General features: G+C 41.5%; 4 protein-coding genes across 17 annotated transcripts; 2 read left to right on the top strand and 2 right to left on the bottom strand.

Annotated features, from left to right (window-relative positions):
- Positions 1-14,846: 14,846 nt before the first annotated feature.
- Positions 14,847-46,065, bottom strand: LOC133499529 (DNA repair protein XRCC4-like). 8 transcript variants are annotated; one of them, XR_009794682.1, is made up of 9 exons: positions 45,174-45,292; positions 41,998-42,163; positions 38,997-39,199; positions 24,501-24,667; positions 23,400-23,552; positions 21,911-22,011; positions 17,959-18,094; positions 17,613-17,674; positions 14,849-17,330 (listed from the first exon to the last, which is right to left on the bottom strand). XR_009794682.1 is itself a non-coding variant. In XM_061817663.1 (9 exons), exons 3-8 carry the CDS (start codon positions 42,134-42,136, stop codon positions 17,967-17,969), a joined length of 891 nt encoding a protein of 296 aa, XP_061673647.1. In that variant the 5' UTR covers positions 42,137-42,163; positions 44,481-44,546; positions 45,174-45,294; the 3' UTR covers positions 14,850-17,330; positions 17,959-17,966. The 8 variants fall into 8 exon arrangements, 7 of the variants coding, with proteins under 7 accessions (XP_061673652.1, XP_061673653.1, XP_061673647.1 ...); XM_061817663.1 differs by lacking the exon at positions 17,613-17,674 and adding an exon at positions 44,481-44,546 and having other exon boundaries at positions 14,850-17,330; positions 45,174-45,294; XM_061817664.1 differs by lacking the exon at positions 17,613-17,674 and adding an exon at positions 44,481-44,510 and having other exon boundaries at positions 14,850-17,330; positions 45,188-45,276.
- tmem167a (transmembrane protein 167A) lies at positions 45,242-49,623 on the top strand. Of its 2 annotated transcripts, none has more exons than XM_061817671.1 (4): positions 45,242-45,376; positions 46,634-46,743; positions 48,656-48,690; positions 48,784-49,623. In XM_061817671.1, exons 1-4 carry the CDS (start codon positions 45,374-45,376, stop codon positions 48,852-48,854), a joined length of 219 nt encoding a protein of 72 aa, XP_061673655.1. In that variant the 5' UTR covers positions 45,242-45,373; the 3' UTR covers positions 48,855-49,623. The 2 variants fall into 2 exon arrangements, with proteins under 2 accessions (XP_061673655.1, XP_061673654.1); XM_061817670.1 differs by lacking the exon at positions 45,242-45,376 and adding an exon at positions 45,383-45,485.
- A 4,576-nt stretch (positions 49,624-54,199) lies between these two features.
- On the top strand, positions 54,200-79,287 carry LOC133499222 (beta-1,3-galactosyl-O-glycosyl-glycoprotein beta-1,6-N-acetylglucosaminyltransferase-like). Of its 6 annotated transcripts, XM_061816955.1 has the most exons (9): positions 54,200-54,290; positions 55,972-56,010; positions 56,117-56,259; positions 63,002-67,075; positions 67,410-67,452; positions 68,570-68,903; positions 72,635-72,728; positions 73,685-74,089; positions 75,497-79,287. In XM_061816955.1, the coding sequence occupies exons 6-9, from the start codon at positions 68,584-68,586 to the stop codon at positions 75,980-75,982; spliced, it is 1,305 nt and encodes a 434-aa protein (XP_061672939.1). In that variant the 5' UTR covers positions 54,200-54,290; positions 55,972-56,010; positions 56,117-56,259; positions 63,002-67,075; positions 67,410-67,452; positions 68,570-68,583; the 3' UTR covers positions 75,983-79,287. The 6 variants fall into 6 exon arrangements, with proteins under 6 accessions (XP_061672939.1, XP_061672944.1, XP_061672940.1 ...); XM_061816960.1 differs by having other exon boundaries at positions 63,002-66,684; positions 66,981-68,903; XM_061816956.1 differs by having other exon boundaries at positions 55,977-56,010; positions 63,002-68,903.
- Positions 78,415-116,771, bottom strand: LOC133498840 (uncharacterized). Its single transcript, XM_061816031.1, has 19 exons — positions 116,558-116,771; positions 110,899-110,997; positions 109,769-109,974; positions 109,517-109,683; positions 106,780-106,896; positions 105,526-105,614; positions 92,898-93,047; positions 92,145-92,479; positions 89,052-92,069; positions 87,833-87,972; positions 87,652-87,760; positions 87,054-87,160; positions 85,062-85,406; positions 84,893-84,992; positions 83,952-84,083; positions 83,305-83,391; positions 82,758-82,856; positions 79,384-79,416; positions 78,415-78,606 (listed from the first exon to the last, which is right to left on the bottom strand). Exons 1-19 carry the CDS (start codon positions 116,594-116,596, stop codon positions 78,576-78,578), a joined length of 5,403 nt encoding a protein of 1,800 aa, XP_061672015.1. The 5' UTR covers positions 116,597-116,771; the 3' UTR covers positions 78,415-78,575.
- Between the last annotated feature and the right edge of the window lie 897 nt (positions 116,772-117,668).

Genomic DNA, 117,668 nt, shown 5'->3' with positions numbered 1-117,668 from the left:
TATTGCAAGATGCTCTTGAGATTCCGACATTTGAATTAATTGTGTGCTTAAATATTGGGGTGGGGGGGAGTACTTAACTAATCATTCAGTTAACGTACTACAGAAAAAAGACAAACTATTTTACCTGAATGATTGTTCAAAAACAGTTCTTAAAATATTATTCCCATGTATTAAAAAGTTAAATACAATTGAACTCGACTTGGGACGTTATTATTTCGTGTACCACTAGAGGGTGCTTGCGTACCACCAGGGGTACAAGTACCTGTACTCTGAAATTCACTGATCGAGAGCAGTGGGATTTTTTTTTGCACCGCCCCCCTTTTTGACTTCCACCCTCACGCTTTCAAATTATCAGCCAAGACCCCCCAACACCCCCCACTCCCACTGACAAACACTATTCTTTGGAAATCAACAAAAACATTAACAACAGCTGGGTGTAACTTCATAATGAAGTGTTCATGGTCGCCCCCCCCCCACACATACACACACCCAGGGGATACACCCCCCAGTTTGAAGACCACTGATCTACAGAAGAAAATGAACGTCATAAAACTAACTGCTCTCACCACGTGTAGTTGCATAGGTACGTCGTCACCTCAATTTGACATCTTTTTCAATCTTTTCATTTGTAATGAGATATGTTGCTTCAACCAATGCAAATAATGGCAATATTTCAGAATAATGCAGTATTTCTATCCATCCATTTTCTGAGCTGCTCATCCTAACAAGGGTCGCGGGCGAGGTGGAGCCTATCCCAGCTGTCATCGGGCAGGAGGTGGGGTACACTCTGAACTGGTTGCAAGCCAATCGGAGGGCACACGGAGACAGTCACACTCACAATCAAACCTAGGGGCAATTCAGAGTCTCCAATTAATGTTGCATGTTTTTGGGATGTGGGAGGAAAGCGGAGTGCCCGGAGAAAACCCACGCAGGCATGGGGAAAATATGCAAACTCCACTAAGGTGTGAGCGGGATTGAACCCCAGTCCTCAGAACTGCGAGGCCAACGTTCTAACCAACAGTGACAGCGTGTCGCCACTTTAAATACAGTAATACTATTTTTTTTTCATGTGCCAGAGTAGTTACTATCGCTAACGTTACAGCACCAAAGAGCAAAATATTTATGCCAAATAAAAGTCTCATAAAAAGTACAGTACAATGTAAACAGTTGAACTGGATGGACTAAGAGATGTAGGTTTATTATCTGTTTTTCTCCAAAACATAAAAAAAAAAACCATCTCATACAGTCTGTTTATTGAAGTGGATGCTGGTTTGATGAGGACGCAAATCCAAGTCATTCTTCTTTTCAGTGTCCCATGTGTGCACCACTTGCTTATTGGCGCCCAATGGAAACAGGGTGGTACTCTCATGTCTTTTCTTCAAACTGAGTCACAAATCATTGTTATTGCCAGCAGCACAATTTTGTCAGTACCGAAAGGCGGGATGGTGTTCGTCTCAGATAGGCCTCCATCAGTTTTGAGCAGGGGATGAAGTACCGTAACCAAGTACCGTAATTCCCTGCCTACAGAGTACACCTGGTCACAAGCCTCACCCAGTACATTTGTAAAGGAAATACCATTTGGTAGATACATACGCCGGAGCTGTTTAAAAGCCGCAAGTGCCAATATTGAAACCCACATTGAAACAAGATATTTACAAAGAAAGATGGTACACAGAGAGGTTAACGCTAGCACCGTAGCGGTAACGCTAGCTTGTTAAAAAAAAAAAAAAAAAGCATACAAAAATCACAGAGACACGGCAGTAACACGCTAGCGCAGCGCTAACAGGGCTGGACTGGTAAAAGTCACTTCCTCAGCACATATATTCCACCAGTCTCACTCTTACCTTTTTCGCTCAAGTAACCTCCTTGCGGCCGTTAGAAAAAAACCCACATATTAGCCATATCACCGCATAAACTGCAGGTTTGAAAGCGTGTGAAAAAAGTCGTAAATTACGGTACTTCATCCATTTTCTTAACCGCTTATCCTAACAAGGGTCGCGGGGATTGCTGGAGCCTATCTCGTAGCTGTCAACGGGCAGGAGGCGGGGTACACCCTGAACTGGATGGCAGCCAGTCGCAGGGCACATAGAGATAAACAGCCGCACTTACAATCACACCTGGGGGCAATTTAGAGTGTCCAATTAATGTTGCATGTTTTTGGGATGTGGGAGGAAACCGGAGTGCCCAGAGAAAACTCGGGCATTCACGGGGAGAACATGCGAACTCCACACAGGGAGGGCTGAGATTGAACTCGGGTCCTCAGAACTGTGACGCCAACACTGTCCAGCTGATCCACTGTGCCAGCCTAATTACTTTGTTAATCTATTCGACCACAAGATTTTTCTAGCATCTGTCAGTTGAGTAGACCTTTTACTTTTTACTTTTACAGAGTAGCACTTTCGATTCCTTATTTTTGTTGAAATGTCATGCATTTATTGTATGTACAAATATGTTCAATCTCCATTGATGACGGCATAGGGGCAGAGGTCAAATCAATCATGGTTGAGTTCTTTATTGATCGAAATCCTTTAAGCCTGTAAAAAAAGGGCAAAGAACACCAGCGACATGAAAGAATATGAACATTAACGATGATACAACAGATTGAGAGAAGGAAGATTCACATACATCCAATGAAAAAAAAAATATAAAATGACAGAAACACATTTGATCACCATGATCATTTTACTGTGGAATGTTTGTAAATGTTTAGTGACTTAGAATTACATTTTTTATCAGTGCAATTTCATTTTGACTGAATGAGAGCGATGACGACACCAAAAACATTTCACTAATAGAAGTTAACATACAGTGGAGACCTTCTGGTGCTCGAGGATGTTGACACAGCACTAAAACTCCCATGGATTCTGGATGGAATTTACCACCTGACCCGGACGTTAATAAACAGCCACTTAGCTCGGGGTTACGTACAGGAATCATTTAATCATTTTACGGGTTTACCTTTTTTAACAAGTCACCGCCACGAGGTTGCAAGTCGCTGACTGCCGTGTAAATCGTCTCTGCTGCGTGCGCAAAGCAGAACCTCCTGTTGCTTCTCAGTCTCCATAAATCGTGGCATTAAAGACCCAATCAAAAAGTGTTTGATCCTAGGGATGCGCTGCGTGGGCCCTGTGATGACCCACATATCACATGACCCATAAAGGTGGTCTATCTCCGGGCCCATGCGACCTCAGACAGCATTAAAGGGGCATTACATTTCTTTCTGAGCCCGCAGGGATTTGTCTTATTGAAACAGGCAAAGCTGCAGTTTGCAATGTTGTCGAGACCAAGGAACCCTCCAATACAATAAACTAAAGTCACATGACAACTGTGGAAAACATTGCCCAAGTAAGAATAAACTCCTGGGTTTCCTTTGGCCGAATGTCGAAAGTAATGTTTCAAATGTAAGCCAGCCTTAGCTTTTCTCAGCACATTTTCCTTCATAGATCAAATAGAAACATCCTGAAAAAAAAAGCAGAAGATGAATGGAGAAAACGTTTCAATGATAAAAATACACATTGTGAAAGAGACTTAAGCTTAGATTGGAAGGCATCCAGGGCTTTTATGCCAAATGTGGACAGTACAGTGGATGACGATAGCTTAAATAAGCATTCATAACTGAGTTCTCTTCGGGATTTAAGAACTATTAGCAGGGAAGCGTTGTGGGTGGTAACTCTGACTTACAGTTCTGAGGTTAGGGATTTGAATGTGTCTCCAGCCTTCCCGTGTGGAATTTGCATTTTCTACCCATGCATGTATGGGTTTTTTCTGGCTACCATGGATTCCTCCCTTATTATACAGATCAGCAAGTCTCTAAAGAAGTACAGTTCAGTTTAAGGAACTTTCAAGTTCATTCAATTTGCAAAGATATATTTTTAAACACTTGTTCAGGTTCAACTATTTAACTTTTACTTGCAATACATTTGACATTAATTATTAATCAATCATTTGGTAATTTCCTATGCTCAGAACGGTATCTTAAATTCTGCCTTTACTATGATAATAATGCTCAGTGTCATGATCCTGCCAGTCCAGCCTGGCTGCGCGGGTGCCCGCGCAGTCGCGCTGATTGGGAGGCACACACCTGCGCCTCATGCTGGTTGATTGGCCCCGGTGTATATAGGACCATGGGGACGACTGCTCCAGCGCCAGATCGTTGCGGTTCATGCCCTGTTCCGGCACTCCCGGATCTCTGATCGTTTTCCCGTGTGTACCGACCTCCGCCTGTTCTCCGACTGACCCCGTAAGCCTGACTCCTTTGATATTCCTGCCTGCTTTGATCGATCTCCCGTGTACCGACTCCTGCCTGCCTGCTGACCTCCTCTCTATGCCCGACATCCTGACTACCACTGCTCCACCTGACTGCCTGCCCGATCCCCGACCGTGGAACAATAAACGTTTTTCCCGAATTACCTTTGCGTCTCCCGTGGACTGCTGCATTTGGATCCTACCTCCTTTCCGATGGGTCGTGACACTCAGTTTTGATTTACACAGTGTTCTAGATTACTTAGTGTCGATATGATCATTATTTGAAGATGTCAAATTCCAGAGACATGCCTTCCTATGAGGAAGTAAAGTCTGGCGACTCTGAGGTGGCCTGTCCTATTGTGGGGGTTGAGGTTATTGAAGTGTTTGAAAAGCTCCTCAGTGGTTGGCCAACTCGGAATTCCGAAAGGGTCTGGTTGTTGTGGGGCTCCCCTGGTTGATAGCCCTCTGCAATATTGTGTGGATGTTAGGGACAGTACCTCTGGACAAGGAGATGGGTGGTGGTCCATGGGTATCAGACAATGTGTTCTAAACTCAGGGGAATCACATTCCACAACCTCATTGGTAATGTCTAATCAGCGGATCTGGAGAGGAGGGTCCGTCAGAAAATCAAATGTTAAGATTCAGGAGAAGCAGTGTGGTGTTTGTCTGGGCCACTGAGATGTAGACGAGAACACAGCCTCAGCAGAGTTCTGGAGGGTGCATCGAAGTTCGCTCAACCAGCCTACATGTGCTTTGAGGACTGAGAGACTGGGTTCAATTGTGTCCCTCGAGGACTGTTAGATGCGTTGGGACTATGGGATACTGGACCCCTTAATAATACACTGTTCGCTCCCTCTATGACTGGTGTCGGGCTGCTTTGCCTCCAGTAAGTCAAATTTGTTTCCAGTGAGGGTTTGACTCCAAGGATGCCCTTTGTCATAGATTCTGTTCATGACCTCTATGGAGAGAATTGGAAAGATATTGAAGGGGTCCAGTTTGGTGGCTTCAGAATTCCGTACCTACTTTTTGCAGATGATTTGGTTCTGATGGCTTTATCAAGCCAGAATCTTCAATATTCGCTGGAGTGGCTGGGATGAAACTTAGCACCTCCACATTTGAAGGAATATTCCTCTGTAGGAAAAGGGTAAACTCCTCTCTCCAGGTCAGAGATGGGATTCTGACCCAAGTGGAGGAGTTCTTATTCACAAGTGAGGGAAGAATGAAGTGGGAGGTCGGCAGGTACAACGGTCCAGTGTCTGCAGTGATGCGGGCTCTCTATTGGTCTGTCTTGGTGAAAAAACGTTGAGGCAAAATGCAAAACCCTCGATTTACCAGTCAATTTAGGTTCGTACACTCACGTATGGTCAAGGTATATGGGTTGTGACTGAAAGAACAGGATCACGGGTACAAGTGGCCGAAATGAGCTTCCCTCTGTAGGATGTACAAGCTCCTCTCTAGAAATAGACTGAGAAGCTCAGTTATCTGAGAGATGCTCAGAGTTGAACCGCTGCTCATCTGCATCGAACGGAGCCAGATAAGGATAGGGGAGCTGGTTAAAATGCCCCCTGGATGCTTCCCTAGTGAAGCGTTTCGAGCACGTCCCACAGGGAGAAGGCGCTGGGGACAACCCAGGACACACTGGAGGGACTATGTCTCCCGGCTGGCCTGGGAATGATTTGGTATCCCCCCAAAAGAGCTGGATGAAGGAGCTGGAGAGAGGGAAGTCTGGGCTTCTGTGCTTAAGCTGCTGCCTCCGCGATCCGACTCTGGATAAGCAAAAGAAAATGGATGACTGCGTGGATACTTTACAATATGATGCAGCGCACTTCTCCCTGCAAACTAAAACCACCATTGGGGATGAAAGTCAAATTTATACCTGTCTCACAATGTCACTCAAAACTGACAATTATTATTGTCTGTATCTCTACATAATGAATCGTAAAGCATAACCTCCAGCTACAAGAAAAACAAGTTGGTGTTTTTTTTACGGGTGAGCCATCTATTCTGTGGGAAAATTAAGTTGCCTCTGGACAGATGTGAACCTTGATCCTTTGGAGCCAAGCATAGAGGCCCAGACCACTGAGGATGATCCCTCAAGCTTTATTTGAAGGCCAAAAAAAGGTAAGCAGCATAAGAACTAATTTTGATTGTGTTCTCACAAATGAAAATCAGGTCAATATATGTTTTCCTTTTCTTTGTGTTTTTTACTAGTACTTGGTTTCACGAAATACAGAACCAATAATGGGCAGTGTAATAGGAACTGCTTTTTGTTTCTGTTTGCAATGTATGTGCATACAAATTACGTACCTTTTCAAAATGAACTGAACTACATTAAAAAGTTTTACATCTTCGTGATGATAATTGTACTTGTGACTAAATAATGTACTCTATACAAACACAGCATGTTCCACCCATTCACTGGTCCCAGTGACTGTGACTCAGACAACTAACTACAACGACCCTGCCTCAGCTTAAAGTCTTCTGGTGATTATTTGAAAAGGCCAGCATGCTGAATCACTGTGACCACCACCGTCTTGCAAACCGCTTCTTCTGAAAGCATGGCAAAGGAACAAACAGAGAGGAAGTGAGGGAGAAGGACCCAAGAAAATTGGTCGATAACGAGAAACAGACCGTTCCCACGTCATGGAGCTGTCCCATGTGCCGCTAGAATAAAACAGCATTGTGCAAACTGAGTGAACCTCGAGCCGTTTACACGACATTCAAAGATTTAAAATTGCATTTGGGCAATTATCATAATTTATACTACCGCCACAGTTTTGTGTCATGTGCAGATATGGCGATCCTATGGTTCTCTTGGTATTCCGTTACACAGCCCGTCACTTTCCAGTAATAATGCACTATATAATGAGATTTGCTTCAGTTAAAATTGGAGTTTCAGAGTATTTAGTTTACTTCATTTCTCAAGAAGATTGGGTGACGTGAAAACTGTAGTGGAACTTGAAGATACTAGTTGATTTGTTACATGAATACGCTTGCAACTTGAAACACACGTAGCACAAATTATCAAACCACACTGAAATCAATGGAAATGTCTGCTTTCTAATCAGAAAGACAGCAGCCTATAATATTGTACTCTATAAAAACGTAGAACCCCTTCTGGCGTGCACGATTTGGCAACCGGCTGCTAGGATAATACAGTCACGCAGATGCAAACGAAAAAGCCTTTACTTTACCTTACTCCGTAATCTACTATAATTTGTCATTATTTGCAGGGGATAAACAAAAGATGGCTGTAAGTATTTTTATATTGTCTGTCTACATGAGTTGATGCATCATTTATGTTTAAAGTACATCGCTAAAAACAACATCACACAGATGGTCTTTGTTGGCACGTCTATGTTGTTTCCATTTATGTATTAGCTTTAAGCTCCCAGACTTGAAGGCAAAGTTATGTGGTTGTTTCAAAGGTCCCGTATTTTGCCAAACCAACTTTTTGGGTATATGGTGCCTCAGTAAACATGTGAAATATGAATTAAAATCATCTGTGCATTCCTGTGATCAGAATTTTTTCTGCCAAGAGGCTTCACATCAGGTAATTTGAATTTTCCAAGCATATCTACATCACTGCCGAAGCGTTCTACCTCGCCTTTCTGTTTCTGAGCCAGCGCTGTCAACGTAACAAATACATTTGCTTTCAGTATTGGGTCTTCTGCATGGACGAAACCTATCACAGGAAAAAAAGGATGGTCTTAACCAAATATGGCCAAATTCAGATACAAAACTGGGTCAAACAGAAGTACCCGTGAGAGGGGACTTTTCTGAACATTCTTTTGACAAAACAAAACTGTTTTTGCAAATGAAACTGACTCTTTTATACCATGTTAAAAAGTCATTCAATGGAGTTCTAAATCGCTCAAATATGGGACCTTTGAATAAATAATGTGTATTCATTGTTTTATGTTTAGTTTGACAGTAAACTTTAACTCCAGTCCTAAGACAGAATCACTGAAGACATTTACCCTGTGGTTCTTTTCCTCTTTAAATGGACACTAATGTCATTCCATTCCATTTTTTAAGCCACTTATCCCCACAAGGGTCATGGGAGTGCTTGAACCTATCCTTCTTAATAAAAAAAAAATGTACAGCACCGGACTGTAAATATTGTGAATCAAACTTTGTTTTAATTTTGTACAAATGTGACATGCTTGTGATGGTCATCTCGTTACATCTGTGTAGTCTCCCCATCCTGCGAGGCAGTAGCCAATCATGTTACAGTGGGCTGTGTCCTGCCTCGAGACTAAGTGAGAATCCTAATAACGCAGCTGCAATGTGCTTGCTATGAATGGTGGCTATGGCCACACTGAATCAGTGGCCAAATAATCTGCTGACATATGAAGACTCGTAAATAGTATATTCATATGGATTTTGTTCTCCTTAATAAAACCTGGCACTCTTGAATGAAAATGAACTTGTACTTTGACACCAGAATGGGAGTGTTCTCAACTGCAACCACTAAACAGAAATGAACTAAATCCGGTTCACATTCTCCAAAAAATATGATCGATTTGTTGAAGTTTTGTTGATTGAACTTGTTCAGTACAGTCCCTTCTCAAGGTTTCTCTTCACCCCAAATAGGGGTCAAATACCGACAGGGGCATTTAGATTAGATAATTGTGGATCTATGAAGCCCTTTGAAATGTTGTAATTAAGTGCTATGCAAATAAAGTTGATGATTTAAATTGGGAATGGATATTATGGCTTGAGGACTTTTTGGAAATTAGTTCACTACGCTAATCAATGCAGCCCTATGGGGGCACAAAACAGTGCAATCTGTAGACCGGTCCCAAGCTCGGATAAATGCAGAGGGTTGCATAAAAAAATGGTATCCGGCGTAAAAAATGCGCCAAAAAAATATGAGCGTTCATCTAATGAATCCCATACCGAATCGGTCATGGCCCGGGTTAAGAACACCCACCCCGACACTGCTAACCTCCAGGGTGTCAGTGGGAATTCTGCTACTGGGGGTCCAAGACAAAGAGCAGGAGGAAACCGACTTTGTCATCACAAGAAAATGAGGAATGCACAGAGCCTACAACTGAGTGTAGGGACTTTGAATGTTGGGACTATGACAGGAAAAGCTCAGCAGTTGATTGACATGATGATGAGGAGAAAGGTTGATATATCGTGCATCCAAGAAGCAGGTGGAAAGGTAGTAAGGCTAGAAGTTTAGGAGCAGGGTTTAAATTATTCTACCACGGACTTGATGGGAAGAGAAATGGAGGAGTGGTTATCTTAAAGGAAGAGCTGGCTAAGAATGTCTTGGAGGTGAAAAAAGTATCAGACTGAGTGATGAGACTAAAATTTGAAATTGTGTAATGTGGTTAGCGGCTACGCCCCACAGGTACGATGTGACCTAGAGTTGAGAGAGAAATTCTGGAAGGAACTCGATAAAGTAGCTCTGAGCATCCCAGACAGAGAGAGAGTTGTGATTGGTGCAGATTGTAATAGACATATTGGTGAAGGAAACAGGGGCGATGAAGAAGTGATGGGTAAGTACGGCATCCAGGAAAGGAACTTTGAGGGACAGATGGTGAAGGACTTTGGAAAAAGAATGGAGATGGCTCTAGTGAACACTTTTTTCCAAAAGAGGGAGGAACATATGGTGACCTACAAGAGCGAAGGTAGAAGCACACAGGTGGATTATATTTTGTGCAGACGATGTAATCTGAAGGAGGTTACTGACTGTAAAGTAGTGGTAGGGGAGAGTGTAGCTCGACAGCATAGGATGGTAGTGTGTAGGATGACTCTGGTGGTGGGTAGGAAGATTAAGAAGACAAAGGTAGAGCAGAGAACCATGTGGTGGAAGCTGAGAAAGGAAGAATGTTGTGCGGCCTTTCGGAAAGAGGTGAGACAGGCTCTCCATGGACAGCAGAAGCTCCCGGAAGACTGGACAACGACAGCCAAGGTAATCAGAGAGACGGGCAGGAGAGTACTTGGTGTGTCTTCTGGGAGGAAAGGCGAGAAGGAGGATTGGTGGTGGAACCCCAAAATACAGGAAGTCAAAGGTAGAGGTGGCCAAGGCTAAACAAGAGGCATATGATGACATGTACTCCAGGTTGGATACGAAAGAAGGACAAAAGGAGCTCGACAAGTTGGCCAGACAGAGGGACAGAGATGGGAAAGATGTGGATCAGGTAAGGGTGCTTAAAGATAGAGATGGAAATCTGCTGACTGGTGCCAGTAGTGTGCTAAATAGATGGAAAGAATACTTCGAGAAGTTGATGAATGAAGAAAATGAGAGAGAAGGAAGAGTAGAGAGGCAAGTGTGAAGGACCAAAAAGTGGCAATGATTAGTAAGGAGGAAGTTAGAAAGGCACTGCAAAGGATGAAAAATGGAAAGGCAGTTGGTCCTGATGACATATCGGTGGAGGTAAGGAAACAGTTTGGAGAGATGGCTGTGGAGTTTTTGACCAACTTATTCAACAGAATACTAGCGGGCGAAAACATACCTGAAGAACAGTGGAAAAGTGTACTAGTTCCCATTTTTGAGAAAAAAGGTTATGTTCAGAGCTGTGGGAATTATAAAGGAATAAAGTTGATGAGCCACACAATGAAGTTATGGGAAAGAGTAGTGGAGGCTAGACTCAGGACAGAAGTAAGTATCTGCGAGCATCAGTATGGTTTCATGCCTAGAAAGAGTACCGCAGATACATTATTTGCCTTGAGGATGCTCGTGGAAAAGTACACAGAAGGTCAGAAGGAGCTATATTGTGTCTTTGTGGATCTAGAGAAAGCCTATGACAGAGAACCAAGAGAGGAACTGTGGTACTGCATGCGTAAGTCTGGTGTGGCAGAGAAATATGTTAGGATAGTACAGGACATGTATGATGGCAGCAGAACAATGGTGAGGTGTGCCTTAGGTGTGACAGAGGAATTTAAGGTGGAGGTGGGACTGCATCAGGGATCAGCTCTGAGCCCCTTCCTGTTTGCAGTGGTACAGGATAGGCTAACAGATAAGGTCAGACTGGAATCCCCTTGGACCATGATGTTCGCAGATGATATTGTGATATGCAGTGAAAGCTGGGAGCATGCAGAGGAACAATTAAAAAGATGGAGACATGCACTGGAAAGGAGAGGAATGAAGATTAGCCGAAGTAAAACAGAATATATGTGCGTGAATGAGAAAGGTGGAGGGGGAAGAGTGAGGCTACAGGGAGAAGAGATAGTGAAGGTGGAGGACTTCAAATATTTAGGGTCAACAATCCAGAGTAATGGTGAGTGTGGTAAGGAAGTGAAGAAATGGATCCAAGCAGGTTGGAACAGCTGGCGGAAGGTGGCTGGTGTGTTATGTGACAGAAAAGTCTCTGCTAGGATGAAGGGGAAAGTTTATAAAGCAGTGGTGAGGTCGGCTATGATGTACGGATTAGAGACGGTGGCACTGAAGAAACAACAGGAAGCAGAACTGGAGGTAGCAGAAATGAAGATGTTGAGGTTCTCGCTCGGAGTGAGAAGGTTGGATAGGATTAGAAATGAGCTGAGTAGAGGGACAGCCAAAGTTGGATGTTTTGGAGACAAGGTTCGAGAGAGCAGACTTCGATGGTTTGGACATGTTCAGAGGCGAGACAGTGAGTATATTGGTAGAAGGGTGGTGAGGATGGAGCTGCCGGGCAAAAGAGCGAGAGGAAGACCAAAGAGAAGGTTTATGAATGTGGTGAGGGAAGACATGAGGGCAATTGGGGTTGGAGAGGAAGATGCACGAGATAGGCTAAGATGGAAAAAGATGACACGCTGTGGCGACCCCTGACGGGACAAGCCGAAAGAAAAAGAAAAAGAAGAGTCCACTACGCCAATCAGCTGCTCATTGTGAAGTGAGGTGAGGTGAGTTCACTGTCACCATACAGCGATCGGAGAAAAAAAAAAGTTTCCAAACGACCGCTGGTATCTCAAAAACTCGTAACTCACATCACTCACATCCCAAGCCACCACTGTATTTAAGTATGTGGCAGTGGTCATTATCCTGTATCCTGTATGGATTATAATGATAACTTGTAGTTCAGAGTTTTTGTGAAATTGTACCTTTTGATGTGATTTAATGCAGTTGCAGTTCACTGCAAACTTCACTAAATTCCCTAGTTTATATATTACCAGAATGTAATGTGAATATGTAAAAGCAGTATACATGTATTACATTGGCTCTCATTAGTTTAGGTTTTGCATGAAGTGTCTCGTGAGTGTTTATTGTATGTTCCAAACCTGCTGCGAGTAATGCGAATACCATTAAGTAAAACAATGATGGTGACACATGCCAACATCTGCCAGCACTCCCATTACCTTAAAACGGCTAAAAGTGAATTACGTTTAAACTTTTTCATTAAACTCTTTAGCGTTTCGGTAAATCTTAAGATGCCCACACGTTTCCTTGTGTGGAGAAATAGCCACCCATTCCTTTTCCAAGGTGCTTGTGCTCACAAGGGTCACAGGAGTGCTGGAGGTTAGGTGACTTTTTATTTACATTTTGCTGTCTCAGATTTCAGGCAGATGGATTTAGCCTTTTCTCATTGTTTCATGCAAATTAATCCTTGTTCTTTTCAGATTAAGTTGGCAGGAAATCCCACGATTTGTTTTTCATCCACACATCCATTTCTTACCCGCTTATCCTCACGAGGGTCACGTGGAGTGCTGGAGCCTATCCCAGCTGTCAACGGGCAGGAGGTGGGGTACGCCCTGAACTGGTTGCCAGCCAATCGCAGGGCACATGGAGACAAACATCCGCACTCACAATCACACCTAGGGGCTATTTAGGGTCCAATTAATGTTGCATGTTTTTGGGATGTGGAAGGAAACCAGAGTGCCCGGAGAAAACCCACGCAGGCATGGGGAGAGCATGCAAACTCCACACAGGCAGCTCTGGGATTGAACCCGGGACCTCAGAACTGTGAGGCCAACGCTTTCCAGATGAGAAACTGTGCAGCCCCAACTTGTTTTTGTAGTTTAATTCAAATGAGATTTCCTGTGATTTTGACAAAGACAAAAAGAAAAATTTTACTGGATTTCGAGGTTGTAACTCACACACTCATGGAGTTCCACAAGATGAAACAACATGACTGTCATTCATTCTTATTATTCTTGTGTTCTATGAAGCTTGAAGTAATTTTTATTATTTGTGCGGAATGATGGTTCATGCAGAAATGTTGGGGGGAACAAATTTGAAAAGAGAAATCTGAAAATGACCTCTCGACATCATTTTTCAACTGCCCAAATTAGGATAACATATGGGATTTTTACTACCGACGACTCAAGGTTTCAGTCAAATTTTCCAAACCCTAACCCTACAAATATAGCGGAGTAAGAAAATTGGACCAATTTGTGACTCAAAATGCAGCATAACATCCTTAAGCCTGATCCAATTCTTACAAATTAGGGCTAGTTTTTATTCATGTATCACTCCTCTATCCAAAGATATATTATTTTGACATACAAGCACATTGTTGTTAAAAAGTATTGAAACCTTTCTCACAATCTTGTATTTTTGAAAAGTTTTCCCACTTTAATGTTTAAGATAATCAAACAAAAGTAAATGGACAAATATGGTATAACCCAAGTTAGCTTAAAATATTGTTTTCAAATAATTATTTCATTTATTGAGAAAAAAAAATATTCAAAGTTACCTGCCCCTGCGTAAAACAGAATTGCTGCCAAAACGTACTATCTTGTTGGCCCAAACACAGCAGCAACAACTGAAATCAAGCATTTTCTATAACTGGCAATGAGTCTTTCACATCTCTGATTTCTGTTCTCTATTTTGTCCCACTCGTCCGTGCAGAATGGTTTGAACTCAGGAAAAATGGACTTCGGCCTTATCTGTGTGGAGTTTGCATGTTCTACGGGTGCCTGCCTGGGATTTCTCTGTGTACACTGGTTTCCTCTCACAACCCCAAAACATTCATGGCAGGTTGATTGACGACTCTAAATTGGAAATAGGTGCGAGCATGAATGCGACTGGCTGGCGACCAGTTCAGGGTGCAACCCACCTCTCCCCCTAAAATAGCTGGGATAGGGTCCAACACCCCCAGAACCCTAGTGTGGATAAGCAGTATGGAAAATAAACGAATGAATGAATAGTATCTTGGACATTGTAGTAACATGGATACTTAATAACGGTGCTCACCTTTCTAGTTCAGGTTCACTATTAGATTTTAACACAAAAAAGTAGTCCTGCTTGATTTAGAAAAGTTGCTTCGGCAACAAAAACTCTTTCAGACATCTCAGTGAGAGTACACCGGCGCCAGAATGGCACAAAGCTCGCTTTGTCTCTGCATCTCTGTGGCTGGAAAGCAGGAAGAAGGTTGTCATTTCTCAAGATCATGGCAATCTGACAGGTGCACACCGTAAGTAAATGACAAAGAAAAGCAAAATAAAAAATGGCTATATCCAAACAGTTAACGGTATTTGAACTGTTAACCCACTGACAAAGCGGTTGCGTCCACTAGGAACAAATATTTGCTGCATGCATATTAATGAGGATTCATAAGCAATTACTTCCGAGATCTTGATGTGGCAATTTATAATTAAATGTGGTAAGAATATTACATAATTTCCACTGTTAGATGAAGATCGCATGGATATTGTCATCCAACATACAAAAGATAATCTGTTTATTAAAGTAAATAAAGATCATGTATTTTTTGTTTTTGTTTTTAAACAGGAGTCAAATCAAATGACAAAATTTTTCCAATGGACCATAAAATGGTGTGATGAATACATACCACAGATATATCATACAGATTTCATGTTACATATACAGTTTTATACTTTTGTGAACAAACACATACAGTACAACAAAATATACTGGACATAAATATCTATTGGCAAAGTTTATAGCATACAGTACAACAAATTCTGAAAGGAACAAGTGACTGAAATATTCATTGTATTCGTCCAAGGTGTCCCATACTAATCTGTAAACTATTCTTTGACACTACTCTCAATGTAAAATGTTTTATTGACTGCTTTCATAATCCTGAGGGATTATCTCAGTGGCCGTGCAGAATCCCCGGCAAACGTGTTCAATTAGAATTCGAAAGGTAGACGGAGATAACCTCGAATCAATGGTAGGATGCAGGAATCATGAGACGTCTTTGATTCATTACTGTCAGTTGGACGACTGACTGCCGTGACCTCAGGACCTGAACCTGGCAGCTGAGGTTGGGGTTAGAAGAGAGGGAGGAAGTGAAGAGGTGGGGAAAATAACCCGATTCACCTCACTTTAGCAAACCTCAGTTCCTTGAGGACACAAGACAAGTGAACTACGCCGACAAATATAGATGCAATGCTTAAGGCTGGGCTGTCCATACCTTTTCTTCCACAGAACGCAGACAGGGATTTAAAGGATGCAATGGGTACTTGGACATTATTCACTTTTATTTCCCACACTAAAAACAATCTATCAAAGTTGGTATTGTATATATTGTTTTATATACTCAGTGTTGGGAAAATTACTTTGGAAATGTAGATGGTTACAATGGCAAATTACCCGGTTTTGTAACTATTTCTATTACTCTCTCAAATCAATATAACAAATTGCATTTAACAACATTTTGATTAGTTTTCTTAATTTTGAATGAATGCATCAACAAGACTGTTTGATGTCCCCCCCACCCAAAAAAAAGTAGATTCTCAGATCATTATTTTTTACATATTTGCGCTTTACATAAATGATATCCTGTTAACGAAACATGATAGAATGTAAATCCATCCATCGATCCATTTTCTGACCCGCTTATCCTCACAAGCGTCACAGGAGTGCTGGAGCCTATCCCAGCTGTCATTGGGCAGGAGGCGGGGTACACGCTGAACTGGTTGCCAGCCAATCGCAGGGCACATGGAGACAAACAGTCGCACTCACAAACACACACAGGGGCAATTTAGAGTGTCCAATTAATGCATGTTGTATGAGCTTTTGTAATTTCCCAAATGTAGGTAAAATTTTAGGCATGAACATATCCAAAAGCATATGTAATTTAATTACACGAGTTCTCCCTTAACATTGTGTTAATTGTATAGATATTGTAAATTCCCAGTGGCTGGCAACCAGCAACCACCCCACCCCTTGCCCAAGTCAGCTGGGATAGGCTAATGAGGATAAGTGGGAAAGAATAAAAGATGGATGTATATATTTTGCACTTTACTTTTGCATGAGAAAAACAACAGTAACCAAGCAAAATGTCATAGATTTTTCAGGAATTTTGCAACATTCACAACTAAAAAGAGAAATCTTTGCAAAGCTGACCTTAGCATGAAGCAGAACAATGATGATTTATGCCACTTGCTACTGTAACTGAATTATCTTTATTCATTGGCACATTATGAATAAATACATTGTTACGATTTAAATTATGTGCGATTGGTAGAAAGCGAAGTGAGAGATGAGGACAAACTTCTTCTTTTTAAATCCCCTGATAGTTTATACCACAAGCTGCTAAAAAAAATGGGTTTTAGTTTGGATACACCGTTGGCTTCAGGCATAAGCCACATACTGTATTTCTCTTCCATAAAGAGGGAAGGAGAGGCAGTGAAACCTCAGCAAGCCATGACAAATAAACTGCAACGAAGCTACATTGGTTGCCTGGTGATGACACCATGTTTTCAGGGTGTAGCCTCCGCAAGATGTTGCTCTCTCGTCGGGTCTCACCCAGAGTCGAGGTCTCTGAGTCCAAGGCGACGTCCAACAGTTGATAAATTACTTCCATGCTCTTTTTGTCGAGTCTCTATAACGCGTTCTCCAAGTCATTAGCGGCAACGCCATCCATTCCCAAGGGAGCTCAGGGGGAGTATTCAGTTCCTCTTTATCACATGATCAGTGACGCATGTCAGCAAATGCTTCACAGCACCATTGATGTCTCCACGCAAGCTGAGCCACAATTAAAACAATCCAGATGTGAAATTGTTGTTTTTTTTTTTTTTTTAATAAGAGAGGCAACCTTGGATCAAATTCAGGGACTCCCTCGAGGACTAAAAGTGGGGCGTTACCCAGCAAAGAGAAGCTAGCAACATTGCACCACAGGCAGCTACTTTGTCCCAACTGTCTTGGTTCATTGCCATGCTGATTCCCAGATGCGATCACACTGAGGGAAAAGCAAGAGGGCAAAGAAATTGAACCAGTTCACACCAATTTGGTATTCCTTTGGCACAATATTTAAACACTAAAATACAAACATTATAATAACTAATAATAACAAGCTATAGCTCGGTTGACTTTTTTTCTTGCAAGCAGTTTGATGAAATATTTTAACGGACGACTCACAGCTCCTCTTTGATAAGCTCATATAAATATCTTTTGATCATCTCTCGACATACATTTCTGGAAATCACTCAAAACGTGCAGCAAGGTGTGTAAAATGTTTCACCTCCAAGGGGCACAGGATTTAGTACAGCCTCTGGTGCATGTAAGAAGACAAAGTGCTAAAGTCTACGGGAGAATAAGCAAAAAGCTCGATTCAGCAGGGAATGCTCACCTTTTCATATTTCACTCATATGCGCCAAAGTTAGTTAAATGATAGACTTAATGGAACTCTAATTCTCCGAACATTGGCACGCAGTCCATAGTAGCGGACTTAAAAATGGTATTTTCAGAATTTTGCCTCACAGCCTGTGGTACCAGGCAAAAGTAATTTAGAATACAGAACAGTGCTTTTAGGCACAGCGTGGATGAAAATTTAAATCGTTTTTTTCCAAATTGTTTGACTGACAAACCTGTGATTTCATTCCATTTCAGAAGCACCGAGGTTCTGGTCATCAACTGTTCCCGTTGCTTTCCATCTTGGTGGAACGTTCTCATCAAGACACATGTTGTGGTCCAAAGAAAAACCCTGGCTGATCTGATAATGTCCTGCAGACAGAAACACTATTTTAATGGGCATCATCATTCCGCTAAATTCAGCAATTTTTAGTCTGTAATAAATACATACACAAATGGACTTGAGACACTTCAAAATATCCATCAGATTGCTAATGTTGAGCCTCAAATGTCTCCAAACTAATATTTTTAGCACTTTCACACCAATATTTTGCTTTACATTTTGGGAATTAATGACAATTCCGTAGAAAAATTCCAAACTGTTCATTATTCTAACAAAGTCTCCAACAACATGACTTCTGGCACATCTGTGGTAATTTTGTGCATTTTTACCTGATGTAGACATCAAGTAACCTTGCACGACCCCAACCCTGAAGTGGTGTGCCCATTTGATTGCTACTAGAGAAGTGGCATTCCACACAAGGCGTGTCAAAGTAGGATGTTATCACACAGATAGAGCTACAAACCCAACTGTTTGCCTTCTAACACTGATGATAGTCTATTCAAATTCAGATCAGATTGACAGATTGTGCCCTTTTAAATATATCTTTTGTGAGATGATCTATAGATAAATCATCTGAGAAAAAACCACGTGTTTGCGGTGTATCTTCACTAATTGGCACTACGGCACATCTGACTAACAACAATTACTTTGAGTGGATTGTTTCCATTCATCCTGTTGAGTCCCCCACACCCCGAGCCACCCAACCATTATCTTACTTCCATCTTTGTCTCTTTTATCTAGAGGCACCTCACTGCGAGTGATTTGTTTGCCACGACCAGATGCTAAACCCAGAGGGTGTGTTTATTCTTTTGTCCCCAATTCGGCTCTCTCATCATTCTTTTTTTTTTAATCACTCTTCTTGAATATGAACACAGCCTGTGGCAACAAAGGGAATGTCAAAGGGGCAAAATGTAGACCCACTATGTAAAGTTGGAGTAGCAAAAAAAAAAGCAAAGCAAAAAAAAAGTTAACATTATTTTCACTGCTTTTTTTACATTTAAAGTAAAGACGTTTTTCGGATTTTAGATACACTATCCCAACGCTTACTTTGTTGACTGTGGCGATCCTTGAAAATGTGAGCTTACTCACAATTTCCTTTTTCTTGGGATTTTGCGGTGGCTGCATACATCAGAGGTTTTTCAGTGGTCATTTTCAGTTTGATACAATGAGCTTCACAATCAATTAAGCTATAATATTCTGTCTTTTGTTTTTGTGTTTATTGACAAAGATTTGCATTTGTCACAAATGTCATTGTCATTGACACATGCCTGCGAATATTCTCACGCATTCAGGCCGTTCTATTCACAGAGCACTGAATCCATCACAACTGGAATGTTCTGGTTTTCTTTGAAGATGTTTTGCTTCTCATCTGAGCAGACTTAATCAGCGCATGTGCACAGGACAGCTCAAACCTCATTGTCATTAACAGGAGCTTTTTATCTCAAATGATCTCTTTTTTTGTGTACTGTTCCGCCCCCTCATAGTTTTTCACATTGATAGTCTCTGTGCGTGAAAACCTACATTTGTACAAACCCCAGGACACATACAACCATTCATGTTCACATTCACGCGTAAGGGTAATTTAGGGTCTTCCTACCATACACGTACCCGGAGAAAACCCAAATAATGCACGGGAAGAACATGCGAACTCCACAGAGTCGAGGCCAGATTTGAACCTGGAACCTCAGCAGTCAACACAAATCCACACTTTCAAGAATTTAGGGTTAGTGATAATTATTAGTATCATAGTACACTGACAGAACTATGGACAATAGAAGAGGCTTTTTTTTTGCATATTATTATGACTTCATGTCTTATATTTGCTTAAAACTCACTTATGACTAATTAGTGTGTTGAGTATTTAGAATTTTTTGATTGATATTTTGATTGAGGGTTATAGTTGCTGTTCGAAAAAACGAGTGGATGACAAAGTCGAACTTGAGCATCTTCCTGTGATGGGAAAGGACAAAAGAAATCACAGTAGTCCATGTTTAGTGACGATAATGAGACATGACCAAGAAACCGTTGGTCTAATAGCATAATTGCCCAATTCAGCTTTGAACATTTGCAGAAAACAAGAAAAAACACGAGAAACTTAACAAACAAAAGGCCAGCTTCCTCAATTCAAGATGTAAAGATTACCATGGCCTGGATGACTGTAAATCTACATAAACACATAGGGAAAAAAAATTTCAGCAAGCACATGAGAATTTATTCATTGATATTTTTGACAAAGTTAAAAAATGACTTGGACAATTATGCTTATAGGCTAACAGCATGTATAAAAGAGAACCTCTGAGAGTTATTTTTGAAATGACAACAGTGTAAGATAAGATGCTTTTGTTGTATGGTTGTTTCTTTTTGAAGAATACAAAATCATTTTTGACCTTAACCAGGTCACAGAGATTTTCTTTTCAGTCATTCCAAATCTAAAGTAACGTACAGCATCCGTTAGCATAATGTAACTGTAACAAATACACAACTCATTTCCAACACTGTGCATTCGGCCAAGAAAAAAAAAACACCCAGAATCTGTCGCAAAGATGTATACTTGGAAACACACCCATATATGCACGTTCTCCAAAACATCTGTATCGTGACGTGGAATAGCAGGAAAATCTCATTGACACACAAGTGGTGAGTAATTTTCAATGACATGCTTTCAGTGAACAGTAGATTTATAGACTATTGTGCAATTGGCGCTTGGAAAAAAATACGTGGGGTTGGCGGGGGGGTGTATCATTTTGCATCATGTGGGAGTTTGTAAGCCATGGGAGGGTGTTCCATGCACACACTCCAGTGGTTCATTGTGGGGCTTTGACATCATGCCTGCTGTATGACGCAGGAAGTAGGAGGCCACCTCACAGCTGCCAGGCTGCAAGCAATCTTAACAGCTTGACTTATAGTTGTGTACGGATTCCGTAACCTAGCGACCTGAGGGTATTTCCTCCTTGTGCGTGCAGTACTTTTAAATTTACATTTACGCTTACATTACGTTACTCACTTTGAAATGTGAACTTTGTTGGCCAGTAAAATACAATTACTGGAAGACTGCCAAAACTCAAGTTTCACTCAAAGTGTCCATCATTAATTAATGAGTCAGATTTTGGCCTCGGACAACGTAAGGATTATTGTGAGGAAAAAATACAATAAGTCAATCAGGGATCTCATTTAAATGGATGGTTTGAGACCAGCCTTACGTAAGTGTGACGCATGTGTACGTGTGTGTGGGTGTGTAATCAATTTTCTTTGTTGTAATACCCACTGGGCCACTCACAATGCAGCGAGCTGCTGGCTCCGGAGATACACAAAAGTGGGAGACTTTAGGGAAAGTTAACTATTACATTCGCTAGTCTGGGAGTTAACGACCTACCAAGCTAAGGAGCTAAATAGTTGTCTGGACTGTGGCGACATAGTTTAAAACATCAGTGCCCCCAAGTTGTGTGTGTGTTCCTCACATAACACACACACTAACAATTACAGTAGGGAAACCACGTGTGTGCATGTGCGTCTAGTGAGTGACGTCAGGAGCCCCAACTCCAGCTCCAGTTGGCCGCTTTACACGTGACTAACATCTCCTTCAGGCTCCACGCGTGCTCTTCTTTTGGATTTCCGTTGAACGGCCTAAAGTGCCAAGGTGAGTGTTTAAGTTTGAAGTTCATTCGCAAGTCATAATTTAGGTTGCAACACAGCAAAAAGAAACCGTCAACCAAGCCACAGCACCAAAGACAGTTAAGTGACTGGTACATTAAATTTTTATTTTACTCGTGTTTGAACGGGGATCATATTTGCATTCCTTCAAATGTGCTATACTGCAAAGTCATTTTTCCTTTAATAAAACAAACCTGCGGTAAGGAGGGTTGGTTCAAGTGATAGATGGCTGCTCTCCGTTGTCTCTGTTTTGCTGTCAAGGCTGACATCCTCACCTAAAGAGATGTGATCATCTCTTGAAAAAAAAAACAAAAAAAACAAACATCAGTGTGTGTGGTATATAGGATGTTCTTGATACATGTTACAATTAGAGTACCACCACAGTTTGTTGGCCAAGCCTTAAGGCAATCTTTATTTCATTTTACAAACCATTGGAAAAGGTGGGGAAGCCAGGCAGACTAAGGGTAAAGCAATCATTACGCTGCTTTTCAACTCCAAAAAAGCTACATAATTGTACTCCATTGAGGTGTGGCTAATGTTGATCTGACATCATCGTGTTGCTGGAAAATAAAGGGTCCAAGTGGTTCTTATTGGCTCTGAAGTTTCCATAAGAGTTTCCATACATTGCCATGTAAAAATGAATCATCCTCTTGAAATGGAAGTACAGGATGTATGACGTGAAAAAGTATAATCAAAGTGCTGCACATTAATCCACTAGCCAACCAACCTCATCTATTTTACAGGAATACAATTTATAGCTGACAATTTATCTTGGTGTAATGTTTATAAATGTACATTCTTCAGCTTGTTCTTTAATACTTCAAAACACATCACACCATGTGATCATTTACATTTTCACACACACAAAAAAAAACATCTTGCTTTCAGTAAATCCTTAGAGCATGACTTCTAAAAGCAGAAACATGCCTTATCCACAGACTTGTAATCTAACTTGTTGGTACCTCTTAAGTAAACTCATCTGATGTCAGGCAAGAAATTGGTTACACCCTGGACTGGTCACCAGACAATTACTGTGCACATAAAACCATTCACACTCATCATTACCCCTACAGACAATTTAGTCTGTGTCGAACAACCATCGATTTTCCGTTCCACTTGTCCTCATTAGGGTCGTACACCCTGAACTGGTCAGCAGCCAATCACAGGGCACACAAATACAAACGACCATTCACACCTACGGGCAATTTAGAGTTTTCAGTCAATGCACCATTCATGTTTTTGGGGTCAAGGGAGGAAACTGGAGTACCTGGTGAAAACCCCGGATTTGAACCCGGATCCTGAGAACTGTGAGGCGAATGTCCTAACCGGTCACCCACCATGCCGCATTGGTCTGTGCCACAAAATATATATCCAAAACCAAATTACAATCAAGTTTTCCCCTGGAAGCAATCCCCCTGGAATCTAGCGCAATTACACAGCTTTCTTTGCAACACCTTCACGCACGCTGAGAGGATTTTCTTCGTCCACTCGTCTCTCTTCATAAACTAAACAAAGCAAACACAGCAGGATCTTTTTATATACATGCCGGTTAATCGTCTAGCCGATACTGAAGGGGGGAACTCGCTTGTAGTTGGGGGTGTGAAAATGTGAGATCAGTCCTCGAACTTTCCTGACAACCCTCATATGTCAGGAATCTGTTGAAAGGATTTTGCTCCAACCAACCTTTGAGTCCTCTGAAGACGAGTAGTTGGTTGGAGCTGACTGAGAGCATCCTGCAAGCTTCTGATCTTGGCCTTCTTCTCATTGAGCACCATAACAAAATGGGTGTAAAGGTCCCTTGTCGTTGTCTCTTTATCCTGAACCTGACGTTCCAGCCTTGTGACAAAGGTACACAGACAATAGTTTTCACATAAATGCATCCACATACATTACAAATTTGAACAATTTTTTTTTTTTTTTTAACAATTTGCTCAGAAGAATTATCACCACGAGGGGAATTATCCTACAAAAACAAAGGGACCGAAACAATGCCCCGTTTCCCAGAAATCACAAGCGAAGTTTGGAGTACTGGGTGTAACCTTCACCACTCATAGGGGCGGCCAGTGATGTCATTAACGGTTGACTGCTGTGCATAAAAACAGCTGGCAGTGAGGAAGAAAAATTAACAAGAGTAAGCAAACACCTCTAACTTTTAACAAATACTCCACAATTACTAATATAACACAGTAATTTCCCATTTATTTCACTATTTAATACATTCATTCATTCATCCATCCATCCATCTTCTGTTCCACGTATCCTCACTCGGGTCACAGGTATCCTGGAGCCTACAGTATCTTCAGGGGAGAGGTGGAGTACACCCTGAACTGGTCGCCAGCCAATCACAGAGCACATATAAACAAACTATTCAAATAAACAACTATTCACACTCATCCATTCATCCGTCCATCCATTTTCTTAGCCGCTTATCCTCACAAAGGTCACGGAAGTGCTGGAGCCTGTCCCAGCTGTCAACGGCCAGGAGGCGGGGTACACCCTGAACTGGTTGCCAGCCAAACACAGGGCACGTCGAGGCAAAAAGCCACACTCACAATCACACTTGGGGGCAATTTAGAGTATCCAATTAATGTTGCATGGGAGGAAACCGGAGTGCCCGGAGAAATCCCACGCAGGCACAGGGAGAACATGCAAACTCCACACAGGTGAGTCCGGGATTGAACCCGGGACCTCAGAACTGTGAGGCCAATGCTTTAGCAGCTGAACAACCGTGAGACTGTCACACTCATCAGAAAAAAAATCAAATGAAAAAATCCTCATACTTACTCTTGGATTATTTGTACATGATCCTCTTTCAGTTTACGGTTCTCGTCCAATAGCAGTGAGTTTTCTTTCTCCAGGTTTGTGTTACTTTTGAGCGCCTGACCAATCATTTCCCGGGTCAGCGCTAACGGGTGGGCAGCGGGCTGAAGCTTCAAAGAGCCCAAGTGCACCTGAAAAGAGGTGACAAAAGACGCATGGAGCACGGCATCATGGGGAAAAAAATCTAATGGAGGACCCTTTGGCTGCTGCACATTGAGCAAAACTGTCATGCAGTGTGAGGGGATCTCCAAATAGCTCTCATAAGTGACCAACTGTAACAAGTTTTGCTGGGATTCAAAATTTGAGTCACAACTTTGGAGATGTAAGGACCAATTAAAAAATGCCATTTTGTATCACATGAGGTTTCAAATTACATTTCTGGAAATTGGTAGGTCTGCAAGGGTGTTTCGCCAACTGTAAATATGTTTGCAATATTGCAATTCAGTTATCACACACCGTCATCTGGTGTGCGGTAGGCTCATCAATGCTGGAGAACCTAATGCTGAAGCATTGTTCCTCTATGTTGTGATATCTACCTACACTGTATCTACCACAAGTACAAGCCTTCCAGGTGACTGTAGATGCACAAAGCCTGCTAGACAAGATGGATATCGTCAAATTTAAGACTTTGCCACCTGGAAGTTTGCTCTCTTGGCAAAAGTAGAGGAAATAGGTTATCATTCTGAAAAAAATACACCTCAACTCTCATCTCCAGTAGCTTAAAAAAAAATCTGCATTTCGGTTTAGGCAAATATTTGTGCATGTTTGCCATCCCAAGGTGATCAGCAGTATGAAGGTGCAACAAACCATTACATCAGGTTTTCGCTGAAGTGCGAGACTTCATGTGATGATGAGGTGTTTTCGTCCGTCAGGGAGAAATACAGGCGGGATTCATAGCCAACTGGCTGAACTGGAATAGTCAACACACAGTTTCCTCTTTATTCGCTTCTTGTTCAAGATTTCATAAGAGACTTACAGACTGGGTATTATGAAAAAATTTTCATTGGGATTTTTTTCTGTGCTTTTGGCATCAGTGTAAAATGCGACTTTTTGTGAGGCCAGTGAAAAAAAATACCAAACATTTAGGCAAAATCGTGAGATGGCCACTTGAAAATATTTCCTTGATTGAACTTCTCATTTTTATTACACATGGTCAAATATATTTGTTCTGAAGTGTACATTTAACCAATGATGAAGGAGAATCACTTTCTTAGCAAAGCTGTCACTTCAGTTAAAGTGAAGAAAATAAGTATTTGAACACGCTGCTATATTGCAAGTTCTCCCACTTAGAAATCATGGAGGGGTCTGAAATTTTCATTGGTGCATGTCCACTGTGAGAGAGATAATCTAAAAAAAAAAATTAAAAAATCCAATAATGACAATGTATGAGTTTTAATGATTTATTTGTGTGTTAAAGCTGCAAATAAGTATTTGAACACCTGTCTATCACCTAGAATTCTGACCCTCAAAGACCTGTTAATCCACCTTTAAAAGTCCGCCTCCACTCCATGCATTATCCTGAATCAGATGCACTTGTGTGAGGTCGTTAGCTGCATAAAGACACTCGCCCACCCCATACAATCAGTAAGACTCAAACTTGTAACATGGCAAAAACCAAAGAGCTGTCCAAACACACCAGAGGCAAAATTGTACAAGTCCACACGGCTGGAAAGGGCTATGGAGAAATTGCCAGCAGCTTGGTGAAAAAAGGTCCGCTGTAGGAGCAATCATTAGAAAATGAATGAAGCTAAACATGACAGTCAATCTCAATCGGAGTGGAGCCCCATGCAAGATATCACCTCGTGGGGTCTCAATGATCCTTAGAAAGGTACGGAATCAGCCCAGGACTACACGACAGGACATGGTCAATGACCTGAAAAGAGCTGGGACCACCATTTCCAAGGTGACTGTTGGTAATACACTAAGACGTCATGGTTTGAAATCATGCACGGCACGGAAGGTTCCCCTGCTTAAACCAGCACATGTCAAGGCCCATCTTAAGTTTGCCAATGACTATTTGGATGATACAGAGGAGTCATGGGAGAAGGTTTGGTTGTCAGATGAGACCAAAATTGAACTTTTTGGTCATAATTCCACTAACCAAGGAAAAAGAATGATGTGTTCCATCCCAAGAACACCATCGCTACTGTGAAGCATGGGGGTTGTAGCATCATCCTTTGGGGGTGTTTTTCTGCACATGGGACAGGACGACTGCACCGTATTAAGGAGAGGATGTATTGTGAGATTTTGGGGAACAATCTCTTTCCCTCAGTCAGAGCATTGAAGTTGAGTCATGGCTGGGTCTTTCAACATGTTAATGACCCGAAGCACACAGCCAGGAAAACCAAGGAGTAGCTCCGTAAGAAACATATCAAGGTTCTGGCATTGGCCTAACCAGTCTCCAGAGCTAAACCCAATAGGATATCTTTGGAGCAAGCTGAAACTCCATGTTTCTCAGTGACAGCCCAGAAACCTGTCTGATCTAGAGAAGAATTGAGTAGAGAAGTGGGCCAAAATCCATCCTGCAGTGTGTGCAAATGTGGTGAACAACTACATGAAGCATTTGACATCTGTAATATCAAACAAAGGCTACTGTACCAAATATTAACATTGGTTTTCTCAAGTGTTCAAATACTTATTTGCAGCTATATCACACAAAAATATCATAAATTGTGATTTCTGGATTTTTCTTTTTAGATTATCTCTCTCACAATGGACATGCACCTAAAATGACAATTTCAGACCCCTCCAAGATTTCTAAGTGTAAGAACTTGCAAAACAGCAGGGTGTTCAAATACTTATTTTCTTCATTGTAACTGGCTAACTGTTGGTTCATAATTGTCTTTGAGATAGTGTTCTGGATTTTCGCCTTCCTGCAACATCACACTTGGATCACTCCACTCAAAAACACGGAGAGGAGTAGGTTGTGATGCACTGGGAAATAAGAGTGATGAGGTGCTAAATCTTAACTCGGCTGTGTCGAGGTTTCAGTCCCACTGCAGTAAAATTGTCATCTTCAAAAGCACTAATAAAATACTCATAATTTTTTTAGGGGCGATTTTGTCTTGGCAGGCCACACATCTGTTTTCCCTTTCACTGGTGAACATGCTATCACAAACGGACATTTGCTTTGCATCATTTGTGCAGGTTTAAAATTGTGTGCCTCAATCTGTGCAATTTGGCTTTAAAGTTTATTTCCGTCAGCCTCATTACATTACTCCTACGCCCTCTTGATTTGTCTGTTGTCATAAAGATTTTAGAGGAGTGAGTCTCAATTGATGGGTCGGGACCCAAAGGTTTGTCAGACTCATTATGAGTGGGTTGCAGGCAGGAATTACAAAATGATTTGTTTATAGCTGTACCGACATATGATGTTTCGAGGCTACGAACATTCCGCAATGAACTAGTTTGCGCAACGTAAAAATACTGTCGCGCAGGACTACAAGGCACGCTCAGTCACCATTGTATCTATTGTTTCTTATTGGATAGTTTATATTTACACTTAGATGTGTTTTCACAAAAATACATACACATAGGCAACTGGACTCTTGTTGAAAGAAGAATGCAGTTGGGATGTCCATCCTCGGTTTCTTAAGTACGGTGCTCTAAAAGGCATCTTTAATTTGTCACCATGTGTAGTTCTGCTTCAAAATATGATGTACAGTACATGTGTTCTCAAAGGCCATTTTTGAACTATACATTTTCTTCATTGTTCTTCTATAAAAGTGGGTCATGATGACAGTTGAAAACAAGTTCTAAGCTCCCATTTTCACTGGCACCAAGAGAAATTAAAGGTGTGGTGTAACTAGGGCAGCAGTAAGTCATCTGGAGGGATTTGTGCTTTGACACAGGAAGGTCATGAATCACATCTCGAAATTGGATATTTTTCTTCGAAAGATACTAAACTGCGTCTTGACTATGTCAAGGTCTCCCTGAGCAAGGTACAGAAACCCTGAAACTCAGCTCAGGCGTGCAGCCACCATTTGTGTGGAGTCACATTGACATCTTCCCATGCATGACTGAATGTGTGTGGTCTGCTTTCTTCTGTGGTGTGAAAAATGAATAAATAAAAATACAAAGCACAGTATAAACTGAATTGCCTTTAGAATGAATGTAATATTATTGTGGAGCTCTACACAACAACATATTAAAAATTAAAATATAATGAATGTTGGATTGAGTGTTACAAGTGAGTGTGAAGACCAAAGACATATTAGTATTGAAGAAAGTTTTCCATAATTCTAGTCCCATCTAAAATAATTGGAGTCATTGATTGTTAAGAGGCGGCATAGTGGGTCAGCTGTAAATTGTTGGCCTCACAGTACTGAGGTCCAGGGTTCGATCCCAGCCCCGAGTGTGTGGAGTTTCCATGTTCACCGCATGCCTGCGTGGGTTTTCACCAGGCACTCTGGTTTCCTCCCACATCTCAAAAACATGCATGCATGAGGTGTGATTGTGAGTGTGACCGTTTATCTCGATGTGTCCTGCGACTGGCTGGCAACCAGTTTAGGGTGTAACCTGCCTCCTGCTCGTTGACAGCTGGGATAGCTCCAGGACTTCCGTGTGAGTCCTTGTGAGGACAAGCGGCTAAGAAAATGGATGGATGGATGGATGGATGGATGGATGGATGGATGGATGGATGGATGGATGGATGGATGGACGGATGGATGGAGAAGTCCTATATGCAGTCCAAATTCACAATAAATTGAACAAAGGCTGTACAAAATCTCATTAAGTCCTTATATTGTGACGATCTTTCATGGTTTTCATTGCAGTGACTGGCTAGCCTAAACGCAACAAGAACATCAGCTATTTTATTAATTAAATGACAAAATCACTACATTTGAAAAGTATTGTTGGTGGAAATAACTCATGGGGAGACCACCCGAGATCTGAGAAGGAGGATGGTCAGAGTAACTCATAAAAGCTACAGGAGCATCAGACTGTCACACTGATCCAATGCAGACTTTCCAGAAGAAAAGTGTGCGACACTTAGCTGTGATTCAGAGTTTGTGCAAGATGTTCCAGCAATAATACAAAACGATGAGTTTTTAGTTGGTGGTAGCACAGTAAGAGGAATGGCTGTTTTAAATCACCAAGGCTATATTCACATATACTAAATGCTATACAATACTGCAAGCCAACTATCTACCGAAAATAATTGCATCCATAATTTACGAGTTGTTTTTTTTTCCAAGCCCTTTCATCTCTGCTTAAATCTTCCATCGCATTGCTCCGGAACCTGCTGCTGTCTGTCAACTGGTAGAAAAGTAAATCATTTGGCAATAAATCCTGTATGTGATAGGGGATCATGTAAAGTAGTGTGGCACAACTAACAGAGTTCGTGAATTTGGATAGCAGACATTTAATGCCCTCATTTAGAGTTGAGGACTGTGTGTAATTACAAGTTACGATAGAAATAACTCTCAGTATGATGCGGAATAATTTAGCATCACTGAAAATTATAAGCACAGGAGTAAATATATTGTTGAATGAATACAGTAGGAGGAAAAAAGTATGTGAACGTTTTGGAATTTCTTAAATTTCCACATTAATTTCTCCTTAAAGGAAGACTCTCTCCAAAATTCATATGTGCAATAAACCCTCCAATGTGAAGTAATATTATTATTACATATATTTTGGTTATTAATTGGAAAAAAAAGGGAAATAAAGAACATTTTTCAAATTCAAGCAAAATCTGCATATGTGCCAGCTTTCACAGCCAGACCCGGAAGAAACATCCTTGACCCCGCCCCTGACGTCATTGGTCTTTTGCATTACAGACCATTCGTTTTAGCAAAGCCAAGATGCCAATGTGTTCTGCACCAACAAAACTGAGAAAATGCACACAAATGTGTCCTTCTTTAACCTCCCATGGGGTCAACCTGACGGGATAGAGATGTGGCTGTCACAGTTGAGGCTCGTTCATCAGCCGGGGAAATTTGCACGGATCTAATCTTTACTGGTTATTAGCCGCTTAATTATAGCCTCTTGTGCTGGTACTGTATAAGCAACAACATACTTTATGAGGCGGCACAGTGGTGCACCTGTTCAATCCCGGACCTCCGTGTGTGGAGTTTGCATGTTCTCCCCATGTCTGCATGTGTGTAACCTGCCTCCTGCCTCTTGACAACTGGGATAGTCTCCAGCACTCTTGCGACCCTCGTGCGGCTAAACAGCTAAGAAAATGGATGGATGGAAATATACAGTACATGTAACCACTTTAGGGAATTCTTTGGTTTTTTTAGCATTTTATATTTCCACTGGATGTACAAGTGGTCCTTTCATCAAACTTTCATGGATAATGAATAAATTGATATGTAACACGTCTTCGTCCAAACAAACAACTTTGTATCTGTTATCTAGTATGTAGTATCTATGTTATGCAGACAAGTTGATCGTGATCCAAGTTTATTCCGGTACGCTCCATTTTTTGTTCCTTTTCAAACTCACGACAACACTGGCATTCCGCCACAGTTGGCATTAGGTCACAAAGAGAACACCAACACCAGTCTTTCGAAACAAGCCTGTCTGGAACATGTGGAATGCATCTCTATTATGCCCCTCTGTCAGCATCACGCCCCCTCTCCAACACGTCAATTTCTGCCTGTGTGTATTCTGGCTCAAACGCTTGAAAATTGTTATTTTTGTTTTGTTTGGTCAATGGTGGGAGTAGTAATAACACGGAGCATTGACTCGCTGTTGTACTGAGTTTATTGGTTCTTAGCACACAACACTTCTCAGCTCGTATTTATGGCAATGCACGCGTGCACTGTCCCCCCCACCCCATTGCCACCCCCGGTCGATCGCGAGAGGCTAGCTGCTTGAAAAGTAGATCTTGGGATAAAAAAAAAAAAAAAAAATAAATAAATAAAAGTATGGCCACCCCTGCTGTATATTCTCAACATCTAAACCAACTCCTCAGAAAAACATCAAACAAATCTCCGCGGTGCATATAATGAGATTATTGTTCATCGTGAGTGCCACGCCCCCTCTCCAACACGTCAAGTTCCGGCTGTGTTAATTCTGGCTCAAACGCACAGGCTTGAACATTGTACATTATGCTATTTTGGTTTTGTCTGTTTGTAATTATTATTCACAAAAAAATCGGCCACAAAATGCCAGATAGTGGACGTTCTCTGTTCGGTGAAACGTATCCATGAGCAATGGGGGGTCACAACAGGAAGCACTGCAGGCGTGGCAAATGCTGATTGGCTGTTAGTTTTCCAGCCAGGCTCATCGGAATGTCTGAGCGAGAGAGGAATTTCGATAATACTTTTCCAATTTAGAGATGTTTTTACTTGGTGAAATCTGTAGATAACTCTGGCATTAAAAGAAACACTGAACCCTCGTCTACTAACTTTTAATGTGTGCTCCCATTCCTATTAGTTTGGACAAAGTGTTCCTTTAAATGTGATCTGATCTTTATCTAAATCACAAGAACAAACAGTCTCCCTCAACTAAAGGCCTCTTTAGACTCGGACATTCGGCCGACATCACTGCTGCTCTCCCACACGTAGTTTGTCTTTATACTCGAGTGCAACCCAGGAGCACAGTTTGGAAAATGTCCTGCAGTTCTTCTCCAAGTCAGAGGTGTCGCAAGAGCTGGTATGGGCTGGGAGGACACAGCGCAGAGTTTCCTCAACAAATTTTGGTCATTTCCGGTGGTCGTTTTTACTTTCCTTTGCGTAAAAAGGAATAAAGCAATGGCGACCGTGAAAAAGTCTCTGGTTGAAAAACTCGACCTAAATGAACAGTTGATAAGTTTAATTATGCTGCAAAATCAAAATCTGCCTACTGTCCACTTTTTTGTCTTATAAGCACATGTGGTCTAATCACCTTTAATGATGTATGATAGCAAACAGGTCAGTGAACTAAACTATAGGGAATAATGCTGAGAAAGGTTATAAAGGTATCGATAAAAGTATTGATGTTCATCGGTCCTTGGTTAGAGACACTGTTCAGAAATTGAGAAAGTTCAGCACCGTTGCTGTTATTTCTAAGTGTGGCCATCCTGTAAATATGACTACAAGAGCTCAGAATCCTCATTAAGTTAAAAAAAAAAAAAAAAAAAAAAAACAGTGTTTCACCTGAAGACTTACAGGGAGAAAAAACAAGAATTGCTGGCTCATGCCAATATCTCTGTTGACAAATATGCAACACTTATAACATTTAACAAGAATTGCGTTCATGGGAGAGCACCAAGGAAGAAGACATTGCTTTCTCCAAAACAAACAAAAAATATATATATTGCGATACGTTGAAGTTAGCCAATGAACAACCGGATGCTCCATCGTACACCAGGCAAACTATTCTGTCAACAGATAAAACCAAAATGGAATTCTTTTTGTAAGAACACACAACATCAAGTGTGGAGGAAAAAAGACAACAGACCAACACCAAAATCCCATCCCAATTGTGAGGTATGGTGGCAGAAGCATCATGGTATCGGTGTGCCCTGTTATCTCGGGACTGAACAGCTTGCTATGATCCATGAAAATGTGAATGCACAAATTCATCAAGATATATTGCAGAAAAATCTGAGATCATGTGTCAAACTGTTGAAGCGCAAAAGAGGCTGAACGTTGCAGCAACAGGAAAATAATCCAAAACACAAGCAAATCAACAACCAAATGTCTTAAGAAGAAGAACATACATGTTCTGGAGTGACCTAGTCGAAGTCCCAACCTCAGTTTGACCTGTGTTAAAACACATTTATGGGGTTAACTCTCACAACAAAATAAACACTTACTATCTTTCTTTTAGAGGTTCTGCAAAGACTTGGAAACAAGTGAATTAAACGCCACCAAGTTTATCGCTTTTACTGAACTGTAGTGACAGCTTAAAAGAGGAGGAAACAAGGGCAACATCTAAAAGTATAACCACACTCTGTGCTTGAGGAAGATGAAAGTTGTTTGTTATTGGTTCTAGCTCTTTGTGGAAAGAAGAAAGGGAGCCTAGAATGCACCATTTATTTTCTTGAGCATCTGCTTCTCCCTTGAGACAAAGAGATAAACTAAAAGGTCAGCTTGACTCTGCCAAGGTGTGGGAGGTCTAAATGAGCTTGAAAGATCCACAGCTCAGTGCCTCTTCTTTATGTTTTCTATACCGCAACTAAAATAATACAAGATTCTCCGCAATCAGAATGAATTTTTCATCAATACAAGAAAAAAAAAAAGAAAGAAATACCCCTCAAGTCATGTGTTTCATTATCAGCACTGTTTAGTTGAAGATCATTAGGAAATCCCTTTCTTTAAGACATGCATCCACTGGAGACTCCAAAACAATATGCATAACAGTTGGGTTTACTGTATCATACATAAAGGTGTTCCAAATATTTTGACTCTTCAAATGTATCTAAATAACATAAACATCAATCCTCAGCATAAATGGAGGGCAATTCAGCACTACTGAAAACACCACCAGAGCCACAATTAAAACATCCTTAAATTGATAACACCTTACAGTGTTGATGAAAAAAAGAAGGTTGTAATCTTTCAAAGCAACATTCTTCTACAATTATTGTATTGGGTGCCATTATTCCCCAGGTGTACCTAATGTTAGGGGAAGCCCTAAATCTGATATTTGGCAGGATATCTGAAAATAAAGCTCAGTAACTCTACATTATTTGGAATAACAATGTGGTCTGATGTGTGGTCTGCTGTTTGTTTGTGTGTGTCTCCAGACAGCTAAACCAGATCATAAGGTCACAAGAGATCAGAAGGGGCAGAGGAAGGTGCAAAAGACGAGCTCTCATGACCACATCAGGATGTAAGTGATACCAGAACAACACAAGCAGCAACAAAGACACAAAGCATTACTTATCATAAATACCCAATGCATGGGTCAGAGTGCATCAATGTTAATATGATGGATCAACAATATGCAAGTTGAGACGGTGATTAAGCAAGTAAGTGCTTATATAATGTGTGAATTTTCAACTACATGATATGAGAGAGGGAAAAGAATAGAAGAAATATTTCTGTACGATGCAGTTAAGTTGTGATCCAACCTCCTCACATCAACTTTTACAAACTGTTCATACACAGTACTATATGTTCCAGGTCAATTTTGACCAGGACCAAGAATATTTAATGATACAAATTGTCTCATATCTCCATCAAAATATGAACCAATAGACCGATCAAATGTATTAATTGCCTGTCTGCCATTAATAAATGCATGATTAATACAAACTCAATGTTTCAGAGGAAATGTAAGGTATTTTTGAAAATATTTTACACACCACATATTTGTACAAAAAACTTGCATCGAAAATATGTATTAGGTCCATTATAAATAGGTATAAATAGGTCTATTTTACCGAGGACATGGGGAGGGGGGGAAATCATTTAAGTTAAATTTGATCAAGGAAAGTCTTAGTGAACGCAAACTTTGTACAGAAGAATGACAGATTAAAATATTGTTTTACTTAATTTGGGTCACTAGAAAATGGTATGCAAATTCAGGGTGATAATATCAAGTTTAGGGAGTGTTTATTGCTGTCAAATGTCAAAACAGGTCAAATTTCACCAGAACAGGAGCTAAGGGTTAAGGATCATCTCCATCAAGCAGGGGAGTGTGATAATACTGAGTGGCACGATGACAGAATGAAAGTATTAGAAAGTGGGCAAGCGTGCTCAAGACAGGATGTGTGGCTATAGAGCAGAGATCGACGCCTTCAGCCACCACGTAGAGGCGTGGGGGTAGATAAAGAGCAGGAAGTGAGCGGCAGGAGCTGCCAGGACGTGCCTGATAACGTAGGATGTTCCCACAGTCATAGAGGGAGCAAAATGTCCAATTATACATTGGAAAAATCACATTGGAAGTTTGTGTACTGTTCTTGCTTGGAAAAAAAAAACATGAGCTAGTACTCGTCCACTTTGAGAAACAGTTATCATCGACAGATCCTGTAAAACGTAAATGTGAACTTTCAACTTTCAACACATCCATCCATCCATCCACCCATTTTCTGAGCCGCTTATCCTCACGAGGGTCATAGGAGTGCTGGAGACAATCCCAACTGCCATCGGGCAGGATCCGGGGTACACCCTGAACTGGTTGCCAGGCAATTACAGGGCACATGGAGACATAAAACTGTCACACTCATAATCACACCTAGGAGCAATTTAGAGTCTCAAATTAATGCATGTTTTTTGGGATGTGGGAAGAAACCAGAGTGCCCGGAGAGAACCCACGCAGCCACGGGGAGAACATCCAAACTCCACACAAGGGGGGCCGGTATTTGAACCCCGGCCCTCAGAACTGTTAGAACAACGATCTACAGCTGCGCCACCATGCCGCCACTTTCCATCCAAATAAGAACAGCATACAAAGGACAAGGAGAAGGTCTTTATGGGTACATTTCTGAGCACCATTTTGTACATAAGGAGGCACTCTTTCGTCCACGGAATATACTCATAGAGAAGGCCAGGGGTAATTAGACGGGAAGAAGCTTTAATCAACAAGTGCATAACTGAAGGAGATTGGAGTGTCTTGTCGACTAAGCAGGGTTTTATGGTTCTTTACTGTGTTCCTAAGCCCCTGGCTTTCTTCTTCAGGTCACCTGTGCCGAGACATGGGTGACCTGCACCCTAGAGTGACGAGCCCCCGACAAGAATAACACTAAGATCCACTGAAAGCTCACTGCTCAATCCAAACTGCTACTCAATTATCCTCAAGCAGCCAACATGTAAAGGCTCGCTCGGCACACCTCTCAATGGGTACCAAAGCAGCTAGTGTATGCTCAAGTGAGGGACCTTTAAGAATAGATCTGCACCTTGCCATTTAACCAAAATTCAATCAGCAAACCTTTTTGTATAAACATTTACAAGCAGTACCCATTAGAGCACAATCTCCTGGGAACAAACTGAATGATTTCTATCATGTGCCTTTGTCCAAGGCCACCTGGAGGGAACTGGGCTTTCCTATTTCTGCAATAATGTAGACTATAAACCTTATCTTCTTAACAACCCCCTTGTAAAAAGACTTCCTTTCTGTTTGGAGCTAAGCTATTGCATGCATTTCTCCCTGAGGAACAATGCTGGTTTGAGCTAAGGGGCACAGGATGTTGAGGAATGTAAGCGCAAACTAATTAGGAATCTATGACAGCTTTTTAAACATGGTCTCTGTGCTTTCTTGGAACACGTATGTCGGGTTTGTAAGATCTTTTAAAATAAGTAGTGAACACGAGTGCTCACATTTCAGTTAATGTCAGAAGTATAAAACTTTGTCCAAGATGTGCACCGCATTTATCAGTTTTTATCTTCTCATTCCATTAATAAGTCTGTAATTTGAGTTTAAGAGTACATTCGTGGCCAAACCACAGCCAGGAGGGTGGCTTAGTTGGTCTCACACAGGTGTCGGGTGCCTGGCCAGGGAGGCACCCGCACCATCCTCGGCACTGTTGCCGGAGACAATGTGGACCAGGGGAACTGTCTCCCCAAACACCGGCACAACACCGGCGGGGACTCTTCGATTGGGGGGCGGGGGGGGGTCATCAGTGCCAATTGGTCGTGTGGATAATGGAAATGAAAAAAAATGGAAAAAACCTGGAGGTGGACTTGGTGGAGGGACTTTTTCTTGCAGATCTGTATACTTGTCATGATGTGCCTTTAGCAATGTACAGTGCAATTAAAGATATTATTAGATTGTAAACACGATGATGTATGGATTAGTGACGGTGACCCTGAAGACACAACAGGAAGCAGAACTGGAGGTAGCAGAAATGAAGATGTTGAGGTTCTCGCTTGGTGTGAACAGGTTGGATAGGATTAGAAATGAGCTCATTAGAGGGACAGCCAAAGTTGGATGTTTTGGAGACAAGGTCAGAGAGTGAAGATTTCGATGGTTTGGACATGTTCATAGGTGAGAGAGTGAGTATATTGGTAGAAGAGTGCTGAGGATGGAGCTGTCAGGCAAAAGAGCGGGAGGAAGACCAAAGAAAAGGTTGATGGATGTTGTGAGCGAGGACATGAGGACAGTGCGTGTTAGAGAGGAGGATGCACGAGATGGGCTTAAATGGAAAAGATGACACGCAGTGGCGACCCTTAACAAGCCAGAAGAAAAAGAAGATTAGATTCTAAACACTTACTGTCACAAGTATTGGTACCTGCGAGAACACTTGTGATAACTTTGGACACTAGTCCGTCAAATAAATTCACACATATGTCCTTCTTCTTTTAAAACTGTTATGAGTCAACCAGACCCAGACGTTACAATGCAGTTGACAGTATACTCTTAGCTTACATTGCACTTCAGATTTTTATTTAGTTCCTTGTTCTCTATGGTAAAAAAAAATACTGCTAAATAAAAGCATGCATGCATATATTTCTGCAAATTGAAGTTTTTTTTTAAGTTTCTTTTCATGTGGATTAATCCTGGTTATAACCAGCCCAATGGCAGGTGGTCTCTGCCCATCTCGCACCCCACAACATTCCTAATTTACCCCTTCAGGTCACTGTGGAATTAACATGGGATGTCCCGATCCAGCTTTTTCCATTCCATTCTGAAACCGCAGCCTTGAGTTTTGTCCGATAGGGAATGGGAGAAAAGGCTTATCGATATCATTTACAAAGAGAACAACAATCAGCAATAATAGGTATGAGGAAAAACTGGCCAATTTTTTATTAAGAAATTGGTCCCATAAAGTAACTACTGCGCACGTCTTGACCGCTGAGGGGAAGCGTGGTTCATGAAATACAACAAAGGAAGTAGAAGTCACAATCGTATATTGTCAATAAAACACAGTTTGAAGAATATATTGACTAATGCTATATTGTATGCTTATTATGTTCATACCATTATTATTTTTTTTTTTTTACCAATATGCCTTATTTTGAGACACAGTGCAACGAGTTCCATGATAATCTTCGCTAGCTCGTCAATGGTGTTGTTCATTCATGTTGCATTAGCTTTGCAATAGCATTTTTTGGGTACAAACATGGATAAAGAAGCTAAGTCTGTAGTGTATTTGAACATTTATTTGGTGTTATTCATTTGCGGTGTCTGTTTAGTTTTACAGTGAACTTCAACTGAAACAAACAATAATTGTTCTTAATGCTCGCTACGATGGTAGCACTGTAGCAAGTTGGTGTCGCGTTCACGTGGTCTCTGGACACCGTTCGAGAGCAGTTTTGATAAAAGGGCTGGACCGAAGCAGGGAATATACTACTTGTATAATAATAGTGGTAAAATCTGAGATTTTAAATCAAGTCAGATCCAATCATTTTTTTTCCTGAGATCAACTGATTTCTGATCCCAAAGATTTGATTACAACACCCCTATAATTAACCTGCATAAGAATGCTCCTCAAAATCAGAAAGTTGCTCCTCAAATTAAGTTGGCGGTTCGCAAAAGAGCTCCTCAAAGAAAAAAAGCTATTTCAAGCCTTGCAAGTTCTCCACTTGTGTTTCTGTAATTAAACGGGTTCATATTTTACATATCAAAAAGCTGGCTTACCGAAACGCCGTCACACATTTTGTGGTATGAGAGTTGAAGGCGATCCAGACTGAGGTCGAAAGAATATATGTCTCCTTCACTGGCTCTCCTCTCGCCTCCTCTCCCCTGTCCACCTCCCATCAGTGCTTGATGAAGATCCTCGACATATTCCTCCATTGGGGCCTTTATAACCTTGGCCTCCCTCATAACTTCATCTACTGAAACTGGAGAGAAAGAGAACATTTTCGCCATTTTTTGAAGGATTTTCCAAGACGAACACTTGAGAGAAACTCGACAGGAAGCAAAGGAATAATAGCAGGCTGCAAAATGAAACTGTAAATACAAATTACGTGGTACGGCATGAAAGTTTGTGAAAGACAATTTAAACAGAAGCATGAAGGGATCCTGAAGGGAATGTCATCAGCTGTTGCACAGCTGCTCATACGAGGACTGAGTCCCAATTAACACATCAATCGCAGGAACACAGCGAGCGAGGAGCCTGCGCATTCTGTAGCTGTCACAGCCCCATCCTAACCTGTCAGCTCTGCAGATGGACAGGGTTAGAAAATCAAGGAGCACTTATATTTCCAGCTGTCCTTCCACAGAGACACCTCAACACAGGCATGCATGTACAAAGACAGACCTTGTGGAGGGTCATCTACTTTATACACCTGTAAGCTGCAGCAGAGAAAGGAAGGGATGGTGGAAAACAGGTTCACTTGTGTCCTACTCCTGCTTAAAGAGTCACAATATTATTGGACAGGCCCTTACCAGGTGCGAGTGTACAGTTGGCCCAGTCAGTTGACTGACAGAGCAGGTGATCAATCTATCAATCAATCAAGACCAGCGCTTCTCACAGAGGATCCCGGACCCCTGTATTTTGGGAGTCTACTGAATAATTTGCAATAAATGACTGTCGGATTATGTTAACCCTTGGAATGTTTCTTTTTCATGTACACAAATTATGTTCCAGGTCAATTTGGACACAGGCCATATTTATCCACAATTATTAAATTATCTATATCAAATTATCTACTACAGATCTTTTCAAAATAAATTAATAACAGCTCTCTGAGGGAAACCGTAACTACAATGCGGCCCATGGCAAAAATGAGCTTGACAGACTTGCTGTAAAAATTCACTTCCAGAAAAACTTGCCCAAATTTGTCTGAATTTCCATATTTTCAAAATTTTGTCAAGAACGTTTTGTGTGAGTCATAATCATAATCGTTAATAAATTATGAATGTTTTTAATGACTACAATTTTGTTATGGCAGATGCAGTTCTACCTTGAATCATAGTACCCTTATACAAGATGGTCCATCATCAAAAATATCTGTCTCTATCTGACTGGTAAAGGTCAAGTGTCATCCCTATGAACATTTGAAAATAAATACTGAAATGAAAAAAATATATAACATTATTCACTTCGATCTCTATATGAAAAAATAAATATGAGCGGAGAGCGCATCATCCATGCGCAAAGTTGCGGAATTGTCATTCGAGATCCAAGTGGTCGCCATATTGGCTGAATCTACTGCCCGTGACATCACCCCAGACATTCACCATTGAAAACACGCTGTGGCCCCTTCTGACACAGAACATCTCACAACCGAGTGAAGTTATGCAATATTACCCTATTATTTCGAGCCATATTTAGATGATATGCGGATCACGGTCAAACGACCTCCCATGCTGACCCACCTCTGTGCGACTGTGATAAAAACAATGCAGCCCACGAGCGACTACAACGCCGCGGCCAAACCGCCTTGCTGACAAGGGTGGCAGCAGGCTCAGCCTTGTCGACATGGCCGCTGGGGATTCACAACGCTTGCAGAGGCCGTCCTTCAGCGGCTGCGGCACAGGAGCCTTCCAATGCACACATCGACACATTTAACACCCCTGACCTAGGGATTATACCCCCCCAACTATTGTTGTGTTTTTTTTAGTACCTGTATACACACCTACCTGTCATTTGGAACCCACAAAGCTCTCATCCTTTGCACCTGTGCAATCCATTTTTCACGACGAACCGGATCTTTTGGAAAACTATGAAGAGCGAATCCATCCTCCCAAGTTTTCGAGCAATATTCAGCAATGCAATGAGCTGGCATTTTGGCTAACACAAAGGAACAATGAGCTATCTTCCCGTAGGTAAAACTAATGAAAAAAAAACATGTCCGCTTGAGCGCACTATTGCCTGGAATGTCACTTCCTGCTTCTTGTCGAAAACAAATCGCTCAAGAGGATTTTCATGGTGGGAGTTTCTTTCAAAAAGCCAAATACGTCAAAATCATGTTTTGTGCTGAAAAAATGGATGGGTCCATAGCGGCTGCCATTTTTTTCATTAATAACATACTAAAAATAATCTATTTCATGACACTTGACCTTTAACCCACCCACACCTAACCCTAACCCTTTCATCAGAGTTCAATGTTTTGTGGCTGCATGACACGATAGCTTAGCAATTAGCATGGCTTTGACATTGTCTTCACGTATCCACTCCATGTTCTCCCTTTGTGACACTCAGTCCTCAAAGGTAACATGGATATTAGAATTCAACGGGAGCCAATGAGTCCTTGAAAAGTCCTTTGAGGACTTGAGTACTGTACAACATTTTTTATTGGTATGAGCCATCTAAACCTCGCTTCTTCCCAAAACACATATTTGTGTTGCCAAAGATCCTGTGCTGCAACATGACCGTTACATCTGAAATTGTGAGTCCTCTCAGCGAGCAACTGAATTATTAAATCGCAGCTAAATTAGCCACCGAGGGTTGATTCCTCTTAAAAACTAGTTGCCGAACCCCACCCACTGAGTGACAGTTCAATCGAGTTCGGCCACATCGCTCTGGAAGACATCCTTGTTGCTCCAGCTTTTGAAACCGTCTTAGAAAGGCGTCACTCCTGTAGATTGCATAGGTTTGGTGTTCTGAAGGTGGGGCTCACTAACTAGGACACAGCTTGTGTGCAAAATCAGTCGATGCAGCCTGAAATCCGTAGTTCTAAGGTGGTTTTTTTACCTTCTCCATTCCATGCAGAGATGCCATCGGAGAGAGCTAGTGTGAACCCAGCACTCAGACTGACAGCAAAGTCAACTCGTAGGAAATAAGGGGTCCCTGGGTCAGTGGCCACAGTGATCTGTCTGACTGCACTGCTCATGCCTCATGTGTCACCTTCACCTGCAGACTGCCAAATATAAAAGAATGGTGTGATTGATATGCATAATTCATGTTCCAAGCATTGGGATGCGTCATTAGCTACTCTGAAACCCTGCTGTTCCATCGGCCCCGTTTTCGGTCTGGTGTTGCAACTTCCAACACTGTGTTAATCTTTTAGTTGCATCAAAATGCCTCATTGTTTTCTTCTCAGATTTGGCAATAAAAGCCCCTGGGTGTGTTTCAATGGGGGTCTCATTGATTCAGTGGAACCACATGGAGATAATCAGGTTTTGGCAGGCTTTTGTATTGGAGTGAGGCCTCCCTGACCACCAGCAAAGTAATTACCGTACATGAGGAGACCAGTCAAAATCAGGGCCTCAGTTCAGTATCTTTTATGGGTACAGAAAATGAGTGAATGAATGAATGAAAGCTACAGGTTTTGTATAATCAGTTAAATGCTATGAATTGTTTTTTTTTTTTTAAATCATAACACTCAAGTACCTCTTGTTCATGCATTTAGCTTCATAGCTACATGTTGCTCTTAAAAAATGACTCGACATAGTTTCCACAGTCATGCCAGACATGTTGCACATTGTTAGACCAAAATGGCATTTGCAAAATTCCTTTCAGTGTTACGGAATTTCTGAGCAAATCTTTCTTTGCCAGTAATGTGCCAGTGCACTCGTGTATGCAAGTTTACACTAATAGAACGTTTAGAAAAAGTGCATTTTTCTTTTGATGATGTATTTTAAAAGAAATTAATCCACGGACAGGTTAGAGGACAACAAGCAAAGATGATTACCTCAAATTGCCAAATTATTATTTTGTGGTTGAAGTACATGTTTTGAGTACAGTACTGTACATATTTATTTAGTACTGTCAATGTGCCCTCGAGGTAATGTACCAACTAATGGGGCAACTTCAACTGTAAACATGAATACATTTCCAAATAAGAGTAATAAAATGATTACAATTAATTCAATGAAATCAGAATTTAGCTATAACTGTCCATTTAGGTTATTGGCTAAATTTTTTGTTTTCCTGTGAAATAATCTGGGAACTTTTACTTGATTGTGGACATCCAGGCTCAAATATGTAATTATTGGTTCCACTGGAAGTGGAAGTGAGTTAGACATCATCCACGTTTAAACAGAGGCCAAAGAAATTGGAGAAGGGGGCGAAGCAACTAAATTGACAGTTAGCCTAGCTGGGTATGTTTGAAACATGAAACCCTTTAGATATTACAATAACTTGTGACATATCCACTTTTCTTTTCACTATACATGCTGACATCCACACACGTGCCAAACCATATGCAATAACCTTACAGCAGCTGATTAAAGTTGACCCTTTGTGCTTTAAGAAAGGGTGTGGCGAGAGGAATGGGCCGAATGAGATGAGGGGAGATGAAGGGTTCAACTTTAACCTCATAAACGGAGCCCAGCTAGTCATTAGTTACAGTAACATCTGGTCTGCGCGAATGATGACCCTGTGGTAATGATAGAAGGAGACTCCATTTTTTTTCAAAAACTGAGCTGTCTGTTAGGAATGGGGAGCTGCACAAAAACCTTCAGTGTATCCTGAAGTCTATCTGTTCAAGCATTCTATCACCACACACAAAATCCCTGCAGTGTGTAATTCATCAAACAATAGCCCCCCTACAATTTTGACACACAGCCTTTGACCCGTTCATCCTACAACCATTGTGTTTTGTTGTCCTCGCGGCATTAAAACATAATGCCATGTATCGGAAGTACAAAGAAAACAAGTTGCCGATGGAAATATAGCTAGAACGAAAGTATACACTTTTTGTACGAAGAATCCTGTGCTTTACGATGGAGAGTAGAAAGCAATTAGGGGCGGTGACAATTACGCTGTCCCTTCACTGGACTTTCTTTTTACGGCTGCTCCCACTCTGGCAGTTAAAATGAAGTAGGGAGGGAATGTTTCAAAGTGTTTATTGTCACAATCTCATAAAAACCAATTTCCTCTCAGGGTGGGCACTCGACAAAATTACCTTGAACAGCGACAGAGAAAGTTCAGAATCAATAAGTTGTTCTTTTATTTATTGACAGTTTTAGTCCCGTACTAATTATATTCCTTTTTTTCCAGGTAACTATTGATGTAATAGCAGGAGGTCAAGTTCAAGCTCTATGACAGTCCGTTTCCCTTGCTCTCATAAATTTCCGGACCACTCCAAATGAAACACTTTTTCCGAAAGAGGTGGAGGTGGAGCGTAGTAAAGGTTGAATGGCACCCCAAAGAACAAATAGTGAATAAAAATGTGACGTTTGTGCATCTACTTGTAAATCTAATAAAAGGTAAGGAAGCCAATTTACACTCACCTGTCATTTCATTGGCTACAATCCCAAAATCTGATGAGATTCATTAAGAGGCCTTTAACATTCTGCCTTTAAAAAGATAATGATGCAAAATTATAACCGTCACCGTCAGTGAGATATTAATATTTAGATTTTCACCCTCTCACATTGATTACAGTAAAGTATTGTTGCAAATTACAACCGTGAAAAACATAAGGCTCTATTGGTACATCTTGGAAAGTTCTAATCAACACAGTGCTGTATCTTTTTTTTAATACCACTATGTAGGTTAATAAAACGGGGTAACTTAATTAAGGGTATATCTTTTTATTTTCGTCATTCCCAAGTTATCAACGCGGTACTTCTCATTTCATTCTATCAGCACTTTGAATTGAAGTGCAGAGTATTTTTGACGCCTCTGCAGGGAAACCGGAAATGTATTTTCCCCCAAAAAAAATCTCGAACATGCCCCCCTCATTTATGAATTAAAACCTTTTTAGCGCGTCCCCCTTACCACTTTGCAAACACACCAGCAATTGAAGTACACTATTTTGACACTAATGAACTAAATACAGGACTGACGACGTGTCGTGGATACTTTTATTGTAACCTATCTGCGCAGTACAGTACAGTGACAGTGATTTACGAATAAATAAAAAAGAAAAACTGCCAAGTGTGTGCTTTATGCAACACCTAAAACATACTCAGAAGACTTACGGTGATTAGGATACTGCGAAGACCAAAAAACGGAGTCCGTATAAAAATGAAATTGTGCTAATTTCCCTGTTGAAGTTGTCACTATTAGCCTTGTTTCCTTAACCAATCAGCAAAGTGGAACTGTCACGCATTGCGTGACTACGTCACACACACGTGTACGTAAGACCGGAAGTGTCATGTGGCGTTGACTGACCATCAAAATGGTAAGCAAATTTTCTCTTATAAAGTGCACGTGCACGCTAAATCATACCGTTAATCGTGGTTTAAATGCTGTACGTATCACCAAGTCCGTGTTGCAGCTCCACGGACTTCGTAAGCGAGCCTTTATTTGCGTTGTTGGACGGATTTGTCACTCAACTGGCTAACTAGCTATGATGCTAAATGTTTAGCCAGTCGATAAAAGTAAACGATAACTTTGGGTTCCCGTTTTAAATATGACCGAAACATTGATGGCCGCTACCTTGTAACGGGTCGTGCTTTATTAAGATGGCTCACATGAACATTGCTCTTGTTTCCTTGTTGCTGGTTTGCGCGCATCACATAAAGTGTAGTGTGCCACGTAGCTGAAACGGTCCCATAGAAGACTCTTCCAATTCATGCGCCCCCGTTTTATGAAGCATCTACGTTGCTAATAATTGTTATTTAAAGCTCATGCAACGAGTAAAAAGATGATGCATGTTCCGTACTAAGAGTGTCTCAAATAGTTTGTGGTCAAACAGGCTCATCTTGTTGCAGTTTTCTCATTTTTTTTTTTTTTGTTCCACAACACATTGGACCGTCTTTGGCAAAGCATGCTGGGAGCATGTAAATTGCGTTTAAAGTGCATGTTTTGTGTCAATTGTTTCTTGAGTCATTGTTTTGTTTTATCATTTGCGAGTGGTCCTTTTCTGTTGGCTGCGGTGGGACGATTTTTAGGTTCGATGTGACATTGTGAGTGTGTTCAACCTTACCTAAATGAATGTCTGAAAACATACTGAAATCCTATCCTTTTGAATCCCACTGTGTTGTACTTATACTGCAAGTGAAATACAGCTAAACTGGTGGAACTTTGGATGACAGGTTAAAGCATCTGCCTTACAGTTATGAGGACAGGGGTTCAAATCCCAGTCTCGCCTATGTAGAGTTTACATGCTTTCTCCAGGTAATCCTTTTCACTTGCCATATCTCCAAAACATGCATGGTAGGTTATTTGAGACCCTGAATTGCCCGTAGGTGTGAATGTAATTGCAAATGGTTGGTTGTTTATATGTGGTTACGATTGGCTGTCGACCATTTAAGGGTGCCCCCACCCACGACGACATGAGAGCTTCTCTAGATTGAGATGACATATACAAATTATGTTAATTAAAAAAATAAAATGAAAGTAAATATATCTATTTAAAAAAAAAATGTAATAAGCAAAGAAGTTGACTTGAACTGCATCGTGTTGAAAATGCGATTGCTTTCTTTGTATTTTCCAGTCAGCCATTTTCAACTTCCAGTCACTGCTTACAGTAATTCTTCTCCTGATATGTACCTGTGCCTACATCAGAGCGCTGGCCCCCAGTCTGCTGGACAAGAATAAGACCGGGTAAGATTGCAGAATGTGCGCGTAATCTTCGTCTTGAAAATGTTTGGATAGTACAGCTTTCTGTAGCATTATTGAATGAACGGTCATAAATATGGAGTGTTTGTGTCAAGTAGCAGTGCAACTCATCTCAAATCTTAACTCTAATATTTGAATTGTATCTTAGAACTACACCACATTATAGTGAAAGCTGTTTCTTGGGATTTTATTGTTTCAAAGATTGAAATAGTGTGCTGGGTGAAAATGGTTTCAACTGAAAAAGAAATTCACGCATGATTTACAATTACACTGATTAAGATAACTGAAGTCTGAGGTGTGAGATAAGATATTTTAAAAAGCACAATCTCATACTGTAATGATGCACACTTGAGTTTTCTGTAGTATACTGTAATTGGTATCGTTTTTGGCTTTCATTTGGAGACATGGTGCTCCATTCATAAGTATAATATTAACGTGTCCAGTTGCCAGGCAGCGTTACAGTTTACAAAAATTGTGAGAGATTCCACAAGCCCCCAGTTTTTTAAAATGATGAATACAATCCTGCATCGAAATTCACGTTTGTGAGTTTTGCTGTCAATGAATCAGCCAGCCGAAACTGCTCCTATCGTGTGTGTGTGTGTGTGTGTGTGTGGTGTGTGTGTGTGTGTGTGTGTGTGTGTGTGTGTGGTGTGTGTGTGTGTGTGTGTGTGTGTGTGTGTGTGTGTGTGTGTGTGTGTGTGTGTGTGTGTGTGTGTGTGTGTGTGTGTGTGTGTGTGTGTGTGTGTGTGTGTGTGTGTGTGTGTGTGTGTGTGTGTGTGTGTGTTGTACACACAACTTGGAAAATTCCCAGATTTATGGAAACCTGATGTTTATAGAAAAATGAATAGTCGGCCCATTGATGACTGGTCGGAAGAGATGAATCAGGCTCCAAATTGGCAAGCTTATCAATGTGCAATGGGCTTTCTGGAAAACCCTGAGTAGTAATACAAATATTTAAAACGTTACCATTCAACCCTGCTTTTGAACTATTATATTATATTATGCATGCAAATAAAATACAGTGCTGTGAGAAAGTGTTGGCCCCTTTCTAAAATGATATTTTTTGCATCGTTTCCCCCAGCAAATGTAAATATAAGACAAATATAACTCAAGTGAATTTAAAATGCTGCTTTTAAATGATGATTTTTTTTCACTTAGGAGAAAAATATATATTCAGTTACCTGGCCCTCTTTGGGAAAAGTCATTACACTTTAGGATTTCAGCAAACCTTCAGCATCAACCTCAACTGGAGAAATTACGGAGTACTGGTAAAACTTCCCAGGAGTGGCCGGCCAACAAATACTGCAATAGCCTAGTCAAAGTCCAGACTTAAATTCAATTGAAGTACAGGCATGATTTTAGGGCTGCTCATGCTTGAAAACACCCTAGTGTTTCTGTCTAACTTTAAATGGTATTTTCTGTCAATACATAAAATCATTTTAAAAAAAGCATTTTAAGTTCACTTTAATAAATTTAGTCATGTGAAATCTTTTTGTTAAATGATCTTAAACATTAAAGGTACTGTATTTTATTGTATTGCCCTTAAACTCATTGACGCCTGTTGAATTCAAATATCCATGTTACCTTTTGAGGACTGGAAGCGAATAATCAATCACCAAAGTATTTCAGAGGGCTTCACAAGCCCACATTTAAGAATCGATGGTTGCAGTAGTGTTGGATCCTATCCCAGCTATCATCGGGCAGGAGGCAGGGCACACCCTGAGCTGGTCCTCAGAACTGGGAGGCCAAGGCTCTACAGCAGCTCCACCATGGCAATAATAAATTACGAAATCAAATTACCCTGTTTTATTTGTTGGCGAGGCTGTGAATCATCCAGTGCTGCATGTACAAATCAGTAAACCGGTAACTGATCTTAATTTTTATTTGTATCTTTCAGGCTTCTTGGAATTTTCTGGAAGTGTGCCAGAATAGGTCAGCCATTTTTTTATTTTTTATTTTTTTTTGCAAAGCACAGTTTATCTCAATCATTCTGTAACTTTTATTGACACTATTGATCTGTTTCAGGTGAGCGGAAGAGTCCTTGGGTGGCCTGCTGCTGTATCATCATGGCGTTCAGTATCCTGTTCTTACAGTAGCCATCCAAAGAGGTGCAGGAAGGAAACGGCGATTACAAGAACATGGACAATGAGTGCTATTGTCGAGGCACAGCAAGAACTCCAGTGTCTGTCGGATCATATACAAACAGGGAAACGCCCTCACTCCCTATAGACATGGGCCACAGTACATCCATTCTTGTGTGGACATCGAGGTCTGTCCTTGCTCAGTTCTTGCGGATCCACCTGGGTAGGGCTCCATCAGAGTGAATTGAGTTTCTCAAATCGACGTCTGGGATCAAACGATGCCTGTCTGATACGTCTCAAACAATTGCCCCTCAAAAATTGTTTTTTTTTTTTTCACGAGATTGCTTTTATGTCGTTGTAGATGGGTTGGGCGCGGAGGTGTGTTTTTTATCAATCTGATCACTCCATTGTTGATCTGAAAAAAAAAATAATAATAATCGTATTCTACAGTAGGCTCAAGTGGACTAAAGAGAATGATGTAAATTCTATCAGCCATGCCAGTTTCAGCGAGGAAGGGCTTGTGATAACCTCCAATGTGACCTTCCTGTCAACACTCACCTGCCTGGGCGACTCTTAGTTGACAACACATGGTGGTGACACCGGTTATTTCGTTCCCGTTGTGTCCTACACTCACAAAACTGTCCAACAAATGGCATCTGACATGACAGCTGTAAAAGATCGGCACAGTCGCATCATCAGATAAAAAGCCCGTGTTCAATCTTGGGTTATTTTGTCATGACAATGTACTGAACCAAACACAATAAAGTCAATGCCTCAACTTTAATTGTACTTTATTTTTTGAAAAGATAGCACATGAGCAAGCGCCTCAGGTCAGCAGTCTTCCCCAAGATTGTGTTGTCTACAGAACTAGACTGAGAGGCCATTTAAAGACCTGATTTTAGTTAAGTAGCTGATTAGGGTGACACCAGGTGTCATCACTATTGTACTTCTTCATAATATTCAAATTTTCTTAAGATACACAATTTGGGGGTTTCATTTAGTGGTCAGTTATGTCAACAAAATAAAAATGGACGTCTGTCTGAACGTATGCATTATATGTTTTAACTTTTTGAACAGCACCTGAGCAAGTACAACCACCCATCATATGTTCCAATTCTTTTGCTCAATTGAAAAATGCGTGGCTTCAAATAAAAAGTGCTATGTCTTGAATAACCACATCTACATGTGAGTACGTACCATGAAATAAAAAAATGGATTTCTGAAATGTCTCATCTTTTGAGCTGAAACCCAAATGCCTGGTATACAAAGCAACTAATGTCAGATTCTTTTTTCTTTTTGGGGTGGGGGGTGAAACTGATCCAAGTTCTGCTGGTTGCTATGGAGAGGAAAAAGCTAGATACAAACCAGTGAAAGAGAGTCAGCTTTCATTTGTAAGTTTTGAACGTGCAGTCAAAATGGCAGTAAGTGGAAGTTCCATCCATCCATTTTCTTTGCTGCTTATCCTCACGAGGGTCACGGGGTGTGCTGGAGCCTATCCCAGCTGTCAACAGGCAGGAGGCGGGGTACACCGTGAACTGGTTGCCAGCCAATTGCAGGGCACATGGAGACAAACAGCCACACTCACTATCACACCTAGGGGCAATTTAGAGTCCAATGAATGATGCATATTTTTGGGATGTGAGAAGAAACCCACCCAGCCACGGGGAGAACATGCAAACTCCACAGAGGATTGAACCTCAGAACTGTGCCACCGTAAGTGGAAGTTATTTACAATAATTACGATTCAATGCAAATGCATGCAATTTAAGTTAAATACAACTGAACTGAAATCGTGGTGAGACCTAAATAAGGAGGAAGACTCCCTGACACACTCACCTTCGATAGTCTGATACCTGCTGAGTGTCCACGTCCCATCACTCCCACATGTTCCGTGCCTTGTTTGGGGGTCGTGTTGGCTCGTGTTCATTTCGGGCCCTGCCAGGTCGAGTTCAAGTGAGGCCTGCCGGTAAAGTCGTGATTATCAGGACGGGACACGGGCAAGGGAGACGCGGAGAAGCAGGAAGCTCTCAGACGTCTGCTTCTATCTCGAGTAAGCAGAGATACGGATGTCAATGGATCGCCTAAATGCCTCTGTTGATGATGAAAGGGAAAAAGATACGGAAGCTTTGATCAGCCCTGTATGTTAGTTGGCGCAATAAGTTCTCAAGTTATAACGTGATATGCTTCGTTTTACAATTCAAGGCAATTCCTTCCAGTCCAGTTCAATTTCAGAGCCTTATAAAGGTATGTGAATAAAATTTAATAGCTACCTAACTATCCTGCTCTTATGAGATACTAATTAAAAAAAAATAAATAAAAAGTCTCCCATTCAAAAAAATGTTTTCACACGAAGACCTATACAGTAACTTCAATCAACTCTGCTCTTGCAAAATGATATCAAGTGACTATTTGTTTGAATGTCATTTTAAAGACATTTTGAGGTGTAGAACATTTGTTATAGTTTATTTGAGGTTTCTGTCGGTGGTCCCCAGGATAGCCTGCTGACCCCACCAGAGGTGAAACGCCCTCGATGGTTTCAATCTCATCACGTCTCTATTTCTCTGGACGATGAAAAAAATGTAAAGGTGATGAGATGATGATGATGTGGAGGAGGAGGGCCTGGGGTCAGAAGAGAGAGGACAGAAGTCAATGAGTACAGCCGTGTGACTCAGTGCATTCTGACGTTTGTTTTATTTATCCGATGTATCCCCATTTATTTTCCCCATTTTGGTTTATTTGAATGGTAAGTGGTTTCTTGGTTTACTGCTATCTCGGATGATTAATTTTGGGGGACCACGTTTGATTTAAAACCAAATAACCACAGTCGCGGTGTGAGAGGAACATATAAGTTAAGTAAAAATTGGACATGTTTAAAAACAAAGTTATTCAAGAATAAATGCAAATGAAGAGTTTGTTTTCAAAACGAGACATAGGCATTTTTTTTTCAGATTTACGAAACTCGCGCGCGCGAGTTTCGTAAATCTGAAAAAAAATGCCTATGTCTCGTTTTGAAAACAAACTCTTCAAATGTACTGTACACAATAGTTAAATACAGCTGAACTGTACTCTGCAAATGTACCGTTCTGGATTAAAATAAAGTCAAAGCCACTGGAACATTAAAAACAGTTTAAACATTTCATTTCGTAATTTTTTTATGTACCACTGTCCACTTGGAGGAGCACTGCTGGTACCTTCAAAATTTGGATTGGCTGCAGAATTTCAAGGAAGAATCTAAAAGTCATCCTGAGTTTGATTAGCATAACCTCTCAGCTAACACTTTTTGAAATAGTTTTTTTTATATATAGTTATATTTCTTTATGTGTGTAAAGGAGTCAGTCTTTCATTGGAGGGCAATTTAGGTGACAATATTTTTGGAAAAAGTACCCATTTGTAATTTTTCAAGAAAAAAAAGGCATAAATCACCTTATAATTTAATTGGTCCAGTTCATCAAGCAGGATTAGACAAAATGAGATATTTTATTCGTCATTTCATTGATTATGTTGCTTCGTGCAGCACAAATACAGATACCCAGGCACCCCAAAATATTCAAACAATTATATTTAACCTGGATTTATAAACATTAAAAGTTGGAGGTGACGTCACCTCAGTTGGCAACTTCTCCTCCCCCAAGCATAATGGCCAAATGCTGCTTGACACCATGTTTGTTTTGGACTCTGCACTCCACAATTTGACCTGAGTCTGTCAATCTCTTTACTGGGTTTGTATCCCGTCAGCATTTCTTTCACGTATTCAGGACCCAAACCAGTTAGCGCTTTACAGACCAGTAGCAGAACTTTAAAATGGATTTTAAACCAATATAAAGACTTAAGAATTGGAATAATAACCTCTGAGCTCTTTGTTCTGGCCAGAACCCGAGCTGCAGCTGTTTAGATTAGATTGAAACATCCATCCATCCATCCATTGTCTTTGCCGCTGATCCTCACAAGGGTTGCATTCCTATGCAAATGTGTATTTTCCATCATGGCATTCTTCAGAAAACATCATCACTGTAAGTGTGTGCAATTAGTAGCGTTTGTGTACCAAAGTTTTTCTATCACTTCCAGGAAAACCAAAACACTTTGGCAGCACTCATGGCCTCCAGAGTTTAACGGGCGATTTTCCAGACATGAAGTGGAACGTGACTTTTTCTTCAACTTTTATCTGTCAAAGATGCCATAGAAACACCCGCGCTTGATGGAAATAAACACTTGAAAGGCAACTTCAGCCTTAGTACAAGTGATAACTTGAGATTAAAATTCCAAATAGCTCTTGAGCTCCTACAAAAATATTTTTCTCTCTCTTGAATTTACATATCAAATAAACTGATGAAATGACTTGTTGATTTCATTTGCCTTGAGATATGAGTTCAGTGCATTCTGTGACCATAATTGCATCTCAAAACATCCATTCATCCTCCCATTTTCCGAGCCGCTTATCTTCACGACTGTTGTCTCTCTCCATGTGCCCAGCGATTGGCTGGCAACCAGTTTAGGGTGTACCCTGCCTCCTGCCCGATGGGAGCTGGGATATGCTCTGGCACCCGCACGACTCTTGTGAGAATAAGCGGCAAAGAAATGGATGGATGGAACTTCTTCATACTTTCATTAAGTGGCGTTTTGACACATTGGTTTCATTCTGACTGTTGTTATGGCCGATGTAACTAAGCAATGACGTTTAGCGGCCATTTACCGAAGACTTGAGTGACCACAGTCATATATTATTGATCATCTGTGATGAGCTGAGTCTATCCTGCATAGACGTCCATGTACAGTACAGCTGTGCGGCTGGCTTATCCTGCCCACATGTGGCCAAGATGGACACCAGTTCATTTCACTCTCTGGAAGCAATGTTGCATAATATGAGACTTTGAAATGGACATGAGCAATGTCATCATCACATAATGCTGAGAAAAGATCACCCCAGAGGGAAGAAATTCTGTTAGCGTGTTTGGTTTACTGCCAAATTTTAGAGCTGTAGGTCAAAACAGCACAGAGTAGTCTGTTTATGTAGTTCTGGTGCACTTCTACGGGGGCACTGTCGAGCCTTAACTGCTCAAAAATATAACTTGAAAATATCAAAACTTTCACCAGGCCCAATGTTCATGAAAATTCGTTTGTGGGCTTGTTTTTGAGCCTCAAAAATACATTTATTGATGATGATTAAAATAATCCTCAGCGTTTCTATGAAAACAGTTGGTGACCTCGCAGCTGGACCAGCTAAGGCTTTAATGATGGACAAGTTGGTCTTTATGGTGACATGTAACTGTGACACGTCACAACAATGAAAGAAGCTTTGTCAATGCTTTGATTTGAAAAACAATACACAGGTTTCGCCAACAGATGGAGATCTTTTGAGGTGTGTCTGACTCATCGAAAGGCTCATTTCTCCATCCTACTTGCGCTTGCGCTGTCTTACAATACAGCGGTAACAACTTCATCTGAGGGAAATGGGTGAGGACTTTATTTTTTAATGTAAAATTGTTGGTGCATGTCGTGTCTGGCACGTGTCGCAACATCCAAGATGTGTTTTTTGCTCTACATATGCGATAAAGTCAAGCAACCATCAATACCACCACCTCACTGTGCTTTTATCATTATAAAATCAATCATTGTAGATTAAATATTTTTCCAATATTTTGCCTGCGATTGGCTGGCAACCAGTTCAGGGTGTACGCCGCTTTTTGCTCAGGGTCCGCCCGAACAGGCTCCAGGACACCTGCTACCCTAGTGAGCATAAGTGGTACATAAAATGGATGGATGAAATATTTTTGTTCCCCATTGCCTTTTTATTGAAAATGATGTGATGTATCAATAATTATTTTTTAGAAAGCCTCGGCTTCGCAAGGGATTCTGAGTACTGACAACCCCACCCAGTTTGACACTCCTGTGATGTTGGGCATGCTTCTAGGGGGCGCTGTCGAGAATTTTTTTTTTATAATCAGTCAAAAAAATATTGAAAATATCACTAACCCTTTTACAAAAATTTTAACGAAAATTGACTAAGTTTTTGCGCATACTTAGAGCCTCGAAAATCCACTTATTGGAAATGACTAAAATAATAAAAATTCCTACAAAAGCAATATAGTGACCTTGCAGTTGGAACTGCTTGGGAATTATGAAACGACAATTGGCCCTCGAATAAGGAGTTATTTTATAGATTTTGGAGCTAGAAAGTAAAGTCCTGTTGTGGACACACACACGAACATACAAAAGGCAACTAATTGTTGGAAAGATGCTCTAGGCAGCGTTGAGCAGGCTCATTGGAGGGGAAGGGAAACAACAGTATACTCATCCCCCACCCACACACACACACACGTTTTGTTGCGAAAATGTCTTATCTGTGTTTTGTAAAATCTACTTTGTCGAAATTATTTGTTTTATATTCTCTGGGCACGGTGGTTCGGCTGTAAAGTGTTGGCCCACAATTCTGAGGTCCCGCGTTCAATCCTGGACCCGCCTGTGTGGAGTTTGCATGTTCTCCCCGTAGCTGCGTGGGTTTCCTCCCACATCCCCAAAACATTCAACAGTAATTAGAGACTCTCAATTGCCCCTAGGTGTGATTGTGAGTGCGGCTGCTTGTCTCAATGTGGCCTGCGATTGGCCGGCAACTAGTTCAGGGTGTACCCCGCTGCCTCCCTGTTGACAGCTGAGATGGGCTCCAGCACTTCCGCAACCCTTGTGAGGATAAGCGCCTAAGGAAATGGATGGATGGATGGATATATTCTCTGTCTGCGGTAAGATAATTGCTTGGTGCTGGGGGCCCCAAGAATGATTTGCGACAAATAGCCTGTCATGATGATAACGGATGATGATTGAAAATTTTCTGTATGATCTGGAAAACATTGCTGTGTACAAGTTCGACTTTCAGGGATTTTTGAATTCCAGCAAATTTGGAAAGAGACAGTGAGAGAGGCAGACAGAAACAACAACCAAAATCAATTCCAATGCTGCGTCGCAAATCTTTCGACATGGCTTTTCTCTGCCTGGTGACCGTCAGCCTCTTGTACATTATTTTATGTTTTTATTAGAAGAACAAGATGAAGACATCATCATCATAATGTTCCATTAGATAAAGTATTTTGTGAAATGTCTGTTTCTTAATGAAGTTTCTTTATTTAATCATTCATTTTAGTGCAGCGGCCCCTCCTAAACATGGATTTGCAGAAGTCAGGTTAGCCCCTTTTTTTCACACTGTCAATGAGCAAAACTAAAACTGACATACAGGGTCACTGAACATATTTTTAAAAAAAGAAAAGAAAAACATTGTCATCTCACAGCTCCGCCCTGAGCAACTGCTGTTGTGGTTTTGAGATGGCCAGGGTGTCGGAGGCCAAAATGCCCGTGGGAACCATTCTCCACTACAATGGAGACGAGACGGTGAAGGTGACGCCGGACATCTTCAAAACCTTCGTTCGTGAAGGTACGCGGGGGGGGGGGGGGGGGTGTACATATATGGTATAATTGAAATGTGTTCCATATTGGAAGCTAAAAAAATGTGCTGAAATAAAAGTTTGAAAACATAAACACTTCTGACAATCAAATACGAATGTATAAATAATTGAACATAACTCAAGTCTACTTAGGAGATCATTTTTGACAGAGTCCACTTACCCCCCTCATACATACAGGAGATCATATCCCTTTGAGAATCACTGATAAATTGGGATAAAGGAAAATTTGTAACATAGCATTTTTTGTTATTTAAAAAAAAAAAAAATGTAAACCTTCCATGTTGCTTATTTGATGTGCACGAAAAAGTAAACGCTTCTTTTTCTGGCCTGTTCCCACTGTCTTGCTCTCAAGAAGTAGGAAGCTATTGTAAAACCTCATTTTGCACACTTGTCCAAATAAGAGGCAAAGTGTGTTTCCTTCAAAGTTTTTTGACACTCCCAATTGAAATGAAATGTAACATAAATGGAAAAAAAAAGAAGAACAAAACACCACCAAAATGTTCAAACAAACCCACTTTGACTGCGTTGATGTGTACTAACAGCTCTTCTTTAAAAAGATGTTCAAAACCTGCGCTGTGGTCGACAACAGAGGCATCCTGAAGGACAGCGGCTGCGGAGAAAGGATCGACTCGGCTCAGTTTGTGATGAGGGCCAATTTACCACCATTGGGCGACACGTACACCAAAGACGTGGGCGTCAGGACCGACCTTGTCACGGCCAACCCCAGCATCCTCAAGGAAAAGTAATATTGATGTCATGTCCCTCCTGATTATAAACATTTCCAAATAGGAAGTATCGGGAAGGGCCGGCACGGTGGATCATCTGTAAAACGTTGGCCTCACAGTTCTGAGGTCCCGGGTTCAATCCCGGACCCACCACCAGTGTGGAGTTTCCATGTTCTCCCTGTGCTTACGTGGGTTTCCTCTGGGCACCCCGATTTCCTCCCGCATCCCAAAAACATACATTAACTGAGTGCAGCTGTTTGTTTCAAAGTGCCCTGCAATTGGCTGGCAACCACTTAAGGCCGTAGTCTGCCTTCTGCCCGTTGACAGCTGCGGTAGGCTCCAGCACTCCCTGCATGCAACCCTCGTGAGGATAAGTGGCAAAGAAAATGGATTGGATGGAAGGATGGATGCATGGATGGCTGGATGGATGGAAGTATCGAAAGCATATTTGAATCTGTTCCAGGGGTTGACATCCTTAAATGCTAAGATGGTTTATTGGTTGTATTTGAGGTAAAAGTGCCAGTCAAAGATTTTGTAAAAGCACGTCACTGAAGTGAAAAGCATATTACCCGTCATTAGACGATTTTGACATGTAACCTGTCCCTGAAGAGGATGTTAATACCACATAAGATGCCCCCCCCCCCAACTGTTTGCTGCACTTGGAATCACAACAGAAGTTTGTGGAAGCAGTCAAGCGCTACAGGGAGGCTCCCATCGTCCTTCCTGCCATCTTCCTATTCGACACGCCGTTGGCAATACTGTCAGCCCAAACCGTGGAAGATTGCGCTACCCCCGTTTGTGCCATCTTCTGGAACCCAGAGTACCTATGCAATCTGTCATGTTCTGGGCCTACAAAGGCCTAGAGTCCCCTCAGTTAACCACTGGCATACTGATGGCCAGCCTGGCTCTGGAGCTGTGCTCCAAAGTACACCTGTGCGGGTTCTGTCCCTTCAGACAACACCCAGACAGACACGCTCACACACCACTACTACGGCAACATCCTTTACAAGACAGATTTCGTTGACATGGTTGAGAATGAACTGCTGTCCGAGCTGTTCAAGCAGGACCTGCAAGTTGGGCCTTGTGCAGCCAGTAGAAAAATGTGATTCATTTACACTCTGAACAATAAACATAACGTGTGCGTACATACACATTCCCATTCTATTTCCTATTTATGTAAAAACAAGTACACCCTGTATTTAAACAATTAAAAATGCATACATTTAAAGAAACGTAAATGTGTATCATTTACCTTTTTGTTCGCGGTATGATATCATTAGAGGGACTTGAGAGGCAAGTAGGAAGTGTTACGCCGAAGCACCCTCCATAATTCTCCAGGAGTTTCTCCATTTCTTTTATGATATGTGCCCTTTGCTTTGTAATGCTAATCACTCCTTTGACATCACTAGCTGCCTTTTATTACATTTTTATTCTTAGGATAGTCAAAATAGTCAGCTTAGCCATACGGTGCTAGTTAGCAAGCGCTCTGATTTAGTAGCAATTATCTTCTTCCTTAAATCCACTGTGGTTCTCACAACTTTCATTTTTCCTTTGATGTTGGTAGGACTGCTGTCTTGTCTTTGGGCCCACAGCAGCAAAGAAAATACCAAACAAATTTGACAAGCAAGTGCAATGAATCTTTGTAAGAAATCATGGCATCTGGTCAAAGTTTCCGCACCTCCAAAACCAATCGTCAAGGATAGGTCGGAGACCACTGCAACTGCTACAAATGGCCCCTGGACCGAAGGTTTGGTATTTGTGTAGGAGTATAAAGTCATAGCCTTTGGGTTGTAGGTTGGACACCACTGCTACAAATGACACCCAGGCTGTTGGTTGGACACAGCTGCTGTCAGAGAAGCAAAAAGATGAAACAGATGAAACCTGTTGGACAAGGTCCCAAAAGTGTGACATCTGTACATTTTCCCATGTTTAAAAGGGTGTAGGGCACTTTCAATTGATTTTAGTATATGACTCGTAGTCACAATTTATGACCAAATAAAAAGTTGATGGATGTTGTGAGGGAAGACATGAGAACAGTGGGTGTTAGAGAGGAAAATGCACAAGATAGGCTTAGATGGAAAAAGATGACACGCTGTGGGGACCCCTAACGGGACAAGCTGAAAGGAAAAGAAGTCGCAGTCACAATTTTGGAGGTGCCCAGGGGTGCTTACACGTATCCGCCAAGTTGGTAGGTGGAGGTGTGAAGTACTACAAATTGCTCTTAAATGAAATGTAATTATGTGATCTTCAAGTGAACGTAAAGGTTTCAACTGTACATTTACACGGTCACAGGTGACTTATTTCTGAGTTTAGGATAAGCGTGCCTGTGAGGTTTTTGAATGTCTGGGGTTGACATAGGCATAAGCCAGTTTTGGAGCTCTAGGTAAAAGCTAAGACAAATTAGACTTTGATGAAGTTTAGAGATTTTTTGTTTTGTGGCGAAATATGGAAATAAAAGTTTGATTGAATTTTGGGACTTGTCTTAGTCTAAGCTCAGGAGTTGGTTGACATGATGATTAGGAGAAAGGCTGATATATTGTGCATCCAAGAGTGCAGGTAGAAAGGTAGTAAGGCTAGAAGTTTAGGAGCAGGGTTTAAATTATTCTACCACGGAGTTGATGGGAAGAGAAATGGAGGAGTGGTTATCTTAAAGGAAGAGCTGGCGAAGAATGTCTTGGAGGTGAAAAAAGTATCAGATCGAGTGATGAGACTAAAATTTTAAATTGAGGGTGTTACGTATAATGTGGTTAACCCTGCCCCACAGGTACGATGTGACCTAGAGTTGAGAGAGAAATTCTGGAAGGAACTAGATGAAGTAGCTCTGAGCATCCCAGACAGAGAGAGTTGTGATTGGTGCAGATTGTAATGGACTTATTGGTAAAGGAAACAGGGGCGATGAAGAAGTGATGGGTAAATACGGTATCCAGGAAAGGAACTTTGAGGGACAGATGGTGAAGGACTTTGGAAAAAGGATGGAGATGGCTGTAGTGAACACTTATTTCCAGAAGAGGGAGGAACATATAGTGACCTACAAGAGCGGAGGTAGAAGCACGCAGGTGGATTATATTTTGTGCAGACGATGTAATCTGAAGGAGATTACTGACTGTAAAGTAGTGGGAGGGGAAAGTGTAGCACGACAGCATAGGATGGTGGTTTGTAGGATGACTCTGGTGGTGGGTAGGAAGATTAGAGCAGAGAACCATGTGGTGGAAGCTGAGAAAGGAAGAATGTTGTGTGGCCTTTTGGAAAGGGGTGAGTTAGGCTCTAGATGGTCAGGAAGCACTCCTGGAAGACTGGACTATGAGAGCCAAGGTGATCAGAGAGACAGGCAGGAGATTACTTGGTGTGTCTTCTGGTAGGAAATGGGAGAAGGAGACTTGGTGGTGGAACTCCAAAATACAGGAAGTCATAGAAGGAAAGAGATTAGCGAAGAAGAAGTGGGAGAATGAGAAGACTGAGGAGAGGTGAAAGGAGTACATTGAGATGTGACGTTGGGCAAAGGTAGAGGTGGCAAAGGCTAAACAAGAGGCATATGAAGACATGTACACCAGGTTGAACACGAAAGAAGGAGAAAAGGATCTCTCCAAGTTGGCCAGACTGAGGGAGGGAGATGTGAAGGATGTTCAGCAGGTAAGGGTAATGAAGGATAGCGATGGAAATGTGTTGACAGGTGCCAGTAGTGTGCTGAATAGATGGAAAGAATACTTTGAGAAGTTGATGAATGAAGAAAAGGAGAGAAGGAAGAGTAGATGAGGCAAATGTGAAGGACCAGGAAGTGGCAATAATTAGTAAGGGGGAAATTAGAAAGGCACTATAAAGGATGAAAAATGGAAAGGCTGTTGGTCCTGATGACATACCGGTGGAGATTTGGAAGCAATTTGGAGAGATGGCTGTGGAGTTTTTGACCAACTTATTGAATAGAATACTAGCGGGCAAAAAGATGCCTGAAGAATGGAGGAAATGTGTAGTAGTTCCCATTTTTAAGAACAAAGCCGATGTTCAGAGCTGTGGGAATTATAGAGGAATAAAGTTGATGAGCCACACAATGAAGTTATAGTGGAGGCTAGACTCAGGACAGAAGTAAATATCTGCGAGCATCAGTATGATTTCATGCCAAGAAAGAGTACCGCAGATGCATTATTTGCCTTGAGGATGCTCATGGAAAAGTACACAGAAGGTCAGAAGGAGCTATAGTGTGTCTTTGTGGATCTAGAGAAAGCCTATGACAGAGAACCAAGAGAGGAACTGTGGTACTGCATGCGTAAGTCTGGTGTGGCAGAGAAATATGTTAGGATAGTACAGGACATGTATGATGGCAGCAGAACAATGGTGAGGTGTGCCTTAGGTGTGACAGAGGAATTTAAGGTGGAGGTGGGACTGCATCAGGGATCAGCTCTGAGCCCCTTCCTGTTTGCAGTGGTACAGGATAGGCTAACAGATAAGGTCAGACTGGAATCCCCTTGGACCATGATGTTCGCAGATGATATTGTGATATGCAGTGAAAGCTGGGAGCATGCAGAGGAACAATTAGAAAGATGGAGACATGCACTGGAAAGGAGAGGAATGAAGATTAGCCGAAGTAAAACAGAATATATGTGCGTGAATGAGAAAGGTGGAGGGGGAAGAGTGAGGCTACAGGGAGAAGAGATAGTGAAGGTGGAGGACTTCAAATATTTAGGGTCAACAATCCAGAGTAATGGTGAGTGTGGTAAGGAAGTGAAGAAATGGATCCAAGCAGGTTGGAACAGCTGGCGGAAGGTGGCTGGTGTGTTATGTGACAGAAAAGTCTCTGCTAGGATGAAGGGGAAAGTTTATAAAGCAGTGGTGAGGCCGGCTATGATGTACGGATTAGAGACGGTGGCACTGAAGAAACAACAGGAAGCAGAACTGGAGGTAGCAGAAATGAAGATGTTGAGGTTCTCGCTCGGAGTGAGAAGGTTGGATAGGATTAGAAATGAGCTGAGTAGAGGGACAGCCAAAGTTGGATGTTTTGGAGACAAGGTTCGAGAGAGCAGACTTCGATGGTTTGGACATGTTCAGAGGCGAGACAGTGAGTATATTGGTAGAAGGGTGGTGCGGATGGAGCTGCCGGGCAAAAGAGCGAGAGGAAGACCAAAGAGAAGGTTTATGAATGTGGTGAGGGAAGACATGAGGGCAATTGGGGTTAGAGAGGAAGATGCACGAGATAGGCTAAGATGGAAAAAGATGACACGCTGTGGCGACCCCTGACGGGACAAGCCGAAAGAAAAAGAAGAAGATTGTCCAAATCCCATCATATATTTTGTCATATTTAAAAAAAGAAACAATCTTAATTTTCCAATCTGGTAAAGCTAATTCTGTATTTTAAATATAGGAAGCAACATAACATTAACCTTAAAACAGTTTGGGATCATCACTCTCCCCCCAATTCTTTTCCTGGGAATTATGTGCCGTTGTCAGTTCTAAGACACTTCACAGTTCCATAAGGGGCAACATCAGTGAAAAATCTCTCTGGCACTTTTACAGTGTCGCTTTTAGCTTTCAGGAAATACACAAATATAGTACTTGAAAAGGCGTCAGTAAATGCTAGCGTGTATCTGAATCCATTTTGAGCAACTGGATCAACAGGGCCGGCTCGATCGGGATGGACTAGCTCAAGTGCTGATTTTGCTCATGTATCTGGCTCCCTATTCCTGCTTTGAACAAATAGTCCTTGTGTGCAGATGTCACAACCCAGTTTGGATTTATTCACTTTACCCTTAATCTGCATTCCCTCTACAACATCCTGCAATTTACAAACATCTTCATAATTACAGTGTCCCAGGATCTCGTGCCATGTCTTGATATTGTTACAACTCTTACAACTGTCATCAGTCACATCAATTTACAGTGTTCAAAGAATAGTCTGTTGTACTCTTTAATGTAAAACCTCGACCCATTTTGTGAATGACCTCACTGTGACCTCTGAAGTTGACTGAAGCTCCATTGATCGTCGCTGCCTTTACAGAGATGTCCTGTGGATACGTAGGAACATAGAGTGCCTTCTTCAGCATGCCTTTGATCCTCTTGCCCTCACGATCCACCACCGTCACCTTGGCATCACCTCTCTTCAGCACCACACCATTTGTTCTCGTGACATCAGCCAGTTTAACTGTGAGATCATTGGGCTGGAATGAGTCATCAAACCTTTGGAACTTCTCTATCTCCATTATTCTATGCAAACTTGCTCCAGTGTTGACCGTGAGTCCCCTTTGCTTCAGGCCAACAAGTTGATATTAACTCACTTTGAATGCGTATGACTGTTTCTCACAGTTGTTATCTGCTGCTTGTTTCACATTGTCCCTCTTTTTTCGTCGACAGGATGCATCTTTGTGTGTTGAGCTTTTACAATATCCACACCAATGTGTCAGTCTTCTCTGGTACTCATTTGGACACATATTGACCTTATGTCCCTGTTTGCCACATGTGTAACGTGATATCTTGAGATGTGTTTCTTTCTCTGGCTCTCCAATCTGAGACAGGTGCTGCAACCTTCAAGATGTTTTCCTCGGAACCAGTGCGAAACTTTTCTGCGTCCTCAAAACGTCTTGGGTTTGTTTTGAAGTCGGCAAAAGTTAAATTATCATCTCCTTGAGTGACACGGATGGAAAATAGTTTATAAGCCTCAGGTAGCCCTTTCAACACCATGGCAATTAAGAGTCTATCACTGAGTGTTTCGTTAGCATTTCTTACTGCTGTTATTGCTGTCTCAGCCCGAATAATATAGTCCGTGACTCTCTCACTCGCAACTTTCTGCAGGGATGTTAATCAGTGTACAGGCTTACAGTGGAGAAAATAAGTATTTGAACACCCTGCTATATTGCAAGTTCTCCCACTTGGAAATCATGGAGGGGTCTGAAATTTTCATCGTAGGTGCATGTCCACTGTGAGAGACAATCTAAAAAGAAAAATCCAGAAATCACAATGTATGATTTTTTTATGATTTTTTTGTGTGATACAGCTGCAAATAAGTATTTGAACACCTGTCTATCAGCTAGAATTCTGACCCTCAAAGACCTGTTAGTCTGCCTTTAAAAGCCCACCTCCACTCCATGTATTATCCTGAATCAGATGCACCTGCGTGAGGTCGTTAGCTGCATAAAGACACCTGTCCACCCCATAAAATCAGTAAGACTCAAACCTGTAACATGGCCAAGACCAAAGAGCTGTCCAAAGACACCAGAGACACAATTGTACAACTCCACAAGGCTGGAAAGGGCTACGGAGAAATTGCTAAGCAACTTGGTGAAAAAAGGTCCACTGTTGGAGCAATCATTAGACAATGGAAGAAGCTAAACATGATGGTCATTCTCAATTGGAGTGGAGCCCCATGCAAGATATCACCTTGTGGGGTCTCAATGATCCTTAGAAAGGTGATGAATCAGCCCAGGACTACACGACAGGACTTGGTCAATGACCTGAAAAGAGCTGGGACCACCGTTTCCAAGGTGACTTGGTAATACACTAGGACGTCAGGGTTTGAAATCATGCATGGCATGGAACATGCAAATTCCACACCCGGGTGCTCATAACTCCACTTTAAAACTGGGCCGTCGTGCCTCATAAAGTATGTTGTTGCTTAGACAGTACCGGCACGAGAGGCTATAGCTAAGCAGCTAATAACCAGTAATGGTTAGATGCGTGCAAATGTCTCCGGCTGATGAACGAGCCTCAACTGTGACAACCACTGGTTTATCCTGTCAGGTTGAGACCACGGGAGGTTAAAGAAGGACAAATTTGGGTGCGTTTTCTCAGTTTTGTTGCAGTTTGGTGCACAACACGACGGCATCTTGGCTTAGCTAGAACCAATGGTCTGTGATGCGAAGTCAAGGATGTTAGTACATATCCAGATTTTGCTCAGATTTCAAAAATGTTCTTTATTTACAATTTTTTTTCAATTAATGTCCAAAATATTTGTAATAATACTACTTCACAGTGGAGGGTTTATTGTACATATGAATTTTGGTCAAAGTCTTCCTTTTAAAGACCCTCGAAATGACATTTTGGCTAGGCACGCAAATGATCAAAGATACATGCAAAAGATGATTTTTAACCACAACCATGACAATGACCACTTTTGACTTGCAGTCTGGAACAAAACATTGGCAGAATATCTTCCACTTTGAAATATCCGATTATTATTTTTTTTCCATTGGTCTTTGAAGTCAAAAGCCTTTTCATTCACACGTCTACGCTGCCACATCTGACGCGACATCTGCACTAGCACTACCGAGCTGATATAAAAATGACTTGCAATACATACTGCAATACATCATCTGCCACACTAGTCATTTAGGAAATGACTAACACCTACATATGGCCCTTTTTTTTCAGGACTTTTAAATAATAATAGGGGTGTCACTGCTTTCCACAATGCAGGAATAACGCAAATTAACCAAGAATGCAAAGTTTAGGAAAGGAATTGTGAAAATAATACTGTGCATGGTGCAATGGTTTTGCTACTGTGCAGTGGTCACATTGCGCAGGCATGAGCTTGAAAGAGTCCCAAGCATTTGTTAACGTTGCCACAAAAGCATACACGTCTTTCTTTGAAGGTGAAGAGTCCCATTTTATTTTGAGAGGGGGGTGGTGTTCACCCAATATTTATTGAAGCGCCTGCTCATATATTTGTGTTATTTATAATGAAATTTTAACGGCATGCTGAGAAGGGTTAGTGAGTCAAAACTTCATTTTTTTGCACAATACACAGTTGTGTGCTATGTGCCCCTTTGATGCGGAATTGTGGGGATTTTCCTCGAGATGTCCACAACAACAACAACAACATCCCACACAAGCGCACAGACAACCAGATGGTATTACCAGCACTTGGCAAAGCACAAAAACATCACGTCGATGACGTTTGCCTTGTGCCTTTTCGAAAGATTATTAAAAGCCATCAAAGGCAAACATCCTTGGATCGGTACTTTACAAAATGTTCAACAACCGCTGCTCCTCCGTCCTCCACCACGCCTTTCGCTTGTCACTTTGCCCAACCCCTAAGGTAAATGAACATCATTTTTATGGGGTGGAACAGATTAGGCTATTTCCATGTAAAAAGAGCTTCTAGTCACACGAAAAAAATCTCGTTACGAAACGACTTACGAAACGAATTTCGAGGTGGTACGATGTATATAATGTATAACGTGATGAACAGAAAGAACACCAACTGTCCCTCAAGAAAGAATTGACACCTTTATGCAGCTCATTCAAAATGCTGCAGCTCGCGTTCTGACCAAAACAAAGCGGTCAGAGCATATAACGCCAATTCTAAAGTCCTTGCACCGGCTTCCAATCAGCTTTAGAATGGATTTTAAAGTTCTGCCACTGGTCTATAAATCACTAAATGAATGATTCTGATTCTGAATACATGAAAGAAATGCTTATGGAATACGAACCCAGTAGAGCTCTGTGATCGACTGACTCAGGTCAAACAGTGAAGAGTCCAAAACAAGCACGGTGAAGCAGCATTTAGCTATTATAAGTTTCTTTCGGCTAGTCCCTTTCGGGGTCGCCACAGCGTGTCATCTCAGATGAACGCATATATATGTTTGGCACAATTTTTACGCCGGATGCCCTTCATGACGCAACCCTTCTCGGAGTGGAGGCCCCAGCTATTATGCTGCTCACAAATGGAAGAAGTTGCCAACAGAGGTGAGGTCAGCCCCAACTGAATGTTTTTAAATCCAGGTTGAAAACTCTTCTTTTTTTCTCATGCATTTTAGAATATATCCACTTTTTGATCATATTACTTGTACTGTATGCGGTTTTAATTGTTGTTTTTTTAACTATGGTGTTTGTCATTTTTATTGTTTTTATGCCATTTTAAATGTTTTATCTCTTTGTTTTCAAATGCCTTTAATCATGTAAAGGACATTGAGTTACCTCGTGTATGAAATGCGCTATACAAATAAATTTGCTTCGCTTTTGCTTTGCTTTATTTTGAAAAGGAACAATGACCGTGAGTGTGACATCACGGCTGATAGGTATCAAAAGTTTAGGGGAGGCAGAATCTTAAAGGAAAGACACACAGGACATGTTCACGTGAGTATTTTGATCAACATTTTATTGTACAATTTTTTTTTAATGAACTTTCTATGTAATTTATTGGTAAGTCCAATTATTGATCTTAACCAAAGTTTAACGTTAGTTTCATGTTAACAAATTTTGTCTGTAATTTATTGTAAGCTTGGTCTGATATCTAAACATATGCAATTTAGTTTTATATTTCATTAGTTTGTTCATTATATGGAATGCATGTAATCATTTACTGCTTTTTTTTCTTCCCTCTGAAAAATACGCCTTTGTGTGTGTGTGTATGTGTGCATACATGCGCGCCCGCGTGTGTGTGTGTGTGTGTGTGTGTGTGTGTGTGTAAGAGAGAGAAAAAGCGAGAGAGAGTTGTCAGGTGATGAAACCAAGGTAAATAAGTGTTTCAATTTTTGTCCAACTGGGTTATGGCAGTGTGGCAAGACGGAAGCCCGTGAGCAGTTCACGATCGATTCCCTCTGTGCGGAATGTGTGACTTAACACTTCAGGGAAAATTTCATGCTTTTACACACAGCTGCACTGTAGTGATAGAAATGATTTAAAATGGTGGCACTCTGGTGCTGACTCCTATTTAACACAAGGTAGGGTATCATTATTTCATTGTGAAAACAGCTACATCTTCAGTTATAATGGGGTCCTCACCCTTATGGAACCACATTTTCACTGTTGTGGAGTTGGATTTGGTCTGAGTTCCGATTCCACAAATTAATGTGCTATATTCAAAATGACTAAATGATGGTTCAGTGATTCATTTCCCTTCTCGCACTCACTGGACAATAATAAATCTTTGAAATTTATGTTGGACTAAAAAAAATGAGGGGGTGAAACATCATAAACCTTCCACACAACAATCAAAAGGCTTTTTTTATACTAGATCATCCATCAAGCCTGGAAACTGTGTATATGATGGATTTAACTTCTTGTTTGACAATATTGAAAGTGCTCCCACTCAATTAGCTCAATTATTTACCCTATGTTTGACTTTTTTTAATTTGGTCCTCTGCATATTTGTTTTTATCATGTGTGTTTGAGCAGCAAATGTGTGTGCTCATCTAGATATTGCCAAATGTGGATATAGAAACCATTCGATTGTCAGGGTTATCGGATTTCTAAGGGTGACTAAACACCTTGGGGGTAGGAGATGGGGTATTTTATTTTGAAAAAAAGTAGAATGAAATAAGGCAAAGATTATTGAAAAATATTTTTTCTCCAAATGTGTGGGAGGAGGTGTGGTTATAATTTAAAAATGAATGTCATGAAAAAAATCTATTACCAAAAATGAAGTTGAATCTGCCATTCTCAGAAACATTTAACTTAAAAAACATTAAAACTTTTGCGTCATGAGCCGGAGAGGAAATGAAAAAAATTAATAAAGACTGACATTTTAACTGTGATAACGTGGGCCTAATTTATCCCCAAAATTTTTTCTTTTTTTTTAATTTTACAATTTCATACTTACAGTATTAATGTGTACATGTCGTTTTGGTAGCCAACCAAGTGACGATGAGATGTCCTAGAATCTTCCATCTGAAGCAAGCCATCCTGCTGAGTGCCCTGGTGGCCGCTTTCGGTTTGCTCTCCCTGATCAACGTGGGTCTCAAGGTGGGCCGTAACCCTTCCTCCAACAGCCTTGGCCGCTACGCCGGGCTGGACTACGGGAACGACGATGACGAAAGCCCGGAGAAGGCGTGCAACTGCTCGGCCGTCTTCCGGGGCGAGCGGGAGGCACTGGAGCAGACCAAGTTGTTGACCCTCACCAAAGATTTCCGGAAGCGTGTCAGAGTTCCAGATCAGTTTTATGTGAACGCCAGGAAAGACTGCAAGTGAGTGTTCATATATTATACTCGCTCCCCGTGCCAGAGTACTCGAACAGCAAGGACACGTTGCTTACGTTTTGCTATCTCTGCTAATGTCTTTTAATGATAGTTACACAACTAAAAAAAGGCATCAGAATGATCATGATTTCTGCATAAATTGGTCATGAAATGGGAGCTCCTAATACCATCACTATCACTGGTCGTTCGAACAGGGATCCCCAAACCGCCAAGCCACAGCCCATTTCGTAACAGAGTGACTGAACAGAAAAGCATTTTATCATCCAAGTCTGAAAGACGTTTTTTTGGGGGGGAACTCGAGTACCTGCCTATGCCTTTGTCAAACCATTCATCGTGATAAAGGGAAAAAGCGAGCCCTCAAGCATTTCTTGAAATACAAGTTTATCACTCCAGGCTATTTGCACACGTCAAACGTTTCACGAGATGGCAAGTTTGCAAATGAGGAAACCCATCAAAATTGCTTTGGCATACTGAAGAGAAACTATCACACGATTCCCACTAAGTATAACAAATACCAGAATGTTATGGAGGAGAAACACCGCTCCCGATGCGCTTTTAGTCGCTTGATGTAAGACGTGAAAACAGCCAACATCAATTTCTCTCTCGTAACCGTAACACGCTCCAGTATTTTCCATGTTTCCGTCTTGATTGTTTGAGTTTGGAGACATTTTGAACACTTTTTTTAAAAGATCTTTTAGCAATAACTGCCTTGATTGTAAATATTTGATCTGGGTCACTTTACCTCACATTTAGTGTTTTCTATCCAATTTTATTTGTATTGGTTCAAGCACCTTGTGGAGTAGTAGTATGACAATAAAGGCTTTTGTCTTGGACTTTTGATTACACAACTTACTGACACTTGGGAAGACTTGCTAATCATTAAGAGTCCACTCCATCCATCCATTTTCTCAGCCGCTTTTCCTCACAAGGGTCACGGGGAGTACTGGAGCCTATCCCAGCTGTCAACGGGCAGGAGGCAGGGTATACCCTGAACTGGTAGCCAGTAAATCACTGGGCACAAGAAGACAGACAACAGTCACACTCACAATCACACCTTGGGGCAATTTAGAGTGTCCAATGAATGTGGCATGTTTTTGGGTTGTGGGAAGAAATCGGGGTTCCCGGAGAAAACAAAAACAGGTACACGGAGAACATGCAAACTCCACACTGGCGGGGCAGGGATTTGAACCCAGAAATGAGAGGCCAACACTCTTAACGAGATGCACCACTGTGTCCCCCAAGGAATCTATTCTGAAGATTCATTGTTTCTCTGAGAAACTAATTTGTGGTGCGTTTGCATTCTACACCATATGGAGAAGATGGCGCCACAGAAGAAAGGGTGCCAGAGTGCAAGTTAAGCAAGGACAGGAAGGATAATGAACCCTACTAGTGTCGGTAGCCCTCGCCAAGCTGCGCTCTCAACCCGACAAAATGGTTCAGCGTCATTTCCTCGTGAAGACGTTGCACGTTCCAACGCCGTCTGGCTTTTTGAAAGCATTCCCGACAGCGCCATACTGCTGCCCTGCTTGCAACTACACCGACCGTGGCGTGGCGTCTTTATGTCACGGAGCTCAAGACACACAGTTTTACACTCTGCTTTGGTCTTGCCACAAAAAAGTACAAAATCAAACCGTCATGTACAGTCAAGGCTGACGAAAAAAATTGTTGGTACTTACCAACCGAGTCTTGAGGAAAAAAGGTCATGCAAAATCCTCGCGGAGCCTCCACATCCTGGTAATCATTTAATTCATCTCCTTTTCTCAAGTAGGCGCAATTCAACATTTTAAACTAAATCCAGGAAGCATTCAAATCGCATCTTTCCTCTTTCCATGAACTTCTTAAATACTTGACTTAAAATTTCATTGTAACATCTGGCCAACTTTGAACATCTCTGTCACTTGTACATCATTCGTACACCCACTGCGTTACCAGACTGCGCTATTTGCATACTGTTGTAGATTACTGCTAGTCACGATTTTTGCACAGTTGTCACTGTACTAGATCATTGGACTTTTAGTCACTTTAAATTGTTCTAAAAGGCTTGAGGACTCTGCATCATTTGCACAATTGCCATGACAGTGTATCAGCATCATCACACTGGTGGTACACTTTTACTGCTCAATGTGTGTCTTATATTATATTATGCCAATAAAGTTCATTCTGATGACACAACGTTCTCACCACCCTCCGCCTTGGACACACATCAATTGTCCATCCATCCGTCCATTATATTAGTCGCTTATCCACACAAAGGCGATAAGAGTGCTGGAGCCGATCCCGGCCTTTTTCAGGCAGGAGGCAGAGTGCACCCTGAACTGGTCGCCAGCCAATCGCAGGCCACGTATAACAACCACATTCACAACTATTTGCAATGTAGGTTCTCCACTCAAGCTAGCACACATCACTCGGTGAATTTAAAATACATTTTATTTGTTAATTAATGTGCTGTAATTTTTTGGGAACAGCTGCAGTTGTTTTGGAAGCACTACATAAAGTTGTTAATTGGCAATTAATGTGGGTGGGACGGTTAGAGTGACTGGTTAGAGCATCATGTTAGAGCGTCTGCCTCGCAGTTTTGAGGACCGGGATTCAAATCCTGGCTGTCTTTGTGGCATTTGCATGTTCTCACCGCGCCTGTATTTGTTTACTCCGGGCACCTCGATTTCTTCCCACATCCCAAAAACAAGCATTCATTGGAGACTCTGAATTGCCCTTAGGTGTGATCGAGAGTGCGAATGGTTGTTTGTTTCTATGTGCCCTGCAATTGGCACAATCACGGAAGTTACCATCGTACAGCAGAGTAGTCACGTGGAGCGTCCATTCTCTCCAGGATGCGCTGCAGGAAAAATAAACATTGAATCACAAATGCTCATGATGCCATTCGGATAGTGGGGTTATACATACACCTACAGCATGTGTTACCGTCATCATAAAGGTTATATGAGGCTTTTAAATTTTTACAGCTCCTGTCAGATTTGGGTTTTTTTTTTTTTTCTCTTCGGTATGTCTCTTTCAAAATTTTGGGTTGCCGACCCTTGTGGTACATGTCTGAACACATTTGAGTGACAGCTGAACATTTAAAAGGGACGTGTTTCCACGGCATTCAGCAGACAGGGCCACAACTTCCGACAGTTGGGGAGTACGTCTGTTAACAACACTTCTCTGTGTAATGCCAAAATTATGACATTTTTATTGTTCACTGACACGGAATTTTAAGGATATGAAAAATAACAAACACACCATCTAAGACAGTCCGTTAACATATTGGGACCATTGCTCTGAAAAACATCAGGTTTGAGTTTGTCATTGTCAACAAGTACAGTATAGGACAATGCAAACTAGGCCTCACACAAAAGCACTTTTAGTTTTCCTACATTTATAAATTGCTAACTTGGATGAGACTGGAAAGGGCTATCTCTTAAAGGTTTGATTCATCTGTCAGTTTGCAGACAGAAAATATTTTCCCTAGGAGTGGTCATCATCCTGTAAAGACGACCACAAACGCTCATCACAGAATACTCTGAATGAGGTGAATTCTACAGATTTACAGAAAACATACCAGTTAATCATGTGTTACAATACTTATCGACATGAAAAATGCATGGCGTCAAATAAGTGAAACAAAGTAGTAATACAGTATTACTTTTGGTAGTTGAAGGTCTAACCAACATTGAAACAGAGCTTTTCCAATAGTTAATGAAGTCCTTCTCAAACCGCAGGAAATTCAAGACAAGCAGGAAGTATCTCACATTCCCACTTAGCAAGGAGGAGGAGGACTTCCCCTTAGCGTACTCCATGGTTGTGCATCAAAAGGTATGGCAACTCATGTCTCTATCTTGTTGCTATGTGCCTTCCCGTCAGGAAATAATAGTTGACAAAATACAACAGCAATACTCACAGGCATCCCTTCTTGAGCTGTCACCTGATCGTGGTGGAGGGGTTTGTGTGTCCCAATGATTCGAGGAACTAAGTCGTCTGGGGCTTCACGGCCCTTGTAGGGTCACCCATGGCGAACAGGTCCTAGGTGAGGGACCAGACAAAGCTCCATAAACCCCTATGATGAGTAAAAATAATGGATCTAGGTTTCCCTAGCCCCTGTGACCCAACCTGGAAAAGCGGTAGAAGATGCATGAATGGTTACAGGCATATACAGTATTTTTAACAGCTTGTATTACTGAAGATGAGTTGTGATGTCTCATCTGTCTACATGTACAGCATATCAATATGTCTATTCTACCACCTCCGGGTGGTGCACACAACAGAAGGAGCATTATCATCTCCACTGATTTGAAGCAAATGGTTTAACTTTTTGCATTGTATATAATTACGTTATTACAGTAGTTTGTTTCATTAAATACTATATTATAGAGTGGTGTTTTTCCTAATTAAAGAAAAAGGCTGGGATGGATAATGGCATTTCCATTCATTTCAGTGATGAAAACCTGTCTGAATCGCAGGTGTCTTGAGTGACAAGTGTAGTCTGGAAACAAAATGAACTTGTAGGCAGCACTATAAGTACAGAACCGACACTTTAAGTAAATTGAATCTGCAATGCGCTGAATCCGCAGTGGATGAACCGTTGTGGCAAGTGAACACTATAGTTGAATTTCAATTCATTTCAATGGGTGAAACTAATTTGAGGTACCAGTAAGTTGTGCTACCAGCTAGGTCAAGAAGCAAATTGAACTCGTGAGTCAAGATACGACTGTACACTGTACAGTAGAAATCCAGTAAAGACGAACTCCTGAGCACTGCATTTGTTTTGGCAGGTGCAAAATTTTGAACGTCTCCTGCGGGCCATCTACGCTCCTCAGAATGTCTACTGCGTCCACGTGGACTTGAAGGCCTCACCGTCTTTCCTATCTGCAGTCTCGGCCGTGGTCGCTTGCTTCCCTAATGTGTTCCTGGCCGGCCGGCGTGAAAAGGTGGTCTACGCTGGCTGGTCCCGGGTGCAGGCTGACCTCAACTGCATGGCTGAGTTGCTGAGCACAGGCGTGGCATGGAAGTACTTCATCAACCTCTGTGGCCAGGACTTCCCCTTAAAAACCAACCTGGAGATGGTGCGGGCACTGCAGGCACTCAACGGTGGCAACAGCATGGAATCGGAGAAGATGCCCACGGAGAAGATGTGGAGGGTGCAGACGGTTCACCACGAAGTGGATGGGCAAATCCAGGTAAGAGTTGAGAGCAGTAATGTACCTGTACAAGTACAAGTAGTGCACCTACACCTGTAATATGTAAGTATTCATTTGGATATTCATCCCACAAATCAGTTAATCAAAATGTAAAGTTTGTAATTTTTGTGTACATTTATCTCATGAAGTGAAATTTGTTCATTGATTGGACATAGTAAAAAAATAATAATTTTAGATATACACATCACAATACCAATGAAGTTGGGGTGCTGTGTAAAGCATGAATAAAAACAATATGATGATTTGCAAATCTTTTTTACCCTACTGTATATTCAATTGAATATGTCAGGGGCATGGCCAAACCACTGCCCTGGACGGAACCGCCTCTGGAATCTGTCACACAGCTGCTTCGCATTGGACGCTAATTAGACCAGGCATTTAAGTTTTGAATGTGTCATCGGCATTTGCCAGTTTGTTGTGTTGCGTTACTGCATGTTGTATTCTCCGTTTTTGTGCATAAATTCGCAAGCCTTGTGTAGAGCATCCATTTGTCACAGCATATCTGTGCCTTCATAGTCTAGTTACATTTTTGTTCACGTTTCCTAGTTTTGCGTCATGGTCATCAGACCTTGCTTCATGTGTTTGGACCTTGCCTGTAGCCGCACGTTTTTGTCCCTCTGTCTTCTCGGACTGCTTAAACCGTGTATGACCTCAGTTTGGATTAAAACCACTATCAACACCATGCCCTTGCCTCGGAGTCCTGCAAATGGCTCCAGCCCCGTGCCTCATGCTCATGACAGAATATACGACATGAGCAAGATTTTTATGCTGAATCTACTTAACTAATTAACGCTTGATCAATTACATTATTTTTATCGTCTTGGCAGTGCATTCAATCAGGTAGAGGTTGAAAAGGATTTGCAAATACTTGTAATTTGTTTTTGTCTTTTAACACAATGTCCCAAATTTAATGGAATTGGGGTTTGTACACTTTATTAAATTATTGGTAGATTAATTGTAAGAAATTATTTCTGAATAATGCACTTGAAGAAAATGGGCAGAATTGAACTGAATTATTTATAAATATTAACATATTTTATTAAATGCCCAATATTAGTGTATTAAAAGTTTTATTTAATTTATACTTCTCATTCAATAATTTGTTCTTAATGGTGCAATTAGAAAACAATGGATTCTTTTTTAATTCATAAAATTGCTGTTAATGAATTCATTACCATAAAATTATCTGATTTAAAATTATTTGGTTTATTGTAAAAAATATATATATATATTTTTAACCTATGCATTCAGTGTTTATCTATGAAACACCTGTTTACCTCTACGTACAATGTAATGAGCAAGGCAGTCATGGGAATTTGACACAAGCCTAAAGACTCTTGTTCGTCGTACTAAAACATGCAAAAATTTGACTTTCCCTCGTGTCAGGCGATGGGAACGGTAAAGGAGTCCCCACCCTTCCAACTTCCCATCCTGTCAGGGAACGCCTACATCGTGGTGACGCGGGGCTTCGTCCGAAGTGTTCTAGAGGACCAGCGCGTCCTGGCCCTCATAGACTGGGCCAAGGACACGTACAGCCCTGACGAAATGCTGTGGGCAAGCATTCAGCGTATGCCCGGCGTGCCCGGCTCCACGTGGGCCAGCTCCAAGTACGACATGAGCGACGTCAACGCCCTGGCCAAGCTCGTCAAGTGGCAGTGGCACGAGGGCGAGCGGTCGTCAGCTCACGCTGTGTACCCGCCGTGCCGCGGCGTCCACATTAGGGCGGTATGCGTTTATGGGGCGGGTGACCTACAGTGGCTAGTGAAGCACCGGCACCTCTTTGCCAACAAGTTTGACACAGACGAGGACCCCGTCGCAATCTACTGTCTTGAAAAGTACCTCCGACAAAGAGCGCTGGCCCAGCTTCAGTGAATGTCTGGTGGAGTGCTTTCATGTGAAGGAAGCAGAGAACTCAAAACAAAATACACTGGACACTGGATCACAGAATATATTGTTGGTGGACCAGACAGGAACACATCCTGTCGGTGTAAAAATAGTTTAAGAGTCACGTGTAGGAAATGACCAGATTAAAAAAAAAACAACATTCAATTCTACACTGGCCTGTAAAAGGAAAACAGACAATGAATAACAATGGATAGAATATTGATGCACCAGCCAGGAACACGTAGCACGAGTTGTATGAGTAATATAGGAGGTTGCTGTCACGACAAAATCAAACAAATCACGATGACACGACAGTGGTTATAATAAAAAATCTGAAAATGTATTTACAGTCCAGAATATTGGTGGACCACACAGAATCCTTTCATCCTCTGTTGAAAGTATGTAGGCACTGTATGTATACGTGTAGGACATGGCCACTATAAATCAAGTTGATGCTAGCCTGTCTTGCAAGAAGGAAAATACACATTAGACCAGGAGGATTCAACAATTTTGGTGGACAAGCCAGGAACGTGTCCTGTTTGGCGTATGAATAATAACGGCGATGAGATGAACCCTGCTGATGTCACACCAACTTGTCTTAAGTAAAACAGACAGCAGTTCAGTCTATAACATTGGCAGAAAAGCCAGGAACTGCTTATATTTTGTTGGCCATTTGAAAAGTAGGACAGATTGTTGTCACATCAAGGACACAACCAATACAAATCATCATGATAACCATGTTCAGTTTGATTTTCACTTGTCTTATTGGTAAATATATTGAGTGAAACGGAGAAACCTTAGACAAGAATCGAGTATTTTCTTTATTTTACAGTAAGAAGACAAAGGCAGAATCACAAACAAGAGTTTTGAACGAACACAAGCCTGAACTTCCTCACCAATTTGTTACTAATCCTCCCACGCACGCACACACACACACACACACACACACACACAAGCAGAAGCCATGCACAAGTAACTGTAGACACATATAAGTGCTATTTTGCTACCTTTAAGGACCTTCACAGTGATCAAATGTATTGGTAGATTCTAAAAAAGTTTTGAGATTGATTCTTAACTGACGGAGACCAGGTCCAAGTCAGGGGTTGGACACAAACATATCTTACCCAAGCGTCAATATCCGTATTATGGCTGTTGGGCCATTATCGCTCCCTCAATGCATCGTGAGACTGTCGTTATCATGATTTGAAATTTTTTTTTACAAAAGCATGCTATATAAAACTGGACTTGAAGTACTGTATCTACAATTCCATTTCAGATATCCCAAATTCATATCCTCGATATTTCGCCATCTACCCATCTTCTTATCCTCACAAGCGTTGCGGGCCGTGCTGGAGCCTATCCCAGCTGTCAATGGGCAGGAGGCAGGGCTGACCCTGAACTGGTTGACAGCCAATCGCAGGGCACATAGAGACAAACAGCCACACTCACAATCACACCTATGGGCAATTTAGAGTCATCAATTAACCTACCACGCATCTTTTTGGGGTGTGGGAGGAAGCCAAAGTACCTGGAGAAAACCCACATAGGCACATGGAGAAAATGCAAACGCCACACAAGCGAGGCTGGGATTTGAATCCTGGTCTTTAGAACTGTGAGGCAGACACTAACCACTCCTACACCGCACCATCCGATATCTGCCACTGAATTGTAAATGCTTGTAATCAAAAACCCCAGAGACAAGGATCACAAAAGTCATGTTATTTGTCCTTTACGAAATGATCGGACATGCCGATTGTGGGTAGGACGAATGTAGTTAAAGATATCTGCGATATTCTTTTTGGAGGAGCAAAAAGATATCTGCAAAACATATCCAGTCTAGGCGTTGCAGTAGAGTTTGCAGTAGTAGTATTTTAGTATTTTTTGGGGGGATGAGCTTCCCTTATTTCGTGGCATACTGTAGATATCATAATGTACACCAGATTTTTTTCCAATATCGTGCAATTACAACATTGTTCTACACCGCGTTCTATCAGGAAAAATAAAAAAATGTATATTACACAAGCAGCAAATCTTGATATAATACAGTAGCTGTCTGGTTTTCTTTTACATTCCATTAATGTATCAAAGATGATTTTCTTCCAATATATCACACAATTGCTGTATCGCGATATCGGTAATATATTGCAATGATGTGGAATTGCGAGGAAGCTTTTTTTTCCCCAGTCAGCGCCATATCAGTCGTCCTACCACCCCTCGTTTATACCAATATTTGGTCATGGACTTGAATTAGGGTCTCCATAACTACAGTCCAGAGATTTATTATGTCCATGTGGATTTTTTGTAAACTCAGACATTGTTGAATGACTGCTAATGTATGAGAGCTTATTTATGGTACAAAAAGAAAACCGCTACTAATACAGCATATTCAAAGGAAAGATGTATGAGTGAAGAGGCAAATATTAAATGGATTTTAATGTAAACATCATTTAGTGCAGTCTTTAGAGCACCTTCCCTATGTTATACACAGTGATGTGGTGTTTTTTTTTTTTTTAAATGCCTCACCGCAACCTCCTCCCCTCTGCTGGGAAGATTGGCAATCTCACATGAAGCTCCATTTTTATCAAATGGCCAAACTCCTTTTTCTGTCATACCTGACAAACAGGAAGAAACAATGATTAAAAACAGATATCAAGACGCAAAGAGTATCATGTTACACAAGCACATTGACGCAAAGCCCCTATGTGGTGCTCAAGCACCCGCCTTTGCGCCCTGGGCAAAAAAAAAGTGCCCTTTTTGCTGCAGGCTGATTTTGTCTTCATTTAATCAATAAAAAAAATTATAAAATTTAGATGAAAACATCTGTCAACAGTTCCAGCAAACTTGTTATGTCTGATGGGCATTTATTTGATTCCACTGCTAATTTACGGCCATAATAATTGCAGTGGCAGGGTGGATCAGCTGCAAAGCCTTGGCCTCACAGTTCTGAGGACTGGGATTCAATCCCCCCCCCATCTGTGTGGAGTTTGCATGTTCTCTCCCACATCCCAAAAACATGCGACATTAATTGGACGATACACTTAGCCTAATTAATATATAATATTGGAAGAAATTTTTCCATTTACACAAAATTCACTCACTCATCGCAACACTGGTATTATGTCAGTTTTTAAATGATTGAATTTTTTGCATTTTTCCTTTCTTTATATAAACAGACGTATGAAGATTGTTTTCTTTGTCACAATTTAGTGATTATCACTGTATCATGAGACTGTCCTTATTGTCATGTTTTTATAATTGTTTGGAATTGTTTTAGATAAATTACTATTACCGTGCATTGTAGACTGTTTTCTTCTTATTTATTATTATTGTGCAATTTCTGTAAGGTGATGTAGTGATTGTGATGTTTGGTATAACTTGTGTAGACTTACTTTCCTGAGGCATCCTTTAAATCTGTGTCCAGCCTGGTGTGTGGCAAAGAGGGCAAAGAAGAGAGATTAATGAGGGGTGGGGAAGAGTGGCTAGGGTCTTTGCAGAACTGCCAGGAACTCTTTCCAGGGGTGGTTGAGCTAAAGAACGTTGATTGGTAGAGATACCTCTGTAGGTGTTTACTTTTTCATTCACAGGGCTCGAAATGAGAGGATGAACATCCATCCATCCATTTTCTTTTAACGCTTATTCTCCCGAGGGTCGCGGGGAGTGCTAGAGCCTATCCCAGCAGTCAACGGGCAGGAAGCGGGGTACATCCTGAACTGGTTGCCAGCCAATCACAGGGCACGTGGAGACCAACAGTCGCACTCAAAATCACACCTATGGGCAATTTAGAGTGTCGAATTAATGTTGCATGTTTTTGGGATGTAGGAGGAGACCCACACAGGCACGTGAGAACATGCAAATTCCACACAGGCAGGGCCGGGATTGAACACTCGTCCTCAGAACTGTGAGGCAAACGTTCTAACCAGTTATTCCACTGTGCCGCCCCTGCAAATTCTTTGCCTGGATAATATTCAGTAAACGGAAAACGCCCATGCCTGCTTGGACTCGGACCTCTGCTCCAGAGCGTAACAGTTGCAGCGGTGGACCTTGCCGCCGGGGTGACTGCAGATCCGTGCCGCCAAGAGGTCCGCCAATGCCACAATTGATCGGTGTTTGAAAATCTTGCTTTACCAGTAACACCACATAATGGTGGCTCTGTGAATGGAAAAGGATTTGCCTACAGTGGTCTGTCAACCAGAGAACTTTCTTGAGAAAAGCTCACCCCCACAAATAAATCCTGGAAGGCCCTACTTGCTAAGAAGAAACAGATAAAACAGGGGGAACCTAAGAAGTCTTTTTCAGTTAGGATGCAGGCTAGCTCGGAAAGTTCCTGAAAAGGTTCCTGGGCTGGGAAAGCCCCAAAAGCAGAAAATGTGGCGGGATATTATAGAAATAAACTCTTGACAATGAAGAAGAATGGCAAAACTGTTTAATTATTAACATTAACTGACAGGCATCCTGACACCATCAATATGTTTGACTATCACAACATTCCAAAGTGTGCCAGATGCTACGCCTGCCTGACAGTAACACAATGAAGGGAAATAAAGCCACAAATTGTAATGATTGGAACTTAATGTTGAGTTTGGCTCATAATATGAAGACTATTACTTATTGTTACTGTCAAGGCAATTTTTTGCTTGGGTATTCTACGACAATAATAACTTGGACTAGCAGATATTTTTAACTTTGGAGCACATCATAGATGTGTTTTAACATAGATACAAATTTCCAAGAATAACATTTAATCGAAAATAGAGTACATATGGTAGTGTCCATTTATAGACATGTGCCCTTATGAGGTGGGGCATGGTGAGGTCTGCGTTTCAGTGTTTGGGCATGGGCTGTGGCTAACAGCAGCTCCTCCATGAGTGTGCTATCTTATTGATGTTTTACTCTTCTCCCAACGTTTAATGTAAAAATTTGATGTAAAACCCATGGTAAAACGATCGCTTTAAAAAAAAAGGTGAATCACTAGATAACATGGGTAACACTGTAATTACCTATCTTAAGAGTTTATTCTATAAACATGATTTAAAATACCTTAATATCTTAAAAAACTCGTTTTACTGTACATCATTACCCTGTGGATGCCCATGAAATGAAGAATCACAACCCAGGCTAAACTCAGCTTCTCTCCAACAAAGAAGGTTGCACCTCAGTACTTCAACATAATGTACTTCCTTGTCACTGTACTACAGTAGTTTCCTATTTAGACAGGGCTTTAGGAGCATCTGGTAACATCTTAGGGCATTGAGCAAATACCACATACCTTTATAGTTTGTCTGCAAAAATGCATGGGATATGTTCAAGAGGGACAAAAAACACCAATTATGGCAGACACACATGCAATCAAATGTGCAGAGCAGGCAAAGAGATTTAAGACACAAATGTATCAACTGGACCGTAGAAAAGTTCACGAGTTTGAGACCGACTGCATCAAATGATCCTGAGTACAGTAGAGTCCCTTTGGTTCTCATAGATGCAAGAGTGGATGCCGCCCTCTACTGGGCATACTTTACAATGGAACATTGACAAGCTCAGCACACAAAGTTGTGAAACTCATTCATCCATCCATTTTCTTAGCCACTTATCCTCACGAGGGTCGCAGGAATGCTGGAGCCCATCCCAGCTGTCGGCGGGCAGGACAACCTGAACTGGTTGTCAACCAATCGCAGGGCACATCGAGACAAACAGCCGCACTCACAATCACACCTAGGGGCAATTTAGAGTGTCCAATTAATGTTGCATGGTTTTGGGATGTGGGAGGAAACTGGCGTGCTCAGAGAAAACCCACGGAGGCAAGCGGAGAACATGCAATCTCCACAGAGGCGAGGTGAGAAAGTCAGTGTTTGTAAATTTACAAATCTTACTGAAGTACATGAAATTAATTTGTGCTTCATTTGTCTTTATCTCATATTTATTCCTTCATTCATCTTTCCTTCCGCTTATCCTCACAAGGGTCGCGATGGTGCTGGAGCCTATCCCAGCTATTTTCGGGTGTGAGAGGTCGCCAGCCAATGGCAGTTTACCTAATAATGTTTATATTCTAAATAGATTAAGGTTTTGCCCGCACCATAGAAGAGGACCTTGAAAAAATAATCGTATAATTTAATAGCAATATTTTCAGTACCGCTTATCTTAACTAGGGTTGGGGCCATGCTGGAGCATATCCAAGCTGATTCTGGGCGAGTGGCAGGGTAAACCTTGAACTGGTTGCCAGCCAATCGCAGGGCACACAGCGAAACAACCATTCACACTCACTATCGTATCTATGGCCAAGCTAGTCTTCAACTAACCGACCGTGCATGTTTTTGGAATCTGGGAAGAAACTGTAGTGCCCAGAGAAATCTCACGCAGGCACGGGAAGAACATGCAAACTCCACACAGATGAGGCTGGATTTAAACCAGAGTCCTCATAACTGTGATCTGAACGTGCTAACCAGTCGTTCACCGTGCCACTCAACAGCCTTATTGAGAAAAAGAAATTTGAAATTAGATTATTCTCCAATCATTTTCACACCTAGTGTATTGTATGTTTTATTGAAATGTTTTTGGTATTTATTAACCAACTATAGCTATTGACATGGATCATACACGAGGCAGTTGTGTGCTGTTATAGTGTGTTTTTGTACAGTATTGATGGTTCCTATGACTGTGACATGATTGCGGGGATATTAAGAGGTGGATTCAGCCGGGTGAATCCCAACTGAAGACCCGGGTGTCAAATACATGGCCCACAACTGTTACAGTATTTATAAAAACTTACTTGACAATGCTGGGCGGAATGTGGACGTACTCCATTGGGATTATCTGTCCCAACTCCTGCAGGCTGCTCACGTACTTGATTTTACTGCTGAACTTGGAGCTGAACACAAAACACAATGTTTTACAAACACATATAACTGTAAATGACCTCATTTCTATTAACCAGAGGTGGCAAAAGTACTCATGCTCTGTATTTAAGTGGAAGTACAGATGCTTGTTTTTGTATTCTGATATGTGTAGAGGATTTAAATCAATCAAGATCACAGCAACAATTGATTTTCTCTCTCTCAATTACATTCTTTTTACGTGGCGTTGTTATCCAAGGATGTTGAAAAAAAAAGAACAACCTATTATTACAAACTAGTAGAAAGTACAGACATCTGCTTTCAAATCCAAGGAGTAAAAGCAAAAAGTGGTCAGAACAATAAAGTAAAGTAAGTAAAGGACAGATACCTGCAAGACCTACTTAAATAAAGTAGCACAAGATTTGTATTTGGTTTCTTCCCATCAGAGCTTCAGGATTAACTGTGTGGAAAAATGCAATTAACCTTATGAAAGGTCTGGTGATGCCCAGCAGTGTTCTGATGAACCAGGAGGGATGGACGATGATAAACATCTTCAGGTTCTTCTTTAGCCTGAATGAAGTGAATGTCACCATTGAGAGCAGTCAAAAACTTTAAAGCTGAATACAGTAGGTAACATTTGGATCTCAAAGGAACACCTTAACAATGGCAGGCTGACATTACATAGGCCAGTCGTAGCTATTCTGATACCATGGCAACCCATGAGTCTCACTGTTAGGATGATGGTGGAAGGAAATAAGGAAGGAACTAAGGAGGGACGATAGAGATCGGGGAGGATAGAAGGAAAGGACGAACATCTGAAGGGCATAGGGGCCAAATTAAAGCAACGAAGGAAAGGAGACAAGGTGGGAAGGAACCCTGGCTTGAAACTATGATTTGAAACCCTGGCTACAAAACCTTAACCCAGACTGCAATCTCTAACCTGTGGACATTACACGAGCCAATCACAGCTATCCTGCTGGGAAGGCAAGCATGAATCCCATTGCTGGGGATAACTGTGGAAAAGTCAGGCCATCTCTGATGCTCCTGATAGTGTCATTGCTCACAATGTAGTTCAGGGAAGTGTCATCAGTAGGTACAGCTTGTCCAATCTGTAAAAAATGGACGGTCACCTCCTGTCAATCATCTGGTAGCACTTCTTCATCCACGTAAATCCCGGCATCCTGCGGCGTGGCGTGGCACCGTTCAGGTAGACAATCATGTAGTCCTCTGCCACCATTAACTCCAAGGTGCTAATAACATACCTACACAATACGCAAATCATAAAATTGATCATTAAGGCTGCAAGAAATGAAGAACAGTCCCTTCCACCCACTTTTTGACAGAGGACTCACAATATGAGGATCTTTAAATTATTATCGAACTTTAATGCCATTATACCCATGGAAAAAAAGTTGGCAATTTAGCATCACCCAGCTTTGTAGTTTACCTGGGAGAGTTCATTTGGGTGAATTCCTAAGTCAGAGTTTGCTCAAAATGACATCTTCAAAACAAAATTTGTTTTTTTTCCAAGCATGGTTCCTTAATGCATTTTGGTGTGTCCCGTTATGATAGACATATCTTCCCAATTTTGTGTTGATCAGCACAACTTTGCAAAAATACATGAAAGGTGTAAACTCCACGAATTAAGGCCAGACCCCAGATTCAAACCCCTAACCTCAGAACTCTGAGTTGAATGTGCTAACCACTCATCCATCATGGCAAACAAAAATGTAACACAACACAATTAAAGAGAATGTAAAGTCATAACTGGGTATATATAAATGTAACTACTGTAAACATACAGTAATATTGGTCTGTTGAATGTGTGCCTTTACAAGTGTGGCCTAGTGAATGACAACCGGAGCTGGAGTCCAGTTGTCTGATAAGACAGAAGTGTTGTTGTTTTCTATTTGTATTTTTATTGCTCTGCAAGCAATAAAAGCAAAAGCAAAAGAAAATTACCAGCGACAGTGGCTCTCCTTACTCTCATTGACCCCGGGGCTTGTAAAACTCTTAAATTAAAACAGCAGAGTATTATAATACTACTAGTAGTCAGTGCAGTTTCACTCACAAGAAGAGGTTTTCCATTACATAGTTGTAACTATCACAGTCGCTGTCAGGCAGAAAGCAGGCTGCAAACACGATGATGGCGTTCTGCTCGGCATAATAACCTGACATGTAAAACGCGGTGTTACACAAGGGAGCTGTGAAAAGGTTTCAAGTATGCATCAGTTTTTTACCTCCATGAGAGATGACCCTCTTGTACGCCTCAATTGACTTCATGTCGATGCGATGCTCCTGCTCGCCAATCACCACGCTCCTCCATAGCTGACTATCCTCGTGCCTGACCTGGCCCCCAGCCGCAGGGGCGGAGTTGTCACACTCCTCCTCAGACGTGTCTAGCTCCTCGATGTCAACGTCCAGGTCGTCTCCGGTGTCCAGAGCCGCCTCCTCTTCGTCCGTGTCCAGGGCATGCTCTGAGACCGGGGAGCCTTCGCTGCGGTCTGGTGGCACGCTCATAGGCGGCACCACAAGCTTACGCCTCGGACTGGACCCCCCCGACACATCGGCAGAGGAGGAAGGGTCTGCCACAAAGTAGAAGAAATGGGTATCCAGACCGTTTATTGATATTGTGGACTGCGGACCGTTCTCGCTACAGCACATGATTTTCTACCCAAAGCATCTGTTCATCATTCAAACCAAATTATATTGTTGATATTAAGGTGGTAGTTTTTTATGGGTTTTTACAATATACAGGCAATTCTGAATTTCTACTCGAGCACCTTCACTGAAGTACATCATTGTGCTGCAAATATGTAGGGCAGGAGTCAGGTCTACAAGGTAGAGTTGCAGCCTCATTGAAAGCAAGAAGAAGCAGACATCCTCCTGTAATTGCTGATGTTCCCTCAGAGCAGAAAGAATATTTGTCCGAGTATTGTTATTTGCACTGTTTGTATGTGTTGCTGCTCTGTGTGCGTTAAAGTAGCAGTTGTTTCAAGGTTTGTGATTACCATAAAATCTATACCACCGCTCAGCCAACTTTTTAAAGGGGAGGTCCGGTCGTTTGGATTAACAAGGTATCCGATAGGTCATGTCATATGTACTGTTCCTTGAAAATCTGAGGTTAATCCAATATCATTTAATGGTGTTTTGAGAACATTTTTATCGGCAATTGCGAATTTTCATGGGCGCCACCATTTTGGCGCGTCACATGACCTATGTGACGTATTATGTGCGCAAACAAAGAAATCATCGCCGGTTTGTAGTGTCTCGTTGCAATTCTTTATTGTAATATATTACAAGGGTCGGGATCAGATGGTAAAGCGTTGGCCTCACAGTTCTGAGGACCTGGGTTTGATCCCGGCCCCGCCTGTGTGGAATTTGCATGTTCTTCCTGTGCCTGCATGGGTTTCCTCCGGGCACTCCGGTTTCCTCCCACATCACAAAAACATGCAACGTTAATTGGACACACTATAAATTGGCCCTAAGAGTGATTGTGAGTGCAGCTGTATGTCTCTATGTGCCTTGCGATTGGCTGGCAACCAGTTTAGGGTATACCCTGCCTCCTGCCCGTTGACAGCTGGGATAGGCACCAGCACTCCCCGTGACTCTTGTGAGGATAAGCAGCTAAGAAAAGGGATGGATGGATGGATGGATGGATGGATGGATGGATGGATGGATGGATGGATGGATGGATGGGACATCCCCCTATACCTGAAGGCAGAGGGAGGTGACCCACTCATCCACTGGGGTGAACCCCAACAAACAGGTACCAAGCCAGGGAGCAATAAGTATACCCACACCTGCTCGGCGCCTCTCACCATGGGCAACCCCAAAGTGGAAAAGAGTCCAACTCCTCTCAAGTAGATGGGTACCAGAGCCCAAGCCCTGTGTGCAGGTGAGCCCGACTATATCGAGCCAGAACTTCTCCCACGCACACCAGGTTGGCTCCTTCCCTGCCAGAGAGGTGACATTCCACGTCCAGGCAAGAGAAACCCACACCCAATTATTTTATCCGTCATAGGTTTCACCGAGGATCTGCCTGCCATGGGTAACCCCACCAGGGACATGAAGCCCCAGACAACTGAGCTTCTAGGATAATTGGGACAAATAAAATCCTCCACCACAATAAGGTGATGGTTCAAGGAGGAGCACACAGATGTAGTCCTGTACAATTATGTAACTAACTTACACAATGATCTTTTGTTGTTGTTGTTTTTGTTTATTTTTACCTTCCCTGTTCTCTGTATCCCCAGCTTCCTCACTGGAGGTCCTCCTCATCATCTTCATAGCTGTCATAGTCATTCCCGCTGCCGAGTTGTCTTCGCAGTGGTCTCGCCTGTTCCAAGGCGAACACAATCGATGACATTAATGACCACCGCTAACACTGTAACCACATGCACAAACAGATACCGCAAAAAGTAAAAGGACAAAACGATAATCAAACGACCGGCTGAGATAAAGTATTTTTTGTGTATTCATGACAAAACTGCACGTGATTGGTTTAGAGACCACAATAAAACCCATCAGGTGTCTGCTTTGCAATTGCTGAAGTTAATTTTTTTTTCTGAGTGTGTTTTATTGAGTTTATTTTTTTATTGCCCCAATTTCAGAAATTTGGGCTCATAGGTGTCCAAGTTAGTTGCACTATAAAGTCCTTTGTACTCCTCAAAAAGTCATACGGCGGATTTGTAGGATCACGCCAGAGTACACCGGAAACACTTTAAACGAGATCGCCGTATGTGTATATATTTTCTTCACTGCTTATCTTCATTAGGGTTGCGGACGTTCTGTAGCCCATCTCAGCTAACTGTGCGCAGGAGCACTGACCTGGACATGAGGAAGTGGGCGTATCCCTCAGGCACATACTGGACACGGTTCTGATGTTCGGGGTGTTTGTGTTCGCTATGACAAGGTTTGAAGTCACACTTTTGCTCAGCTACGAATTCCACAGGTGGGTCTTGAGTTGAAAACTCGGCATAGATGTTTGAGGCATTCTTTGCAGACTCACAGCCTTCCAGGTTTTCTGTCCTTTGGTCAATGAGGTGGTAATTGTAACCACTTTGTGGTGGACCCTGAGCTGTTGTCCACTGTTGTGTAGTGGAATGACTGGTCCGATGGGGTAACAGTTGTGATGTCATATTTTGGCATCTGGAAAACGAGACAGAGAAGCCAAACTTCACTATCACAGTCACCTAATACACAGTGGGAAAAAAAATTCAACAACCTTTTTCACAATTAACCATCACCCTTCCGTCAAGTAAACGTGGTTCCAATTTGGTAGCAATCGGAGAAAATTTCAAGGATGAATCACTCTTTGAAGGACACCTGGAAATGGCCAACACGACCCTAAAATTGCTGCTTAAAACCCAAATCACAACCTTCCAGTACATTTTTCGTACATCAGTTCTTAAAACATTTTTTGCGGGTTTAAGTATGATACAATTGCACACCAATATTTTGTGTTGCTCCATTTCAAAGAATAACTAATGCTCCTGCTAAGTTTCTAAAAAAGTCAAAACATTTTAAATTCCCAACACACGACGAGAGAAAAGACTGCACAGGCACCTCATCAGGGAGCAAGTGAAGTTGTTTGCATTTGCTGCGGTGGGACTCCAGCTGCAGCAAGGCAGGAAATGCATATTCAATGAGGTGTAAACTCATTTATAAACACACACTGAGAGACCCAGGTCACTGATTGATTACATACACCTAAAAAACAATTTCCTAACATTCAAACAGCACAAAACTGTCTTAGTAATGTGAAAAACGACTGAAAAGCTGGGATCAAAATTCGCCTTTTAGATTTACATTGGGTAGTCCAGACATACAAAAAGAAGGTAAGTAGTAATTTGCTATTATTCCCCAAGGGTACAATACAATTTAAATGTAAAACTATTGTGAAACATTGCACTGGGTAGAATTTAATTTTGGAGGGGCCACTATTTAAAAAAACTATAACAAAACCTGGGTCGATAGTGAAAATAAAACCATGGCGACCACTGTTGAGAGTGCAGCTGCTTCGTGGTCAAAGTTCTGGGTTGAATGTCGGTTTTCAACTTTCTCCATCAAGGAGTACTGTGACTTCCTCTCACAATTTAAAAAAATATGCATCTGGTGATCATTCCAGGATGCACCCTGTCTAACACAAAGAGTCCTTTGCAATAGGCTCTAGCTCACTCACAATCCTGAAAGGGAAAAGTATTTGAGAATGGATGTGCGATACTTACCCTAAATTCAGAGAACGGCTTTGGTGAGAGGGCCACCAATCTCTGACATCATGTCCAACTGAGCGATCATTAGTCCTTCCATTTTGATCATCATAACAGCTGTTTGGTGGAAGTGGACAACTTTCAACCAACTCCTCTGTGAAACTCAACAGATCGTGAGAACTTTGGACCGTTGTCAGTTTTTCCTCCTGCTCTTCCTCATTGTTCTCCTCCTCCATCAAATCTCCGGAAAAGGGTAATCCAAGGGCCTTGTTTCTGGGGACGTCCGATTCGCTTGTGAGGGTGCTAACCAAGGAGCTGGTGTGAGAGCCGACAGAGCTGTTGGATGATGATCGCGATGTGTCTCGTCTCGGTAACTCAACTCCCAAGACTGGATGGGACTCAGTAAAATTGACCGGTGAGTGGCCACTGTCTGAACCTGAGTCATCCATGGAGATTTGGGAATGGACATAAACCTCCTCTCTGGTTCTGAGGAAGTGATCTGATGGATGCCTTAATGAGGGTGACAGGTTTCGGCCACTGACGGTGGTTTTATCTTCGTAGTGGCCTTCTTCTAATTGGGTTTCACTTGCAGATGTTGGCCTTGACTCTGACTGCAGAAAAGTTTCTCTGTCGACCCTGATGCGATTGTCGTCCTCCCTAGTTGAGTGATCATTTTGAATCTGTCTGCTTTGCTCTGTGGTTGTCTGATTCTGAGATTTCAGTACTGAAACGGCATAGGAAAGCATGTTAAATGTTTCCATGGGCTTCCTTAATCCTTCTGATTGCCCCGTGGTGTCTTTGGGATCACTATCAGTTGCCTTTACTGTTCCTGGAACAATGATATAGTCCATTTCAAGGCAAGATGACGAATCCCCATCAGAATTGGACCTGAGCTCGTCTCGACTGCCTGGGCTCAATTTGAGTGTATCTCCGTCAACACCAGGGCTGGGGCTGAGCAACTTTGTCTCTCTTGTGTAACCCTCTTGGCTTTGGCTATTAACAAGTGTTATCTTGCTTGATGGTGATGATGGTCCAGAATTTTCTGGTTTACTGGACAAAAAACTAGTCAAACTACCTGGGCTTTGTGATAAAGAATCCTCACTCTGGATTTGATGTCCATAACCTTCTACCAAATCTGACTGGGTATCCTCTGAAAATGTCTGAGAGTTGTCAAACAGAACAAATGGTGAACAAAGCTCAACAGAGTCTTTGTTCTCAGTTGAATTTAACCCACTCTGTCCCTCAAAAAGAAATATGTTTTGTGAAGAGATTCCATCTGATTCTATCTGGTCCTCTACAGGTTTGATCACAGCGATGAAAGGGCTGGACTGTTCTTCAAGTTGTATCAGATCTACAACAGGACCCCAGTGAATCTCAGGGGAGGATGAAATGCTCAAACTGCAATCTCCTATGTTATCATAGTCTGAGGTGGAGAGGACCATGTGAGGAACAGGAGGATTCCCAGCTGGTTCATAGTCTTCTATGTCTGATATTCTCCCTTCTTCCCCTTCTATGACTATTTGGACATTCTGCTTTTGACTAGTCGATCTGACCTCTTTGTCCTGTTCTACTGTTTCTGCCTCTTTTCCCTGCTGTTTCATTGCAAGAGTTTCTCTTCCATCCACTAAGCCAGGGTGACTATGGTCCTTTCCATTTGCGTGTCCTTCTGGACTTGCAGATGAAGAGCTGTCTTCTTGTATGGTCGTGTTCCACATTTCCATGCCCCCATAAGAGAATCCCTGCGGACTTTCCACAGAAGTACTCCCTCCCATGTTGGGAGCCGCCCCAGCGAAGGTCTCAGAGTCTTCAGACAAATTGTTGGGGGTCGTGAGAGGAGAAAAACTGTCATCCCTGATCGTTGTATTCCACATCTCAAGTGATTCTGGGTAAGAAGTGGTGGTTCTGCTATCTGATTTCAGAAAGCCCTTCTGTTCCAAATAGGTCCAGAAATCCATTGACTGCATTGGTCTACCTGCTTTACTCCCCCGTGATTCGTCATTGTCCTCTTTTGATGTGTCTGGCGTTAACGTGTTGAGCATCATTTTCTTCTTCTGAAATGGACATGCTGTTTCTTTGACTCTAAACACACAAGTGTTATTTTCTACTTCCTCTTCTGGCGGTGTCATCTGCAGATCAGTCACGGTAACCGGGTTCCACTTATCACTATGCACGGAATCCGGTTTCCACTTTTCACAGGATTCTGTCTGTTCAATGATTAGGCTAAGCTGTGGTTCCAGGCTCCAGTCCCTCTGTGACCTCCCTTCCCAAGTCGGTTTCCTATCATCAGGATCTTTGCCGTTTGCTTCCTCCAGATTTTGAGGGCTCTCTGATTCTTTGGCTCTGTTCAAGGCATCATTGGAGGAAGGGGTGTCGAAACCAAGCTCATCCCACGTTTCAGACAAAGAAGACGAGATCCTCTCCTTGTGCTGTAGGCCACTGATCCTCTCTGCCACGTCTTCAGGGAAAAACCTGGCACCACCACTGCCGGACAGGTGATTGCCAGCCAAGCTGTTGACCGGGGTGGGAGGAACCACTGTCTCAATCATCTCTACAATCTGACATTCCACATCACGAGAAGTCTCCCTACTTTCCAAACTGTCCAAAGAACCAGGATCAGATAAATCCACTATGTTTAGTTCTTCATACTCCGACAGGCTGGAGCTTTCCGGCGTTTGCCCATCATCATCTGCTTTTCCGTCAGAATACTGGAGGACGTGATGTGGATGAAGTGGATCGGAATGAAACTGATCTAAGTGGTCCTTTCTCTTTTTGTTGGAACGCTGATGCCACCTCCTCTCAGGCGGCAGAGGAGGTGTAAGGGACAACAAACCAAGAGGAGAAGGGTTCCTCAACAGGAGGCCCCCAGGACCTGCCGCTGCCCCCAAAATCTCACCGACCGGGCTTTCATCACTGAGGAACACTGAGCTCTCCTTAGAGGAGCGGCTGCTGCGGATGGTGTTCATACCACTGTCGGGGCTCACCAGCTCTACACTTGCTCTGACTCCTCCAGGATCATCCTCTCCTTCTTGTGCACCCCTACGGAAACATGAAAATTGAAGGTTGGATGCGCTGAAAAAGTTGAATCTTTGAGTACTTGGCCTTTTTACCCACCTCTCTGTTGCTTCCACATCACCATCACCTCTGTTAGCTCTCTCTGTGTCCGAGGCATCCATGTCATTGATACCAGATGAGCCCTGGGAGAATTCTACACTGCCTGCCACACCCTCGGTAGAGGATGTCCTGCTGCTGGGGTGACAAGCTAACACAGAGCTCCGCCGATCAACAAACTCTTTGAGGAGGCCTTGGACCTCGTCCTCCAGCATCAGTAACGACGCACCCGAAGGTGAGAAAGCATTTAGTTGGACGTGGTAAACCTGCAGACATGCCAAGGTTTCCGGTTGGCTGGACAGAGACAAGGTGGAGGTCTCCTCAAGCTGACAGCAGATCTGCAAAGACAGCCACCCATTTGGAATATTTGATTTGCTCTCATATTTGTTTTTTCAAATCATAAAGACAGAACAGTGTGTTTTTTAAAGGAGAAATATTGTGGTCCTTTTATTTACATGTGGCCCAACTTAGTTTTACGAGTAACAAGCCGCAGCTCTATTCAATCTTTTTGCTTTGTGTTGCACCAAAAGTTATTTAAAAACTGTGGAATAACTCAAACATGTGCTCTAATTCTTGATTCTTGAATTTTTTTTGGCTAAAGCAGGTCAAAAATATGATATTGAAAAATCTGGGAACTGTTAAAAATGCATAAAACCCCTTTACAACCTAAACTAAAACCTGAGTGGCACACTAAGTAAAGCTTTCAGCAAAGTGGAAGTTTCCAGTGTATGTATCACAGTTGTCTTTCAGATTCACCTGGTTGAGGAGTGCCACGTTGTTGGAGTATACCACCACCTGCAAGCGAGGAGGACAAACTGAACCTTCTACTGCCAAGAGAAGTGTCAACCCATCGTAGCCATGCCGACTGCAAAAGGATTTCAAGGAGTCTTCGTAACCTCGCCAGCGCTGGGAAACAGTAAATAAATACCAAGATCTGTAGCCAAAAACACTTGACAGACACTCACTTTTTAAACTTTCAATACCTTACTGTTAATAATACTTTATTTCTGTGAAACTGTGAGTGAATGGTGAAGGGCTCACTGTAGACTGCAATGTGGAATTAATTGAATTGTTGGAAATTAAAATGTGAGACACGAAGTTGGAATGGTTTTAATTGGTCAGAAAATGTGGTAGAAGGTAAATGTGTAATTTACCTCATAATTAGGGAATTTTATTGTGAAAATGATTTGAGAATGGGATGAATAATTCCCTACAAATACTGGGTAAGATTAATAGTTACAAGATTTAATGGTTTAAATCGGCTGAGAAATGTGAAAGGAGGAGGTGGATATGTAAAATATCTCTTAAATTGGGACTTTTATTGTGAAATTGTGAGACCTGAGGGAATGTAAAGAATAAAGGTCCTAAATGTGCTGAATATTGTGTAGTTAGAATGGTTTCAGTCCATTAAAAAACAATATAGTACAATATGATAGCACAACTACATGTTTCCTTTTAATTTTAACTTCCTGAAAAAGAAAATAAGGCAGCGTGGTGAGACAACTGGTTTCTAGCGTTAGCCTCACAATTCTGAGGACCGGGGTTCAAATCCCGACCCCGCCTATGTGGAGTTTGCATTTTCTCCCCATGCTAGCGTGAGTTTTCTCCAGGCACTCCGGTTTCCTCTCACATCCCATAAACATCCAGTATCTGATGACTCTAAATTCCTCCTAAGTGTGTTTGTGAGTGTGGCCGTTTGTCTATATTTCCTGCGACTGGCTGGAGACCAGTTCAGGGTGTACCCGAAGATAGCTAGGATATGTTCCAGCACTCCCGCAACCCTTGTGAGGATCAGTGGCTCTGAAAATGAATGAATGAATGAATGAAAAAGAAAATAAAAACAATGTCTTATTTTGATAGATTAAAAAAATGTGTAAGGAGGTAAATATGTAATCGTAATCGAAGTATAAGTGTGAAAATGTGAGAAATGTGGGGAAACTAGAAATTTTTGGAATATGAAGAAGGCAAATGACCTGAATTTTGTGAAACTAAGGAAGTTTGCATGGTGTGAATAGTATGACACACTAAAATTGCTTAACATGACATTCTTTGTCGAATGTCTCATTCACTAAATTAGTTTTTTCTTGTGGCAAAACAGGAAATAGTTTAGAATGTAAAAAATACAAGCACAAATTTCCTGAATTTTGTGAACTTATGACTGTTTTGAATCAAGTGAGAAATTAATAAATATTAAATTAATAAAAATTGAGAATTTTGGTGCATCATAACCTAATATTGTAGATGTAAACAGTGGATGGGGAAGAACAATCACCAAGTGTGATTGTCGTAAATTAAAAATTATTAATAAGCGTTTCACTGTGGTTACAGCAACAAAGCACTCCCACTACTGCACATACGATTTCCCTCACAAAAGGAGGGTGCCAGCTTTGATAGACAAAACTGTCAACGTGATTTATAGGACAGCAATTAGTGTTTGCTATTAAAGCAACCATCACACAGATTATGTTAATTTTCTCGTGCTGATGGATGGCAGCAGAAAGTCGTGTTAACGGATTGGCGTGTAAAACAAAGGATAAGTTGCCTCAAACAAATTTGCTCAATTTGTTTGGATGTTTTGTGCAACTATTGGTTTTGCATTTTCAAATATGGGACATGTGGAACACTGGAATTCAAGAAGTGATTTGTGGAGTTTTTGCTTTGTTTGTAGCCTGGGCGGTGTATGAGTGGTTAGAGCATCTGCCTCACAGTTGTGAGGTCCGGGGTTCAAAATCTGCCCCGCCTGTGTGGACTCTGCATGTTCTCTCCATGACTGCGTGGGTTTTCTCCACCCATTCCGGTTTCCTCCGACATCTCAAAAACATGCAATGTAGGTCAATTGAAGACTCTAAATTGCCCCTATAGGTGTGAAAGTTGTGTTCAAATGTTTGTTTATATATGCCCTGCGACTGGCGGGCAACCAGTTCAGGGTGAACCCCGCCTCACCTGAGCTCCAGCACTCCTATGGCCCTAGTTACAAGAGATGGTCAGAGACCCGACAGCTTAAATGAAGAAGAAAAACAAATGGGGCATTTAAAGTACACTACTGTAATGTCCTTGCATGTGGGCAAGGAGAGCCACAGTCGGCAATAAAAACAGTATGAAGTCTTTTTTCTTTTAAATTAGAAAAACTGGCAACAAATGAATTTTTTTTTATTTAAATTATAAGTCTCAACATAAAAAAAATCACATTTTTTGTTTATATTTGAAATTTTTCTTTAGTTCATCATACTGAAACACATCCCTTAAAAGCACATATACAACAAATAAATATTGCAGCGAAACTATCACACAATCATGTCGTAGTTTTGATCACAAAAAAGAGGTCAGAAGATTACTCCAGTTCTAAAGTCTCTACGCTCTGAGCTAGCTTAAGAATAAAAGATTTTAAAGTTCTGCTACTGGTCTATAAAACACAACACTCAATGGTAGGGCTCCAAGATCAAGAGACTCGGGTCAAATAGTGGAGCACAAATTCCAAAGCAAACGTGGTGAAGCAGGATTTACAGTAGCTATTCAGTTTCACACAAATGGAATATGATGCCAACATCAGCCCCAAGTATGAATGTTTTTAAGTCCAGGTAAAAACGACTTTTTTGATCTCATCCTTTTTAGAGCATACTTTTAAATGACATTTCTTGCAATGTACACTCCTTTATTTGTACTTTTATCATCGTTTTAAATGTTTGTCTTTTCCTTATTTTTAAATGCTTTTAATTATGTTAACCACATGAGATACTTGTATACATGAAATATGGGTGCTCTGCTTTTCTTTATAAAACTGTTTCTTTCTTTACATAGCCAAATGTGTTATCGTGTTTTTGTACCATACAGTGTTGTTTTTGGGGGGTAGGAATGGATTAATGGCATCTCAATTACAGTAGGCAATAGGGATCAGGCCCGATAATGAATGGTAAAAATCTGTGAATTATTGGGATCAATTATATTTGGATTTAAAAATTATATATATATTATATATATATATATATATATATATATTTGTCAAAATATTTTTTGAAATAGCGGGTAAATTCTGCCAAGAAGTATTTTGGGGGTTTGCTCCAAACTGCTTTTAAATATTTAATTAAATTTAACATTGATTTAAGATGATAAAAGAGCAGTTTAGATAGAACAGCTCTTTTGCAATGGTGACCTGGCCAAGAAGGCAGCAGGGTTTTAAATCCGTGAACTGGTAAATCTGCAGGTAGCGGACATGAATATGCAGAATTTCAATGTAAATTCAAAGGGGAAATTTGATTTGCTATGTAGTGGTGCTTTGAGATATAAATCATCATTGATGTCACACTACTGTATATGTTGTATAAAGTTAACATCATAGAGTGCTTGTTTTCTTTTTAAACAAGCTACAAACATTGTTCTTGTTTTGTCTGGGGGCGGCTGGCACGACTTAATGGGATTTCCATTCATTTCAAATAGGAAAGGCATCACGAGCTATGTGTGCTTGGAGTAAAGAGCAGGGTTACCCAACATATTAAATAGGTATTTTAGGGCACCACTATATGAGATAAAGCAAAATTCACCAATGTTTACTCTAAAATTCCCCAATTGTGAGAAATTTGACATTTAACTACTCCTTCCACATTTCTTTGTTTGACCAAATTGGAAACATTCTGCTCATTCGAGAAATACAGAGATATGTATAACTATCCCAGAACTTTAGAATAAATATTCTCAAATTTAGGAGACATTCACCTTCTCCTTCCACATTTGACCAATTCAAGCTATTCCAAATTTCAATGTCACTTTCTACTTTTCAACAATTCAATTAATTCCACAGCGTTTCAGTTGAGCGTCAGCTCGTCCACATTCAGACCCAATTCTGACAGAAACTGCATTCTCGAATTGTCAATGCAAGATTCCCTCACAGCTCGGGCTCAATACCCATGGATCCATCGCAACTGTTATTTCCTGTTCCAGCACGGATGGAGGATGTTTTGTGGTTCTTGCTGCCACTCTGGCCCGTGTGTGTGTGTGTGCGCGTGTGTGTGTGTGCGCGTGTGTGTGTGTGTGTGTGTGTGTGTGTGTGTGTGGTGTGTGTGTGTGTGTGTGTGTGTGTGTGTGTGTGTGTGTGTGTTGTGTGTGTGTGTGTGTGTGTGTGTGTGTGTGTGTGTGTGTGATGGATGAGGGCTGCAGGCTCTGTATCTACCAGGGCTGTGTCAATATTAGTCTGTCAGGATGAGGTAGCAAATCCCTCCCTCCTCCTCTTCTCTCCATCCTTCTTTACAATATGTACAGTATGCCATCAAGCCCCTCTGTAATATACACACATTGCACGCACACACACACTGAGAGAAGCTATTAGTCAGCACCGATATCTTGATGGGTGCAATGAGGCTTCCCAAAGGCACTTATTCAAGCTGTATACAGTCCATGAGCCGCAGGTTGCCCACTGCTGCTTTAAAGTTATGATACACACAAACCCACACAAGCATCGACAAGATGGAGTGCGCAAAGACGGGATGCGAAGACATGCAGGGAGACAGTCTGTCCGCCATTTGGCTCTTAACAGTGTAAATTAGCCTCCCATCCACTTCCACAGATTGCACTTCCTGATAAATTAGCAACATGTTATCACTAATCCGCCTCTAAAAGCGCAGTAATTGGAGGATAATAACAAGGGGGAGTAAATGAAGCGACTGACCATATGATTTAATGATATTTGACAATTAAAGAATTACACTTTTCTTGAAATTGTGTGCTGAAGAGCTGCCATTGAAATGTTAAGGAACTAATTGAACTTGAAATTTAGAGTGTGAGACTTGAAATTGGAATGTTTTAAATCAGTAAAGAAATATGGGAAAGGGTGTCAATGTTTAAAATACCTAAATTTGGGGATTTTATAGTGAAACTGAAGGAGTTTGATGATTAAAAATATCTATTTATATTTAAACAAAACAAAAACAACCATTTGATATCAAACGTGTTGACATTGATCAAATTGTGTGACAACTTGGAACGCTGAACTTTCTTTATGCATTTATAAAATTATATTAAAAAATGTTGTGTTGTATTTGTTAAACTTCAACATTTTCAACATGATTTTATCTTGCAAAAGTTTGTAATTTTTCAATGTCTTTATTTTTTAATTTAAAATAATTTTGTGGTGTTAAAAAAGTTAAAGAAAATACTCTTTTCAGTTACTACAACAATGCCATATACTGAAACATTAAACTTTTTGTATTTTTTTAATTATTCAATATTTATTAATTTCTTTACAATAAAGAAAGTATATATTGTCACAAGTGACTTTTTTACAAAAAATAATTACAACAATAATGTCCTGTTGTAAAGGTTAACATTTTTTTATTGTTTTTAAATTATAAAAATAAGATGCTTTTTTGCTATTCTTCAATATTTCAACATTGTTGTTTATTTTTAAACATAAGAAATATCGCCTGGTATTTTAAAATATTGAAAATCTCACAATGTGATATACTGTAACATTAAGCTTCATTAACATTTTATATGGAAAATTATTCAACATTTTTCTTAATTTTCTTTAACTAAAAAATTGTGTGCTATCTTATAACATTTCAACTTTTTAACCCGATTGTGCGCCAATCCACCCAGACACTGTCACATTTACACCTGACTCCACAGGCATCAAGTGTTTATCCACCATGACACAGACACACACAAAACCTCAGGTGCACAGCTCCACGCATGGGGCTCTCTTCATAAGTCATCCAAGCTGGCACGCAAACCAACTCAAAAAAGGCATTTCCTGCTGTCACCGAAAAAGACTTAATCAAGCGTTTCGCCATTTAGGCTCTTTGCATACCCTTTGCATACTCGACACAACGCTGAGACAGTCGACGTTTTTTCGCCACCCTGATGAATCCATCAAGGCGGATGTGATTTATATATGTGTCTGCCTTCACAGCGGAGGCCACCCTGCTCAAACGCACACACACACACACGCACCCACGCACGCGCACGCAAACATCACACACACACACACACACACGCATCATCGACACTAGAGGAAAGGAGGGGGGTGGTAAAAGTTTGCATAAAACAAGCGCATATGTCCATCTAACAGTCCCTTGATGATGATGCTTCATTCGCTCATTGCAGGGATTGGGGGGGGGGCACAAATGAGCTAAGCTGTGTCCACAAATGTTTTGTTTTGTTTATTCGCTGACAAACCCCTAAAGATGGTATGAGAAAAGAATGAAAATCAAGGCAGCCAACCAGGAGAAAGAATAAGCTACGATGATTAAAGCTGCAAGTATTGAGGTTTAGGTGTGAAACCTCATAAATACCTAAATTTGATACCAGGCTGTGCCCACATTTCTTGACATCATCAAAAAAGCTTGGTAATTTATCATTTTCCATCTAGCTAGGATACCAGCTTCCGATTGGGGCTTATTTGGCTGAATTCAGAAAAAGTTCTTCAAAGTTTCAGTCCTGTATCCATCCATTCATTTGCAGGTCACACTGAGACAGACAACAGTCACATTCACATTCACACCGAGGTGTAATTAAAAGTTCCAATTAATTCATGCTTTTCAGGATGTAGGAGGAAACCGGAGTGCCCTGAGAAAACCCACACAGGCATGGGGAGAACATGAAAACGCCACATGGGATTTGAACACCAGTCCTCAGATCTGTGAGGCCAACGCTTTCAAGTTGATCAAAGTTAATTTCTTAACAGAATTACAAATCACAGGAAAGTTTATATGATTTAATTAAAAAATAACTGCCTAGCTTCTTCTTTTAAACCAGTGACCTCTAAACTGATTCTTGTCAAGGCCATAGGCAAAAAAATTGAAGGAAGCAGTTAAGGGCCACTGTTAATTTATTTAACACAAAAAACAATCCATCAGTGTAGGTAAGGATGTGTAAAGCTCTATCTATTATTACATATACACTGTATAGTTAAAAACAACTAGCTGGGGAAAAAAAGCTATTTTCAGGACTTTGGACAGGCTGGTGGCACTACTTAATTATGTGTGATTGCTTGCAAATACGGTGCCGGAGCTGGAAAGCGTTGGCCTCACAGTTCTGAGGGCTCGGGTTCAATACCTGCTCTCCATGTGTGGAGTTTGCATGTTCTCCCCGTGCCTCCATAGGTTTTCTCTGGGCACTCCGGTTTCCTCCCACATCACAAAAACATGCAACATTAATTGGACACTCAATAAATTGCCCCTAGGTGTGATTGTGAGTGTTGCTGTTTGTCAATTTGTGCCCTGCGATTGGCTGGCCACCAGTTCAGAGTGTACCCCGCCTCCTGCCCGTTGACAGCTGGGATAGGCTCCAGTACTCCCGTGACCCTCGTGAGGAAAAGCGGCTAAGAAAATGGATGGATGGATGGATGGATGGATGGATGCATGCATGGATGGATGGATGGATGGTTGCAAATAAGGAAGTGAGAGATGACAATAAACATTACCTCCATCCTTGCCATTCAGTGTTGAAAATAAGTAGTAAAATGCAGGCAAACAATACAGGCGATGTGGAATGTTGATTTTAGTCGATGCTGAAGGAAGCTAAAAATAAACAGCCATACATTGGATACCACTTTCATAAACCACGCAAGCATTTTTGACCCGTATACAAAAAGAATCAGTCGACAATCGTTTGAACCTAGAATCAAAACGGGGAACTGGAATCATTCAAATTCAAACAATGCCCTGCTCTAGAGATGGGTGACGCAGAAACGTGAAACTTTATTGGCTCAGCAATCATGAGGCGCAGCATGACGACAAAGTCTGATGACCTCCTATGAATGCGCTTCTAAAACTTCTTAAGAGGAAGTCTAGTTACTGTTAAAAATATACCCCAAAATGAGCGAGGAGGGTACAGGGGAAGAAGGGATGTTTTGGTGCAGAGGGTCGGGGGGGCTTCTCTTCAATCTTAGTCCCCGGGAGGCCTGGGCTGCACCTGCTGTCTCCCGGCGCTTCCCATCAGAAAGGCATTTAGAAGGCGCAGAGGCTGCAAGCTCTATCATTAGCCAGCGTAATTATTTGTGCAAGGAGAGTCGTGGCAAAAGTGGCTGCGCATAAGCAAACAGAAGGGCCGCAGGACCGAGAACAAACAATGCATTAGAGGCCATCAACAGCCATGAAAATTACAGCACAAGTCTAACGACGCAACTAAACACCCAAAAGAAGGTAAAGTGGTCTCAAGAGAAAGTGACAAACAGGAAGCCTATTTGAAAAGCATAAATGTCCATATTAACACACGGGGGGAAAAAAACAAGACATTACTCACAAAGTCATGTTTGTGGCTGCGGGCGCTGTCCCTCCTACAGTTCATCAATTCCACAGCATGACAAGTCGTCATCCCGACAATGCTTCATCTGCTCGTGCTCATTTGCATGCACGCACGCACACAAACACGCTCACACACACAACTCTACACTGACTTGACAATAACACTAAGATTTGAGCTTCACGCTGTTTGATGTATCTATTGTATTATAACGACGACCACTTTTTGCATCTGTACTTCTATGGGATCAATAAAGTCTAAAACAGAGATTCATAAATGGTGGTGCATACATTAATAGGAACTGCAAATTATGTTTAGCGCTACAACTGAAGGCCCTAAAGAGTGATGCACAGCCTACTGGGGAGCACAAAAAGTTGGATGCGCCCTCTTTGAGATGTAAAACTACAGTACTATATGTGATGCCCTGGGATCCCTAAACAATGCCACCCACACGGGAAGAGAACTTCTCTTAAAACATTTAAACAAGAATTTGTCAATTCTTTACACCAGAATGCTAAAACCTGGTAGTGCACGAGGTACCCCAAACTGCAGACTATGTACACCTAGGGAACACAAAATGTGGTGCACCACTCCTGGGGACAACAAAACATTCAGCCCCTGAGGGCCCAAAACGTTTGCACTGTACCAATAAGGTTTCCAGAAATGCAGTGTCTGCACCATTGGAGACCACAAACTGTGCTGTGTACCCTCCTTGGGACCCCAAGCTGCAGTGTTCACTTTCCTCAAGGCATTAAACCTAAAAAGGCAGAAAATGTGGTACATGCAGCCATACGGTAGGAACACTAGGTGCAGAATGGGCACCTCAAAAAATGTTTGTACAACCCTGGGGACCACAAATTGGGGTGCACACCCTGGGACCAACAAAAGTGGCAACCGCACATGACATTTTATGTCCTGGGTCCCTTGCAGAGGGGAAGTTCTTCCAAACACCCCTTCTTCTTCTTCTTTTCCTTTCGGCTTGTCCCGTTAAGGGTCGCCACAGCGTGTCATCTTTTTCCATCTTAGCCTATCTTCTGCATCTTCCTCTCTAACCCCAACTGCCCTCCCCTCATAATCTTAATGACAAAACCCTAAACAAACCCACGAGAATAATAATGTCTGCTTTGAAGACTAATTTGGATTTCTTTCGAGATTTTTTTTTTTACTGAGAAATTGTCTAGATTCATTCAATTTAAAAAAAGTTATAATCTTTACATGAAAAATACACATTTTTTTAGGATAAAAATTCAAAACCTTACAGGAATAAAGTATTGAGTAACAAAGAATTTTTGAACATTACAGATGTATAACATTCTTTTGGAATTCAGAATTGTGGACAAAAAGTTTAACTTTGGTTTCAAAATTTTGCAAAAACTCCCAAACGGAAGTGAGAAAAATATGTAATGACCTGATGAAACCAAAGTTGAGTTAAGTACCCCGACAGTGAAGCATGGCATCATGCTTTGAGGCTGGTTTTCCTCAGCTGCAACTGGGTCCTGAGTAAATGTAGAGAAAATTAAACAATTAAAAGTTCCAGTCAGTATTTGCAAAAAACCTTCAAGCCTGTGCCAGAAACCAAATGTCAGGAAAAGCCTATGAGAGCATCTACAAAGTATTACCAGAGGCAATGCTTTCAGATGTGCACTGACTCCCATTTAATACAAGCTTGGACATGACTGACCCACATTATTTCAGATACAGTATTATTTGTTTTTTTTTTACACTGTTGAAAAGATAGAGAGAAAAAAATCAAGTGGGTTGTCTCATAGGTCCCAATGGTGGTAAAGCTAAGGATTTAGCTTGGTCGAATTTTGTAATTTTTTCATAAAAACCCGAGATTTATACAGTGTTTAGACTTTTTATATCCACTGTATATGGTTCCACAGACATAACCAGGCCTGAACCCATTTGGCAACCATTGCCCTTGGGATTCCCATTGTGGGTCGTTGAGAAATTCCCAACTTTCATCGTCAATCAAGGACATTTAGCATAATATCCATCTGCAGTTCAAATCCTACCCACAAATTGAACTCCTCTTTTAGACCACACACACACACTACACTGCAAACACACTTTGCCAAACATACAAACCATTACTAGCTAATTGAATGTAATTTATTTAGTTTTCTGGAAAAATCCATTAAAGGCAGGAGAACTCCCTGTAAGCACTTGACGCACCTCCACAAATGACAGGCTCGTATGGCACGCCCTCTTCCCAAACATAATTAAAACACCACGTATCAATACACACATTGCAAATGACACGCATGTAAGGGGCACGCAGGACTCATCTTCTCACGTCATTAGCGGCCCACCATGACAGTGGGCCGCTGGCCATTTCTTCTATACAGAGTCTCTAATGGGAGACCCACTCTGGATGCTAAAATATGCACAGAAAATGCACACACACATATACATAAGCCTTTTGAAATGAATGGTTATTTATTCACTAAACGAGGGTGTGGGTGTTTAATGTTCCTTGGACGTTGGGTAGTGTTTCGGTGGAAACAGAGCCTGAGCCCCCCGGCAACAGACATCATTTATTTTACACATAGCCTTAATACCGCACAGTAGGCAGCCGTAGAGAGACGGGCTTTCCATGGAAGAGGAACATCTTAATGAGTGTGTGTCTGTGTGTCTGGATGAACACATTAAGAGATGGAAAAGGGAGATACTGAACTATTGTGTGTTTGTTTGTGTGTGCGGGTGTATGCGTGCGTGTGCGTGTGTATGTATGTGTTTTTATGTTGGATTTTTAGGGGGCCTATCTGTAGGGAAATGACACCTGGTTATGACTACATGTGCACAGCAAAGGAGGCCGCCTCAATACACACTTCCTTTAAAAAAAAGAACTGTGAGGCCAACGCTCTACACCTGCCCCACTGTGGTGCAGATTTTTTTTTCAGGTTTTTTTTATTATTATTTGTCAATGTTGTTTTTATTAAAGTGATGCAAGTCATTAGTTTTTTTTAAATTGATAAAAATTAAATTCAATGTTTTTCTTGATGTCATTGTGACTGCAGTTGTACTTGTTTTTATCAATATTTGTTTAATTTGTATTTATAACTATTTCTGCAAGTAGTCATGTGCTTTTACTTTTCTTTAATTCGTTTATTTCAGGCAATGGTATAGCTGCAGGAAGACTAAGGAGATTAGCAATCGCATACTTGTTTCATGTATGCCAACAAAAAAGACCAACATGCAAGAAGCTGAAAAAACATGTTTCCATTTATGCCTGAAGGCAAGTGGGAAGAAAAGAAACTAAAATCCCACCCCTGTTTCTCATTTATATTAACACAATAGAAGATTTCAGCGCTTAAGGGCTTATACTGCTAGAGCAGAAATGTATTTAATTCATGAACTACTGTTCCACACATCATTAATTGGAGACTCTAAATTGCCTTTTCTCTGTGACTGTGTGAATCGTTGTTGGTTTCTATGTGCCCTGCGATTGGCTGGCAACCAGTTCAGGGTGTACTGCCCCGTGCCCGATGATAGCTGGGATAGGCTAAAGCACTCCTATGACCCTTGTGAGGATAAGCAGCTCAGATAATGGATGGATGTTCCACACATAAGCAGCACAGTGGCCGCGCCAGGGTGGTGTTTGGATATTTTCTCAGTGCCTGCATGGCTTTTCTCCAAATACTTTATTCCCACATCTCAAAAATGTACGTTAGGTAAACTGAATTGCCTATAGGTGTGAATGTAAGTGTGAATGATTGCTTATATGTGCCCCGCTATTAGCTGCTACTAGTTCAGGGTGTACTCAGCCTCTCATCCAGAGTTACTGAGATAGGCGCCAGTACACCTGTGGCCCTGGTGTGGAAAAGCGGTGTAGAAAATGGATGGAGAGATGGACGTTCCACCCATCAGTACAGACTAATAGTTAATAACTCAATACTTGATGACAAAAAGAAATTCCATGGTGGAATTACCATACGAAACAGATAGTCTTATTACATCATGAGAAAATTTTTATACCAGCAATGGTAAGGAAAGTGAACTGTACCAATAATAGTAAAATTTAGCACATGCCAATGGTGCTATAAAACAAGTATACGACCAAATCCACCAGCCTTATAAACCATCTGAAGTTGTTGCCACAGCAACGATTAAGATGCTAGTCCAACCAAAGTTTTGAGAAACTTACCTCCTCACCTACAGAGACCGAGGTGAGCGCGATGGTCATCTGTCCATCGGAGAACTCCCTCAGCTCCTTGGACAGCAGGTGCTCCGCAGCTGAGCCATGTTAGCACAGCACAAGACGACTAACGGTTATACAGTGAACGCCCGCGATAAAGCGGTTCATCCTTCACGCCCTCGCTGTATCGCACATTTTTAAGCAGTATGGAGGCAAGTCCAAAATGCATACAGTAGTTGCATGCCGTCTGTATCGTACCATGCTGTTCCACAACATGCCAGGCAGCACTGAGCTACTTTGGAAGAGATTCTCGGTAGTTGAGAGAAAGAAAGAGGCAGAGAAAGAAGGTCCCCTGCTACTTCCGTAATGTTTGTTCCCACAGACACCTGAGAGTATTGTTGGATGCTCTGTTTACATGTGTTGTTGCCCTATTATTTTTAAGTAGCAATTGTCTAAAGGTTTTTAAATTCCCAAAATATCAATCCAAATTTCAAGTAGCCAATCTTTATACGTTTACATGAAGGCGGCAAACCTTTCTTATAGTGAACTATGTGTGTTGATTCAACATCTTGGTCTTGAATATACTGCATTTCGTTCAGTTTTGTCAGTTTACAAGTTGACTACAAATGACAGTGACAAATGAGCAGAATGGAGCAAGCACGCTTTGCCCATTATTTGTCGAACTGTGGAAGAGAAAGAGTTGTCTTCCATTTGATCAACGTGATATTGTACGATTTAATTGTTTCCTAAGTTCTTTTAGCAATAACTGTGCCTTGATTGTAAATATTTTTATCCGAGTTACTTTCCCTCATATTACAGTTGTTCTTCAATTTTATTTTATTGGTTCAAGCACCTTGTGGAGAAGTGCTCGTTATCATATAATGGCAATAGGGGCTTTTGATTTGATTATTTGACAGTGAGAAAGTAACAGCAAGAGCTAAGAAATACATTGAAAAGTGTTTTAATACATTTAAATCCATTTTAATTAATTTAAATATGTTTAAAGCATGTTGGAAAAGTCTTTTTTTTTTTTAATCTTTACATCGCGGGTGTGTCTGGAACAAATCCCCCACGATAAATTGGGGTTCCACACAAACACAAACATGCAAACAGACAACTACTTGCAAACACATGAACACACACATGAACACTCTATAAACTACACAACAGAGGAACAAAAATGAAATGTTTTTAAGGAACTTTATCGTGTGGTTGAGATCTTTGGTGAAATGAAAAGTGCAAAATCAGAAAGTGAGTGATCACCTTGTAGCAGCCCCTTCCTGTCACCACACCACTCCAAACATCTCACCAGGTCATCCAGTCGTTCACGCCGGCGGCATTGTTCAAGTCTGAGGTCTTCTCTTTGGAGCCGCAATGCCTCTGAAAGCACATGTATGCACACACACACACACACACACAAACACAGATGCATTTGAGGGGTCCCTTAAGAAGATCCACTGTAAAAATCTGACCTTTAGATATGTTGTTCTAGTATTTTTTTAATGAAGCAATCACCATAATGTAATGCCCATACACATTCAGCCGATTGTTGGCAAATCATCAATTACTTTTTTGAAAATAGGACTTTAAGTGTGTCTGTTACAGCATGCGAGGCATAGACCCAATAAAGCCAGGTTGCTGAACTAGATTTCTTTATTCCAAACGTCTTTACCATTATTGATCAAATTATGTGAAAATTACCCAATTACTCTTTATAAAAACAATTGCTTTTGTGACAGTCTTGATTTAAGTTGTTTTCGTTTTCTATGGAATATTTTGTTATTTTTTATTAAAAACAGTGCTGCTTTTCACGGCGCTTCAGAGGATTAATGACATTTCAAGTTATTTCAATCGGGAAAACGTATTTGATAATTGACTAAAATGATTTACAAGATTAGTGATGGAATGACTCTGAAGTCAATGTAGCACTGCACAGTTCAGTTGGCAGTCAGTTTGTAGTAGTAGTCTTATTACATCTTGAGTTTCAAAACTTTGTGAAGGCCTCATTGTTCAAAAGACTATAAGTAGACAAAGACAGACAAATAAGACATGAGGACATGTAGTTGTGTTACATAATTATCATCCTTCTATGTTTACTTTGACTGTGTGTTTGGGGGTGGGGTGTAAATGCCTGTGTATGTGTGGACTTGCTCGTTATAGTGCTACCTCAAGCTCTTTACTGACCTTAATTCCCTCTTCCCTCCATCCATCACTTTCACACAGATCAGAGAACATTTTCAACTCAAGACCCAAATCTGACCTAAAATGGTGTTCATTTTTTCCAGATGCCACAGGAAGAATTAAAAAAGAAGCAATCTGTCATGAAGTCCGACTCATTACCGTAGTTTTACTAAGTTTGTCTTCACTGGTTATGTTATGACGTAACTCAAAATGGTCATTTCAAAACAACGCAACATGAAAATTCGAACCAAATGTCTGCTAAAGTGGAAATTCCAAATGGCAAAGTAAAACGTTTTTATAAATGAAATTCCTCAACTCACTTTAAATTGCTTCTTTGGCGCTAAGATACCACCAGATGGGGCCAAAGCTTTGGACATGCTTGAGCCTTGAAATTTATGACTTGAGACTTACTTGTGACTGGCACATATATGACTTACTCCCACCAGTGGGCTCTAAGAACTTTGAAAACGAGTTTGTGAAGATGATGTAACCACAGTCGTTTGCTTTTGTGAAGTTAAATATGTCTGGCCGGGGAGGGAGCTTGTAATACAATTTTAATTAAGATTGGTGTGATTAGGAAATGAACATGTTTTTGATGTCTTGATGTTGGTGCGGAACAGTATCTGATAGCATTATATTGTATGATACCAATTTGAACAGTTTTAGTAAGTCAAGCAAGATGCCTTTTTTCCCCCAATTACAATTTCAACATGGCCTGAGAATGCACACACTTCGCTGCAGGGAATTATTTTAACACCATAATCTCCAGGAAGACACAATTAAGGTTCTTTCTTATATCAAAATCTGAATAGACACTGTAACTGTCAATACCAGTTTTCCCCAACCAAAAACCATGGATGACCAGGGAGACTAAGGTACCCCTGAGACGTCGTAACACCGCCTTCAGGTCAGGGGACAAGGTACAATGCAGCGCTGCCAGGGCTGACTTAAAGAGAGGCATCAAAGGGCTCAAGGCGGCCTACAAAAGTAACATTGCGGAGTGCTTCACAGAAAATAACTAAAAAAAAGATGTGGGAAGGATTACAACACATCACAAACTACAACAAAAATAACCAGATGTGTGCCAGAAACACAGACGCCTCACTGGCAGAGGAACTAAACAGTTTCTTTGCCTGCTTTGAGACTGACAGATCAGATTCAGTGTCATCACAACCATCTCCCATCAGCAGCACACTGACGCTTCAGGAACATGAAGTGAGATGTGTGCTCAGGACACCAGGAAGGCTGCTGGCTCAGATGGAGTGCCTGGGAAGGTAATGAACGCCTGCGCTGATCAGGGTTAGCCTGACTGCTGTTTGTACCAAAATCTTTAACTGTTCACTTCAACAATCAACCATCCCCTCCTGCTTGAAATCTGCAACAATCATCCACGTCGCTAAAAGGTCAGCCATTGACAGTTTGAATGATTACTGTGACCATGAAGGTTTTTTTTTTTCAAGTTTCTGCTTTGACCAGAGCACAAAAACACTGACTCGGTGACGTTTCCAGTAAAAAAAAATATCTGTGAATTTGTGAATGCCGAATCATGACTATGTGCGGGCTCACTTTTATTTTAAAATACGGAGTTACCGGTACTTTTCAGTCAACCTTTACATGGATGGATGGTTATGGTGCCATAAGTTTGTGAAACAATAGCAACTTCCTGATACTTAAGAGTAGCAGTCGCACATTATTGTGTCTCTGTGCCTTACTCACAACCTTCCTCTCTGCTGGTGGCTGTTAAGCCAATGGAGTGCAAGGATTTGAACGTGTGTCGCCCCATTACCTCCCTCAGGGTGCATGTGTGTCTCTCTATAACCTCTGAGGCTTTCCCTCAGCACCGCTCCGATGCGCTCGGGTGCCTCTTGAAGAAGCTCTCTGGCGACCAACATTGACGAGGACGGCGGGCCATAGTCGTCGTCATCAGCATCATCATGGTGATGGACCACTCGCAGAATGCTGGAGTCCAAAGCGTGGCGCTCAGAGCTGATTTGCATTAACACATACAGGCAATGGATTCATTAGCAAATACACACTCTCCCTGTGTCAGCGTGCATGCATGTCAGTATACCCATCTAGCAGGCCGTCCCTCATCAGCGTCATTGACAGTTTTCCTGCCCGATGGATTTTCATCAGGTCCAGGTCGTCCTTCCACAGCAAGAGCCTCTCACACACTTTGATCTTGCGCAGGTAGCCCAGGGTCTCACCAGGCAGCGAGGCAGCGTCACCACGGCGGCCGCAGAGCAACGGCACACACACACCCAGAGTGGGTTCCTTCTGATAGGGTTTCATAGAAACAGCAGAGACATGGTGGTCAAGGACAAACTTTATGGTCTGTAATGCATGTCATTAGTGGACTCATACATGCACAAGAAAGCACTCACACTCTCACATGCAATCATGGACCCGTCCTCCCACACACACACACACACACACACACACACACACACACAATACATGTTCACACTCTAACGCAGTTAAGGCCTTTTCACACTACACTTGGTTTTCTTGGGTGTTCACTTCGGGGCAGGGCACAGGAATGATGGCGCTCTGGTGCAAGCTTGGCATATTTGAATTGGTTATTTAGCAGGCTAGTAGGACGTAGTATGGATGCTATTCACACTGATACGTCTATTGCTGTTAGCAATATCACTCCGTCAAACCCCTCTCCTGTTGGATGTGCCACCTGATGTCACAGTTGATGTCAATGAGGTAAAATCCCAATTAATTACATTCCTACAAGACACAGTAATATATGATTTTAAATTATTTATGATCTGCGAATGGCCGGCAACCAGTTCAGTGCGGCACCACCTCACTCTGATTCTTGTGTGTTTGTCCCTAACTAACACATGCAGTAACTGTTTGTCTTTAATCTCAATCACACACTATTCAGCCAGTTGTTGACTATAGCAAAGGTATTTGATTGACAGGTGAAGGATTCATCTCTAGTGTCCTCAGTGGACCAACCACACAGTCCTGCAGCTCCAGAACAGGCCTTATTTTTCATGATTTCAAGAGGGACAAAAAAAACCCCAACAATATTATTGTTTAATTTTTGGGAGAAAAAATTCTCATAACAGGCCTATATGCAAGCACTTTCACAAAACATATGCACAATGCATGTCTTTAGTAGACTTGCTCACACACATATACACACACACGCATGCACACGCACACGCACACGCACAACATGTGTACCTGACTAAGGTGTAGTGCTAAGCACAGTGTGGCAGCAACAGTGTCCACATCTGCATCTGGGCCACCTAGCACAGCATGAATACCCTTGTCAGTCCACACCTGAAAAAGACAAAAATACACACACAAGAGATGAGTTACGGTAAATAATCGTGTGTGTGTGGATGACATTCAATCCTGACAGTTCTCATATTTCTTCATTTTTCACCATGTTTTGATACAGTATTAACGACTGTGTAAGCTGAACCCAACGCTCCGCATTAATAATAATATTGATACACATATGAATAAATAAATAAATAGATACATAAAGAGAACTAACACTTGACTTAACACTAACATACACTCCTCATTTTGGTTTAATGGACGTGAATGACAGAAACATGAGAATCTCTGCAGATTGAACCCCTGTTTATCGCAGGGGGTTGTTCCAGACCTCCACAGCCACTAATCCTCATAGTTTCCAAACAAATGCAAGTATACAAATACCATATGTATTGAGGCAGCACGGAGGCGCAGCTGGAAAGTGTTGGTCTCACAGTTCTGAGGACCTGGGTTCAATCCACCCCCACCTGTGTGAACTTTGCATGTTCTCCCTATGCTTGTGTGGGTTTGCTCCAGGCACTGCAGTTTCCTCCCACATCCCAAAAACATGCAACATTATTTGGACACTCTAAATTGTCCCCAGGTGTGATTGTGAGTATGGCTGGTTGTCTCAATGTGCCCTGCGAATGGCTGGCAACCAGTTAAGGGTGTACGCCCCCTCCTGCCCGTTGACGGCACCTGTGACCCTCGTGAGGATAAGTGGCTAAGAAAAATGGATGGATGGACCATATGTATTGCATTATCTGTGAATAGATAAATTTCTGCACCAGAGAGAAAAAACATTTTTTTCCCTTGTATTTATTGGGGGCTCAACAATTGCAATGGTGCCTTCTGATACAAGTGACCTAACCTATGATGTTTTTTTAATACGAGCTGTCAGTCAGGTTTTTTTTTTCTTTAAATTGGGAATGGCAATATCAGATAGAAGCTCCATATGGTGGCGATGATCTTAACTCACTTCACAGTAGACAAAAGTTTGGCAAATAGTGAGCAACTGTTTAATAAAATGGCTTAATGCTGTTTTATGCCACTCCCAGTTGAAGTTTACAGTTGAAACTAAAAACAAAGACAATAATACTCTTTGTTTGAAACAATTAAACAACCTTAGCTTATGAATTCCCCCTAGCTTTCACCATGTTACCTTAGTGCTAATATAAAATGGTAAGCGTTATTAAAAGGTTTATGATTCGTTTCAATATTTGTGATGTGAGAAAATATTTGAACACAATGATATGGTGACATACTGTTTGTAGGTAGACAGCGCCACACCCTCAGAGGCATATATTCTTTATTTTACATGGAAAAATGACTATTATTGCATTTTATTTAATCACAGAGTAGTACTGACTCTTTGTTCATCTATATGACTATACATACTATACTGCCCCTATGAGCCAAGGCGCAAACACCAGAAGGAGAAGCAGAATGAAATTATCCATCCATCCATCCATTTTCTACTTATCCTCACAAGGATTGCGGGAGTGCTGGAGCCTATCTGAGCTGTCAACGGGCAGGAGGCGGGGTATACCCTGAACTGGTTGCCAGCCAACCGCAGGGGACATAGAGACAGACAACAGCCGCACTCACTATCACACCTAGGGGTAATTTAGAATTCATGTTACATGTTTTTGGGATGTGGGAGGAAACCGGAGTGCCTGGAAAAAACTCACGCAGGCATGGGAGAACATGCAAACTCCACACAACCAGGGCTGTGATTGAACCCGTGTTCTGAGAACTGTGAGGCTAACGTTTTCCAGCTGCACCACCGTGTCGCCATAATAAAATTAATTAAGGTATTAAATCATGATGCACAAACTGCTGGATTATTTTTATTTATTTATGTTATTAGTGGATACAATATTATAGAATTATATTTTCCTGATTAAAAACACAACAAAAATCTGCTGAATTTTTTGGGGGGAAGGAACAGAAGAATGGTATTTCCATTCATTTAATTGGCAATAAATTATTTGAGATAAGAGTGTTTTGAGCTACAGTCGTGGTCACGGAACAAATTCAATTCATATCTCACAGAATCACCGTAGTTGGAACAAAAGCCACAAGTGTTCCAAGAAATAAATCAGCAGAAATCAATCATGCATGGCACATTGTACAGAGATCCTTTCTGGTTCGATCATGTGTTAGCAAAGAGGGTGGAAAGGGAGGAAATGAGATACTGAAGCGGGAGAAAAGCGAATGATGATCAAAGCGGAAGGAATGAAGTGTTGAGATTGAAGGAAGCAGGGCAGGAAGTTTAAAGAGGCTTTTAAAATAAAGTAGGCGAGAAAGTGTGGGGAGATACTTAGTGGCCAAAAGGCTGTGAAATGGATGCAGAAATGTGACACTTGAAATGTGACATCAGGAAAAAGAAGAGAAGATGGTGAGATGGAGGATGAATCAATATTGGTCGGCCAGAGAGAGGAACTGATGCATTAGTGGGGAAACATTCCACGTTGTGCTTTTTCTTTTCTGTGTGTGTGTGTGCGTGTGTGCGTGTGCGTGTGTGTGTGGTTGTGTGTGTTGTGTGTGTGTTGTGTGTGTGTGTGTGTGTGTGTGGTGTGTGTGTGTGTGTGTGTGTGTGTGGTGTGTGTGTGTGTGGTGTGTGTGTGTGTGTGTGTGTGTGAGTGTGAGTGTGTGTATGCGTGCATGTGTTTCAGCATTCAATCTGGAATAATGGAAAATTCTACACCAGAGATTAGGAAATTATACCAAATCATAATATGTGTGGCTTTCCTTCCCTACGTTAGGACATGACAGTACTGTGCCTTTATTCTTCTTTTTGTTTTTCATCTCACTCGATCAGCAGCACGTCGCTGGCTCGTAAATTAAATTTTGGCTTGCAACAGAACTCAAAAAGAAATAGCACTGGCCAATTAATCAAAATTTAATCGTGATTTCAATTTTGGCTTCTCATGATCCTAAAAAGGCTGTAATCGAAGAAAACAAATGTGCCATGGTGGTGGTTGTATACGCAGATTCCTGCATTGTAAAGGACGCTGAACAAATGGACAATACAGTGAAGCTGATATTTTTAGCCATATTTTGTTTTCTCTATTTTCTCTTATTATTTCACTTGGCTCTCCGGGCACTCCGGTTTCCTCTCACATGCCAAAAACATGCAACATTAATTGGACACTCTAAATTGGCCCTCGGTGTGATTGTGAGTGTGGCTGTTTGTCTCTATGTGCCCTGCGATTGGCTGGCAACCAGTTCAGAGTGTATCCTGCCTCCTGCCCGTTGACAGCTGGGATAGACTCCAGCACTCCCCATGACCCTCGTAAGGATAAGCAGCAAAGAAAACAGATGGATGGATGGATTTCACTTGGCATTAATGTTTTTTCCTCAATGTTCTTTTCAGTTATAATTCAGGTTGAGTTTTGAGTCAAATAAATCATTTTTTTAAATCAATGGATAATCATGTTTATGATTTCAATATCAAGCAAAATAATCAATAATATTATTTCTTTTATAATCCACAAAGAAATGTTTGTACCATGAAAAAAAATTATAAATTGGAGGCACTCATAAGACAATTTCCAATGTTATCTCAAATGATCCAAACATTTGTTAGCCTGTATCCCTCTAATGAAGAGATTTAGAAACAATGTGTTTTTTCTGTTCTAGTCTTTTCCTCTCATATCACATCACACCTGAAGTTTTTAAGAAAATGTAAGGGGTGAAGGAATAATTTTTGGTTGATTTTACATGGAATGACCATTGGCCTTGTACATTTCCAAGGATGAATGTGACGAGCGGAGCCCACACATTTTCCCTTCCTTGCGCTCTTATCACAAGGCCTCTCTAGTTAGAGACGTAATCAGATCGCTCCAAGCAAAAGGGAATAATGCTGGAAGTCTACTCAGCACATTGGTTCATCTGCAAGAGCTACCCACACGCACAAATACACACAGACACACACACACACACACACAGAAAGAGTTATGTGAGAGAGGTAAAACTCGGGGCAATTAGGACTATGGACGTACTGGATTGTGGCCATGCACACAGCACATCAGCAATGACAAAGAGTCATGCAATGGCACAAATTATCCATGGTTATACTGGACGACAAAAACAAAACAGAAAAAAAATCAGGTCAGTTCTTGGTAGTCATTGGCATGTTGAAAAGGGTTGGGGTTTGCATGTTTTCCGCATGGTGACGTGCAGCTTCTCAATGACTGTGAGGGTCAATGTTTTGTCTAATCATGCCCTGCAATTGGCTGAGGACTCGTTCAGGGTGTACTCCTTCTATCATCTGACGCCATCTGGTATAGGTTCCAGCACACCAGTGACCCTAATGAGGATATAAGTGGTACAGAAGACCTTACAATGGATATAGCAAGGGATGGATAGAAAGGGGAAAGGTAGATAAGTAGAAGGATATGGGTTGCAGGAGTGGTAGAGGCTATCCCGGCTAAGTTCAGGTGAAAGGCGTGGTACACCCTGAAACAAACAACCATTCGCACTCACATTCAGGCAATTTAGAGTCTTTAATTAGCCTACCCTACAATATTTTGGGAGGTGGGAGGAAATTGTAGTACCTGGAGAAAACCCACGCAGGCACAGAGAGCACATCCAAACTCCACACAGTCGGGGCCAGGATTTGAACCCCAGTCCTCAAAACTGTGAGGGCGATCCGCAAACCAGTTACCACCATGCTCTCTCACAACTAAAATCATTGAGAATATAATTAATCCTAAAAATATAAAATAACATAGTGAAGTATGAAATCAGCTGCATTTTTGCTTCCGTTCATTGGATTCTTCAAGTACCGGTAATACTGTATGTCACATGTCAAAGTCTGGCCTGGGGACTGGAGCCGGCCCGTCACATCATTTTGTGTGGCCCGCAAAAGCAAATCATGTGCCACGACTTCAAGTTTCTTGCGAGAATACTTAAAATGAAAAATACCGAAATTTCAAATGCTCTTGTAATAACGTTGAAATATTGCAAACATTTTCTGTGTTAGAAGTACCCCTTTTAAAAGAAATATAATGGTTGATCAAAGTTTTTTTATTGGCTTTTTATTTCGTAAATCTTTATCCATCAATGTGTTGTGTATATGTAATTATATGAGACAATTCATTTATGAGTTCACAGCCATAACGGGCCTCCAAGTGAAACCATAACGACCATGTACAATAAACACCCCTGTTTTAGTGGTACCATACAGTCTGTGAAAATGAAGGAGAAATTCAAGAAACAAGGTATTAGTGCCGTGACGTACAGGTGTTCACTTTTTTTAATGAGGAAAATAATTGATTGCAAATCATTTGCTACAGCGTGCTGGTCCCAGTTTTTGAGTCAATTAAATGGAATGCTAGCATGTTAGGATCGCCTGTGGTGGGTGGTGGTGATGAACTTGTTGATGTCAAGCCTCAAGGGGTACACGAGCCTCCCTCATCCCAACCAATCCACACAATGGTGGTGTACTGGATGTGTCTACAGGTGCAGCAACAGGATAGAAGTCTGTAGCGCGCACACACCCACACGCGCACTCATAGATAGATACACGGAGGTGGGGGGCTTCTGTGATGTGTGGAGGCTCGCAACTCACCCCTAGTCTGCAGTCCACTCTCCGGAGATAGTCGTCCATGTCTGCCTACGTCGGCGCTGTACCACCATGGAGTTCCACATATGATACACAACAAATCAACTAGGGGCGTTCATGTGTCGAACTGTGGTGTCTACGCGTGTGGGTGTGCGGCGTAGAGACCCCCCCCCCCCCCTGCTACGGTCTCACTGCAGCAGTCCCTCTGCAGCAGCTGTGTGTTGGCGCCGCCCCTTCTCGGTAAACCAGGCTGGGTCTGGGTGACAGCTGGCACTAGTTGAAGCCGCGCAGGTACACGCCCGTCGTGTATTACTGCGCCGCTCTCTTTAAGGAACCCTCACGCGTCAGTCATTTTGACAGTAAATTTGAGGACGGATGTAGCGAAGGTTCTATTTGTTCTTGTCATTTTGTATATAGTATATGGAAATACAGTAGATGGTTGGTTGGGCAGGAAGGTGGGAATTATGGAAGGTGGATAGGTTGGTAGGTAGTTAAGTTAATTACTATAAGAAAGAAGGTTGGTAGCAGGGTAGAGTACATGTAGAAAGATACTGTAATCCCGTCAAGACATCAATTTAGTGTCCTTCAGCACCATATAAAGGATCAAGCAACTCTGAATAATCACACACAGTAATGGACTCTGTTCTATTAGATAGTGTCGTGAAAAACGCAGCCCTTCATAAAACCTCCGTTATGTTGGAATGCTCAAAGGCCTGTTTTTGCTGAAGCAGGCAATATAGGCATTTGTAAATGACGATGTGTGGAAAAGGTTATGTTGTTAATGGAAGGTACCGTAGTGCAGCCTCAGTGGAGGGCGTCAGCACAACTTTGGAGATTCACTCAATCAATAGTAATATTCTGCTGCAATGGCAAGCAAAGGATCAAGTGGAGACTTGTTTGTTTATACTGTTGTTGTTTTTTTAATTCAGTTGATGAGTGAGTCGCCTAGTCAAGGAGAAGTGTTGTTAGTCACTCATTGGGTTTGTCAGGTAGTTAGTCAGTCAGTGATTTAGTCAATCCCTGTATTGTTTAGTCAGTTAGTCACCCAGTCTATGGACTTGGTCACTTTGGCAGTCGTTCCAAACCATGTGAACCATTAAGTCAGCGAGTCATTTTG

Source organism: Syngnathoides biaculeatus, chromosome 4, assembly GCF_019802595.1.
Source record: "Syngnathoides biaculeatus isolate LvHL_M chromosome 4, ASM1980259v1, whole genome shotgun sequence".
Classification (NCBI taxonomy): Eukaryota; Metazoa; Chordata; class Actinopteri; order Syngnathiformes; family Syngnathidae; genus Syngnathoides; species Syngnathoides biaculeatus.
This window is presented reverse-complemented; position numbering and strand designations above follow the sequence as displayed.

Excerpts from the sequence above, each read along its gene's own strand:
- LOC133498840 (XM_061816031.1), bottom strand. The coding sequence starts at position 116,596 with ATGGACGACTATCTCCGGAGAGTGGACTGCAGACTAGGG. Across the intron at positions 92,070-92,144 it reads GATGTGGAAGCAACAGAGAG|GGGTGCACAAGAAGGAGAGG; the intron begins GTGGGTAAAAAG and ends ATGTTTCCGTAG. Across the intron at positions 87,973-89,051 it reads AGCCGTTCTCTGAATTTAGG|ATGCCAAAATATGACATCAC; the intron begins GTAAGTATCGCA and ends CTCGTTTTCCAG.
- LOC133499529 (XM_061817665.1), bottom strand. The coding sequence starts at position 42,136 with ATGAGCAGTGCAGTCAGACAGATCACTGTGGCCACTGACCCAGGGACC. Across the intron at positions 23,553-24,500 it reads CATGTACAAATAATCCAAGA|GCTGGAACGTCAGGTTCAGG; the intron begins GTAAGTATGAGG and ends CTTTGTCACAAG. Across the intron at positions 22,012-23,399 it reads CGTCTTCAGAGGACTCAAAG|AGATGATCACATCTCTTTAG; the intron begins GTTGGTTGGAGC and ends TTTTTTTTCAAG.
- tmem167a (XM_061817670.1), top strand. The coding sequence starts at position 45,441 with ATGCTGTACGTATCACCAAGTCCGTGTTGCAGCTCCACGGACTTC. Across the intron at positions 45,486-46,633 it reads GTTGCAGCTCCACGGACTTC|TCAGCCATTTTCAACTTCCA; the intron begins GTAAGCGAGCCT and ends TGTATTTTCCAG. Across the intron at positions 46,744-48,655 it reads CTGGACAAGAATAAGACCGG|GCTTCTTGGAATTTTCTGGA; the intron begins GTAAGATTGCAG and ends TGTATCTTTCAG.
- LOC133499222 (XM_061816956.1), top strand. The coding sequence starts at position 68,584 with ATGAGATGTCCTAGAATCTTCCATCTGAAGCAAGCCATCCTGCTGAGT. Across the intron at positions 72,729-73,684 it reads CCATGGTTGTGCATCAAAAG|GTGCAAAATTTTGAACGTCT; the intron begins GTATGGCAACTC and ends TTGTTTTGGCAG. Across the intron at positions 74,090-75,496 it reads AAGTGGATGGGCAAATCCAG|GCGATGGGAACGGTAAAGGA; the intron begins GTAAGAGTTGAG and ends CCCTCGTGTCAG.